This window comes from Dermacentor albipictus, chromosome 4, assembly GCF_038994185.2.
Source record: "Dermacentor albipictus isolate Rhodes 1998 colony chromosome 4, USDA_Dalb.pri_finalv2, whole genome shotgun sequence".
Lineage (NCBI taxonomy): Eukaryota > Metazoa > Arthropoda > Arachnida > Ixodida > Ixodidae > Dermacentor > Dermacentor albipictus.
The window spans coordinates 27,324,447-27,468,625 of NC_091824.1; the positions used below are offsets into that span (position 1 = coordinate 27,324,447).

Genomic DNA, 144,179 nt, shown 5'->3' on the forward strand with positions numbered 1-144,179 from the left:
CCTGGGGCCAAATTCACATAGCTATTCATTCTTAAGTGCTATTTGGCATTGGCTGGCCGCCATCACTAATAATATGTCCGATGGTTGGAATTTTCTCGTACAAAGCATTCTAGCCTAAGAACCCGGGGTTGCCACGACTGTCTCGCAATTCAGCGTACAATGCCTTCCCGAATAGGATATAGTAATAACAACGAAGTAACTCAGGTGAGGGACCGAGATCTAAATGCGAGGTGAAGCACCTACATTTCTTTTGTTCAGGGCTGTAGAGACAGCATATATTCTTTTTGTTTGGTTTTTCCGTCTCAACTTGGTAATCGCACGTGTTCGTCAGAGGTCGTGTATGACAACATCAGCGCGGCTATAGCGGCAGTTTTTCGTGCACTGGCGGTAATGGCATCCTGTATAGCGTAAAGCTACGTAAGGTACAGGCTCGGAGGCTTAATGATCTGGTCCCGCCAAGACGCTCACTTGGTCATTCCGAGGAACCCCACTCCCGCTTCTCCACCCTCCCAAAATTGCATTTTGTTCTCCTTCTCTGTCTGCTGCGATATGCCGTGATCCGGATGAAAGGGTTTTGTGTGGCCGAGCGGAAGGGGGGGGGGATGCACCCCTCGTGTCGACGGATTGCCGCGGCGTGGGTCGACGACTCCGGCACAACGCTCGCGGTCCGTCGGGTTTCCTGACTGTGCGGTCACGTCGCCGAACCCGGGGAGCTACGAGATAACCGACTCCTGACGTAGTAACGACAAGGGCGAGTCGAATGAGAAAAAGAGAAAACAGAGAAGTGGAGCGGCCGGAGAGAGCCGCGCACGTCGTTGTCGATGATAGGGAAAGCGTCCGGCGAGGTGTGCGAGATGTCCATCCGGTTTTCGTGGTCGCTACCCCCTCCCTCTTCCCCCCCAACCCTCTTGCCTCAGTGTCAAGGCGCGTCACTCGCCGGGGTTGCCGGCGCTATGGCAGATTCAATCGCGCGCCCCGGTGACAGCACATCGGCGTGGATGCGGCGCCGGGAGACGATGGCGCAGCTGCTGATGCTGCTCTTGCTGATGCCGCCGGCGTACCGGGCGCAGGTCTGGAATTCCTCCATGAACCGGGGCTTCGCGATCGGCACAAATGACTGTGAGTCGACTCTCTGCCGCACAAGGCAGTTGCTACCTTATTTTCACTTCGTCATTAGAGAAAGAAACGCGGGATTAAAATGCGGAACGAATCCTCCTTGTAATGAAGACGAAGGGTCTGGCAGAGAATCAGAGAGAAGTAACATTTTTGATCATACAGACCATTGTGCATATCTTTAACGAGCTCCAGTGGCAGGGTGAGCGCGTATATGAGGTAGATGAAAACAAACAGTAATTCATTTCGACTGGAGCCACTATGACAACATTCTCATAGCCCATCGATCAACACTGCTCTGAATGAGAAGACTGGTATTATCGGCATTAAACAAATGCCACGTGCTTGATAATAAGAATGAAGAAGTGTTAAGCGCAACATTGCATGACATCGACTGCAAATTGTCTTCATTGCGTTCGCAGGATTAGGACATTTTGGTACTACGCACTTTCACCTCGGTACCGACCGAAGTGATGACTACAGAGCGAAGCAGTAGGCTGACTTCATCTTTGAGCACAATTTAGGCACAGCAGCTGAGACTTCTATCCAGCGGCACAGCTTGGTTCGTGGACTTAGTTTTCGAAGTGGCTCGTTCCCTCTCTTCTCCTTTGTTTCTTTTTCTACTTGTGAAATGGTGAGATAAGAAATTCATGATAGATTACTTAATTAAGGAAGTCATCGTAAAAGGTCGTATCGACCCCTTCCCCAAACACTTTTAGGAGTCTTCTTAAAAGACGAGCTCTTCGTGGTTTGCGGTTGTCAGAATAATGCTCAGTCAACATGGGAATCAAGATAAACTGAGAAAACGGCTGGCTGGTTACTTCGCGCACGGACATTAACGTCAATGTGATGACATATGCCTAGCATGAATGGGAAAAAAACTCACACGCACATTGGATAGAGGCATTGCTACTTGCTAAACTACGCATACTTGCAGCTGCAAGCCCCTATGGTTATGAGCGGTTGCTTAATCCTTTGTGGTTGCGTAGCTATTAACGTTTTATAACGACGCATTCCACAGCTGGGAATGTAGATTACGTTAGCACGTTCGCGTCACATAAAAACCAATAAACCGTAAGTCTGGCACTCGCTGCGATAAGTACATTTTGATGCAGCTGTCGTTTCATTGATGAAGAAGCAGAGCATTAGCAGCGTAGTGCATATAGATACACATATTTTACGATGATTTCCTTAATTGCGTAATCTATTATGAAATGCTTATCTCACCTTATCACAAGTAGAAAAAGAAACAAAAAAGAAGGGAAAGAACGAGCCACTTCGAAAACGAAGTCCCCGAATCAAGCTGTGCCGCTGGATAGAAGTCTCAGCTGCTGTGCCTAAATTGTGCTCAAAGATGAAGTCAGTTTACTGCTTCGCTCTGTGGTCATCGCTTCGGTCGGTACTGAAACACCCGCATAGGTTGATAGCGTCGTCGTGAGCTTCTACATTGACTGTGGACCGTGAAACTTGCGTCGCAAGAAAAATCGCTGGACTGCACGAAGGGAAAGCGAAAGTGACGCCGAAGAATTTCAACAAAGAGTGCAAACACCTCAAGAAGGGCATGACGATCCCATAGGTTGAAAGAATTGTGGAAGCCAGCAATATGTTTGTCCTCACGAATTCTGCCGCACCGACATCTGCTTCGACGGCCATAGTTCCTCATCCAACCTTCGACATCAGTCTAGGTCTTGCCATGCGTAAACATGAACAGCTAGCTCATAAATCGTTTCCTATGATACAACGACTGCTTTTCGCCATCATCAAGATTCGACGAACACCAGTTGCTAAGCATCGCATAATAACCTAGGAATTCGCTCGGCCAGCCCGTACCGATAGAGTTTGGACACGAAGACGAGAAGCCATAACAAGTCGATGAAGTGCTGCGCGACGAAATCATCCAACCGTCCAAGAGCCCGTGGGTGCCTCCTGTTGTCTTCGTGATGAAGAAGGATGGAACTTGGTGCTTTTGCGTTGATTATTGTTGCCTGAACAAACTTACGAAGAAGGACTTACACCCCCTTCCATGGGTACACGACGCGCTTGACAAGCTGTGTAATGCAAAGTACTTTTCGTCAACGGACCTCAACACGGACTACTGGCAAATAGAAGTCGATGAGGGATCAAGAAAAGACCGCCTTCATCAAGCCGGATGGTGTCTACGAGTTCCAGGTTATGCTATTCGGCCTTTGCTCTGCACTTGCAACTTTCCATCATGTAATGGACACGGTATTGGCTCGCTTGAAATAGCAGACCTCTTAGCGTATCTGGATAACGTTGTTGTCTTTGCCTCAAACTTTGACGATCACCTTAGGTGGCTTGAAAACGTTCTTGAGGCAATGAAAGCATAGGGACTCACCATAAAGCCGGATACGTGCCGCGTCATCAGCAAATCTGGAATTCATGCTGACTGGCAAAAGACAGCTGCAATACCTAACTTCCCGCATACTGCCCACAAGAAGGGAGGGCACAAATTGCTTGGCCTGTGTGCTGACTACAACAGCTTTTTTGTCAAGGAATTTTACCCCATCGCCGAGCCGCTTACTCACCTTACGAAATCACACGGCGAGTCTGAGTAGGAAGCGCAGCAGATTGAGATCATTTCAATAACGGAAAGAACGCTTGGAGTCGCGATCGATACTCGCACACTTCGACGAAGACGCCAATACCAAAATCCACACAGACCCAAGTAGCATATGATTACTTGGCGCCGTGCTTAATCAGGCGGACTTGGATGTTTCATCGATTACGATGGCAGGTCGCTATCGAAAGTGGAGGCTAATTATTATGAGACGAAAAAATACTCCCTTGCGATTATTTGGGTTACGGAAAAATTTCGAACTACGTAATGCAGACAGTTTTGCACGCCCTCCATGATGACAAGACAACCGGACACCTCGGGTTTTTCCGTACGCTTGCGAGGATACAAGAGAAGTATTGTTGGCCGCGCCGGTACCCTGACGTCGTTCGTAACCTTAATAAAACATTCCGAGATTGTCAGTGATGAAAGACACCACCAGCAAGGTGAGCGGGATTGCTACAGCTTATTGAACCTTCTTTCCAACCATCCCAGCAGATCGGAATGGACTTTCCTGCATCCACAGTAGCGGCAAGGGCCACGTTACCCGCTACGCCGAAACGGAAGCCCTGCTAAAAGGTAGAGCTGCCAAAGTGACGAAATTTTCCGTTTAGAACGTCCTGTTACGACATGACGCTCCAGAACTCCTTATCACCGATAGAGCGGAGCTAACTCAAGCCATCCTGCAATACAGCCGGACCATTCATAGCAGAACGGCCGCCTACCACCTGTTGACGGAAGACTTCACAGAGCACCTGAATAAAACTGTTGCCGTCATTTAGCGATGTACGTCGACGCCGAACACAACACGTAAGATGTGGTCTCTCCATACTGTATCCTTGGCTTGCAACACGACACTGCAAAGAAACAGCGCAAATGACGTCGTTGAAGTTTGCTTATGGAAGGAGCCCAGCAACGACACTTGATGCCATGTTACCGAACGTCAGCGACGAAGACAACGTCGACGTTGCCGCCTATATCGAGCGCACCGAAGAAGCCCGACAGCTCATCCGCCTGCGCATCAAGAACCAGCAGAGGACGGACAGCCGCCACCACAATCTTCGACGACGCTATGTGGAGTACCAGCCGGGCGACCGTGGTTGGTTTCGAACACCGATACGCCTATGGGAATTCAGTGAAAAATTTTGGCGGCAGTACATTCGGCCGCACAAGATACTCCGACGTCTTGGTGGACTGCATGGACTAGGAAATCGTGCCATCCGGTGTTACGCAATCACTGCGGTGCCTTGTACGACGTGGGGCCATATTACGTAAAACCATTCCAGTATGTTTTTATTCCAATCTCCTGATGTCAAATTTACGTAACCACTGACGCAAACATCGGGCGGTAACAATCGGCGTTGTTTGAAAAGCCCAATCAAATGCCCTTCTCGTTGATAGGATGTCAGTTTCTTTTGATTTCAAAGCGAATAGCATCGACTGCATTGAACATTTTTTCTTATCTAACCGGCTGAGAAGAGGCAAAGAGCACGCTCAAGTGAAGAGAGTTTCGACGGGGCTGAGCCAGCACAGTGAAAGTAGATAACCAGATGAGGAGGGAGGTGCCAGCGCCTGCGATTGGTCCGCTTCCCGTTACTAAGCTTGAGGTGGCTGGTCGAAAATCGAAAAGGCGTACAACAGAAGGTTAAAATGCCACTCAAACAGGCACTCAGCAAAGTAGAGTCGACTGGGCAATATCGTATACGTGTTGAAAGGTCTCGATAACGTTATACGGCTACGCACAATTTTTTTATTATAGGCAAATAAATCCAAATTCTCCTGCAACTCCGAGTAGCCAGTGCCAAAGCTATCGGCGGGCAGAAATCTTCTATTCCTTTCGGAACGGGGCAGTGCCCGGCTATACACAAGAAGTTGGAATTTTGGTCGGCATATTAAGGCGTCTTTAACGCCTACACGTCACTTTGAAGCGATGAGCTTTCGCGGTTTTGTGACGTCACGTGACAGACAGCAAAGTGGGTGCAGCCCAAAAGAGTTTGAGCAGTAGCAATGGGTCAAACAACTCCTTTTTCACTATTGGCGAGAAGGGCGTCAAATCAGACACTGTTATTTTTCTTTCGTTTGGTCTAATCATGCATATTCAGCGTGCCGATATCATATCATATGGGGCGTTTTCGCGGATTTCGTGACGTCGTGTGACAGACGGGCGTATGGGTGGTGGCTCCAAAATTTTTTGACCAATCGTGGAGGTTGGAATAGCTTTACGTTATAGCGCCCCTGAAGTTGTTCATGTAGTGCGTCTTAAGCAGTTCTACGTGCGCTAACACGCAGTGGTAACATTAATTCTTACTCTATTTGTTATTTTATTTTGCTACATTCACCTTTTCTTTTTCAAGTTCTGTTTGCCGCATTGGGACGATGCTCTTTAAAAGGGGACACTGACGAGTGTTATATTGTTTGTGTCATTGCGGTGCTGCCTTTTCACTGTTACAAAGTTATCGCCCCGGCGCAAGATGCGCCTTCCTGTATGGGAACTTTCTCGAATGTTGTCGCCCACTCTACAGCAAAAGAATCTTTGTCTAATCAAAATGCCTGCTCGAAAAGAATAGTGGCGTACACTCCATAACTTGTGCGGAATGCACGAAGAGTCCTGTAAGTATAGCTGACGCATTTGACAAGTGGGTTGCATTTCGACGATCGATGACTGTACTCGCCGTTATCGCTGTGCTTGAGCGTTACCTATTTATTTCAGGGCACAAGTTCGCCCAATAAAGAGTTAGTTTCGTTACCCGCTGTTATGCCGCTGTGGTTCTTCACCGTCGATACACAACGTGACAATATTAGAAGCAGCGCATGAGGCGAGTACCATCGAGGACTGCGGTCTGATTTCAGTTCTTCATGGAGCGAAACTAGCGATAAAACAAGAGAGGACGCACAGTTAGTGCACCAATGCACTAACAACTGCAGTCATATGAAAGGACTGTTGCTGCCAGATAAAGTACCGTCCACAGGTACAGCCAAACAGCCGTCATCACACGCCGTGCTTCATTAAAATAGCAGTCAAACATTGCAAAAAATAAAGCTAATATTTGGGCGCACTAGTGAAGCAAAATTTAGGGAAATTCGTTTTTTTAGACATACAGCGCTTATGCAGTGGCCAGAGGACGCATTTTAGGTGGGTAGCTTTAGGGTATACTTTCATGTTTGCAGGACATAACGTCCAGCGCGGTACCTCATCGGAGCAATGGACATACCCTGCACTGACAGTGCACCTATGTTTCAGAATATGATCGAATACGAGCAACAACCTTGAGAATATAAAATGTCTCTAATATATAATTTCTTCTCCATCTGCATCTTGTCTCGACCCCTTAGCTGCATTCCATTAATACAGTTGCAGCCGCCCTGTCACCACACCAAGTAGCCCAACTTTTCACCCCGTTGAGATTTAGAACCTTTGTAACGCTTCTTGGCACCAGAGTTGGAGGCTTTCTTTGTGCTTAGTGACGAGCCTAATTTGACTGGCGGGGTTCGAAAGCGGCAGATACGCTGGCTTCAACGAGAAATTAAGTGGCAACCGGGCTCTCATTACGCTATGCATGCTACTCCCTGTATGATAAAAGTTGTATCCATATTTTATACAGCCGAGTGTTGCAGCTATCGGTTCCTCACCTTGATTGTGCTCTGTGTGTGTGCTGAGAGATGAAATAACTCACAGTGAAGAGACTTTGCGCGCGCGCACACACACACACACACGCACGCACACACACACACACACACACACACACACACACACACACACACACACACACACACACACACACACACACACACACACACACACACACACACACACACACACACGCACACACACGCACACACACACCACACACAACCGGCGAAGCCGCGTTGCGGGCGGGCCCGAGAGCCTATTTTCTGAAATGAAGGCGTGTAGTTCAATAGGAAGAATGAGCCGACGCCTCACGGCTGCCTCTTCTTGCACACTCTCTCGCACGACTATCGGAATGCGCCATTACACTCAGTAAAAAATGTCTCCGGGCACGTAACCCGAAGACCCACGTGAATCTCTCATTACAGCTTTCTCTTGCGTGCAACGAACACGGGGATGGTCGACGATCCCAGCTTGCGCAAAGAGCCCGTCGGTTGGACGACCATTTTCTTCGCCCGCTGCCGGTGTGTTGTACAACTCTTGCCCGATAAATGGCGCGTCTGGGAGCCGTAAGGGACCGGCGGCTACCGGCTGTCACACCGCGCTCTATACGCGAGCGAATCACGCAACTGGGCGAACGACCTTGAGGGCACAAGCGGCGACTCAAAAGAGCGCCCTGTGAGGGGGGCCCCCCTTACAGACGCGTGCTCCAAGTTTTCATTCTTGTTCATTTCTCCATCCGCCATCCTATGCCTTTCCCTGGTAGCTACCTGCCGCGCTTTGCACACCGAGTGCTCCTCGGGGCACGATTGCGTAACGCCGACTGTCGGCTATTCCCGTCACGAGCGGAGAGAGATTTGGGGACCTCTGCTCCGAAAAGCCGTGTAGCAATGTGTCTGCGATCGCTTCCGACAAGATAGCGCGATAAGGTTTTGTCTTGAATGTGGAACCAGTAAAGCCGTGCTTTCTTTTTGATGTTTCTTCGTTTGTTGCGAGTAGCGTCGATGACGCAAGTGTGAGCCGTGACATTGTAAGAGGCGTACCTCACACGATTACCTAAATGGCTTGCAATAGGCCCTAGCAACACGCGGAAATCTGTTCCATGGCGTGTGGCACTGGGGCCACTTTTTGCATTACCACGTGCGACAAAGTGGTCATGCAAAAAAGTATTCCGCATCTTGTTCAGTTATTGTAGTGACCGCTTCAGTAATTAACAAAGATGGTAAAGATTTTAGATTATCTCTACGATGGTAACACTCTTACGCCATCGTCCCTTCCAATTCTAACAAGGAAGCGCTTTATGACATAACGACCGCAGTAATATTTCGACGCGATCCCTCATCTCGGCGATCCCGAACAACTCCTTACGGACAGGAACCCGCATTTTCTATCCAAAGTGATTGTCGACATTCCTGGATGGAGCGCGACCCGGCTCGAGATTATCGCAGCTTACCGCCGCCTGACTAATGGGCCACCAGTCCGCTTGAATGGCACGCTTACACACATTGTTGATGAACGCTTTTACCGACAACCGCGATTGCAACACGAGTCTGCCACTCGTGACGTTCGCTTACAATTCGTGACATCATGATGTCACCGGATTCTTGCGGTTCTAGTTGTTCGTCCGCGGTCCTGCTTTACCTATGGACACACTTTATTTATTTATATATTTATTTATACAGGTACCTCGCGGGCTCCACGTGGGAACATTGTGTGAGGGGGAATGCATATTTTTGTTGTGCGGAGAGCGATCAAGACAATGTAAAGTAGAATAGAAGAAAAGAATTACAAACACTTGCTTGCACCAAATACACAGCCAGAACGGAAATCATACAGTTAACAATGTTAATGAACGACACATAAGGCTATGGATATGAGAATGACAAAATCTTGGTTCTAAGAAATATAAAATATAAACGCAAATCAAACATTATACAATGTTAAGGACAACGCATAGGGTTATGGATCTATATAAAGAGGCGTACCTGGCCAAGAATACATTTCTTGTGCTAAAGAAACAGCGCCTCCAGCAGTTTCCTGGAGTTTTCGGAATCTTGAACGTAGGCTATATTATCTGGAAGATTATTCCATAATACAATAGCACGTGACAATGGAGGTGTGTTGAATGCATTAGTGTGACCGTAGAGACGCTCAAAACTGAGATTATTGTGCAAATGGTGGGAACAGCGATAATGTCTAAGAAGCGACATTGAAGAGCCATGTTCTCTGGTGATGATTTTATGCAGCAAACGGACAAGAGAATTGTTTCTACGTGAGTCCAAAGAAGGCAGTGATAGCGATTGATTGATTCTATCCACGCTGGAATGTCTGCTCTGGTCACCGACGATGAAACGTGCGGCGAGGTTTTGGACTGATTCTAAACATCGGATTTGATAAGCTTGTTGGGTTGACCATATGGAAGACGCATATTCAAGCTAAGGTCACACAAATGTTTGGTAGGCGAGCTTTCGCGTGGAAGAGGGGGAATCACAAGATTGAGCTTTAGGTAACCTAGCATACGAGACGCATCCGTTGTAACCTTGCTAATATGAATAGACGACGAAAGGTGGGATGTGAAGTGGATGCCTAAGTACTTGTAGGATGAAGTTGGATGGGCAGGAGTACCATCAAGGAAATATTCGAGCGTAGATACTAATCGCTTTCGAGTAAAAGTCTTTAGGTTACACTTATCAACATTTAAGGTGATCAGCGAAGCTGAGCACCAGGTTTTTACGCGATCAAGATATTTCTGCAGGGCAATATGACCTGATGGTGACTGGGTTTTGCGATAGACCATGCCGTTTTCCGCAAAAAAGCGAATAGAGATGACGTGATATCCGAAAGAAGGTCGTTTATAAAAATTAGAAACAACAAAGGGCCAATGACACTCACCTGTGGAACGCCAGACATCACTTCAGTGAGAGGGGAAGACATGTTATCAATTACGGCGAGCTGTTTACGAAAACACAGAAAGTTTCTAATCTAAGATGCCGTGAGAGAATATATGTTAAGAGACGACACTTTAGCTATTAATTTGCAATGGGCTGCGCAAAAATCAATGAATATGTAATCTGTTGGAAAATTTTCATCCGTGTTGTTGAGCAGCTCGTTTGTGAATTCACTGAGCTGTGTATCGCAAGATAGTCCTTTGCGGAAGCCGTGCTGATTATGGAAAAAGTAGTTGTTTTGCTCTAGGTGAAATGCAACGTGTGATGAAAGAATGTGCTCGAGTAGCTTACATGGGATGCTTGTAAGGAATATGGGACGATAGTTACAAAGCAGGCATTTATCACCGGATCTGAAGATAGGGATGACTTTGGCGATTTTCTAGTCGTATGGAATCTCGCCAGTTTGTAGCGATTGCTGAAAAGTATGGCAGGGAATGGTGCTAGACAGAACAACAGTCTGTTTTAAAATTTTAGAATTAATATCTTCGACGCCTGAGCATGCTGAAATCTTAAGTTCATTAATTAGTGATGAGATACCGGCAGGGGTAATGTCTATGGTGTTTATAAACTGATAATTGACTGTAGTTGGTATGAGCATGCTGGCATAGCCTTCCTTTGTGAAAGCGGAAGTAAAGTAATCATTGAATGCGGCAGGACACTCTTCAGGACCGACTGCAAGACCAGCATCACCAAAGAGCATGATGCAGCCAGTAGAGTGTGAGGGAGCGATTATTTTTCAAAATGTCTTGGAGTCATTTATTAAAAGGGACTTCAAGTCGTGGGAAAAGAATTTGTGTTTAGCTTGACGTACCGCATGAAAGTAAGCCTTTTCTGAAGCGTGGTGTTTCGCCCATGCAACCGAAGAATGCAATAACGTAGCCGTTCTGAATAGACGCTTTATCTTATTTCTTAGGGTGTGAAGTGTTCGATTATACCATGGTTTAGAAATATTGACCGGAATGGATAATAAAGGAAAATGGTGGTGCACCAGCTGTAGTATTTTTTCTTTAAAGAGGCACCAATTTTTGTTAACCGACCGGTCGGAGAAGAAGGGCCAAAATGAGCGTGAAAAGCTTTCTAAGCCATGATTTAGGGCTGTAAAATCACCTTCTTTATAATTGAGTATGCGCATAGGAGTCACCTAGCGTATGGATACAGGCACAAGAATTGTTACCCGAATGGGAAGATGGTCACTGAGCCCACCGAGCGTTGGCCTGTTTTCGGCGACTTCACATCGTGATTCAATGGCCTTAAGTTCTCCGCATGCGTCGTTTCCAACAGCTTGTGATGAAAAAATTGTCGCATGGTGATGGCTACACTTCAAGGCTACGACATCAACTTCGACGGTACGGATTCCAGAGGATATCTGCTTTAGTTCAACATTGACAGATGTTTGCCAAAGTTTCAAGGCGCGCAAATCCTTTAGGACTTCTTCTTGCTTAGAGTCGATCCTCCTAATTGTAGTAAGGATGGTGGCACAATGCTTCATTCATGTTTGGTCCGGGATTACATTCAACGTCCTCGGATAGTAATAACAAAAGCATACAAATGCATTGGCGGCATCATTTTTTGCAGCACTCAAACTTAATAACAGTTCGCTGGGGCATGACACCATGACCAAGCAACGATTGCTGCTGCGGGGACAGCAGTAGTAGTCCAAGTAACTAACTTGTAAGAGCAGATAGGGTAAACGCTCCGTTCTGGAACCGATGTTGTGCCCCAAGCAAGCCTCTCCGGGAAACTGCTTAAATGCGGCGCCTCCCATGCTGCTAGTGTCAGTCGATGACAATGGTTGCCAGTGCAGTTACGGATCAATAGCCAGCGTTGGCTGCAGTGTCATATTCTCAGGCATTTACACCGTACACGAGGTGTCGCCGCACAGAAAGGCCGCGTCAGGCAGCAGAGCAGGGGTACAAATCAGCAGAGTAGCCTGTAAGAGCAGACAGGGTAAACGCTCCATTCTGGAACCGATGTCGTGCCTCATGCTGCCCCATGCTGCCCCATGATACTGCTTTCCGGTGCGCCTACTACGAATGAATATGCCTGTGGCTCCATCGTCCGAGCCGATCTCGCTCGTGAGTTTGTCCGCCAGCAATTAGCCACGCGGAAAAACACCAGAAGGTGATATACGACAGGCGTCGTCGACTCACCCGCTTTCGGCCAGGTTCTCTGATCCTCCTCTGGACTCCAGCACGCCGGCTCGGGCTCTCGAAAAAATTACTATCCCCTTACTGTTTCCTTCGCCGAGTCACCGATCTCACCTACGAAATTGCTCTGTCGCCCCGACCACATTGCCTGGCCGCCGCCGATGCAGCGATGTTGTGCGCGTTGTGCGGCTCAAACCACACCATGCGCGAGAAACTTAGCCGCGCTTATCCTAGCTACCGCTTCTCTCGTCGTTGAACAGCACCGAGCCAGCACTCCTGTCGCCGGAGGGTTGTGTGACGGGACAGTCAGCCGGCCGTGCCCACAAGTTCGCCACAACGAAGACGAGGAAAGCGAGCCCAGGTTCGTGCGCGGATTCGCCATATTGAGAGCACCTGTAATACAATACAATACAATACAATACAATACAATACAATACAATACAATACAATACAATACAATACAATACAATACAATACAATACAATACAATACAATACAATACAATCTTTATTGTGCATAAAGGAAAACAAAGTACAGACAGCAGGCCTACCAAAGCCTCAGAGGGCTTGACTGGCAGTACCCGACAGCCAGGTTACAGAAAATGGCACAGGGTTAATAGCGGAGTTAGCTATTAGCGGGTCAGAGCAAAATATTGAATAGTTATACAAAATGTTACCTTAAACTTCGAAAATTCTGACTAGTTTCTTAATCCCACGTCTTGTGTTTGCTTCAAACACAGGCGTTGGCAATTTATTAAATATGGCAGGAACATAGTATTGCGGCGTTCTCCTTCCGTACTTTGTCGCAATCTTGGGGATGACGTAGGGTCCTTCGGTCTTAAGGAGCGGACAGGCGTATGTCGTACTTTAAAGTCATTATTCCAGAAGTGTTTAATTTCAACACTTTCGACAATCAGGGAAGGGAAGTGTGGCAAATTCAACAACCTAAAGACGTCTGCATCTTGCTTTGGACGAAAATCGTATGCCACTGTTGACGATAGTGAACGTAAAATTGAATTAATTCTTGAGCTCCACCTAAGAGTACAATGGCCATACACAGTCAAGCCATAAGGTAGCACACTGTAGACTAAAGCATGGGCAATAATTTTTCGCATGGAGATTGGCATAAGACATCGCATATTCTATAACACACAGGAGACCCCGAGCAGCTTTTTACAGAGGTGGGATAATTGCGAGTTCCATAAACTATCAGAGTCAAAAAGCAACCCAAGATACTTAACAGAATATGCATTTTTACCAGGTTGACATGCGCATTGATAACAGTCAGATGTGTATAAGAATAATGATGTCGTAGGCAGGATTTTTTTCATGGAGTTATGGTAACAGACAAGTCGCGTTTTAGAAAGGTTTATGCTTATTAAATTAGCCGCAAACCAGTCCATAATATTAGTTGCCTCATTCTGTAAGGAGCTGATTGCATCAGAGTAATTAGTTGCACAGGATACAAGAACCGCATCATAGGCATATTGATATATATATAATTACCTACTACATTGGACAAATCATTAACATAAACCTTAAAAAAGCAGAGGGCTTAATATTGAGTCCTGAGGGACTCCAGAATGAATACAGGTAAAACACAAACTATTCCCCACCTTTGCACACTGTCGTCTATCCTGCAGAAAGTTAGTTAATAAATTCAACAATGATCAACGAAGGCCTAGGAGAGACAGTTTCTGTAACAAAGTTTCTGTACAAATTTCCGGAATTCCCCAAACATCGACCTGATTATGAAGCACATCGTAGTGGAGGACTCCAGAAATTTGGACCACTTGGGGTTCTTTACCGTGCACCTAAATCTAGGTACACGGGTGTTTTCGCATTTCGCTTCCATCGAAATGCGGCTGCCATGGGCGGGATTCAATCCCGCGACCTTGTGCTTAGCAGCCCAAAACCATAGGCACTAAGCAGTCAAGGCGGGTATTTGCTGAACTCTAATGCAGATGCGTAGCGTTTTCTGAAGAGAAATACTGTGTAATAATGCGAAGCATTCCAGCGACGCTGTGGTAGGCAAGTAGGACGTACTAATGTATGCGTTCCTTTCTGGCATTGTTTGGCGTCTCTTGAATCTTGTTCGTTGACGATGTGCCTTATTGTCGAGCAATACGAGTAATGGGATAGGGATCAAATAAACGGGCTGGGAAATGCTAGGTGCGCTGCGAGAAGCATGGTTTAAAACCGATTTAATAACCCGGATTCCCTGGCGAAAGCCAGGTGGAACTCCTAGGGTGCGCGAAGGTCTTTCTAGGTCGTCCACCGGTCAGATGCCTCCCGCGTTGGTACCTTTTCTTGGCAAGGGTGTTTTCCGCGTGCCGCTTCGTGCGCTGGGAAAACTGATATCACGTGTTTGGCCGTGGGCTGTATAAGTTGCTTGCAGCCTGGGCAGGTGTGGTTGCGCCTAGAGACGCCATGTGTGTCATTGTCAGCGTATAGGCCACTTGCCTCGGATCGACGTGTCGCGTAAATGCGCCGCTTTTCTAGCACATCTCGCGTGAGGGCTAACGCAGACTGAAGCCAGAGAAGAAGCACTCGTGCGACTCAAATAAAACAAGCTGGCGTTCGTTCGGAGGTACAGCGTTTCGCAGGTGCTTCGGTCATTTCTTCCCCAAGTAGCAGTGGACGTTATGAGCGTCGTGAAAACCAGGCTAAGCTGTACGGCGGTGATGCGAGAGGTGGTGGGGACTTTGAGCGGAATGCGCTAAAAAATAGAGCTCGCGATGCCTCGTGGTCCTTCTGACTTTTGCGGATATCACTACTGCCTGGAACTCTGGCGCCCCATACCCTGGTTCAATCCCGCTATCGGACACATTTTTATTCAACAGTCCTCTGCGAGATATTGCATGGGCCCTTTGAATGAAAATGAGATGCGCGGAATCGTGGGATTTAACTTTAGTGGAATCGGCGGATGGGCTCTACCGATTAAGCCGGAGGAGTGCGTTTGAAACGGTTGTATAATTGTCAACCTACACCTCTCTGTTCATTTTCGTGGCTATAGTGCTTTGAGACAATTGGCGCGTGCACCACTTCGAGGCAGCTGCGGGCACGCCAGCTGCTTCCTTGACTACGGGTGAGAACGTGGTGCTGCTGAGCACGAGACTCAGAAGCGGTGCGCCGAGCAAGCGTCATAACCTGGTATCGCCATTTTGGTCGTCGATGTCAAGCCGTCGTCATCACGCGTACACTCGCGTCTCACACCCAATCGCTCACCTTACACGGACACGTTGTGTCACCTAGTAACAATTTACGCCTGCCCAAGCGATGCTACATACAGAGAAATACCTTCGAAATGCCTCGCGAGACAGTGATTTTCAGATCGGGGGCCCTATAACGTAAATCTATTCCAATAAGTTTTTATTCCACTCTCCTGGCGTCAAATTTGCGCAACCGCTGATGCAAGCATCGGGAGGTCAGCCGCAGGGTTGTCTGAACAGACCAATCAAACGCTCTCCTCGTTCATAGGAGTTCACTTTTGTTTGCTTGAAGGACGAATAACATTGCCTACACTGAGCGACTTGCCTTGTCTAATTGGCTGACAAGAGGCGAGGAGCATGCTCAAGTGGAGAGGGATTCGATGGAGCCGAGCCACTGCAATAAAAACCGATAACCGGACAAAGAGGATGATGCCGGTGTCTGCGATTGGTCCGGTTTCCCTCACTTCGCTTGTGGTGGCTGGTCGAAAATCGCGGCGGCATGCAATGGAAGCTTAAGAATGGCGCTAAAGCGGATCCTCAGCAAAGAAGAGTTGACAGAATGAGGTCGTAAACTTGCCGAAAGTGCTCGAAAACGTTAAGCAACCGCGCAAAAAGTTTCATTATACGCAAATGAACCCATGCTCTCCGGCAGGTGCGAGTAGCCAGTCCCTGAGCGATTGGCAGCAGCCATTTTTTATTCCTTTCGGAACGGGGCAGCCTGCGGCTATTCAGGAGAAAACACAGTTTTGTTCGGCATATTAATGCATCTTTAACGCGTAGACGTCACTTTGACGCGGTGAGTTTTTGCGCTTTTGTGACGTCGCTTGACAGGCAAGTGAAGTAGGTGCAGCCCGAAAAACTTTTGACCAATGGCCGAGGGCTAATGGCTAAAATGCGTCGAATAAGAAATAACTATTTTTCTATTGTTCGGTCAAATCATGCATAATCACTGGGCACAAGTCATATCAGATGGGAAGCTATCGCGGTTTTGGTGACGTCACGTGACAGACCGGTGGAGTAGGGCGGTCCAAAAAAGTTTTTGACCAATCGCGGAGGGCCGATTGCAGAATTGGAATAGGAAAGTTTGGAATAGTTTTACGTTATAGCGCCCGGGATCTGCGTTATTTATTGCAAATCTGTAACAATGGCGAAGTGAGAGCGGATCTTGAGAGCGGTTCACGTCATCACTGCGCACTTCGTGGCATAAACGTCGGCGCACTAGCGTGACGCGAGGGTGCCTATATATATGCCGAGGGTCCGGCGAACCTCGTAGGCACACGAGTAGCAGCGTGATCACTACACTATATTAAAACAGAAAGATATGCTTTATTAAATTGAGGTCGATTTTGTGTATTTTTATGCATTTTGCCGATGGCGCAGCACGTCTACGGCCATTGCTTTCTGGTCTAAAGCCTTGACAAAAAAAAAGCAAAAAAACACTGCGCGCCTGTGTACGTACAAGATGTCGCAAAACGGGGCGTGATCCTGCCTATTCATTCCGTTGCTTTTTCCCGCAGCATGTGGCGAGAGCAAGTTTCCCGACGATCCCGACTTTCGTATCGTGGGTGGCCGAGAAGCCAACAAGGATGAATGGCCGTGGCAGGTAAGCTGGCGTTATAATCGACCTTCTTCAGGCATGTACATCGGTCTTATTCGAGGGTGAACCATTGTTGGCGAAAACGTAAAACTCCGTAAGAAGGCTTTCCCACACGTGTAACTTGCCTTAATCAAAGTGGGCGCGCTCCGGTTAATACCACTGTTAAAGCTACGGGATATGTTTTCAAATCTTGGACGGTGTCCCGAAGAGAGTGTGGCAGGAATGGCGTCACCGGCCCGCATGTTGCATCATTTGCTGTTCCAGACCGACGCCATCTCGGGTAGGTCAAACGAGGTTTGTCGGCAAGCTCACGTGCAGGTTTTGCATATCGTCAATTAGAACGGAAGATTGGGCGATTGGGTAAGGATTGGTCTACAGTATCACACGGGCTGTCAAGGGAAGCTGAGATATGCAGAACGCAGTTACTGCACCGTACAGACTATGATAACTGACACTATGTAAAGGCGGTGACACGCCCCAGCCTAGCAAGAATACCTGTTGCAGTAAAATGCGAGCTTTGTGAAGACGGATTCACTTATGTGGCGAGGCTGGTGCCGAAGAACGCCCTACAAGCACTCGCAACAACGTCAGCACAAACGATTAGAACCGTACTACTGATCAGTGAAATAAAAAAGAAATCTACAAATTAAACCGCGACCAAGGGTGCCATGACGTAAAGCTATCCAAATCTTTTTTATTCCAATTCTGAAATGAGTCGTCCACAATTGGTCAAAAAGTTTTCGGGCCATCCCCACTTCGCCTGCCTGTCACGAAACGGCACGAAACCCATGATAGCTCCCTGTCTGATATGACGTGTACGCACTGATTGTGCATGAATAGACCGAGCGAAAGTAACATAATTATTTCTGACTTGACGCATTTCGCCATTAGCCATCTGCTATTGATCAAAAGTTTTTAGGCTGCGCCCGCTTCGCCTGTCTCTCACCCGACGTCACAAGACCGCGAAAACTCACCGCTTCAAAATGACGTGTAGGCGTTAAAGATGCATTAATATGCATTAAAATTCCCGCGTGATATTCTGACTTCCTGAACAGTTTCGTTATATACTTCAACAAGTGACATTGAAATAACCAAACTACTGAGGAACCAAAGGCCAATTTCACAAAGCATTGCGTGCGTAAATAATCTTGACACTAGCCAACGGCCTTCGCTATTCGTACGTCCAAATGGGGATTGGCGGGAATTCGCTCTTACGTACAAGTGTAGATGTTATTGTGAGTATGGGCCCCGGAGGTCTATTACTACAGGGCGGAAACTTTCAAAATATCTTACCAAATAACTCGTTTTCATATAGCAGTTAAATACCAATTGATAGCTGAATTTTTTTTAAAGATTTGATTCTTTAACTTCGGTACACATTCAGTAACGCAGCGTGGAGTGTACGACACCGATAGATGGCGCTAGGCATTACACGCGCCTCATGTCCTGCACTTCTGGGGAGGGCCTTTTTTGCGCTTTTCACTGCCCTGGCGGAGCGTTATCGCGTCCGCGAGATCTCTCATTCTCTCTCTCTCAATAATTCCAAAAAATGTTATTCGTTTACAATGCTCAGGTTATCCAAGGAATTTTTAATTCCTCTTGTTTCTTTTTACTGCTGACGAGGCCTGCAACCGAAGCTAACTCGCGCATGCTCTCAGCTCGTCCTGTGTAAGGGATTGCTTAACCTGCGCAGGTGTCGGTGCGCCTGACGCACCCGCAGGCCGGCAAGATTGGCCACTGGTGCGGTGGCGTTTTGCTCAACAACCGGTGGATACTTACTGCAGCCCACTGCATCGTAAAGTGAGTACGGTGCACATGTCCCGAAGCACTCGACGAGAGCATGTTGCGAAAGGCTATACGATGCGTGCTATGAGGCTCGGTCGCTAACACTCAGTGACTTAGCTAGCCTGGAACATTTTTGTTCATAATACTGTACATCGCAAAAATTCATGTTCGTCTTCCCGACCTTGTTCCGCGAGCCAACGGTGTTCTCAGCCACGGCCATTATATTCAAAGGGCTCGAAGCCATCAACATCGTACTTGTGCACGCTTAACTCTTACGGGTATCATAACTCCGCGCAATGCGGGTGTTCTCTGTGTGCCAACAAGAACGTAAATACTTTCCAGGCGCCGTCATTCGAGACTGCTAAATTCCCGTAGCATTTGTTGTATTCTTGTCGGACGTGCGACTGCCCGCTAATAGTAGCCCGAAAAAGGTACAGAAAAGCCACTGGTGGTGTCTTCCATTGAACTTATCGCGAATAACATAGTTCATTGTAGAGGATTAAAATTATATTGCGTGTTTATGCCCCTATGTCACACCTTTTACCTATATAGAGTAAATCATGTATCAGGTTCTCCGTTGCTCGTTGGCTTTGACGCACGCAATCTCATATAGTTATTGCTCCAACTCAAAGTCATAGTTCATCGGAAAGAAACATTTGTAATACGGTGAGTGGACAGCACACGATTGCGCGATCGTATTGACTACCTGAAGCTCCGTAGAAACTCGACTGCCATCATGAGCCACACAAAGCCTGACTGACTGAAACCTGTCGGCCAAGATCCTGCGGGGCCCGCATTCGCATAGCTTTACGTTCGTCAGTGTTCTTTGCCATCGCCAAGCCGCCTTCGCTAATAATATGTCGCACGTACCGATTGGCTGAAATTTAATTTTGCGAACAATTCCATAGCGTAAGAGCGCTTTGTGAATACGGGCCGCAGGGCTACCGAATTCACAAAGCTAATCGTTGGTGAATGTTCTTTGCATTGGCTCGCCGCCTTCGCTAATGGTTTGTTTAGCATTCAGGTTAGCTAGCATTTGCGCTTAGAAACAATTTTGTCGTAAAAGCTTTCCGTGTGAATTCGGCCCCAGCAGTGCGCGCGCAGGCATGCTCGATGAAAAAAAAAAAAAGTGAGCGCGCGCGTGTTTGTGGCGCGAGCAGCCCGCTGTTCGTGCTACCGCAGCCGGTGTTCTGGAAGGTCCGGCTGGGCGAGTACCGCCAGAAGCTGACCGAGGGCAGCGAGCTGACGGTGCCGGTGTCGCACGTGTACCACTACCCGTGGTACTCCGGCTACGACCAGGACATCGCGCTGATGCGGCTGGCGCACGAGGTGCCGTACAGCGAGCACGTGCAGCCCGTGTGCCTGCCGGACGCGGACGACGAGTTCCAGGGGCTCGTGTGCGCCGCCACCGGGTGGGGCAAGGTGGACTACAGTGAGTGGCACCTTCTTGGAAATATCGAATTGCGCGTGCGTGTTATTTGAGAAATTGACGAATTATGAAATCCTACTCATGCAGTTAGGCGGATGGCAAAAAAAAAAAAAATCCGAGTATCTCTTCAAGCGATGGCAAACAACAACTTTTGCCCCTTACCGTCTATACAGCTGGTTATTCATATTCAGGCGAGAACAGCGCTAAGGATATGAACGCAGGTAAGGACACCCGGAAAACGACACGTTGCAGTGCCTGTCAGCGGATTTATTATTTTGACAGACCAACATTTAAATATACTAGAGAGAGTAATCAAAGGCACAAGCAAACATGAAAAACATAAAAGGAGGTAGCGGCTGGTCATCTTTACACAATGGTGCATGCGCGCGGTAATGCTTCCGGTCATAGGTCAGGCGATACATATGCAATTTCCTTTACGATAGCAAAACAGAAGGCGCACTGACACATTTCTCTTTTAATATTCCTATTCTATACGCTTGGATTATTTCTCAGGGTTATAGGGTTGCCGATTTTGGCTAACACCACATTTTTCGAATTCAGGCTGGCAAGTGCACTTCTTAATGTAACATGGCCACTGACTGCTTTTGTCATGCCGCTGGCTTTGTCACTGAGTCTTCGTTTGCGTTCAATCTTATATCTTGCCATTAAAAGATTCAATTACATGGAGTACATTAAAAAACATTGATTATTCTATGCTTCACATAACGTAGACGTCGGCTACAGCTGAATCTGCATTATTTTTGTCTGTCCACGCTTATCTGGCACTTGGCAACACCTATTGCGCAGTAGAAAAAAAAAGAAAGAACAAACCCGGGAGCAACGGGGACAATTCTGGCTACTCCTAGGGGTGTGTGTATAAACCACTGCCGGCAAACACTACCAGAGAGCCAAAATTTAGGCTAGCTCAACTATCGTTTCCATCTGTGCAATGTCAAACATTGATGATTTTGTAGGGAATTCTTGTTATGAAATACAAGCGTTGTACAGCTAACAGTGAGTGGAGTGCTCGGTGAGTGGAGCGCTCGGTGTTGTTTGTTTCTGTTAACTGCCAACCTCCAAAGTCAGTTTTCCCCATTACTTGGATAACATATTCTCCTACATTTCTGTCAATATGCTTTCTGGAAAGATACTTTCTTGTTTGTCTTATGGAAATAGACTGCGAATTCTGTAAGTTAAATTCCTTTTTAAGGTATTCTTAAATTACTGAAGCAATAATGGCTCGTCTCTTAAGCTGGAATGATTGATGACGCCCAAATGTAAGCTCGCGGCGTCAGAAAATGTAGCAAAAAAAAGTCGAGGCAAAGGGCATCTTGTGAGATCAGAATACGTTTTGGAAAATGTACTGAAATCAGATTAAGTGCTACTGCAGTGGAACGCACATTAGCCAAGGCTGGCGAATCTTGCAGAAAAAGGGCACAAGTCGCCGTGACGTGATCGCCACTCGTCACAGCAGACCGGGTGAACAGCGCCACTAGTGGACGTCGGCTTATCACTGCTTTCAAAAATTGGTTGATCCCTCCTTCAGGGGACTTAGAGGGAAGCTTTAGCTCGGGTGCTCCTATCTAAATACATGTAAAAGGAGAATTCCCTTTTCTTGGCAACCACTGCACCAAATCTGACGAGGTTTGTTGCACTTAAAAGAAGAACTTAATATCTAGTGACAGTTAGTTTCGAATTTTTCATTTAAGTCGTCAATTTTTTATTGAAAGAATGGACAAAATCGTAAATTTTCAGAAAACGAAAGTGTCAAGTTTACAACTCTGCAACTCAGCAATGCAAAATGAAATATTAATTATATGAATTGAATTTATTAGTACATATAAAGCAGACAGAATTGATATGCTACACATGAATCTAAAAAAATTTAATAACATGGAAATACAGCCTTAATTAATGTAAGATATAAAGTGACACATCGAATTGGACCGCTCTGAATGATCTAATGGATGTCGTTTACAGAACCGCGACATCTGTTCTTGATGCGGAGCTATATAATTTGTACACTTTGTGCTTCAATTTTTTTTAACTTCGGAATTTAAAAAAATTATCTTAACAACAATTAGGGTCCTTGTTGTATATCCTCCATTCTGGAGCCAATGCACCCCGCGCTGGGGGCCGCCGACGATGCGGCGAGGAGGACTGCCCCACCTAAAACGGCACTGCTGAGGTCGCTGTGGCAAAAGCGCCGGTAGGGTGCCTCGATGCGCGCATCGAGGCCCCCTAAGCGCCGGGCACTTGACACCCCTCAGACTGAGTGCAAATTATTGGCGGACGCGTTCTTCGAACAGCGAATGGCGGTGCGGTGGTGCCTTTCAGGTTTGGAGCGCATTGCTTGTACGTGCGGAGTGCAAGAAAGCGTGCTTGGCGCAGTGTATTGTGACTTTCCCTTTCTGTCTACTCTATCCCCTTTCCCGTACCTTATATTCAAAGATAAATGAGTCTTCTAAATGCGCTGGAAGCGAACGGACGTCTGTAATTTTTCCATAAGTTAAAAATTCTCCGTCTCTTATTCCACAACTTTTGTGGTGCCGAAACCCGGGGATAGGGGCGTCAAAAGATGGATATCGGCAGAATCAAGCGAAGAAGGGCCGTGGTGTGAACATCTACAACCAAGCTGCTCAACGAAGTATCCACCATGGACGGCAGCGCTTCAATCGGTGAGCTGGACGAAAAGATATATCTTTCTTCTCTTAAAGAGGACTCACTGAAAGAGCTAGATCGGGAGATAGAAAAAGGCGTTGAAGATGAAGCTTTCGAAGAGGAAGTTGCATGCTCCGAAATGTACAGAGCAAAGATCAGCGTGGCGAAAACAAAGGTACAATGCATGCTACGCGACTTAAGCTGCACAAATGCTTCATCAGATCGCAGACTAAACTCCTCAGATCAAAGAGAATCTAGCGCAAACAATTCGCAAATACGCACCACCGTAAAGCTGCCAAGGCTCGAAATCAACAAGTGCATCGGAGAGCTTCGAGAGTGGCAAGGGTTCTGGAGTCAGTTTAAGTCGACTATCAACGCTAACCAGAACCTCTCAAATGTAGACAAATTCAAGTACCTCAACAGCTACTTGACAGGAAAGACGGTGGCTGCGGACGCAGGACTCGACCTGTCGGAAGGCAACTATGAAGTTGCTCTCACGCTATTAGAGGAGAGGTTCGGCAGAAAGGAAGTTATAGGAGACCACATGTCACGGCTACTTAACATCAAGCCAGTGCGTGACTCACGGAATCTCGGTCAACTGCGCAGCCTTGTCGACGAAGTAGAGACAGGTGTACGCAGCCTCACTTCTTTAGGCATGAGTATCGGCACTTATGGAACTTTGTTACTGACCGTAATAAAGAAAGCGGTGCCTACCGATCTTTGTCCGGAGCACCAACGAAAAGACGAGGCTACGAACAAGGCAGGTGAGCTGGAGGTGCTCCTGCGTTTTTTGAGAAAAGAGGCTGCGACGCGGGAGATCATACAGCGGGCCGAAGCACCGAGAGACATCAGTGCCGAATTGGCAAAGGAAAGGCGCAAGAGCAACTTTAAAGCGGCGAACATGCCTACTGCAGCGGCACTGCACACCACGATCAAGGACAGCACAGGATGTATATTTTGTAATTCGAACGGCCATGAGAGCGGCAACTAATGCAAAGATGTCTGTGGCGGATAAGAGAGAGGTGTTGAGTGACAATCAGTGTTTCCGGTGCACAACAAGGGGCCGCGCGGCAAGAGAATGCCGTAAAGCTAAGTGGCTCAAGTGTGCGCATTGCGACGGCAGACACTTAACGACAATGTGCGACCCTGACTTTAGAAGACACCTCAACACTGATGAAGGGGATGCGTCTTCGAATCCTGTGATTGAGCAAGCCATGGTGTTGAAGTCCTCATTAGCCACGGGAGATAACTTGATGTGCACTGCAGAGCAGCAGTTTCTCCCACAGACAGCGTGAGCTTCTCCTCCATGGTGGCAGTTAGCGAATCTTCATCCATCGAAACCTATCCGAAAAGCTGCAGTTAAAGGTGCTTAAAGAAGAGGAGCTTAAAATATTTGCTTTTGGTGACCAATCAGCCATAAAACGCACAAAAAGGCGTCGTGTGGAGCTGTGGTTCAGAAGCCAGTACGACGGAAAAAGGGTGCGAGTGGAAGCGCTGGCAGTTCCTTGTATATGTGCAGATATCATGGCTACTCCATCAAATTCTGTTCTACTTCAACTTTCATGATTTCACTTCCAAGTCGCAGACGCCTCGCAGGGCGGTGAAAGTGAAACTATTGACCTTTTGATAGGCGCTGATCATTACTGGGAAATTGTCACGGGATCCACTAAGCGTCTCAGCTCCAAATTGATGGCAGTAGAGACGGTATTCGGATGGACAGTCCAGGGCCAGGTCGGCACAAGGAAGTCAACAGCAGTCTGCTCCTCGGCTGCTGGCGTGATGCGAATAGGAGTGAGTGAACAAATTGACAAGGAAATATCAGCACAGCCAAAGTCTTTGTTGGAGTTCGAGCACATCGGTATCAAGGAACATGAGCCAGTTCGTCACCAGGACGCGGTTCTTCAGCACTATAAGGAAACCGTCAACTTTGAGAATGGCCGCTATAAGGTGTCGTTCCCTTGGGATTCTATGGTTTACGAGCTTGGCGACAACTACGAGTGCGCAGCAAGGCGTCTTAAAGCACAGACAACGCGCCTCTTGAAAGGAGATTCGGTGATTATGGAATACGACGCCGGCATAAGAGACTACATAGAAAAGGGCTATGCAGAGCCAGCCAGCAAGGATTACGGCACGTCGGAAGGTCCGGTGTACTATATGCCACATCAAGGAGTTCGTCAGGAAAGCCAGACGAAAAAACTGAGGGTAGTATTCGATGCATCATCAAGTTTCAAAAATCGCCTCTCACTGAACAATGTTTTGGAAAGTGGCCCAAACCTAAACCCAGAGCTCATTGATCTGCTGATCAATTTCCACGGAACAGCCATGGGTGCTTCCATTTCTGTTACTACCACCAACTTAGTCATGGAGGTCATTGAACAGAAGGCCCTCGCTGATTTCGCTCCCGCGCCAAAGGTTTTCATCCGCTACGTAGACGACTGCGAAGACAGGACGCTTCACGCCTCCTACGTCTTCTCAACTCAGCAGACGCAGCCATACAATTTACTACAGAATATGCGTGTGACAATAGCCTCCTCTTCCTTGACGTTCTCGTGTGGCTAAGTCGAATGAGACTCTCATTTATCGTGCATAGGAAGGCGACTCATACCAGCCGGCACTTAAACTTCAATTTATGTCAACCGGCTTGCCACAAGCAATCCGTTGTCTCGTCTCTAGTGACGCGGGCTACGGGCATCTGCTCAAGTGACCACAAAATGCATAACGAACTGAAAACAATTCGTCACGAATTATCCAGGAACGGGTACCCCAAGAAGTTTATTAACAAAATGGAAGCTCGTGTACTCCATCCAAAGCCGTCTCAAGGCAAGTCGTTCACGAAACGCGCTGGCGTCCCATATCTGCCTGGCGTCAGCGAAGCTATTAGCCGCGTATTCTCAAGATACGATCTTAGAATAGCACACATGCCATCTAACAAGCTGAGAAATCAGCTTCTTAACGTAAAGGATCGGCTCGAAAGCAAGAATTACCCCGGTGTCATCTACAAGGTACCATGCGCAGACTGCAGCTGCAGTTACATACTTACAGCTACATACTTACTTGCAGTTACAGACTGACCACTTTGAATACAACTTAACTTAACTCATCGACTTCCTCTCCGCAACAGGCGACAACAAGAGATTTGTGCTGCAGGTCTCGGTAAGAATTTTCTTCCATTTTGGATTTATTGCTCCCACAGCATTATGCGTTAAGGTAATGTTCCAGAAGTTGTGAGAGTTGGGAATTGGTTGGGACGATCCCTTGCCTGAAACACTGCAGCCTGAGTGGGACTGCTGGTGTAAAGAGCTTCCATGCATTGAAGGAGTGTATATTCCAAGACTGATAGCGGCAGACTTTAGAAACGATGATACGGAGAAAGTGGTGCATATTTTCTGTGACGCAAGCCCGAAGGTCTATGGTGCTGTCGCCTATATCGTGACTAAGTGTCCATTCGGACTAATAAATGTAAGCTTGGTCATGGCCAAATCAAGAGTGGCCCCTGTGAAACGCCTTTCGCTACCCCGATTGGAGCCGATGGGAGCCCTTGTTGGCGCGCGACTATGCCACTACGTTACCGAGGCCTTGAACCTGAAGAACGTTGCTACCATCCTCTGGAGTGACTCTACAGTAGCTGTGTACTGGATTAAGGGAAACGCTGCCAGATGAAAGCTTTTCGCAGCAAATCGAGTCTCAGAGTTACAAGCGCTGACAGATACCAAGGATTGGAAACACGGCCCAGGTACAGACAACCTGACCTAATCACCCGCGGCATTCTGCCATCAGCCCTCCTGGAAAGCCAATTGTGGCAGAGAGGACCCTGTTGGCTTCAGGAGGATGACACGCATTGGCCAACGATAAGTGAGCCGAGCTCGAAGGTTGGGGAGTACCAAATGGAAGAGCGAAAGGTGACGGTGGTGCCCATAGTATCATCGTCATCCATGGCAATTCTCAATTTTGAGAATTATAGTTCATTTAGCAGAGTCGTGCGAATAACAACGTGGGGCCGCCGCTTTGTCGACAACTGCCACAACAAAGAAGAAAAGATGATAGGCCCATTACGAGCTGAAGAAGTAATCGGCGCCGAAAGATACCGGTTGGCTAAAGCTCAACAAGATGCGTTCAGCAACGAGAGTTCAAACCTGAAGAATCGAAGACCGCTGCACAAGAGCTCTCCTGTTTTGCCTTTCAACCCGTACTTCGACAAAGAGGGCCTCATGCGAGTTGGTGGACGCTTGTAATTCAGTGGTAACAACAAAGAGACTAAGCGTCCCATGGTTCTCCCTGGCAATCAACCCCTCACGTCGCTGCTCATACAGAAGGAACACTTGAGAATGCTGCACACGGGCGTACGCGATGCTCTTGCACAGGTGCGAAAATCGTTTTGGATTATCTGAGGACGTGAGACCGTAAAGAAAGCTATCAAGCAGTGCCTCGTCTGTCACAAACAAAGTTGCCCTCCCGCTACGGAACCAGTAGCACCACTTTCAGCTGACAGAGTGACAAAAGAAACCCGTTCGACATCGTCGGCATCGATTTTGCAGGGCCCTTGATTTGTCAACAGTCACGCGAGAGCAAAAAAATGCTACATCGCTATTTTCACCTGTGCTGTGACAGGTGCCGCCCACCTTGAGCTCGTCAGCGACCTGTTGGCTGCAGCCTTCTTCTTGACCTTTAAACGCTTTGTGGCACGCCGTGGAATCTGCTCGACACTGTATTCGGACAGCGCGCTCACATTCAAGCGTGCAGCCAGGGATCCAAAGGCCATGTTCATGATGTTGCAAGTCGAGGAATTGCATTCATACTTCGCCGGAAACTAGATAAGATGGAAGTTTATTGTTAAACGGGCAGCTTGGTGGGGCTGATTCTGGGAGCAGATAGCGCGATCTGCGAAAGTAGTATTGCGAAAGGTGTTAGGTCGGAGCAGCTTGAGCTTCGAAGAACTGACCACCGTTCTTTATGAGGTGGAGGCTGTGATCAACTCACGCCCTTTGAATTTCATATATGATGATGCTCAAGAGCCAGAGCCACTGTCACCAGCGCACTTTCTTTGTTGGAAGAAAGTTGACGACCCTTCCTCCACACCGGCTGCCGGATGAAATTCTTGGCGGTGGCGTGCATCTCTCACGACGCTGGAAGTACCGGACTGCCATGGTTTCTGTAGACGGTGGCGGAAAGAGCACATATTGGAGCTCAGATCGGCACATATGTGCCGACCAACGGTATCGAGTGATATGAAGAAAGACGCCTTGCCTTGGGGCTCCTTAGGGAAGACCGCTTGAAACGCCACATGTGGAAGACCGCCAAAATTAAAGAAACATTTAAGGGTAAAGACGGCAGGGTGCGGCCGTGCAAATTGGTATTAAGTGGAGGAACAGAGGTGAAGCGACCGATACAGCTGCTGTATCCCTTGGAGATTGTGGAGCAATGAGCTCAATAATAGTTCCCTCATCCGGGGGAGGTTGTTGTATATCCTGCATTCTGGAGCCAGAGAACCCCCGCGCTGGGGGCCATCGCCGATGTTGCGAGGACGACTCTCCCACCTATAACGGCACTGCTGAGGTCGCTGTGGCAGAAGTGCGGGACATTTGACACCCCTCAGACTGCGTGCAAATTACTGGCGGGCGCGTTCTACGAAGAGCGACAGGCTGTGCGGTGGTGCCTTTCAGGTTTGGAGCGGGTTGCTTGCACGTGCGGGGTGCAGGAAAGCCTGTTTGGCACAGTGTATGGTGACTTTACCTTTCACTGTACTTTCTCTCCTTTCTCGTACCTTCTAGTAAAAAATAAATGAGTCTTCTTGATGCGCTCGAAGCGAACGGACGTCTGTCATTTTTCCATAAGTTAAATGTTCTCCGTCTCTTATTCCCAACAGTCCTAAATCAAAATTCCGCTTCGAGCATTCACTGGAATTACATTTCTTTCCCAAATGCAACAAATTTTATAAATGTTGGTCGAGGGGTCTTCGCAGAAAAAGCGTTTCTGCGTTATACGTGTATTTGAAAAGGCCGCGTCGGAGTTGGGCCCGAGCGAAAGCTTCCTCTTAACTCGGCAGTGAAGCGTTTATTGCAAGAACCACTAACAGCTTTGTTGAACATCAAGAAATGCAAGGCCAGAAATGTACGCAGTCTCGTTGTTAATTAGTTTCGCTCGAAGAACGAAGCAATGTCAGCGATAGGAAGCATGCGAGGACTGTGCTGCTGCGCACCGTAAACAGCACCCCAGAGGCTACCAGGCGTCTTAGGTATATTCGACGCGACAGTGAATGCGCATGTGGCGGAAATGCGTCATTGGAGCTCTGACCGCGTCGCGTGCCCGCGCCCATACTTATGTTCAAAGATAAGAAGACCCACGAGAACAGATGAATGGATGTTCAAAGATAAACAGGTGCACGAGAAAGGATGGATAGGTAGATGGATGCTATGAGCGTCCCCTTTGAAATGGGACAGTGGGTTGTGCCGCCATGCTCTTGTTCCTTAGTCTTCCAAATTGCATACCGTCCTTATTTTGCCTAATGTGTTACCTGTCTTATTTTCTTGCAATTGAGAAATTCCCTGCATCAAACTTTCTGAACCTTTATTGCGAACATTGTTTTTGTACGTCTCCGTTTTTGTGGTCTTCCTACTTTTCTACCACCCAAACTCCAATCGCCTTTGACAATTCTCTGTTATGGATATGTTTAATTTCCCCCTGCTATCCCTGAGCCAAATAGCTTTAAGGAGGCCATGGAGCCTGAACAACGGCTCGGTAGAGATCATCACTTTCTAATAAAACGTATTCCATCGTTTTTCTAGCTTTACCGCAACAAGAACATGCTTGGTGTACCTCGCTATATAACTACGCGTTCTAAGGCATCCTGATCTCGCATCAAAAAGTTAAAGAGCTTACCTTTCAGTCACCATTAATTCTTTCTTTTGTGACTGAGTTAGAACCTCATAATCGGTTTCTTTTCCATTGCCACTACCCAGGAGAAGTTTCAGCCTCTCTGACTTCGCGTTTGACGTTCTTTGTTGCCATGTCGCTTGGTGTACCGGTCGCATATTTACTGGTAAGCTTCCTAGTTCTTTTCCTCCACTGCGAGTCAATCTTCTTCCAGTACAAATACTTGAACGACCCTCGGAACCCATTTACCTTCTTTCATATTTCTAAGTAATTTTTCGAAATCCATAATACTCTGAGCCTCCCTCATTACCAAACTTCACGAGCCCATATCACCAGGTGCCGCCTCTTCTGTAGTCTTTCCGTGAGGTCTCAGTGCCAGGCGTCCCACCGACCACTAGTTGCCACATAGTCCTGATTCTACTCCTGATTTCAAGCAAACAACCTCATTCCCAAATGTAAGTCTTGGAAGCATTACCCTCTTCCACATAACCTGGAGAACCTCGATCGTACCTACTGTATTCCCACATTGTTCTGTGTTTCTTAATGGTCCAAACTTCTGGTAGTTGCCTTGTTTCTACTTCAGGTAAAGTTCAAAAACCCTGGAAAACGGGACAACTATCTTCGTAAAATACGACCCTGAAACATTACATGTTACATTGTTATCGCAGCATAACTCAGAATTCAATTTTTTAGCTTGCAATGTGCAATTATATGAGAAGTACGTTTTTATCACAGAAAACTTGCCTTTCGTATTTTCAATTTTATACCGTTTCGACTCGTGTAAGGGCAGCATGTTTTTCACGTTTTTCATGAGGTGCGGCCATTACACAGGACCGAACCTTTTGGGCGAAATGGTGCCGGCGCAACCGGTAACTTGTGCGCACCCCGCGTGCTCGGATGTACGATTGCATCAGAGATCAACGCGGAGCTCTTGCCATCTAGCAGCGGCACGCGGAAGTATGCAGCGCGCGAAAATTCGCTGATACGCTCGCGCCATCGGGGCACCAAACGCGATTAGTTAATTCCTCGGCAATTTCTTTTTCAAAATTTTGGGCTGCCAAGTTGGAGATGCGGCCCTTACATGAGTGCGGCTCTTACACTAGTCTATACGTTAATAAGAAGCATGCATTTCCCTCATAAGAAAGCTTTTCAGAAATAATATAACTTTGGATTGCGATGGGCTCAATTAAACAATTGACCTTTCAAATAGAATTTGTCTCTAAACGTCATTGATGACCAAGTGGTAACTGCTTGACACCTTATCGTATAACTGCGTGCAACTCAAGTCACCGGTGTATCTGTGGGGGGGTGGGGGTGCATGAAAAAGTGTTTGATGCGTATTGACAAGACGTAACACACTGGCGTTCTAAGATGCCGACATCTTCAGCTACAGAAATGGGGAACACTAGTCACTAGTGCTAATCAAAGTGACAACCAGGAAGAATAAACGGAATATATTTCAGAGTTTCATTGCGAAGCAGTGACATCATGGGTATTGCTTTTCCTCTATTGCGAATGAAAAAAGAAAAACTGTAAGGAAATGCATAAACGCGCTCAGATAAGTGGCCCGAATAAAGCGATATAAGCACTAAGGCTTCGTAATGTCGGATTGACAAGTTACACAGCTCATTTCAAGCTGATATTGGGCTTAAGAAACAAGTGTAAGCAAGTGACTCTAACTGGGCGGAATGCGTAGTTCTTACTTCCATTAAGCTTTTTTTTAGCCCACCCGATGTAGCATCGCTATTTCTATTACCAGGTTTCATTACCCTGCATGAAAGTAATGAAGTGTGCAGAAGGAACATGAAAGTGTTGCTCTGGGTTTTGAAACCTTCATACTGGCAAAATAATGTAGTTTAGAGACCTGAATTCACCTTTCATCCTGACGTCGCAGATGCGCGGCCGTCGAACGTTCTCCAGGAGGTGTTTGTGAAGATATACGACAACGGTGTGTGCGACGCCGCCTACAAGCCCAAGTTCAAGATCCCCATCAAAAAGTGGCACTTGTGTGCCGGAACCCTGGTCGGCGGTCGAGGAACTTGTCATGTGAGACGCTCTTCCTCTGTGTGATCTATTTCGTCTTGTTGTGCATGCTGCAGCAATAACATCAGCGCCATATCCCGTGTCTTTCTTGTTGCGCTAAAGAGCACACGTGATGATTGCATAAGTAACTACTACAAATGAGTAATTAAAACAGTGCTACCAGGAGGAATGAAGAATTGTAGAGAAAACCCTGCCGACGGCTCATGATGTTGAGCGACTGGGCCCTAAAGATAAGGCGATGACTATGGTTCGAGAGAGAACCACAAATGATCAAGAGAACGTAAATTTTTGGCAGTGATGTGGGGTTTCGGCTCAGTATATGGCGCAATTATTCCCTTCTCTATTTTCCATTGCAAATCAAACTGCAGGGTGATTCCGGAGGTCCTCTGCAGTGCAAGCTGTTTGGCCGCTGGCACTTGACAGGAATCACATCTTTCGGATCTGGCTGCGCAAAGAAGGGCTTCCCCGACGTGTACACAAAAGTGGCGCACTACGTGGACTGGATCAAGGAGGTCATGCAGCGACCCCACTAAGCAGTCATCGAAAGTGTGAGCGACGCCGAGCTGCAGGCAGCTTGCGCACGTCATGGAAGACACATTTAGGTCATCCTGTGCCGCAGAGCGAAGCCGTTGCCCTGCATCGAAGGCCACGCCCTGCGACGTGGAGTGAAGGAGAGTCTGGGTTTGAGTGAACCCGGTGCCCCGGATTCTCTTCCTCTATTGTGATCGACAGTCAGGACAGTAGGCTTATTCGCCCAGCCTATACAATGTGTGAGTGGTGTGCCCTAAGGACAATTGGATTATCTGTGAATTCCTCCATCCTGCGGTGGTGGGGTGAGTGGATCACCGAAGGTCAACAAGCCAAAGCACAGCATTCAAGAGCCTCCAAGCCGTAAGCCGTTGCCTACCACATTCTGGGATCTGCGCAAACTGAGTTGGGATAAGTCCTAGGGAACGCTTTATACATGGGCTGTCAAAACCTTTAATCTATCCGATTTTCATACAGCAAGTTAGTGCCATGAGCAGTGCTTATTGGGAACTGCTTAATGCTTGAATTCTTCGAGCATGCACAAAGATCTGCCTACTGCACCGCGGCCAAATAGTTTTTTTAAACTCTGCTTCCGCTGTTATTATCCCAGCAGCTCACGCTTCTCGCACGCGGCGAGATACCCACCGAAAACGCATTGTTTCAATGGTTCCATCATCGTACTGTGCCATTAGTACCCGTCCAAGTGACGAGCGCATTGGCCAGTTGATACAGCGCGGAATATGTGGCGCGACATGCATTTTGCTGTTCTGTCGCCGTTGTCACAGATCGAGCTACTACAATTAGAGTTCGTGCTCAAATGACAATTTCATAATGAACGCAGAGTACATTTTATTGCGAAGCTTCATAGCCACAAAATCACGAAGAGCGGTCGGAAAGACGGAAGAGAAGCTCTTTTGTTTTGCCCTCCTTTGTGGGTTCCTGAGACAAACCTATGAAGATACCGCGCCAGCATTATCAAACCTCCACCGATATCAAGTTTCTGTTCAATGTGCGCACGAAACATGAGTTGAACGTGTTCTTCACACGCGTTTCAAGGGAGTGTCGTGAATGCAGATGGCTTAAACAAGAGGGTAGAAATTTTTCAGCTAGCGTAAGCACTGCGATGGTCACTGGGATGTCGTTATGCGTGGTAAGTTGCTAAGTTTGAAGTGCCCTGCTCGTAAAAATTGTTATTGCAATGAATTCGATTGGGCGAAGAGCATGATGGCTCCGGATGTTCAGAGGCTGCTCGTAACGAATCGTGAAAAGCGTGAGCAAGAGGGAAAGAAGTTGGACCCCCTCCCTCTTTTTTCTTCTTTTTTGCTTCCGTTGTGAAGAAAGCGAGAAGGACTACCAGCTGTGGACATACATACGCCCCTACACAGGCGCTACGCACCAGGTGCGCCCACGTTCTTGTGTCGCGCTTCTGCTTCTGTGCGTTCGCTCACGAGAGCGCCTCACGAACTCTATACAGTCGCATGCGATCGCCCAGTGGATTTCTCTGTTACAATTGAACTGTATGCTTTACCTCATCTCACGCGCTTTTTCGTTTTATGAGAGAGATTACTCTTGTCGCGCGTAGGCCTGTGAAAGTGTGCACAATGCACCTGTACAGAAATTGTCGTTGTATTTCCGGCTGAACTAAAAGAGAAATAGAAAAGATTGTTGCACTGATATCAAGGATAAAAAGTCGGTTTCGCCACATTCCTTCACTTTTGTGATTCTGTTTGCTCGTCTTTGCGTGTAGTTTGTTTTATTTTATTGCGAACTGAGAGTGGTGATACCTGTACAGATCTGGTCTTGTGAGAAAGGCTTATTACTTTATGCCTTTTGTGAAAAGAAGTCTGTCAATGCCCGCATTGTAAATAAAAAAAAAGCAAGAACAGCGTCACCTCTTTGAATGTCTCTTTCGAGTGACGAAATGGAACATAAACCACGCGACAACGATTACCTAAGCTGATTTCGGGTTTTGGAGTTATATGTGCCTAAATGTAAGTTCGGTAACGTTATTCACGCTCTGCCATACTGGTGCTGCGAGAAAATTCAAGTGTAACAGCGGTATATTTCGGTACGATTACGCACGTGATACACGTGACCATGCAGTCGCCGGCTTGACATAAGAGCCAGTAATGACTAGCGTAGAGCGGAAAAGTAAAAAGGAAGCTCATACAGTTTTAAAGCAGTATAAATTTGCATGCAGGCTACACTTTCGGATGTGCAGCTCTACAATGGGTCACGTTCATCTGTGCTCATGGCATTATATTAACATACAGACATATGAAAAAAAAAACTCGTATGTTCTCATCTTTCACATGAGCGACTTGACTGTTGCAGCAGCGGGATCCTATCATTTATTTATCAACATAAGCATGGCTTTTCCTGCCTCTTGGTTAGTTGTGAGTTATTATGACATATGTATTGCTGTTGTCTACCTGTCGCTGTCTACGAGTGGGCAGCGTACGTCAGCTATGATCAACGGAACCACAATGGAACAACTAATGCTTCTTGTTTGTTGCTTTTAAACATGCTACATATAATCTACAGCCACCGATATATAACATACCGTGCAGGTATATATATATAGAACTTATTACGCACTGACCACACCTATTCCTATGTGACTACTCACCCATTTAACTGTGCTAACGACAGCCATCGCTTCGTTCGCTACAACCACCTTCGAGCAGAGCAGTGTAGCGGAAAGCACGGTGCAATGCAGCTTGATGGCCGCATCTACCCGCGCACGCGCGGCCGCTCCTCCTGTCGCGTGACTGTCTAGGTCATTTTACACCGCACCACTGTTCCTCATTCCGCGCTCCGTTGCTCTCTGCCCACAAGTTGTTCCTCAGCGGACATACCTTGCTACGTTGCCGAAAGTCAACTTTTGGCATTTTTAATGCCATCATGGTCAATCCCTTGAGATGCCGCTTGTGGAAAACACTGATCTGGGGCGCTATAACGTAAAATTATTCCAAACTTTATTCCAATTCTGCTATCAGCCCTCCGCGATTGGTCAAAAACTTTTTGGACCCCCCCCCCCCTTTCACCTGTCTGTCACGCGACGTCACGAAAGCCGCGGTCCCTCCCCATTCGATATGACATGTACAGACTGATTACGCATGATTTGACCAAAAAAAGGAAAATAGTTATTTCTGATTCGACGCCTTTTCGCCATTAGCCCCCGGCTATAGGCCAAAGTTTTCGGGCTGCACTCACTTTACCTGCCTGTCACCCGACGTCACAAAACCACGAAAACTTACCGCGTCAAAGTGACGCGTACACATTAAAGATGCATTAATATGCCGAACAAAACTGAATTTTCTTCTGAATAGCCGCAGGCTGCCCCGTTCAGAAAGGAATAAAATATGGCTGCCGCCGATCGCTCGCACGCTGGCTACTCACACCTGCCAGAGAGCATGGGTTTATTTGCGTATAATAAATCTTCTTGCGCGGCCGTGTAAGGTTTTCGAGCACTTGCGGCACGTTTACGACCTCATTCTGCCCACTCTTCCTTGCTGAGGATCCGTTTTAGCGTCATTCTTAAGCTTCCGTTGCATGCCACCCCGATTTTCGACCAGCCACCGCAAGCTAAGTAAGGGAAAGCGGACTAATGGCAGACGCCGGCACCACCCTCTTCATCCGGTTATCGATTTTCAGTGCACTGCCTCTGCCCCATCGAATCTCTCTCCGCTTGAGCGTGCTTCTGGCCTCTTGTAAGCCAATTATATACGACAACCCGCTCAGTGTAGGCAATGTTATTCGTTTTTCAAGCAAACAAAAGTGACCTCCTATGAGCGAGGAGGGCGTTTGATTGGTCTGTTCAGAGAACCCTGCGGGTGACCTCCCGGTGCTTGCGTCGGCGGTTACGCAAATTGGACGTCAGGAGATTGGAATAAAAATATATTGGAATAGTTTTATGTTATAGGGCCCCTGTATCGACGCAACTACGGATTTTAATTAGTTGTTCCCGGAATCGACCCACCGGGAGTTTCGCTTCGACATGGCAAACGAAGGCTTTGGCTGCCCTGTCTAATCACATGACATGAAATAAGGTGTTCCAGGATATGGGAGCCATGAAAATAACGCCATGTTACAAAATGTCACAAAATGCACGCCTTGACTGGTAAAATTTATTCACGACGCCTGGTTCCCGCAAGTGAGATCAAGAGTTCCCGAACTTATGTTCTCCAATGTCGCCTACGATTAAGCTTAACGGCAAAGGACTCCTGCCGCGCATTGTGGGACCGAGGAAGTCGGACCAACGCAAACTTCTCGCCAAAGCGCCCAGCCGCAGCGTGGTGCACAAGCCAGCCGCTATATTTACAAAGTAAGTTGCACCCAAATGGCGGAAACGTCAAACAGACAAGGCAAGTCCAGAGATTGGAAACACATCGGGGCACAAGCGTCGATCGACGTGAGTCATCGCTTGGCAAACATTGCTGCCTTTGGCTCTACGGAAGAAGTCGACACGACGGAGGCAGAACTCGAGGCACTTCGAACAGTCCAATGTGTGCCCCAAGATTCCGCCCAATTGCTCCTTTACGCTGACTGATTCTCTTCACGTATTCTTCACGCTATAAGGATATTATTAGAGGTGCGATTGAGTCTTCATATTGTGCCCGATACAGTGTCTTGATATCCAACTAGAAACTTGGAACATTCGTATCACGATTTCCTGGGCACCCGCAGACTTGTGTAATGGTGTGATGTGTGTGGTGCGCGACATGATGCGATGGTCGGGACGGACAAAAGCAGACGACAAGGAGTGCGCACGCCGAGGCGAATTCCGTGCTGGAGGAAAACGACAACGCCGAAGAGCGTCCGGCCGGTCCGGCACGTGAACGCGCGGCGCAAGAAAAGAAAACAGGAGTAAAATGCCAACCAATTAGGAAAGACCACGGGGCGTCAGGCAGCCAATCGCAAAATGACTAATCGACCAGAGCGGAAGAAAAGGCGAGGCGCGCTGGCAGAAGGGGGGAGACGCCGGGAGAGTTCGAGGAAGCGACGCCAGGAGAAGGTCGGCCACCGGACCGGGAGTTGAAGATGGGCCGTCGGGTTCCGCACCCGAGCCACCAGGACTTCACCCGACCGGGGCCTCCTGCCAACCCGTTCCTGTGCGTCGCCAGTCTAACCGAGCGTGTCGCCAGCTGCTCATGCTTAAGGCCGGCGAGCTTCTGTGCCCGTGGGCAGGACGAGAGCAGTCGGGCTACGGGCCCGAGCTCTACGCCCAGCTGCCCGGCCAGAACGCCGCCGCCGTCTGCTCGTGCCGCCAAGCCGCCTGCCTTCTACCTTCAAGCCAGAGCTAGCGCGCTCCGGTCGCCCTGTCAACCATCCTATACCCCGATCTTTGGCGAGACCGGCGCAACTCCTTTCATCAACTTGTCGCCGCGTCTCCGCGTCGAGACTGTTATGCGTCCCTGCCGTCGTGGCAAGCCCGGACACGCGCACTAGTTAACGTCACGTGTTTCTTAAAGAACTGCCGTGATGTCTGTTTGAGTGTTTATTTTATGCTTTCTATTTCCTTCTATTTATTTTAAGCTTATTTCTAGTTTCATTAAAAGTTTGTGTGTGTTTTCGAAACCAACGGCTTTGTCCTCGATTGGGTTCTCGCAGGCTCCGCCTAAGAGAACCGTCATAACCTTTGAGTACAAGAACCTTGCATCACAAATGGAAGCAACGAATGGTTGTTCAGCGAGGCACGAGCAACACGCTTGCAAATTAGCGTACGTGCAGGACGTGCTTCGAATTGTGAGAAAACTCTGTGCCTAAGCGACTCGCCATCGACATCGCCAGAAGCAAAGGTGTATGACTCTTCCGCCCCGCAGTCACGGTGTGTAATGTTGAAGCGCACGCAGTGTGCACGCATGCGTTCATAGCGACCGGGTCCTTCTACCATAGGTCGGCGCATTCACTCACACTCACTCGCACTCATTTCAAAGGCGCGAGTGCGAGTGAGTGAAGAAAAAAGTGAAAGTGAGTTCCATTGAGTTCCATTGAGTGTGAGCGGAAGTGAGTACGAGTGCGAGCGAGTGCCAGTCAGAGTGAGTGGAGGTGAGCGTGAACGTGAGTGTGTGCGGGGGCTGGAAAATTATGGTGAGTGTGAGTGAGTATTCTCTCACACTGGCGACCTTTGCCTTCTACTGCCTTTCTTATGTTTCTCTTCCTTTTTCCAGGGTAGCTAACCGGATGTTTGTTTCCTCATTTGTCTTCCTATTCAATAGGCTGGCAGAGTATCGCGCATGTGCACAGGTTGAACGACAGAGAAATCGGTACACCGCTGAGAAATTGCCTGTGCCGCACATAATTTCACTTTTCTTCGTTTTGTGGTTCGAATGATGGTTGCCAGATGTTGCGCCAATGCCTTACAGAGTATGACAAGTAGCTGATGAGAAATCTAAACGGTAAACATTTCTTTTTAGAACATTCCTTTTTAGAAAACCGTCAATGGAGGACCGGCTATGAGTAGTTTATGGCGGTTAAGGCATGATTCGAACGGTGGAGGATCATAAAATGAGAAGTCGGAACGGTACGCATATGCGTCAGTTGGTGTACAACTCAGTAAACGGCATGGAGTGCAGCAAGGAATACCGCGTTGTGCTATCGCTATTGCTGTCTCGCGCTTTAACGCTGTTAACTTTTCGCGTATAAAATGAAAACCACGAACGCCTGGTAACATTTCGCACATGAGCAGGGTTTCGACGTCAGATAAGCACGCCGGCGGGGAAGCCGCATGCCACTATTAAAATTTAGTTTTCACCATGTTCAAATGCATCTCATAATGTCTTCAATTGCATTGCCTATAGTCGCTAGAAATTGGCGGGAAACCGGTGTAAATTAACTATGCGATAAAATTCAAAACAGTGGCACACCGGTCGCACAGCTAAGCCGATAAGCACGTAGTGTGCTGGTATATTAAGGCATGCAGTGTCATTCACCGCACTTCATCATTCAGTGGCCTTCGGACATTTGCATACTACACGTATCTGGAAATTAAGGAGGCACATAATTCTCCCTTTGTAAAGGCACCGCTACCTGGACGTTGACAGACTTCCTACGGCCATGAATCACTGCGTCGCCAGGCCACGTGGGGATGGAACGTGAGCGGCATTACCACAGCGGAAGCAGCGGGCATCCTAAACGTTCACTCCACGAAGACGACCGGCATGCACGACTTCTGCTCACCGAAAAAAAAAATAAGAAAAAGAAGCAGCCACTAACCGAATTGCATTATCAAAACCCCTCGCTGGGCCGCTGCGAAAGGCCTTTACGTATGCGTCCACGTGAGTTTCTTGCTTATGTTATGCCCCGTGTTTTCTCGTTTTCTTTTCAGTCAAATGATCCAAATTCCGGATTTCCCTTGCCCCCGAGGCAATATAAGCTGTCCGCCTGAAGGTTAGTTTTCAGTGGAAATGGCGTTGGGCGGATCAGTGCGATGTCCCTCCTCTCATGTTTCCACGATCTCTGGCCCCGTTCGTGCAGCGGCGCCGTAGACGGCGTTTCAGCAGCCGCCTCCTCAAGCATCTGATAAACGCTCCGTCATAGAGAAAATTGTATTTTTCTTTCTCTATGGCTCCGTGGTCGGGCGAGCTTGCGGTGCACCCAGACCGCAGAAACTATTTCTCGTTCCTTATCGGCGTTGCGGCGGCGTCTCCTCCGGTCTGTGTCATCGGCCACGCGTGACGCGTTTTTTTCTCTCTCTCTTTCCGGTTTTCGCGTCGGTAATGGGGACCGCGCGGCGCGACTTATTTGTGGTCGTAGGCGCCAGTGGGTGGCTGACCCCGTTGATGAATTGAAACGTCGACCCTTGCCCGATTGCAGACGAGAATGGGGAATGCCCACTATGTGCGCCCTCTATACAGGGTTCTCAGCTGTACGCGAGGCCATTATTATTATCATCGCTCGTTTGTAGGCACTAAATCAATCACAACAAGGAAAGAGTTGAGTCGGCGACTGTCATGAGCCAGAAAGCGGACAATACGATATCTCAGGTGCAGATGAAAAAAAAAAAAAGCCCAGAAGGAAAACGAGGAAAAGAAAAATTAGGAAAAGAAAGTTTATTCGGGTTGACAGATCACAAAGGAAAAAAGGCACAAGTTTTGCACAACGCTAGAAGAAGGGCTACGGTCACCTTCAAAATATCGAGGCCACAAATAACCGGAAATGGCCATGCAGCGAAGCTGGATAGCGCAGTAACAGAATAAAATGTGTTGAACTGCAGTATAGGCAATAAGTTGGCCGAGTGAAACTGGCAGAACAAGGCAGAGGTAAAAGAAAAGCATACGAACTTTACAAGAAATGTCAAATGAATAAGGCTTGAAATAAAAACAATTTCCTCTATGCTGTGTTTGGTGTCATTGATTGTTAGCTTCTTATGATATGACTAACAAAAAAAATGAGGAACTATTCGTTTCTGTGAAGGTGGATGACTAGGGTAAATGTATTGATTTTCATGATTTGGTAATGGTGGTGACGATAGTTTTGTAATTGCTGTGATATACAGTGATCGGTTTGGTTTCAATGTTCGACAGATTCTTGGGTCAAAGTTACATCCATACACAACCGTTGTTGAGCAGTTGAGTGACTTGGATTGGTGTGGCACTTTTAACTTTTCTAACACGAACTGAGTGAACCATTTCTTGTCTGGTTTTGAAATGTCCGCATTGAAGTCTATACATTGTGGCTTTGAAATGTCCACATCACGGCTAACCCATGCAAAGTGGGTTGTTACGTCTCAACACCACAAAGGCGTTTATTGGACGTTTGCCACAAAGCAAGCACCCAACGCAGCGAGGACACCGATTTTTGACGGGTGCAAAAAAAAAAAGAAGAAAAGCCACCACTTCTCCATTACCTGGATGCCTGAGCTAAATTTGAATGGGGGCCCTCCATCGAATGCTACCAAACAACAACGGTGACCAGGGATTTGCGGTCAACTGGACGTTTAGGGCAGCTTACATATATAGGGCATCTGGCAGTGGGCTGCTGCCAACCACCACCTGTTGCACTTCGTTCATCGACGAGGCAGGACGTGTGTTGAGTGAACTCCCGAACAACACTTTGCAATATGGTGAACACGGTTTAAACCAAGGGTCCGAGAGCTGAGAGAGGTGCGACGCGTGCTACGAACAAGACTTCAATTGCCGAGCCAGAGAGATGCGTTGGCGCCGGTCTCTCCAGTGGTGGGCCTCGAGGTTAATGGTGCAACAATTTTGATTGGGATTAGGCACGCTTGCTCGTGTACGAGATGCCAGTTTGCGGCCTGCTCCGACCACGACGGTTGCAAGGTCGACTGAAATAGGCCGTGAAGCTTCGGGCGAAAAATGCTTCTAAACCAACAGTAACGGAAATCAGCAAGGGCGGTATGGGAGCAGCGCTTGAAACAAACATTGGAACAAATACTGGAACAAATATTCAGAAAGAAAAAGTGTTTTTCAGGCACAGTTTGATTTACTGAACGAAAATAAAATTTCTAATCTATTCTATATACGCGCGGCGAGGAATGAATAGACAACTCCGTTTAATTTATCATTATCAATAAATACATCCTTTTCCGCGCCCACTATAAGAGATGACGCCGCTATCGCTTCTTATGAAATGCAGGTCTTGAAGTGTGCACAAAGGTGGGCTCGTAAATTCACCTCTTACAATACGACCCCCTCACACGTCGTGTTGTTTTGCTTGTCAATGTTTGTCTGAATTTGGTGGTGCTGGTGAATTCATATTTTCATCCACCTGTTCAGTCAAGAGTAGCGAGTTACGACCGCCAGACAAAGTGCGCCTGCGTTGCCCGACAGGCTTGGCGTCCGACGGTGTTACCGTCATTCTCCACCCAAAGCGTTCGTCGGCCTTCAAAGGAAGTGTGTTCCATGCAGGGGTGCAATTTCGAAACCTGCACGGCTAACTTTTTTCTGCAGAGCCTTCTGCGCTGAGAGCTCGAAATGCCCATCAAGTGGGATTGCGGAGCATTTGAAGATACAGCTCTAAAGGCAGGCCACAAATTTCGCGCCTTCGAGAACAATATGACGTCACTTCTCTTTTTAACGTATATGACGTCACATTATTTTTATTGCGATAACAATTATAGGGACACTCCAAGCGCTTTGCTGCCGTCGGCGTCGGCGTCGCCGTGAGGTTAAGTACAAAGTACAAGGGCGATAAATTCGTCGCCGTCTTCCGCAACGCCCAAGGCTCCGAGGGGAAGGGGGCGGGGAGGGCGCTTCTCCTCCGGGCGGCCCCTTTGCCTGCGCGCGCCCGCCTGGACGGCTGTATCAGACGGCTGTATCTTGAAAGCCGTCTGCGGCACGTAGGGTGCGCCGGGTGCCAGGGCAACTGACCGTTGCGGTTCAATCTCTCACGCCATCGGTGGGAAAGCGGTAAGGCAACGCGGGAGGGTAGGGGGGGGCGAGAATCGGCTTCCACTCTGTCAACAAGTGCGTAGTTTGCACGGCCGCGCGCGGTCATGCGTGCCGTATCTTGAAAGAGATCTGCGGACGGCTCATACCTTTGTGCGCGCTGTGTTCTCGCCACTTTCGCCTTCACTCTAAAAACAGTTGCACGCTTTGGGGTGTATATTTGTCCCACAACAATAATGATCTGTCTTGCCCGCGTTTCCTTTCTTTAACGCTGCGAGCACGGTACTTTCCAGTCACGAACGGCATGCGCCTTATCAGTGTGACGCAGCATTCTCGACAGGAAAGTAGCGAGCGCCGAGTTTTAACGCGATAGCGTTAAGGAGCTCGTGTCGCAGAAAAGCCGGTGTCGTCGGCGTCGGTGTCGGCGTCGGCGTTTGCGGCGTTGACCGTGAGCGATAAATCACGGCAGGCGCTTCATAAATAAAAAGCAACTTCCAAGATTGGTCCGGTGGGAATCGAACCAGGGTCTCCGGAGTGTGAGACGGAGACGCTACCACTCAGCCACGAGTTCGATGCTTCCAAGCGGTGCAAACGCGCCTCTAGTGAATGCGGTGTTGCCTTCGAAACGAGCCGTGGAAAGTTATACTGCGATGTATATCGGTAATTATGAACATGTAACGTACAGAAGTCACAATTACACGAGTTGCGAAGTGCATTTCCGCTGCATTTCTTTTGCGCTTTCCGCACACGCAGAGCCATCTTGCGGCAAACACAGAAGACCCCCTCCTCTCAGTGTACGGCGCTGCCCCGACAGGAGGCGCGCCGCGCGCGCATTGGGACCGCTGCCAGGCGCGTCGCGGGACTCCCTCTCCCCTGACGACGCTTCGCCGTGCTCCCGGTTTAGATTACTATCTATCTCTCTGCCCGTGCCGATCACGACGTTTGGCTGGCGTAGATCGTTTCCCCTCCGAGACACCGAGTTCTTTGGTTCGTTCCGTTCGCTCAGGCCCACGTTTCGTTGCCGCGCCGAACGCTGCGTTGCTCGACGCTCACCGCGTGATAGGTGGGCGCTAAGTCCGATGCGGGGCGCATCGTAAGTGATTGCTGTGCCGTAGCGCATTGTCTTATACCCCTTGGCGGGTCGACGGGAACGCTGTCGCGTCCCACTCTTGAAGGCGAAGCTTAAGCGTCCTCCAATTTTTCAGGAAAGGAAACGCAAGCAAGGCAGATGACGATTATTGTTGTGGGACAAATATACACCCCAAAGGGTGCAACTGTTTTAAGAGTGTAGACCGAACGGCCACTTCGCTGGCTGCTGCTGCCGCGCTTGCTCATTTCAGCGTTTTTACAGCGACTGTCCGTGCTCGTCGAGCGTGTTGTGCGCGCTCACACCATCCTTGCTAATTCAATTAGTAAGCGAACATTTCCAAGTTTATACGGCCGGTAAAACTACTATCCTTATTCCGTACACTCTTAAACAAATGTACACCCTTTGGGGTGTGTATTTGCCACGTAACGATAATCGTCATCTGTCATGCTGGCGTTTCCTTTCTCGAAAACGCCGCGCTCGCTACTTTCGAGAATGCTATATCATGCTGATAACGTGCATGCCGTTCGAGACAGAAGTGCCGGGCCCGCAGCGTTAAAGGCAGGAAATGCGGACAAGACAGATGACGATTATGGTTGCGTGGCAAGATAAAACCCAAAGGGTGTAATTTTGTTTAGGAATGTACAGCTGTCCATTAGTTTGCTATCGCAATGCATGCTTCGCCTTTCGAGTGTATTCCGGCGGAATTGTTACCTAGTCACATAGATGCGCTAAGCCCCATGAACCGCCAAGGAACCGGTATGTTTTGAACGCATTTGGTTCTACGAAAGCTTCGTTACCATGTATATTTACCTTGCTAGTTGGTTCCGACCTCGTAATTCGCGTTGCCAGCACCGATTAGGCATCTGGAGAATGGTTACCTGAGTCCTTACAGTGCAGATTAAAATGTATTCGCGTACGTGTGTACAAAAACTTTGCAAATGGCCGAGCGATCGCTCGCCTGCTGTTTAATTTCCGGTGCAGAAATAAAATTAAGCGGGACCTCCTTTAACGAAAATTGTCCAAGGTATGCATATACCATTATGTTACGGTCGGCGTGATGCGGAATGTGTTATGCGTGGCAATAATGTGTGTGTGGGGACTATACTGATGCTTGCGTATGCGTTATTTATTTATATATGCGTTAGGAGTACGAGCAGACAGCTGCGCGGTTTGGGGGGCGCAGTTGATTTACCGCCCTCTGTGTCGATCGCGGGGACTTGAGTGTGTGCGAGACCTCATTACAGCCTTCACAAACCTATATGCCTTTGCCGAAGACGTTGTCACCCGTATTTGATAATAAACACGTTTCTATTTTTTATATTATTCCCTCCTTGTATAAAATTCGTTGAACGAAGTCTTAATAACGTGAAGTGAGGCAGCGGCAACAATTGCACGCATCATTCCTTGCGATGTCGGTGCAAGCTTTGCGAACAAGTTGTGTAGCGCAAAAATACGAACAAAGGATTCGATTATCTTGTATTTGCTCTCGTATGATTCCGTGCTTTTGACCTACTTAACTAGGATTGCCTCTACGTCACACGCAAGTTGTGCAGATTCCTTGCGATCCTTCTTACCTGTGATTCTACACATCTAATGAAACGCTTCTGCTGAAAGGCGGAATTTCTTCAAAACGAAATGAAAAGATAAGCAAGCGAAGAAAAAATAAGGAAAACAGATAGAAACGAAGGAAAGGCGAATACATTTTCGTGCGCAAAGCGAGCAACCGCGTAGCAGTCGTTATATATTCGCAGGGTAAACACAACGAAGGAAATTTAGAATAAATCAACTAAATTTCGTTTGTGTTAATAGCCTTAAGTTGGTCCGGATTTCTTTGTTTGCGGCGCGTCCTCACCGAAAAAAATAAAAACCTTCGGTGATTGAAGCGAAAAGTACATACATTCTTTGGTATCAGGCATAAAACCTCCAGCACTGCATTCATTTCAATAAAGAACCAGTGCAAAACAAGCATCTGAACCCCATAGTTGATGAAAAGCGCTCCTTATAACAGTGCGAAGCACGTAGCGCTCCCCGCATAGGTTTTCTGGTAAAGATCACGGTTGCAGACGCTGTGGCAGCGACGGCAGCTTGCGACGTGCGGAGTGACCTCACTAGCCTTTCGCATATCAAAGAACCAGCCTAGCAATTGATTTCATTGTTGCTGCAGGCGCGCTATGGGTAGGCAATGCAAAGTTAGAATTCCAGAAGAGGAGCTTGAATACGAGGAGCGGCAAAGGGAAAAGAAACGGCTGTACAGCCTGCGGCCGCATGCTGCCAAAATCGCCATTACTTCCATTACTACCCTTAGTCTACATTACCATTACTCTAAAGCAATAAAACTTTGAATACCCCATCATCATTTGTGGTGGTGGTTTTCAACAGCTTCGCTGGACACACACTTTCGCAGGGCCGGGATGGCGAGTCCATTTTTTCTTTCAGAATTTTCTTTCAGATTAATACATGCATCCAAATTTAGGACTGAAGTTTGCTAGTATCCGTGGTTTATTGTAGTTTGCATCGGAGCAATGATACGAAAAGCTGAGACATATATGTCGTCACAACGAATGTTGTATCCTATTATGTGGTCGTACATGCAATTGCGCATTCAGATCGCGTGTACCGCGTTACGTTCTTTTAAAGATCAATATGCGGATGCTACAGGAGAGTCTCGATTTAATCTTCACGAGTTGAACAAAATCACTCTCTGCCAGGTTCACTCCGCTGTTCACTGCGTTATTTATTGCCCCAATTAAATGGTGTACCTGAACATCATCACTTTTTTCCGTCGTTCCGAAGTAATGAGGTGGCATTTTGTTCATGAGTAATCCGCGGCAAGCCAATCGTAGTATCTCGCGGTAAAGATGATGCCACGAATACGTCTTTCCGCGACAAATTCCCTACGCTTTCACCATTCGTTTGTTCCGCCGAAAAATTATCCGAAGCCTCGTAGCCGTCGTCGTTGTCATCGTTTTCGTCCAACAGTAATAAAGCGTTCGTCGAAACGCTCGTTGTGCCGTTACCATCACTGCGTGCCGTAGAAGCAAGTGAAGTATCCGTGCCGCTCTTTGTTGAAGGCGTTTCAGGAATCGTCGCTACACCGCCTTCGCTTCCGTTTGCTTCAAGCACTCCACTTCCCTGCTTATCGCTTCGCAGTTCAGCCGAAAATGATGCGCTGGTGTTACCGCCTCCTAGCGGAACATGCTCCTTCCTTCGATCCGGAATTTCAGCTATAGTCGACACTGCAATGTTGTCAACGAAGTTTTGCTGAGGTTGGCCCTCCATGGATGAACCATTTTCGGGAGGCCAGAATATATTTATGGAAGTCTTTTCTTTTGACCTCAGACCAGAATTTTCTTGGGAAGAGGTGATTCTATCAGTGATGATCCTCCGGCCATCTGTAAGTAAAGAAATTACTGATATTCATCTACTGAGCCGATCAGATTGGTTCTTGGCTTAAGGAATTCGATAGGCAAGGTTCCAGGAAAAGATGGTTCAAGAAAACTTGAACGGTAAGCCGCGGAGGTTCAGCATTCGTGACTATCGCTTGCCATATGAGGGTGATGTGTGACTATTGAAAGCTTAAAATAATGTCGCCAGATAGAAATGCCTTGGTTGAGCGATGCTGACATCACCCGAGGTTCGAGCCAGACTTGCAAGCGGAACAAGATTGGCACTCTTTTTGAGAAATAATGTTTCGATGCAACATCGACGCCAGCAACAAATAGCAACCTTATCACCATGTTTTTCTTTCACCCATAAATTTACTTAAGCCTTAGTTTATATATGTATTATTTTTTTTTCTTGAAAAAAGATAACAGCAAGCTAGTTTACGAAACTATAACGGTAATGAACCTGCCGAAACAATAACGCCAAATTGAAAGCGATAATTAACTTTATTTTTACATGTGAAAAGAAAGTTGTACTGTAAACTTTGAGAAAATGCACAAGGTGTTTCAACGAACACTTTCAAAAATTCTCTGAGGTTGCCTGTGGCACATAGCACAATTCCAGCTCATCAAGTGGTCCGCTCGAAGCGGCGGACACTACGGGGAGAAAACATTGAAATGCATAATCGACTAGTGAACAAATATTTAGTAATTAAATTTTTAGCTAGTTACCTTATAACCCATATTGCAATTTACAAATTCTAGCCGTGAAGTTCTCAAGGCGAATCCACTTGGGACGAATTCTCAAGATGACACCAGTTTCGAGATATTAATTCCTGAGATTTGTGGAGACATGCGTTGGCATTCCAGTTGCTTTTGCGCTTGAATGCATAAAACGATATTTTTATAAGAAATAAACTGGGATGCCAAGGCATTTCTCCACGAAGTTCGGGAATATCTTGAAACTGGTGTCATCCTGAGAATTCGTTCCAAGTAGATCCGTCTTGGGAACTCCGCAGCCACAATTTGTAAATAGCAATATGGACCGTAATGTAATTAGGTAAACGCTTAATTATTTAATTTTTGTTAATGATAGCGGTGTCACACGACCACTTTCTATCACGATCACGGCTGATCCGGATTGAAATTCTCGACCGCAATTGGCTGCATCGCGCAGCTTGCGCAAAGGAACCAATCGCTACCGAGAAATTCGATACGGATCGGGCTTGATCGCGATCGAAAGTGCGCCCTGTGACACGCGTATGAGTTGATTATGCACTTAATTTTCTTGCCCAAGTAATGTACGCCTATTCGGGTAGACCAGCTCATGAACAAAAATTGTGCTATCTGCCACGGCCAATCTATAAAAATATTTGGAAGTGTACGCTGAAACACACTGTGTGCAAGGGACCAGCGAAAAAACAGGACCACCAAGAAGAAGAATGGGATAAGACAGTCGCTGTACTTACAACCTATATTTATGAAAATCAGGCGCTGTAACGTAACGTTATATAATTCTGATTTTGTTCCAATCTCTCGAAGTGAAACTTACGTTACCACCGACACAAGCACAGGCAGTGACGCGCAAGATTGTTTCGAAAGAACAGTTAAACGCTTTCCTCGTTTATAGCAGGTGACCTTTCTTTGGTTCCACGGTGAACAGAATTGCCTACCTCGACAGGTTTTTCTTATTTAATTGGCTGACAAGTGACGAGGAGCGCGCAGAACAGGAGAGGGTTTCGGTGGGGCCGAGCAAGGACTGTTATAGTAGACAACCGGGGGAAAAGAACGGTGCCGGTGTCTTCGATTGGTCCGATTCCCCTTGCATAACTTGTGGTGGCTCGTTGACGGTTGTGGAGGCGTGCAACGGGGTGTTAAAAATGCCGCCAAGAGGGATGGTCCGTTAAGGATATTTGGCCCAGTGGTGTCGTACATACGCGTTAAAAGGGCTTGGCAACGTTATACTTTTACGCTGAACTTTTATTATACGCAAAGAAATCAATTCTTTCTGGCAGCTCCGAGTAGAAAGCACCGGAGCGACCAGTGGACAGCCATCTTCTATTCTTTTTGGAACGGGGCAGTCTTCGGCTATAGCAAAAAAGTTCAGCTTTCTTGTCTAACGCGAACAAGTCACACTGACTTGGTCAGTTTCTGTGGTTTTGTGAGGACGTGTAAAAGGAGAGGTGAGTCAGGCGTGGCCAGAAAGCATTTGCACCAATCGCGGAAGGCTGGCGGTAACAAACGTGTAGAATAAAAGAAATGTTTTCTTTCTATTTTGTGCGGCCTAACCACGCAGAATCAGTGTTTGCACGTCGCCTTGAGATGGGGAATGTTTGCGGTTTTCGTGATGTCTCGTTACCAACAGGTGAAGTGGGCGCGGCCCCCAATATGACCAATCGCGGAGCGCTAACAAAGATAAATAGAAATTTAACAGATTAGGATACCTTTACGTTATAGCGTCCATGGTAGTCCTTGACATCCGACCAGCAGCACTTGCGTTAACCCCGCCATTTGACCCGAACACAAGGCATAGCGTTGCTGAATGGCTTGTTTTGCTTTTAGAATTGGCATTTCGCGTTTTGCCATTCAATACCCTGAGTGAGAATATGCATAGGCTACTTAGTCATTTCAATGTCCTACAGCTTACCAGAAATTAGGATATGACTGTCTGGCGGTCCCGAGGAATAACTGTCGTGGTTTTTGTGGGTGGTAGAGGCGTTTGTCTCTTCCCACAGCTGCGTTGTCTCTGTTATGCCAAAAAATAAATAAATAAAAGAAAGAAGGGCTATAGACTTGCGCGACCTTGCGATCCAGTTTCCAGCTAAGTTGTTTGGTTCGATCTATTGTAAGAAAAACTTATGTTACGTGTTTTTATATTACATGCCTTAAAAACGTTGCCCCTTTAGCCCCTTTCTATGACTGGTTCGTTTGAAACAGCGTGTGAAATTTGCGCCACTTGTGAAACTCAATAATACGCGCTCTGGAGCGCTTGGATACCTTACTTATTGCACAGCATGTAAGTGACTCAAACACTTTGCATTTTCCCCACAAACAACCCATACCATTCTCCTAAATGTTTTCGCGAAATTTAAACTTTCTGTAACGTAGAGCTCCCTCGGGACACCGGGACGAATATCGTAAAATGGCCATATAACGCTTTCGAGCGCTTGAAGAAGGAATGTGCCACAAAGTCTGCATTTTATACACTTGCATTTAGGATGGCACGCGAATTCACCGTAACGTTTCCATCATGTTTGCTAAATTTGATTTTGGTTGCATTGGTATTGCCACGACAGCGGGATAAATTCTGCACCACCGTTTAACAGTCTAATATAACGCTTTGGAGCACTTATAAACGTAATTCATTGCAAATTTTGCAATTAAGCCACGCACTGTCAACTTGGCTTGCACATTACTCGTATAGCAGCCTTCAATTGCACCAAATATAAGCAAGGTGCCTTGTTTGGTCAACAGGGAACGCCAGATAAACGAACTACAAAGCACATAGGTCGCATGAATATGGGAAACAAGAAAAGAGGTTTCGGTGACCATTTACAATGTTTCTAATTAGGTTAGGAACGTGAATGTTTCGCCGCACATTTAACCCTACATCCACGTATTTTCATTGAATTTGCAGTTGGTGTTTTGTACAGCTATTTTAGGACTATGAGAAACATTGCGGATAACGGCAGTATGACACAGGGGAACGGTTGAATAAGTAACTTTTTGCAAAGTGATGTAAATAACAAAGCTAACATTTGTTCGTAAACGACTTGGCTGGCATAGTTCGCCGAGGAAACAGGCAAAAATCAACTGCATGACTCGTATAACACATGAAAATTGGGATAAAAGGAGTATTCAGTAATTATTTTGAGAGTACATAACTAATCCTACTAAGAGTACATCCTACTGATTCACTCCATACCTACTCTTGAATCACGACGAAAGCTGCTAAGACTTGAATTCCTTTCCCTTCTTCTCAACAACAGGCTTGAAGTTAAACCATTGACTTATATAACGCCAGCAATAACACGGCAAACCAGACAGTATCATCCGGATTCACTAACACCCTATTATGCTCGAACTGACACGTTTAAATTTTCTTTTTTTCCCAGAACAGTATCAGACTACAGTTTACAGACATAGTGTGACTAAAATTTGCATAAATTTGTATTTGTTTGTTCTTAATTTGTGCTCTTTTGTTTGTATACGTTCTATTGCCCCTCTGCTTGGACCGAAAGGTCTTTAGTATGTACTAAATAAAATAAATAAATAGTAATAAAGTACAAACTTAAAATTTTCGGTTTCGGTCACCAATAGAGTGTTCCCTATTTCCTGTAACTATGAATCTGCTGCCGCTTTTGTACCTATTAGGGAGGTGGGGAAACATTGTAAGCGTTCCTTAAAACACCTCTAAGTGGACATAAAGAGAGGTTTAGCAATTCTGATTTACCCTCGATTTGATGCGCATATTGAAAAATTTCGCTCCCTAGGCCCATATATTTCCCACATTTGCTCAATTATGAAAACCGTGAGTGTGATGTTCTTCCAGAAAACCGTGAAAACAGGCATTTAAGTTTTTCAGGGCTTATGGTCGCAATAACAGCTTTCGTGTAAAAAAAGAAAGAGATAAAAGAAACGGTTTCCTAATGTCACCATTCAGTAAAGGAACGATAATAACGTATTCCATGGCCGCACGATATAAATCCATACCATAATCATTGAAATCTGGCTAGTCTTCACAGAATGTTGCGAAATTATCAGTTTTTAAGACATGACCTGAGCTCAGTGCAGCAATCATTATAGTGAATCAGCATAGCAAAGAATATGCTTTATTTATTGACTAAAAGAATGTAACGTTCCGGAGGAGCACATTAGCTTCGAGCGACATTACAATACAGGGGTCTTGAATACTTTTGACCACCAATGAACCTTACACGCATACCGAAACATCAATAGGCAATGCTTTTGAGTCCCACTCGCAGAATAAAGCGGGCGGAAACTGATCCACTCCTTCGTATTTAGCAGTGAAATACTTTAGCCGATGTGCCGGACAAGCCGTACTTTAACGTCCAAGGGAACGTTCACTGTGAAACGGGTAGTTCACCGCACAGAGACGATACTTTAGATCTGGAGCAAGTTTCGGGACACCAGGCGTTCCGGAAAAGAGGTGGCATGCAAATATTAAAAAAAGCGTGTGTTCTCTTGCCCCCCCCGCCTCCCCCCCCAAAAAAAAATGAATGGAAAACATCACAACTACGTTGAACAATCTTCCTAGTCAAAGCTGTTTGTCTAACATTAACCGCACGAAAACTGGTTCACCATTCATAGGTAAAACAAAGTGAATATTAAAGCTTCGTTTGGCCTACATACCTGTATACAGGTGCTTTCAAGTGGTATTGATCTACCATGTACGAAGTAGAAGTGTGTCTGTGATCACCGGGTGTTTCGTTGGGCTAGTCGATGCACATGGAGAGAGAGGTTCGGCCAGCATAAGGTTGCACGAAGACGACAGGAAAGCCGTGTTCTCGTGCTCCGTCTTTTCTGTCCTGCTCTGGCAAACTTATACTGGCCGAACCTGGTCATGTGACTTCTCGAGTAAACAAATAATGCTCTATTCTTGGTTCTATAGCCAGGCTGTTAGATTCAGCATATGCGAGTCCGATTAGTCAAACAGGCGCTCTTATATTCGACTTGCAGCGTTCCCAGTGTGCAGAGGCACCGAGCTAAATTTAAAGAGAATGTTTTCTTGGCGAGTTACCATCACTTTTCAGTATAGGATACGCAGCTTCTGACGTTTGTTTCTAGCCTCTTTCGTACGCACATCCCGGAAAAAGTGCAGTGTAAGTCTAAGTGCCACTGGGGCCACTGTGCATTTGCGAGTGGAGTTACTAAGCGTGTGTCTGGCTGTCCGATGAGCCTCTGGGCCACTGGGTATGGACAACTGTGGCCACCAAGTATGCGATGACTATGATGCTGATGATGATCGTGATGATAACAGTGATGACGATGACCACGATGAGTACGATGACGATGATAAGTGACGACAAAAATTTAGAACCAAATTCATTCTCGAGTTGACTTCGATCAAATGTTTTCACTCCAGCGCGGCTCTCGCCAGAAATTATGCAGTTTGTACACACCATTCCCATGCCCAACTCGATCTGGAAGACATTGTCTTTCATTGGCTCTGACGGCGTGGTGACAGCTTCCTACTTGTATTCCAGATTTCTTTTTTTTTCGATTCGAGCTTAATCTTGCTACGAAGTTGTAGCAAGTGTACGATAGTTGGTATCATTTATAAGTCATTCCCCGTCTCCATCAATAATAACTGTGGCTCTGCCCTTAGTAGTGGCCATATCAGTGCGCACCTGCGTTTTGTCTTGAACGAAGTTTAGGCGACGACGCTACCAATATTATCAAAATACTGCCCCTAAGAATGGCCGACGAAGGAATCTGCAGTTTAGGAGTCTGAGATCTCGCCTGCAGAATATTGTTAGGTGACAAATATTGGTGGATCGCGCACATCCACATTCTCTGGTTTTCTGGTTCCGAAAATATCCGAGCAGAAGAACGCGGTACTCGGTGAGATATTCCTCAGAAATCCACACCTTTTGACGTCGTTCTTCTTGTTGGAAATACTTTCCTCCATAGCTGGAGTACTTCGGGTGCACTCTCTGGTAAAAATCGAAAAAGAAAGAAAAAAGAAAATGAAAGCATCAGAAATTATTCAGTTCTAAACTGCCGCGACAGCTGCTCTTAGCTTGACTATTGCCATCTACCTCAGTCCTCACACCACAGTCAGTACGCGACCGTACCAACTTACGACAAAGCAGGACAACTTAAGTACGGGTCAATAGGTTTAGACAACAACTGCGATTTTTTCATAAGCTTAAGGAAGTCACTAATGTTTCCTCTAGCCATATAGCAAAAAAATTTGTTCTTAAACTGCTGACTTCAATAAAATGTTTATTGCGAGAAGCTGCTATTAAAGGATAGCTGTACTTAGTACTATATATGAGTGTAGGCTATGTGAGCTAAAGATGAGTGTGACGCTGAAGTGAAAAAAGAAGCAGACAGAACGAAAAAACACGCACACGATAAAACTTTACAGTGCACTTAAGTTGGTGAGCCATCTCGAAGTCGGATTGATGTTGTCGCGATCATAACATCTTTTAAACGCATACATACCCCGCTTTCTCAAGGAGCGTTATCCTGCCATACTTCAAGTTGGCCCCAGTCAAAGAATAGGCTCCAAAACTTCCTGACAGTGCGCCCAATGTCTACCACCTGGACTTACACAGAAAGAAAAAACACTAAGTGCTCTTCCACTCTGTGAAGAAGGATGACCAGCGAAGCTGTGTATGTGGGCCCCTTAATGGCGATCTGCACTACCGCCGCGGGTCGGCCTGGTATTGCACTATCTTCGGGATTTTGTGTCTACAGGCGGACACGATCATGGGGGAACTATCCCTTAAAGCTTCGCGGTAAAAACGTGGTCGGGATCATATTGGAAAAAATGAGCACGCTAATTCCGGGTAACGCCACGTCAAAAACGAGTCGGAAAGGCCTTCCTCGTAGTTGACCCTTTATATCAGCAGTGAGCATCTAGCGGCCACCCTGCTGCACCTTACTACTAATTTTTAGTATTAACTGATATACCAGTGAATAAAAGACGATACACATAATGAAGCATAACGCGCCTGAGACATAACGTGAAGGGCAACATAACGTGAACTGGCAACAGAAATTCAAAAATAATGGGGTTTTACGTGCCAAAACCACTTTCTGATTATGAGGCACGCCGTAGTGGAGGACTCCGGAAATTTTGACCACCTGGGGTTCTTTAACGTGCACCTAATCTAAGTACACGGGTGTTTTCGCATTTCGCCCCCATCGAAATGCGGCCGCCGTGGCCGGGATTCGATCCCGCGACCTCGTGCTCAGCAGCCCAACACCATAGCCACTGAGCAACCACGGCGGGTAACAGAAATTCAGGTACCATGGGAGTGCATGCGGCAAGCACTGAAAAACAAATTATGCGTACTGCCGGATCAGTGCGATTGCTTAACACACGAGAGACGTAATTTATGCAAGCGTTGCTTACCACAGCTGCAACCAGGCACAAAGCAACCTCGTTCGTCTTTGGTGGAGTTCTCCACACATCGCATGCCTGGCGGACATGGCGCGGAGCATTCTACGTGAAAGAAAGAAAAAAATGCTGTACTAATAAATTGTTCAGTCAGCACGACAGCGCCCTGCGATTGTCGTTACCAGGTCACTGCTCGCGAAGCTATAATTCAAAGTTTCCGTTCCTGCACTTTCATCTGAGTCTTGAGTCCAATTAACCTAGTCCTGGTCTGGCTTCAGCTTCAATTGCAATAATCCCGCGCACGAGATAAAGAGCTTGCCACCTTTATTGAGAAATGCGAAACATTTAGCAGCGAACACTAAGCTCCATGCACCGATTTCCGGACACTTCTTCAGTGCGTTTACGCTCGCTTGTCTGAGCACTGAGCTCCCCGAATGCACACAATCTACTATACAGGGTGATCGACGTAACTTAAACCAAGGATTAAAAAAAGTGGTTCACCGCAACTGAATGAAACCAATGACATATGGTTTGTCGTCATGTGGCGCTCCTTAGGGTACTTTTTATATTGCGCCTAATTAGTTAATTAACTAAAGTCAATTATGCAAAAATTTTTATTATTCCCTTTAGGCCCAAGTGCGTACCGCTATGTTGTAGAGGGCATTCGAGAATGACTGATGCAATTTTTTGTGGCAACATACTACATGCTGCGTGGCGTTTTTTGTGACGTTTGAAGAAAGCCCGCGAAATATTAAGGCATGTGACTGCACTCGTGCACTATCGTATTTCAGCGCGCTCAACCGTGCGTCGAGCCTATCGCTTATCAGGCAAGACGGTGCTTCCTTTCCGTGTGCCACCGTGAAAGGTGCGGACGCACTGTGAAGCCGAAGCCTAGAGCCGTGCCCGCTCACTTCGCCACCGTCCAGCGCTGCAATACGATTGCGCATGAGCGCAGTCACGTGGTTGTTTTTATATTTCGCGGGCTTCCTTTAAATGCCGGAAAAAATCACCACGCAGCACGTACGTTGTCATAAAAGATTGTACCGGTCGTGTTCGAATGCCCTCTGCAACGTAACGAAACGCACTTGACCCTAAATATGAAAATTTCACAACTGATCTTAGTTAATTAAACTAATTAAGCACACTACAAAAAAGATACCCTATGGAGCGCTACGTGACGGCAAACCATATGCCGTTGATTTCGTTCTGTTGCGTTTAACCACTTTTATTAAACCCTTGGTTCAAGTTACGTGATGCACCCTGTATATTGTACCGTAGTTCAACTGCAGATAAGCACCGCTAATACGCGATGAAAAATGCGATACGCCGTAGTGCCGCCTGTCGATGCACTGCCTCTCTGACTAACGTGACCACACGTCCTGATTTAGATGGGAAAGTCACCCGCCAATTACGCCGTGCTTTGCGTGTCTTTTACGCGCTACCTTACTGGCAGGATGGAAGCTGCCGAAAATGTGAGTGGTTGTAGTAGCTTGAAGCTTACCGTCAGTTAGGTACTAACCACTGTATATGCCCCAGATGCACAGTAGGAACGCTAGTGTTTATGCGCGCAACGCTGATGCATATTGCGGTACCATTGCGGTATGACGCCTGCAACGGCACTGGCGGCGCTCCTCATCACGCTAACGTTCTGAGACGCATGGTGGCAGCCACGGCTATGTTTCTGCTGAGCCGCCACATTTCTTCGCGTGATGCGTCGTGCCCACCTGTTGTCCCCTCGCATGGTTAGTACACTGTCCAAGAATCGTCAGCCCAATTCGCCTTGTTATCGCTTCCGGTCTTTTGCTTTTCGGGCGAACTTGCGAAATTTTTAGTGAGATAATCCAGCAGGAAATGTAGCCCTGTAAGCGGGAGCCATTGAACCCGAGATATATTATTCGTTTTTCTAAGACTGCTCTTGCCGAGCTCTTGAAACTTGTTTCATACCAGATGCAATGTGACAGGGAGATCCTCTCCGATCAACACTTGGTGATCGAAGATCAGTAGGCCTGAAAAAGTTGCTTAAGACCTCATTTTTTTTTGCTGAAAGCTAGGAAGCATTAAAATAACTCTTGTCTGGGCTCATACGATGGACGCATTCTGTCTCTCGACGTTATCTTCAGGCAGTAGAAGCACATTATCATTTCGCTCAAACTCGTAACCCTTTCTTACTCCTCTGTAAGAACCTCCGAGAAGATCTAATCAACAATTTCATCTAACTGTTAACGAATTCTATTAAGGTTTACTTTCATCTCTTGGAAAAGAGTTGTTCAAAGTTTAAAGTTATGAAATTAATCACTCGTCATGGTTAACTTGCCCAGGCTATCCCGGTAGTTGCAAACAGGTTCTTGAAGGCGCTATTGCTGTCTTTAATTGCATTCAACGCGTTCGAAATTTTATCATGGCATGGCATCACTCATAAGGCTTGCTCTCCTATATACATGTGCAAAAATATTATTCTCAGTGTGCTTAAAGAACCAGCTAAAATAACCCCAAATGGCAGCCAGCATCGTACTAAAGGCGATTTAAGAAAAGATGGTGTCAGAACTTACTCGATGTCTCGATAGCATTGGACGTGGAAGTCATCGAGGATTCTATAGACAGAAGCACATCAAAGTTCAGCAACTTGCCGTCGCAGAAGAACAACCTTCACTCCTAGCAATAGTGAATTATGTTTTGTACGTGGCTTACCGCAAGAGCAACCCATCAAGAAGCAACCGTGAAGATCCCGAGGTGAGTGCAGCTCGCAGTTCATACCAACTGGGCATCGAGGGGTGCAGTCCGATTCTGCGCGATTCGATTGAAGAAATCATAGGAATACTTCTAGCTGGGTTAGTCGGGGAAACATAGCTATTAGAAGAAGGGCGCAAATTAACGTACACACAGATGAAGGACCCAGGACCAGCGGTCATCTTCCATCCTTCGTTAGTCCATCTGTTAATGTGCGCTCCTAGCATATATATATATATATATATATATATATATATATATATATATATATATATATATATATATATATATATATATATATATATATATATACGAGAACAAGCAATTTCTTGGATTTTGCTGGCTTGCTCTGAGTGTCCTTCAACCTTGATATATATATATATATATATATATATATATATATATATATATATATATATATATATATATATATATATATATATATATGCCGCATCTTCGACTCGGAATAAACGTCGTGATAATTGCTGCGTCACAAGATATATATATATATATATATATATATATATATATATATATATATATATATATATATATATATATATATATATATTTCCTTAATAGAAGGTGTGATATCCTAAAGGAAGAAACTAAAGCACCCAAACTATTCAGTTTGCAGCTGCAGCCATTGTTATAGATCTGGCTATAACAAATGGCTCTGGCTCTGGCTTATAGCTTGACAGTAACACTGCGTAAAATTGAATTGTGTAAATAATGAAATAACACCAATAATAACCCAACAAGGTGTTACCTATTTATTTGAATGTCCACTTTCTCAACGTAATCTTCTGGTAGAGCAATGCACTTTTCCCACAGGTCAGGGAATCTTGCTAGGCGATCCTGGAACCTCTTCTTTGGATTGCTGCACACTCAGGCCCGGACAGCGTCGTGCAGCCCCTGCACTTCATAGTAATGCTGACCACGTGGGGGCCTTCTTCACAGCTCCGAACAGTTCATAATCGGAAGAAGCCAACACGGCAGATGCGCGTGAAAGGCTCGAGTGGTGTGGGGGTGTGCGCTTTCGTGCTACAGGAACGCGCCTTCGGCGTTTACACGTGGCCCGCTTTCCACCCATCCACCAACTTGTAGACAAATATTCAGGGTGCTGCCTTCTCGCCACACACTGCCGTATGTCCCCGGTGAATCTCCATTGCGCTCTCGCCCTCCTTCCGCAAGAACAACGCAGTCCAGCGGTGCTCTTGTCGCAGTACATGTCGGTTCAGCCACTGGCGCGCTCAGGGAATTGGCGCGCTAACGATAACAAAATGAATGCTGCCGGCTGGGGCTCAAAAAAAAGAACAAAAATATGAAAAGAAAAAGCCTTCCTCACGTGATTGCCCGGGATAGGCGCACCGACAGGGAGGGAGGCCTATGCGGAGGGGCAGATTCACAAGTGCAATTGATTGTGATATCCATTCCGTGTCTTGAAGTTTCAAAGCAAGAAGGTCAGAGACTACAGAGGAATAGAGGAACACACGACAGCGCTGTGCGCGTACGCTTCGCTATTGTCTTTGATTTCAAGAATAAGCAAGGTCGCTTATGAAACGGCTTTAAGATTTTAAACCGAAGCTTTCTTGCCGAGTTCCAGGCACTTTTTCGCAAATATAGGCTCCTGAATAGTTTGCTGCGCCTGCTCGAAAAACAGGTTTTGTGCTCACCGTTGCACCGTTCTTATTCAAATTTTACCTATTCAATTTTACACCTATTTACATGCGGTACCTCCTTACCTATACTATTTGCATAAACTTTCAGTGGTGATCCACAGTGTCGTTTTGCATTCGTAGAGTTTCTGATGCATCAGTTTCCGCTAGATAACTGTGAATCGAAACGCACCAAGCGTCTGATTGCGCTAGCATTCCCGCGAGAAAGGGCGTTCTATGCCGCTTGTCGAACCATGCGTCCGTGTCGTTTGGCGTTGGAGGCCAGATAAAGGGTCCTGATTACTTCGCTGGGCCTGCTCGGAAAAAAGTTTTGCGCTCATCGCTGCACCGTTCTTGCTCAAATTTTGCAGAACGATCGCATTTTGGAGTCTATGCCTTTTAGTATAACACTTGGCGCAGTTAGCTGCTTGGTTTTTAAGAAGAATAGTGCACATTTTCCTGCGCTTGTGGGGATGCGAGCTGCTGCCCCGACGGCGCAAGCATGCACTCGTGTCGTGGCCTGCCGTGTGCTGCAGAAAGCAGCATTTTAGGGAGGGCTGCCGCGTGTTACCCGCATAGAGTTTCTCACCATATTACCCAGAGGGAAATGTGGCGCTGCTGCGCTGTGGTGTGCATGGGAATGCCAGTATATCGTGACCGGATTGGCGTCGTTCTCGGAGAGCCAGGCAAGCACCGTTCGGTCTATCACAACGATTAATTTTCTGGTAAAACAGCACGCAAAAAGTTGTTTTACATTTATTATCACACAAAAACGTTTTCTTTGACTATGGGAACTTGTTAGTGCACGCACAATTATATGAAACGTAAAAAGTATCACCGGGCCGCTAAGTTTGGAGGACGGACGACAAGATTAGTGCTCGCTTTGGAACAGTTTGTCGTCTGTTCTTGCTTTTCTTCGCTTGGTTAGGCATTGTAGGTGAGTAAACTTCACTGGAAGATGGAATATGCGTGAATGGAAACATTTTATGAAGATTTTACTTCAGGAACGCGTTATTTGCCTAGTCATATCCACGTTTTGGACGAAGCCTCTTACAGCACTAGCCAGCACAAGCCTCACAGACACATATACCGTCATTCCCATGACGGTACAGCGCTACTTAGGGAACTCCCATAGACGGTGGCGCCAAATTTCCCTCTAGGTATTATAGTGAGAAACTCTCTGGTTACCCGCTCCTGGAACAGGCGGCAGCCCCCCCTGAAATGCTGCTTTCTGCAGCAGATGGCAGGCCGCGACACGAGTGTATGCTTGCGCCGCCGCGGCAGCAGCTCGAATCCCCACAAGCGCAGGAAAACCTGCCCTTTCTTCTTAAAAACCAAGCAGTTAACTGTGCCAAGTGTTATACTAAAAAGGCATAGACTCCAAAATGCGATCGTTCTGCAAAATTTGAGCAAGAGCAGTGCAGCGATGAGCGCAAAACCTTTTTTCCGAGCAGACGCAACGAAATAATCAGGACCCTGTATCTGGCCTCCAATGCCAAACGACACGGATGCATGGTTCGACAAGCGGCATAGAACGCCCTTTCTCGCGGGAATGCTAGCGCCATGAGACGCTTGGCGCGTTTCGATTCACACTTATCTATCAGAAACCGATGCATCAGAAACACTACGAATGCAAAACGATACTGTGGATCACCACTGAAAGTTTATACAAATAGTATATGTACGAGGTACCGCATGTAAATAGGTGTATATAATAGGCAGCCTGTCAATATTTAACTGCGAAAAAAGTTATTTCTTATTATAACATGCGGCTCTTTAGTACTTGACACGCCTAGAAAACTGCACTTCACACACACACACACACACACACACACACACACACACACACACACACACACACACACACACACACACACACACACACACACACACACACACACACACACACACACACACACACACACACACACACACACACACGCACGCACACACGCACGCACACACACACACACACACAGTTCACGATCTAATCACACCAAGAATGCTTTGCTTTACATAAATGTCAACCGGAGTGTAGTGTACCTGTATTTTATATGAAAAATTATGCCCACAGATCCACGCACCATGAGACTAGTCGACTGTGGCTTTCGCCGTGTCATGCCGTTAGCAGAGAGCACATATAAATTGTGCCACGACATGCGCTTGCATTGGCAGCGATGTGATTTGGATGTTTTTTGTGACAAGTTCCATAAGTTGTGAGCCTTAATGGTAGCGCCAAAACCGGTATCAAGTCATTTTACTGATCCACAATGGGGGAATCATGGGCACCACAATGGCATGGAGGGACAAAAACAAATCCTAGCTCTATTTAAGAAACTATGCCTCAAATAGCTCTGGCTCACCACATTTGCAGCCTTCCTTGAAGCAGCCCTTCGCGTCGAGCGGGGAGTTCGGCTTGCATCGCTTTCCCACTCGACACGGCGATATGCAGTCAGGGACTGCGAGCAGTGGCGGGAGAGAAGATGTGTGTGAACAAGGGTGTGGATCCGAGCTTGTTGGGATGACATCATTTTGCTTAAGGTAGGTCAAGCACACAAAGAGACGGACAGCGAAAAGGAGACAAACAAAGCGCTCTACCTTCTTTTCGATCTAAGTGTCTTTGTGCGCTTGACCTGCCTTAAGGAAAATGATGTTTGTGAAATAAGTGAGGAGCGGTCTAAGCGACTGAATCATTCTAAAGAACAGAAAATACTACAACGGTACGAATAATACTTTTTAAAACCAAATCGAATATATTTTGAATCCTTTATGAACAATACGAAGAGCTTGTGAGTATTTTTATTTCGATAGCAATCATATGGACACTCCGAGCGCATTTTTGCCGTCGCCGTCACCGTGATTTTCGGTATAAAGTCAAGGGCGATAACACCGGCGCTGCACGCCGTGTGCTGTGTGTGCGAATCAAAGCATGCGAGGGTGAGACGACGATGACGGCTCAATCTCCCGCGCGCAAGGGAAGAAAGCGGGGAGGAAGCACGCCGTCTTCCATCGTGCTCACGACACCGAGGGGAGGGGAGGGAGCGGGCGTTGCACTTGGACAGCAACTTCGTATGGCGCGAAGGCACGCGGGCTTTATCTTGAAAGCGATCCGCGTTGTGGGCATGGTCTAGGTCGGTCTACGGCTCGTAGCTTTGCGTGTGCTGTGTTCTCGCCGTTCAGTTTTGCGTTGAAGCGATACACTCACTTCCAGCGCACGATGATCGCGAAGGTCACTTGGCTCGCTGCTGCTGGCGCGCTTCTTCACGCCGGCGTTTTGACAGCGAGTGTCCGCGGTTACCGAGTTTCTGGTGTTCATGATTGCCTGTGCGCGCTGACACAATGTTTGTTAACTTAATTTTGCCTCAACTTATGCAGTAGCAACTAGCCCACCAGTCTGGTCTCTTGAACACTGAGAAAGTAAACCGAACATGTTTTAAATTTTCGATATTCTGCAGCGCAAACAACTTGAACTCGTAAAATAAATTGGAGACCTTTAGTGAAAAAAGATGTGGTGCGTGGCACAAAATAAGAAGAGTTTTTTATCATGGCTACACATCACTTGCCAAACTGTTGTTATTATTCAGGATCTATATTTTCAATAAAAATATTGCACGAACTGTGCAAATATGCTGGCTGTCATAAACGTACACATGCTTACTTTAACAAGAGAAAGAGGACGCGATAGCTGAAGATATCGGCGGACCTCAGCTTGCTAAATATACGGGGTGTTTCTTTTTAGAATACATAGAATTTTTAAAGATTACTTGTGGCGGATAGCGCAATTGAAGCCCTTAATTTGTATTGCTCAAAGTGGCACACATTCAGCGCAGGATAAATCGAAATGCCAGTTATCGTATAAACAAATACAATCACAAATTTTTAGGATGATTTATTTTACGGCACACGCTGCAATTTACGAATTCTAGCCGGTGAGATCGCAAGGAACACCAATTTGGAATCACTTCTAAGGATCGCACGGCTTTTGATATGTGCACCGTGATACGTGCGGCAAAAGCGCATTTAATTCCAGTGCCATTTTTAAGAAATCGCCGTTTTATGCATTGAAGCACGAAAGTAACTAAAACGCTCATGTATATGTCGTTGCACACTTAAGAAAGGAATATCTTGAAACTGTTGTCGCCCTGAAAATTCCTTCCAATTGAATGCGCCTTGCGCAGTCATCGGCTACAATTTGTATATTGCAATGTTTACCGTAAGCTCTCTGAGTATAAAAATTAGGCAGTGAATCTCTTTATTTGCTGATAATGCATTTCGATTTCTCAAGAGAGTATAGTTCGCCTGTATGAGTAATGAAGCTCAATTACTAGAAATACGGCTTCTGCCATGCAAAGGCGAGTTTTGAAAGTTCTGCATGATCTAAACAGCGGTATATGCACTTTTAACAGCAGATGAATATATGTAATAATGAAATATTGCATTTGTTGTGTTTCGAGCACTGTCATATTGCTAGCCTTTCAGGCAGCAGAGAAGTTTAGGTAGGCTAGACGTTTACGCCTTTGACAAATAAATCTAAGAAAACAAACTGTCTGAAAAAAACTTCCATGCTACGGCAGAAGAATATGCCTATACCACAGAAAGGAACCATTGATGGAAAGTAGACTTGTGGCATAAAAGTCAGTACTGAGATGATTCCTTGCATATAAAACACAAAAAATGACCACTAGTAAGTAGGACTGCTGTTGGTACGAGTTGGCTATAACATTCTTTTTTTGGAATAAACGCAACATTCTGCACGCGAAAAACCTTGAAATGGGACGGAACAAACACGTCAGATAAATGTACAGGTACCGTACTGTATCCCACAAGTCCAGTCACTACAGCGTGATAAGCTGATGACTGGCTGAATATGCGTCGAGGATGCAAAAGGAACACGTACGTGTGCTGTACTTGTACGTTTACCTTTCTTCCTATTGATGAGGTTGTTAACACCCACGTGAATAAGTAAGCATAAGCGAATCACGTCAAATGTCCGGTTGCTATATATAGCTCGTTCTCTGAGTGGTGTGCTCCATCCTATTTCACGGTTGCAAAGGACAGCCCGTTTTTATATAAAAGAAGCGGTAAACACGCCGGTTCTCCGTTAGCACGTTACTGTCAGTGAGCGAATACGTGCTGCACTGGTATCACTATTTGCGCCCTTTTCCGTACGTCGTACTCACGATGTCTTTTTCGAAAATAATCACGTTATTCGCGTCCATTAATGTCGAATGTGCTCGGCGGTAGTGTAATCAAAAGTTCGCATGCAAGACGACCTGCTCTTATTTCTCCTGGTATTATTACGACCAAGTGTGTTGCATTTTGCGTTTTAAACTAGCTTTTATTTTTAGCCACGCAGGCTAGTGAGTGGGCAAGAATCACCCAATTGCGTTAAATACGACAGTGGTGGGCGTTCGCAGAGTAACAGCAACAGCTACGAGAGCTTGGAAATGCCCTAAAATTTTACCGACCACACGCGCACGTGGGGCCTTACCGCACACGCATCCGGGAAGCGGACAACCCTGGGCGTCAACCGCAGCGTAAGCGTGACACTTCTCGCCTGGTGGGCAGAAGTTGCTGCAGTTCCTCCTCGATGACTCGGGGCTGATGGAAGCTGTGAACGGGAGAAAAGACGACACATCAGTTTCCCAAGAAATTTAAGGACACGACATGAAGCTCCGAGTAGATGGATGTAAACATAGGAAAACGGACACACTAAGGGTCTATCAGGTGTCAAACGTGTCAAATACGGGATGTGCCTTCGACGATGACAATTGTCATCGTCGAAGGCACATCGTCGAAGGCATTGTCATCGTCGAAGGCAAGACGGCTTGTTAACAAGCCGTCTTGCCGAAACGTTAGCTCCAGACACATTCCTTGTTTGACCACTTTTGAAGAAATTTAGCTGATAGATTACGTTACCATTACAGGGAAACGTGCAATAAGTGCATTACAAATGGACTGAACTGCTTCCATGCAATGACACTTCGCTAGTTAGTGCATTTTATAAAGTATGACAGAAATTTACCTCAAGGGTTAGCTTAAAGGCGCGATGACACCATGACACCAAATGACAGCAATACAAATATGCATAGTAATTAAACCTTACGCCACCCTTAGCAAGTTGGTAAAATTTGAGGGCATTCAGTGTAGTAGAAATTTTGTATTTGATTTTTTATTCCGCAGTTGAAGCATAAAGCAGTCGGCGACTCTTAGTTGCGAGGTAATGAATTGGCACCCTCGCAAATGGCTCCCACGAGTAACAGAAGCTGATCTCAAGGGCCGTAGTTGTGTGCGCGGCAAACACCGTAAGTGATTGCTACCGATTGAAAACATCGTCGCTTCCATGTGTCGTTTCGTTTTTCTATGTGCATCTCGGTGGTTTGCTGCTGCATTTTACCGCGCGAGTGAAGAAACTGTGGGTACAACTGACAAGCGGCGCACCCGTGGCGTCGTACGAATGTGACAGGGTGCGATACAAGACGTCCGATGCGTTTCCAATCAGACGAAGCCTCAGCTACTGGCGTCACACAGCCATGCCAGAATCATAGTCGCTGTCGGTGGGAAGAGTCGGCGATTTTAAGTTAAAACTTCGACGTAAAATGTGCGCCGAAAGCCCAGTATTTTGTGGGAATAACCCAACTGAAGGCTTTACTCTTGTGTGAGTAATTCAACTGAACATTTTACTCTGAGTTACAAAGGATAAACTGGGAACGTTGGGACGACTACGTCATGACTCCTTTAAATTAAATGGCTGTCGATAATGTGAAAAATGTTCGATTACTTGTTTTGCAAACAGAAAAACTGAAAGACTACTTGAAGTCAATCTCGCGAAGATCAGACTGATGGGATTGTTTTTGACAGTCTCGTGGTGAGGCCCCATATCAGATATGATGGGTACATCGCAACGCCGACAAGCGGCGACGCTTTAGCCCGAAGTCTACTAAACGCTAAAATCAGCACTGAAGAAAGAATAATTGAGAGATGAGTTGTATGCAGTGGTTACAGAAGGTCTACAAGAATGTGGCTCACGCAGAATCAGACACTTCCTTTATAATGCAATGATAAATTTTCCAGTACTTTTTTTTTGCTATTCTATACACTTTCCCATACGATTGTCCACAGTACACAAGTTACATGGAGGCTGCGAGTACTTTAATATTTCATAGTGTTTTCACAGCAACCTTTTAGTTTAAAATTTTCAGAAGTAAAGCCCTCTTCTTTATACCTAACGCCAAGGACATCGATCATTCTAATATAGCAGTAATTAAATGGTCTTCAGTAAACATGAATATAATAAATAGTTGTTCATTACGTATAAGCATCCGGGCAAGTATAGACGCTATCATTTCATAATAATAATAATAATAATAATAATAATAATAATAATAATAATAATAATAATAATAATAATAATAATAATAATAATAATAATAATAATCTTTATTGCCACAAAATATACAAAATAACACAAGCAGGCTGGTCTAAGCCTCAATTGGCTTGTAGGACCGTGCCTATGAATGTAATAGACAAAGCAAAAAAATATACATAAATTGATGAGAGATGAATAAAAAAATAAAAAAATGAAAGGCAAAGAATTTAAAAGAACAAGATAACACTTGGTTATCTACATATAACAAAAGTTAAAGAGGTAAATATTGCGATGCAAAAAAAAAAATGTACGAGAGGGTAATTTTACTGTAGCTGCTTTAAGAAGTGTTTGAGCGTGCTTTTTGATGTCGCGTTAAAGATTTCTTCTGGTAATTTGTTAAATATGTCAGGTACATAAGCACAGCGTCTTGCCGCGCCATACCTTGTGGCTGAACGCGGAACTACATAACGGACATGTTTTCTAAGCTCCCTTGCGGCGGCACGTTTTTGTTTGAAAGGGGAATTCCAGAAATGTTTAATGACAACTGTTTCTATAAGTAATGAATGGAAGTTTGGTAGCCCAAGTGCACGGAAGATGTTTGCAGATCTTACTATTGGGGAATTGTACGCAACATTTTTAAGAATGTTTTTTTATAATCTGGTCAACCCTGCATCTCCAACGATCCGAACAAAAACCGAAGACTGTAACGTCATACGTCAACACACTGTAACCTAGTGCCTGTGCTAAAATCTTTTTTACAGACAAAGGTGCAATACTTTTGATATTAAATAACAGCCAGGCTACTGACCTCAGTTTAGAACAAATAAGTGATAAGTGATGTTGCCACGATAAATTACTATCGAAATAGATTCCGAGATATTTCACACAATCCACGTATGGAATAGGTGCACATTTATATTGAACACAGTCTGACTCATGCAAGTAGAGAGGCATGTTAATAACAGTAGTATTAAGTGAGGAGCGAAAACAAACAAGCTTTGTTTTTTGGGCATTTACAGCAATTCTATTATTAGAGAACCAAAGCATTGCCTTGTACACATCATTTTGCAACAATTCAGTGGATGTTTTATAAGAAAGGTGTTTCGCTAATAATACAGTGTCGTCAGCATACTGGAATATTGAACATTTCGAAATTGCCAAAGGAAAGTAGTTATCAAAGATATTAAACAACAATGGCGACAAAATGGACCCCTGAGGAACTCCAGCTTTTACCGACAGCTTAGAACTAAATATGCCCTTGTCATCGGTAGAGACCACCTGAAATCTGTTGCTTAAGTAATTTTCGGGAACTTTGTAAAAAGGCCCACGAAATCCCCCAAAATGCAGTTTACTTAACAAGATTTGAGGATTCAGGGTGTCAAACGCTTTCGCTACATCTGAATATAGCGCACATATATGAAAAGATTCTGATCAAATGCCGAGAACAGTTCATCTGAAAATTCCCCAAGCAGTGCCACAGTACCACGCCCTGAAACAAAGCCAAACTGTCGATTGGTCAGGATAGAAAATTTGTTAAGAAAAGAAGACATAGTGTGGAAAAGAAATTTTTCTAAGACCTGAGCAATAATCGGTAATATAGAAATTGGCCGATAGGTTTCAATACTATCTTTCTTCCCTGACTTGTGTAGTGGTACAATAACTGCAGTTTTTAAGCATTCTGGAATATCGTCGCCTTCCAAAAAACCATTCAGTATATGCAGGATAATATCTGACAGCGCATTGAAATTCCTTCTGATGGTGTGTAAAGAAATTCCATCATATCCAGCGGGCTTGTTAGGACGGAAACTGAAAATAATTTCTTCCAGATCACCCTTCAAAATTTTCGGAAGAAAAGCCGACGCAGATACGGAATGCCCTAACGGCGTAGTGCTTGTATATGGAGAGACGGCCCTTTGGGACGCTTTAACAAAGTGCCTGTTGGAAGCATCAGCCACTTCTGTGGGAGGTTGTTGAAAAACACCGAAAATACAACGGTTATTCGAACTCACTCCTCTGAGATGATTTACCAAAGACCAAGTTTTGCTTACATTATTGGAAGATTGTTGGAATTTATAAAAAAGTAACATAATAATAATAATAATAATAATAATAATAATAATAATAATAATAATAATAATAATAATAATAGTAATAATAATAATAATATTAATAATAATAATAATAATAATTCACACACATCCAAAAGCAAAACAAAGAAACGGGCCTGTCTAAGTCCACGAGGACTTGGGCGACAAGGCCCGGCAGAGTCGGTACAGCGATGTGGTTACATATTTGCATAAAACGGGAAAAGGTAGACATTTACATATTAACACGTTTTTATTTTTCAACTTTGAGAACAATGTTTGGTACTATGACCCGTTAACAGACAATGACATAGTAAATAAAGAGAAACACATAAACCACTTAAGTAAAGATCAGGACTAAATTTCAACATTTCATCAATAGTTTCTTCAACTGTTTTTTCGAAGTTGCCAAAAAGAATTAATCGGCCAAATCGTTAAATATTTTTGGGATGTATACACTTCTTCTCGCTTCACCATACTTAGTAGTGGAATAGAGTACCTTAAAACGTTTTTATTTCTTAACAATCGAGATGCATCGTATGCCTCTTTGAATTCATCGCAAATACTACTACTACTACTACTACTACTACTACTAATAATAATAATAATAATAATAATAGTAATATCACGTGGTCGTGACGTCAAAGAACACAGTAGCAGTACTGTGAAAAGCAAAACTAGCTTTTATTGGGCGAACCTGTGCCCACAAAACAGGCTACACTTAAAGCACAACGAGAGCGGCGAACACAGTCGGCGATCGTCGAAAATCTGTTCAGCGGGTCAAGCGCGTCGGCTTTTATAGAGCAGTCGTCGAACGTTCCAGACTAATCGTTCGGACGCGCGTGCCTTCCACAAAGTTCTACACCATTCGCGTCAGGTGATGAAATCAGATAACATAACGTTCGGCGACAACAGACAGCGGATAGAAGCATCGATAACGTTCCAGAAACTTCGGATACATACAGGCGTGTCCCACGCTGTGCGATTACATTTGTTAGGCTGCGAAACGTGGTTGCCCGATAAAGATAAGTATACGTGTCAATACCCCCCTCTTAGAAAGCATCGTCCCGATGCTACAAATATAAGAGAGCGAAACACAAAAGGGCACTTATTAAACATAAGTAACAAAACAACGAAAAGAAACGAAGTCCAAAGGTCAGTTACGCGAAGCCCCAAAGTTCATTAACGCTGGTAGTACGGCTTGAGTCGCACAACGTGGACTATTTCAGGTCGTGAGCGGCGCCGCTGTGATAGCGAAATGCCGTCTGGCACGACCTCATAGTCGAGCGCGCCAATACGTCGGATAATCTTGTACGGTCCGAAATAGCGACGCAAAAGCTTCTCGCTCAGTCCTCGTCGGCGTATAGGGGTCCATACCCAAACACGGTAGCCGGGCTGGTACTCGACGAAGCGTCGTCGGAGGTTGTAGTGTCGGCTGTCGGTCCTCTGCTGGTTTTTGATCCGCAGGCGGGCGAGCTGTCGGTCTTCTTCGGCGCGCTGGAGATAGGCAGCGACGTCAAGATTCTCCTCGTCAGAGACGTGCGGCAGCATGGCGTCGAGCGTCGTCGTCGGGTTCCTGCCGTACACTAGCTTGAATGGCGTGATCTGTGTTGTTTCTTGCACCGCCGTGTTGTAAGCGAATGTTACGTATGGCAGGACCGCATCCCAGGTCTTGTGCTCGACGTCGACGTACATTGCTAGCATGTCGGCGAGGGTTTTATTCAGGCGCCCCGCCCCCGTAACACCATTCGTCAGCGGATGGTAGGCAGTTGTCCTGCTGTGACGTGTCTGGCTGTATTGCAGAATGGCTTGCATGAGCTCTGCTGTAAAAGCCATTCCTCTGTCGGTGATGAGGACTTCTGGAGCACCATGTCGCAGCAGGATGTTCTCTACGAAAAATTTCGCCACTTCGGCTGCGCTACCTTTCGGTAGAGCTTTAGTTTCAGCGAAGCAGGTGAGGTAGTCCGTCGCTACGACGATCCACTTATTTCTGGTTGTTGACGTCGGAAAGGGTCCCAGCAAGTCCATCCCGATCTGCTGGAATGGTCGGCAAGGAGGCTCGATTGGCTGTAATAATCCGACTGGCCTTCTCGGCGGTGTCTTGCGTCGCTGACAGTCTCGGCATGTTTTGACATAACGGGCGACGTTGGTGGTCAGGCGCGGCCAATAATACTTTTCTTGTATCCTCGATAGTGTCCGGGAAAATCCGAGGTGTCCAGCGGTCGGATCGTCATGTAGGGCGTGCAATACTTCTGGACCAAGTCCTGACGGGACAACAATGAGGTAGTTGGCGCGGCCTGGTGAGAAGTTCTTCTTCACGAGTAGATTGTTTTCAAGCGTGAAGGAAGATAATCCGCGCCTAAATGCCCTGGGGACAACGTCGGTGTGCCCTCCCAAATATTAGACGAGGCCTTTTAGCTCCGAGTCTGCCCGTTGCTGTTCAGCGAAGTCTTCCGCGCTTGTCATACCAAGGAATGCGTCGTCATTCTCGTCATCGTGCGGCGGCGGGTCAATGGGGGCGCGGGATAGGCAATCGGCATCAGAGTGTTTTCGTCCGGACTTGTAGATTACAGTGATGTCGTATTCTTGTAGTCTGAGGCTCCACCGCGCCAGTCGTCCTGAAGGATCCTTTACATTCGCTAGCCAACACAACGCGTGATGTTCGCTGACGACTTTGAATGGCCTGCCATAAAGATAAGGGCGAAATTTAGCTGTAGCCCAAACGATGGCGAGGCATTCCTTTTCGGTCGTCGAATAGTTGCCTTCCGCTTTTGACAGCGACCGGCTAGCGTAAGCTATCACCAGTTCGACTCCGTTTTTCCTCTGGACTAGGACGGCACCGAGGCCTAGGCTACTGGCGTCAGTGTGGATTTCGGTATCGGCGTCTTCGTCGAAATGTGCGAGTACCGACGGCGACTGCATGCGTCGTTTGAGTTCTTCAAATGCGTCGGCCTGCGGCGTTTCCCACTTGAACTCTACCACATTTAGTTAGTCGTGTCAACGGCTCAGCGATGCGTGAAAAGTCCTTGACAAAGCGCCTGTAGTAGGCACACATGCCAAGGAATCTACGCACTGCCTTCTTGTCGATGGGTTGCGGGAACTGTGCGATGGCAGCTGTCTTTTGCGGGTCTGGGCGGACACCAGATTTGCTGATAACGTGGCCTAGGAACAGAAGCTCATCGTAAGCAAAGCGGCACTTTTCCGGCTTCAGAGTGAGCCCTGATGACTTGATGGCCTCTAGTATTGTCGCAAGCCGCCTCAGGTGATCGTCGAAATTTCCGGCGAATACGACGACGTCATCCAAGTAAGCGAGACAGGTCTGCCACTTCAATCCTGCTAAAACCGTGTCCATCACGCGCTGGAACGTTGCAGGCGCTGAGCACAGTCCGAATGGCATAACCTTGAACTCGTAGAGGCCGTCTGGGGTGATGAAGGCCGTCTTTTCGCGATCTCTTTCGTCGACTTCTATTTACCAATAGCCAGACTTGAGGTCCATTGACGAGAAGTATTTCGCGTCGCAGAGCCGATCCAATGCGTAGTCTATCCGTGGGAGGGGGTATACGTCCTTCTTCGTGATCTTGTTTAGACGACGATAATCGACGCAGAAACGTAGGGTTCCGTCCTTTTTCTTCACCAGGACAACAGGGGATGCCCACGGGCTTTTCGACGGCTGGATGATGTCGTCGCGCAGCATTTCGTCGACCTGTTTTCTTATAGCTTCGCGTTATCGCGGCGAAACTCGGTAAGGGCTCTGGCGGAGTGGTCGAGCGTACTCCTCGGTGATTATGCGATGCCTGGCGACTGGTGTTTGTCGAATCCTCGATGACGTCGAAAAGCAGCCTTTGTATCTTCGGAGCAGACTTCTGAGTTGCTCTTGCTTAATCACGGGGAGACTTGGATTAATGTCGTGGTCTGGTTCGGGAACCATGGTCGTCGGGGTAGATGCAACAGAATCCGAGAGGACAAACGCATTGCTGGTTTCCTGAATTTCCTCGATGTATGCGATCGTCGTGCCCTTGTTGATGTGCTTGAACTCCTTCCTGGCTGAAGTTTGTTAGCAACACTTTCGTGTTTCCTCCGTGCAGTCGAGCGATCCCTCTTGCGACGCAAATTTCACGGTCTAGCAGTACACGTTGGTCGCCTTCGATGACGCCTTCTACGTCAGCGGGTGTTTCGGTGGCGACCGAAATAACAATGCTGGAGCGAGGCGGGATGCTCACTTGATCTTCGAGCACACTCAAGGCGTGGTGACTACGAGGGCTCTCCGACGGTATCGCATGGTCTTCCGACAGAGTTATTGACTTCGGCTTCAGGTCGATGACTGCGCCGTGTTGGTTGAGGAAGTCCATGCCGAGAATGACGTCTCGTGAACACCGTTGAAGGATAACGAAGGTGACAGGGTAAGTCCGGTCGTGAATGGTAATTCTTGCCCTGCACATTCCAGTCGGCGTTATGAGGTGTCCTCCAGCGGTCCGAATTTGAGGGCCTTCCCACGTAGTCTTAACTTTCTTCAACTGAGCGGCGATCGGTCTACTCATGACGGAGTAATCGGCTCCTGTGTCCACTAAAGCGGTGACTGCGTGGCCGTCGAGAAGGACATTGAAGTCGGTGGTTCTTTGTCTGGCATTGCAATTAGGTCTTGGCGTCGGATCACGGCTGCGTCGTGTTGAACTGAAGCTAGAACGTTGCGTCGTCAAGTTGCCTTTCGTCGTCATACTCTTTGTTTCCACATTTCGTCGGAACGGCGGCGTGTCGTTGTGTCGTCGAAGTAGTCTATTCGGTGTCTTCGTCGGCGGCGGAGGATCTTCGTCAGTTCGACGAACAGCAACCGCACCTCCATCGGTTGCTGCTTTTAGTTTTCCGGATATGGGCTGACGGACCGGCCCCGGGCTGGGCCAGTGTATGGTCGGCGCTGCGGCGACAGGTAGCGGCCTGGTGACGGCGAACGGGAAGGTCGTCGAGGGCTCCACTGAGTGGCGGCGAGGTAGTCGGCGATATCGCGAGGTCGTTCGCCAGTCTGTGGCCGCGGCGCGTTAACGGCGAAACCTCGCAGTCCCATCTCCCGGTACGGGCATCGGCGGTACACATGGCCGGCTTCTCCGCAGTGGAAGCAGAGCGGGCGGTGGTCGGGGGCGCGCCAAACGTCAGTCTTCCTTGGAATGCCGCGTGGCTTGACGGGTTGGCGTGCTGGTGGTGGGGGTGGTGGTGGACGACGGAACTGTGTCGTCACTGGGCCCAGCCGTGGGCGCGGAGGGGGAACGTGACGGCGGGCTACAGCGGCGTATGTCATCGCTTGCGGCTGAGGTTGCGGCGATTCAGGGGCTACTCCAAGTTGTCTGAGCTCCTCACGCACGGCGTCTGCAATCGAAGTCACTTGAGGCTGTGATGACGGGAACAGCTTGTGTAGCTCCTCCCGCACGACCACTCGGATAGTCTCGCGCAGGTCGTCGGTGGCCAGTGACTGAATTCCTGCGTAGTTTGTAGAGCTCGTGCGGCGGTTGAATTGCCGGTTCCGCATTTCGAGTGTCTTCTCGATGCTGGTGGCCTCGCGAAGGAATTCTTCTACGGTCGTCGGTGGGTTTCGTATCATTGCGCCGAAAAGTTCTTCCTTCACACGACGCATAAGTTAGCGGGAATTTCTTCTCCTCGGGCATATACGGTTCGGCGTGGCGAAGAGACAGCTGATTTCTTCCGTAAAGATGGCTACGTTCTCGTTAGGTAGCTGTACTCGGGCGTCCAGCATAGCTTCGGCCCTTTCCTTGCGCACGACGCTTGTAAAAGTGCGCATGAAGCCGGTACGGAACAGGTCCCATGTTGTCAATGTCGACTCCCTGTTCTCGAACCACGTTCTGGCGGCGTCTTCTAGGGCGAAGTATACATGCCGCAACTTGTCGTCGGAGTCCCAGTTGTTGAAAGTCGCGATTCGCTCGTACGTCTCCAGCCAGGATTCCGGGTCTTCAGTTGCTGCTCCATGGAATGTTGGTGGGTCCCGAGGTTGCTGTAGGATAACGGGGGACACTGGGGCAGCCATTTGGGTTGTCTTGACCTCTATCTTCTTTGTCGTTTCAGGCAGAAGTCCGTACTCTGGGGGCAGTCTTTGCAGTCTGCGGCTAGCACGCTGGCCTTGGGCGATGTCGGTTTTGTCCTCGGGCTTCGGGCTTGGATCGCGACTTCGCGGGGTCGTTCGGTACATGAACGCACAAGCACCTCCACCAGATGTCACGTGGTCGTGACGTCAAAGAACACAGTAGCAGTACTGTGAAAAGCAAAACTAGCGTTTATAGGGCGAACCTGCGCCCACAAAACAGGCTACACTTAAAGCACAACGAGAGCGGCGAACACAGTCGGCGATCGTCGAAAATCTGATCAGCGGGTCAAGCGCGTCGGCCTTTATAGAGCAGTCGTCGAATGTTCCAGGCTAATCGTTCGGACCCCTGTGCCTTCCACAAAGTTCTACACCATTCGCGTCAGGTGATGAAATCAGATAACATAACGTTCGGCGACAACATACAGCGGATAGAAGCATCGATAACGTCCAAGAAACTTTGGATACATACAGGCGCGTTCCACGCTGTGCGAATACATTTGTTAGGCTGGGAAACGTGGTTGCCCGATAAAGATAAGTATACGTGTCAATAATAATAATAATAATAATAATAATAATAATAATAATAATAATAATAATAATAATAATAATAATAATAATAATAATAATCAGCCTGGCTACGCACACAGCAGGGCAAAGGCCTCTCCCATACTTCTCCAACTACCCCGGTCATGTACTAATTGTGGCCATGTCCCTGAAAACTTCTTAATCCCATCCGTCCACTTAACTTTCTGCCGCCCCCTGCTACGCTTCCATTCTCTTGGAATCCAGTCCGTAGCCCTTAATGACCATCGGTTATCTTCCCTCCTCATTACATGCCCTGCCCATGCCCATTTATTTTTCTTGATTTCAACTAAGATGTCATTAATTCGCGTTTGTTCCCTCACCCAATGTGTTCTCTTCTTATCCCGCATCAACGTTACACCCATCATTCTTTTTCCATAGCAGTTGCGTCGTCATCAATTTAAGTAGAACCGTTTTCTTAAGCCTCCAGGTTTCTGCCCCGAAGGAGAGTACTGGTAAGACACAGCTGTTATACACTTTTCTCTTGAGGGATAATGGCAACCTGCTGTTCATGATCTGAGAATGCCTGCCAAACGCACCCCAGCTCATTCTTATTCTTCCGCTTATTTCGGTCTCATGATCCGGATCCGCGGTCACAACCTGCCATAAGTATATGTATTCCCTAAACACTCACAGTGCCTCACTACCTGTCGTAAACTGCTGTTCTCTTCCGAGACTAATAAGCATTACTTTAGTTTTCTGCAGATGAATTTTTAGACCCACCCTTCTGCTTTGCCTGTCCTGGTCAGTGAGCACGCATTGCAATTGGTCACCCGAGTTACTAAGCAAGGCAATACCATCAGCGAATCACAAGTTACTAAGGTATTCTTCATTAACTGTTATCCCCAATTCTTCCCAATCCAGGTCTCTGAATACCTCCTGTAACCACGCGGTGAATAGCATGGGAAAGATCGTATCTCTCTGCCTGACGCCCTTATTTATCGGGATTTTGTTGCTTTCGTTATGGAGGACTACGGTGGCTGTGGAGCCGCGATAGATGTCCCTCAGTATTTTTACATACGACTCGTCGATAACCTGATTCCGTAATGCCTGCATGACTGCTGAGGTTTCCACTGAATCAAACGCTTTCTCGCAATCTATGAAAGCTATATATATATATATATATATATATATATATATATATATATATATATATATATATATATATATATATATATATATATATATATATATATATATATATATATATGTATACATAAGGGTTATATTCCGCACATTTCGCTATCACCTGATTGATAGTGTGAATATGGTCTATTGTTCAGTAGCCATTACGAAATCCTGCCTGGTCCTTTGGTTGACAAATGTCTAAGGTGTTCGTGATTTTATTTGAGATTACCTTAGTAAATGCTTTGTAGACAAAGGAGAGTAAGCTGACCGATCTATAATTTTTCAAGTTTTTGTCGTCTGCTTTCTTATGGATTAAAATGATCTTGGCGTTCTTCCAAGATTCCGGTACGCTCGAGTTATGAGGCATTGCGTATACAGGGTGGGCAGTTCTCGTAAAATAATCTGCCCACCATCCTTCAACAAATCTGCTGTTACCTGATCGTCTCCAGCTGCCTTCCCCCTTTGCATAGCTCCCAAGGCTTTCTTTACTTCTTCCGGCGTTACTTGTGGGATGACAAATTCCTCTAGACTATTCCCTCTTCCGTTATCTTCGTGGGTGTCATTGGTATTGTATAAATCTCTTAACGCATACACCTGATTCTTGCCTATTCCTAGTTTCTTCTTCACAGCTTTTTTTAGGCTTCCTCCGTTCCTGAGAGCACGCTCAATTCTTTCCATATTACACTTCCTTATGTCAGCTATCTGCCAGTTCCATTCTAGCTGTAGGGTTAGAGGCTTTCATACATTGGCGTTTCTTAATCTGATCTTTCGTCTCCTGTGATAGCTTGCCGGTATCCTGTTTAACGAAGTTACCACCGACTTCCATTGCACACTCCCTAATCATGTCCATAAGATTGTCGTTCATTGCTTGAACACTAAAGTGCTCTTCTTGAGTTAAAGCCGAATACCGGTTCTGTAGCTTGATCCGGAATTCCTCTATTTTCCCTCTTACCGGTAACTGTAACTCATTGATCGGCATCTTATGTACCAGCTTCTTCCGTTCCTACCTCAAGTCTAAGCTAATTCGTGATCTTACCATCCTATGGTCAGTGCAGCTCACTTTGCCGAGCACGTCCGCATATTGTATGACGCCAGGGTCAGCGCAGCCGAATGCTAAACACGCCACATCCCTGGTGCGTTTCGGTGGTCGCGGGATGCACCTTCTATTGGGGCGTTCCTTCAGCGACCGACATACCACAGATCTCTGAAGGCCCATGCGCTTCGCGTCGCGCAACACTCACAGATAAACAGTCAATGAGTAGTGAATGATAAGTAGATGATAAGTTGATAAATATTCGGGACGGATGGATAAGGTGCTTACATTGATCGAATTATTTCTGATAAGGTTGATGACGAGTGATAACAGCTGATAAGAGATCGATTGAGCCCAAAAAGGTTGATAAGGAACGATAATAGTTCATAAGGGCCGGATGATGTCTGATTGGGTTGATAAGGACAGATAAATGTTGATAATGTTTGGATGAATTGCGTTAAGGAAGATAACGGCCGTAAAGGTAGATAACGGTCGGTTCGAGTGCAATAAGGTTGATTACAGTCGATGAGAGTTGATAAGAGTGGGATCTTGACACATAGGGTTGATAAAGACCCATAAGGGTTGATGATTGTTTACACTGGTCACATCAAGTTTGATAAGACTGATAATGTCACGAGGCTGCGTGGAAATGAACAAGTGGCACAATGCTTATGCATAGTTAGAGAACACCAGTGGACTCTCTGCGCATTTAAAAAAAACCGAGTGCTGTGTTTCCAAGGACGTTTATTATTGCTAAATTACCATACATCTTTGAAATAGCTAAATTCAGGGGGGGGGGGCGTAATCTGAGAATAACACTTACAGCATCTGCAGTTGGCTGTGAAGCATCCCAATCCGTCCACCAGCGAGTCCACGTCGCATTCTTGGTGAGGAGGACACCGCTTTGGACAGTGTTCAGGGACTGTGGAAGGAATGTAGGCAAGAGTATAACCTGATGAGTTGTGTTTTGTCCATTTCAAGTTTAGGACATCAACCGGTGACCTTCACTGCCTTTTTTCGTGAGTCAACCGACCAGACGCTCGTACCCAAAAATTTTCGGATTTAATGACAATGTAATACTCAGGCGCCCACCACAGCACTTCGCAATGTTTTTATGTCTGCTTCACCAAACACGTGTCACACGTATATACATCTAATGCTTATAAAAGCTAAGGCAATACTCAGTGAATTAGGTGGATTGTCTTCAGAGCAGCAGAAAAAAATTGGAGGACGCTTAAGCTTCGCCTTCAAGAGTGGGACGCGACAGCGTTCCCGTCGACCCGCCAAGGGGTCGACAATGCGCTACGGCACAGCGATCACTTACGATGCGCCCCGCATCGGACTTAGCGCCCACCCATCACGCGGTGAGCGTCGAGCAACGCAGCGTTCGGCGTGGCAACGAAACGTGCGCCTGAGCGAACGGAACGAACCAAAGAACTCGGTGTCTCGGAGGGGAAACGATCTGCGCCAGCCAAACGTCGTGATCGGCACGGGCAGAGAGATAGATAGTTATCTAAACCGGGAGCACGGCGAAGCGCCGTCAGGGGAGAGGGAGTCCCGCGACGCGCCTCCTGTCGGGGCAGCGCCGTACATTGAGAGGAGGGGGGTCTTCTGTGTTTGCCGCAAGATGGCTCTGCGTGTGCGGAAAGCGCAGAAGAAATGCAGCGGAAACGCACTTCGCAACTCGTGTAATTGTGACTTCTGTACGTTACATGTTCATAATTACCGATATACACCGCAGTATAACTTTCCACGGCTCGTTTCGAAGGCAACACCGCATTCACTAGAGGCGCGTTTGCACCGCTTGGAAGCATCGAACTCGTGGCTGAGTGGTAGCGTCTCCGTCTCACACTCCGGAGACCCTGGTTCGATTCCCACCGGGCCAATCTTGGAAGTTGCTTTTTATTTATGAAGCGCCTGCCGTGATTTATCGCTCACGGTCAACGCCACAAACACCGACGCCGACACCCACGCCGACGACACCGGCTTTTCTGCGACACGAGCTCCTTAACGCTATCGCGTTAATACTATTTTATTCATATCTGATTGCGGCTGGGAGTATTATGCAGCGCGATCGGTTATTAACAACGTTAACGAAGTTGGGCATCCATAAGCATCCAGACTTCAGTTACATAATGTGCTTTGTTCTAATATACTACATCACATTGCTGACACAAGTACAATGAGGTTTGAAGCAATTACGAGAGAAACAGTTAAATCCACCGGCTTGCTGTCGGGGCAACTAGCGCAAGAGTGGACAAGGGACAGAAAAAGGCGACAAGGACAAGTGCAAACCGAAGACTGCTAGGACGTGTGCGGGTAGCTGCTCGTTGCGATTGCAGTATCTCAAGATGCGGGCACGGCAAACAGTGATTGCGACCAAGGTTACGAGGACAGACGGATGAAGATTAACGCTATCAACAAAGCCCGACGAACTAGAAATGAATTGAAGCAAGGTGTGAGACCGGGCTAGCTGGCATTCCATGCTGAAGTGACTAACGCAAGATTGGACTCCGGACACAAAATGGCGACAAGGACAAGCTCAAGTCGAAGACTGCTAGAACGTCCGCGGGCAGCTTCTCGCTGCGATTGCAGTATCCCAAGAGCGGGTACGGCAAACAGTGATTGCGACCAAGGTTACGAGGACAGACGGATGAAGATTAACGCAGTCAACAAAGCCCGACGAACTAGATATGTACTGAAGCAGGCTGTGAGACCGGGCTAGCTAGCATTCCATGCTGAAGTGACTAACGCAAAATTGGTCACGTGACACAATATGGCGACAAGGACAAGCTCAAATCGGAGACTGCTAGGACGTCCGCGGGCAGCTGTTCGTTGCGATTGCAGTATCCCAAGACACGGGCACGGCAAACAGTGATCGCGATCAAGGTTACGAGGGCAGACGGATGAAAATAACACAATCAACAAAGCCCGACAAACTAGAAATGAACTCAAGCAGGGTGTGAGACCGGGCTAGCTGGCATTCCATGCTGAAGTGACTAACGCAAGATTGGTCACGGGACACAAAATGGCGACAAGAACAACGCCTCACTGTATGTTTAGGGACTCCTGCTCCCAGCATGAACGCACAGCATGAGCGCACCCCACATGAAACGTTCCGTTAAGGCGAGTAGTTTAGCGACCATTTCACGAATTAAATTTTTCAGCCCGCACATTCGTGCATTTATTCCGTAGGGTGTTAATAGAGCTGCAGCCGACAATTCTGCGGCGCAATGCATCGGGTGCATGAGCTCGGGCTACTGGATACCGGAGCATTCTTTGCAATTTGCGCCCAGCCAAGCCGGTGGAAAGTGGAGTGTCTTCAGGCGTATATGACACCCCCCCCCCCCCCCCCACTGGCCCCTTGCACCCGGGGCCCACGGCCCCCCGGCCCCCCATGTTGCTACGCAGCTCGACAAGCTCTCCCCAAATGATCAGGCTAAACGCATGCTGTTACATTAGGCGGGGGTCCCGTCTGCTCGTTCTGGTTTTCTCGCGTCATACATGTCACTCGAAGTTCCATTGCCCATGGTTCCATATAGTAAGCAGGTTAGAATAAATGGGCCCCCTTCTCCTACTGTCCCAGGGGAGGCCCTGTGCTGGAGCCCCCTTAGCCCTACCCTCCTTAATCCTGCGCTGCTTTCACGCCACAGCTTTAGCGAGCTGCGCCGTGGATGCACTAGGTATGTGCCGCTAAGGGTGGGAGGATATTTGCCCGAAACACTGAGACCTCTGCTGTAGTTCATATCAGTAATGTAAACGAAATTGAAGATATAGACTAAACGATTTCATGCTCGATAGTTTCTCCCTTATAGCTTGAAGATGAATAGAAGACCCCGAAGAATTCGCGAGCTCAATTTATCTTTGTCACATAAAAAAAGTGTATTTCCTGTTTTTAATATTAACTACCAATAAGGAAGTAATAAGCAAGACGAATTCACTGCACTCTCGAATAGCTTTGATTTTATTTTCCATGCTATTACGTTAACTGAAACATGGTATTGAGAAGGCGAAGTGCTAGAGCTTTCAGGCTACATTTCCATTCTGTAAACCAATCCAATAAAAGAAGCGGCGGTATCATCATAATGCTTAGTGATGCTTTGTGTAGCGAGAAAATCAATGTCTTTTCTGAGACAACCGACGATTATGAAATATTGACCATAAAAAGCGATTGGTACATTTTCCATACTGTGTATCGGCCACTTACCGGGAACGCATCTACTTTTATTTTTTTCTTAGATATGTATTTTTGGGTGGGTTACTGAAAACAATTAGCAAATAATACTGGGATGGGGGGAGGTGATAGAAACAGAAATTTATTGAGTCCCTCACCTGACTGCGTCAACTTACGCGAGGCAATCGAAACACATGGTGAAGAAAAAACGCGGTCAAAGTACCAACCCACGCACAGCTTATTAAATCAACGCTAATCGACGTATTTATTACTAACAAAACAAATGCGCATTTTACTGTGGTGCATTACGGACGTATATAAACGGCCACCTACCTATATACGTAAGGGTTGGAATAAAAGAAAAGTTTAATTTTAGGAGTTCTAAAGGTAATCTGTTGACAATTAGGGACGTAGGCAAGATCACACTGGAACGTTTCGCGAGGGCGTTGTTAAAACAAAATTAGGAATGCGTTCTCCGTAGCAATGACGCGGATATGCTTTCATCATTTTATTGACAAGTGTAAAACAATGTACGACGAATGTTTTTCGTACAAAAACAAGAAACGTCCACGCAAGGCAAGGAATCTGGGGGTTACGAATGACTGTTTAGAAGCTACTCGTCACAAAAATGTCTTATTTGAATGGTTTATTAAGATTAGAAATGCGCAGGACCTCGCGGCTTTCAAAAAGCGTTGAAACAATACAAACCATCTTGTGCGCCGTTACAAGGAGCATTACATTGCAAATATATTCGGCAATAACACTGCGCATGCACCAGAGATCATATGGAGGAATCTAAGCAGTCTTCTAAACTACTGTCCCGATTCGAATGACAGCCCAGAAAAGTAACAGTAAATGGCAAAACTTTAACCGTGTAGAACTGGCAAACGCTTTTCTCGATGTCGTTGTTTCCATGCGAAGAACTATCCATGATGATCATTATATGAACTTTCTGCCGGCGTGGAACCCTAAATCTGCGAATCTCCCACAACTACGGCAAAAATTAGCTTCGCTTTTCTCTCATAAAAGCCTAGTAAATGTTGCGACACTGATGACTTACATGAAGCCAGTCATGCACGTTACGGACATCATTGCTCCCTGTTAAATCGTGTTGTCATCCTAATATTCTTATCCAGAAATTTTCCTCAACGTCTACAAGTTGCCAAAGTGCCTCTTATATACAAAGGTGGGGGTAGAAAGAACATATTAAACTACATACCAACATCGATTCTCCCTGTGTTCTGTAAAGGTATAGACAAATTAATACATACGCCAATGACCTTTTTTGTTTGACAAAACGTAAGTTTGATGCCAACATTCCAATGTGCGCCCGTTATGAGGAAAAGAAAAAAAAAAGAAAAGAAAAAAAAGAAAAGAAAGAAAAAAGAAACGTTCTCCAGAAAGTGCACGTTTATGGCAGAAATAAATTATTCTAGACTCCTTTGAAAGCGGCCTTTACGTGCTTGGAGGGCTTACTGATTACTGCAAAGCTTCGATTGTATAAACCGTAGCAAACTTATGAATCTTTGTTATTATGGCATTCGAGGAAATTTTCAGAATATTTTAGGTAGCTATCCACGTTACCGCAAACAACAAGTGCGACTACATGCCCACTATATATCGATCGTATATGCCGACGACAATAGTCTATTTTTCTCATTCTCACCTGCGGAAACTTATATATCAAGCTAATGATCTACTTTCGCCGTGAGATCAGTTCAGCAAAATCACCGGTCATATATATTGTGGGAACAAACGCTGCAATAATTCGCGCTGAAAACAAAAATATTTTTTGTGTGTTTTATGTCAACGCTATTTGCGTTTACTTAAACCTTACCCTTGGCTCTTCTAGCATTGAAGTTGTATCTGTCGTTAAGAGTATTGGAGTTCTATTCTATGTAAACATGTATTGGAATGAACATGTTGAGAAGGTCCGTTCTAAATTGTCACGGACAGCTGGAGCTTTATCGAAGCTGCTGTTTCTTCTCCTGTCAGATATTAAGCTCTTAGTCTATAAGTCCATCTTCATACCTGCTTTAACTTATCGCCACCTGACATCGGGCACGACTGCGATTGCGAACATTGAAAAAAATTCGCAGATTGCAGAAGAAAGCAGCGCGAATAAAAGTGAACGTCCCCTATAATTGCCACACAAAGCTTAGCTTTGATTACCTTCGTTTCGGGAATTCTTTATGACATATAAATGCATTGTGCTGAACCTCTACAATGTAGGCGCTAAATATAATGACCTATTTAATATAAACTTGCAAACACATAACACAAGCACGAAAAGAAAGGGGAAAATTCCCTTCTTAAAGGCCCCTTAAGATCAAGAAATGATGAAGTGCCTGTTATCAAGTGTACTAAACAATTTATAATTTGTGTAAAGAAAATTTATCACGTGGTTGCCTAGTTTTATGCGCTTCTTTTTTCAATGAGTGTTCCTCTTTTGTCTTTTTGAGTGACGTTTTACCTTAATTTTTCTATTGTAAATACTGGATGCGCACTAATTATTTTCCACAGATACATTATTTGTGAATAGGCCGCAACGGGACGCTGTCACTTGCTGTATCCTGCTGCCTGTGGGTTCAAACGGGGTGTAAACCTCTGTCGAGGCTTCTGTGGCTTTCCGCCTACACCCCTTAGCATCATTGTACTTAATAGTGCTGTATGTTGAAATAAAGTGACTTTCACAGGTTAACGCTCCGCGTGTCGTATACTGTGGGTGCTACAAAAGATTGCTGGCTTTTCCACAACCATCTGTTGGAGTAAGCACGAAATAGCAACCGGCAAAGGAGATTGGTTTGAGATGATAGTAGCCACAATCTTAAAATTGGTGTAGTGCACGTTCGCAACCGCACACCCCGCCATACATACCATACCATGCACTGGTTCATATGGACGCTCTCCAGAAAGCCGCCTGAAGGGCGCACGACCGGTAGTGAAAGACGCCAGGGAGAGCGCGCAAAGAAGCATGAATTCTGTGGTTTTACGTGCCAAAACCATGATTTCATATTGAGGCACGCCGTAGTGGAGGACTGCGCAATAATTTTGACCACTAGGGTACCTTTAATGTCCCCCCAATGCACGGCGGACGGACGTTTTCGCATTTCGCCACACTCGAAATGCAGCCGGCGCGGCCGGTATTTGATCTCGCGATTTCGATGACACCTAAGCGTATAGTGTCCCCTGTATCTGACCTTTTGAAGGTCGCTATTGGAAATGATAAATAAAACTTCAACGTACTAGAAGTTACAGTCTTAGTGACATCGGGAACAAACATTCTGACGAACTCAGAAGCAATATTTTTTTGTAACTTGCTTGGGCAGTAACTAGCCTATATAATGCTGTCCTGTGCACTGGGTTGGAGGCCAGAGACCGCATTTCTTAAGGTTCTCAGTAGTTGCCTAGATGACATCGTATGAGTGCCCGGATAATGGCTCTGGCTTTTGGCTCAGGATCACCTGAAGGTCAACGACAACTGTGGCTGAAAGCGTTTCATGCTTAAAAGATTGCAAGGGTGGGTCGATGTACGCCGTAGTCACGCGCGCCCAGTGTTGGAAGTCGATTATTCAAGCACGCGCTGGTGGAGGAAAGCCGGACGTCTCCTCCCCAGGCCCGCTCATGGGTGCACACGACTGTCTGCGCAGCTGAGCTCATATATGCGCAGCCCGGGGTTCCCACTCCAATTGCTCTGCGGCGGGTTCAGTGGCTGGGCGGGCCGAAATTGCTGGTGGCTTCACGTGCGCTGTCCTTGCGCCAGTCTTCTGACACGAAGCGTTCGCTGCCCGCTGCCGGCGTACTTCATCATGTCAGCGTCGTGACAGCGAGGCTCGCAGTCTTCGAGTGAGACCTGTTCATGTTCGATAATTGTGCGTGCGTGACACCATGCTTGGTAATTTAATTAGTTGGGGAATGTTTACTGCTTTTTGTACGGCTGATGAAACTGTGAAACCTACTTTGTATAGTTTTTTAGCACATTTGTTGTAGCACAACTGCTGTCTTTTATATTCAAAACATAAAGCGGAGAAATAATGAGGCAGTTGTGCAACAATAGAAATATGTTGTACTCCCATATGACGCGCACACACGCCTTAGCCGCTGCCAAGCGCTCTCCGTATTTCATCAAAAGTTTTTTCTAGGCTACCACTCAGGGCTTCTGGCGCCTCTATTACGCGAGAGACTTCGGTACTCTAAGCGAAGTACTGGCTGTAAATTTGCGCTGCCTTTACGCCATGGATCCCGAAATCGACTACCTTGCGCAGCTTTCAGATCATTATCGAATATCTAGCTCGTCATCTTGCAGTTTTCATGCGCGTTTCTCTTCCTACTCGACTTTCAGACTCACTCCAAAAGTGTCAGCTGTTCTATTTTTGTTTGACAGTTTTCTAAGAATTACTGTCTCGGGGATGCCGTCCCCTCTGCGGCAAATATTCACGCCCACTTTCACCTGAAACTTCTAACGGGAGACTTCCAACATTTCGTCGGGGACTCGCTGTCCTTCCTTTATTTAACCAATGCAACAGGGCGTGTACACGTGGGAGCAAAACTCAGAAAGCTACGGCACCAGCCAAAAATTAAATTATCTTCTAGCACATCTCTGGCAATCTGGGATCACTTCAATAGATTGCGTTGTTCGATCACGCGTACGCAGGCTGTACCACTCGATTTCATACAGCACGCCTAAGTTTGAAAAAAAAAGATTTTTTTCGCAGCACCATTTGTAAATTTTTGGTCACGACTCCACATCTTTGTTATTATTGCCGCGCCAGTACTGCGATGAAGGAGAGGTCAACGAGCGTAGGCCTGAGCATTTTTGTCAAGGCGCAGTGAAGAAGAAAAAGTCGCAGTTGCGCTCGCTATTAAAAAGGCGATCTGCCACTGTACCTCCTGAATAGCGCTCTACGACCCCCGTTTCTAACGTTGCGACACTGGTGGAGGTGCTTCAGCCTGCAACCCCATGCGGGCCACCCCTGTTCGGTGCCGTACACCCAGTCCCGAAGCTCTCCCTGTCATAACGACTCCAGTACAGTGTTTCCAGTCGGCGCGTGCTCGGCCTCAGCTCGGATTTCCCTCCCTTTGCGACTCTCACCGACATGGCTACATCATCGGCACTGCTCCCTCCTACTCCCTCCTTCACAGAGGGCGCCTGGCCTTTCCCAGGTGACACTAGAACACCCTCGCGTGCCCGACAACTTCCACGGCGATGCTTTTGATGATTTTGAGGAGTGGCTTGACCAGTATGATCGCGTCGCTCTGGTCAAACTCTGGAACGACCAACAAAAACTCGCCCATGCTTATTTCGCGCTTGAAAATAGCGCTCGTACGTGGTACGGGAACAGGGAAATGAGCTTCCATATGTGGGGAAATTTTCGGCGTCAGCACCTCGATACATTCTCGAACTCGGACCGGCGCGATTACGCGCAACAACTTGTTGAGGCTAGGGAACAGAAACCCAACGAAACCGTCGCCATGTATGCGGAAGACACGGCCCGTTTGTTTAGCCGAGCTGACCTGGATATGACCGAGGCAAAGAAAGTGCGTCATCTTATGCAGGGGATGAAGGAACCGCTGTTTGCCCGGTCTTGTCGAAAACCCGCCAACAACAGCAGACTAATTCATCAAGGAAGCGACTGTCATGGTGCGGGTACTCGAGCAACGTTGCTGCCACTTCGACCGCCACTCAAACAACACACCAATCAGCTTCGCAGCTCAGATTATTGACCACCCTTCTTTGCGGGACATGAATCATGACATCCTGCATGGAGGGCTGCCAGCCCTCGGCACTCCACTTACAGAGTCGCCGGTCGTTTTTCTTGCCGAAGTCGTGCGCCAGGGGTTGTGGCAAGCCTTCTCCTCACCAGCCCCATGTCCAGAAACACATTCGCCGACCTACGCCTACATGGTCCGACATCCTCCCCGTCATCTCCTGTAGCACCATTACAGCCACGGCCCACTCCCGTGCCGCGGTGGCAACGTAAGTCTGTGAGACGACCTCCAGTTCGCGGTACGGACTTGTGGCGCGTGGCCAACTGTCGACCACTCTGCTTCCACTGCGGCGAACCAGGCCGCATCGCCCACAACTGCCCCTATCCTGACGCCGGAGTCGGCTCCTTTCACCTGCTGCTTCCGTGCACTACGACGACCGTCGCTCTCCGCGCAGTCATCAGCTCACGACCAGCCAGGCAGCTTCACCACGTCCTCGTTGGCAGTCCCCGTCCCTTGTACGTTACACTTCCACAAACCGTCTTAGTTTCACCACTGACGTCGGCATGGGTGTTCGCTCCCCTAGTCCGCACCGGAGAAACTAATGGCAGCGACATCCGGGAGGAACGTTGCCCGGCGCCGAGACGCCAAAAATACCCCCCATGCTCCCCACAATACGACCTGACGACGACGACTACACACGCCGACGACGACGATATGACGATGACGAATACTCACGCCGACGACGTTGCCCGTGCCGATCTCAGCATTCTGGAGGGTGGACATCACGTCACCGCACTTGATAACACTGGCACAGACTTCTAGATTAGGCGGCAAGAGCTGGCTGACCGAATTAGGAAAGCGAAGACGCCGTGGTCATGGCCCCACATCAGAAGTGCCGGGGGTCAGTTAATGACTCCAACGGGCACATGCACCGTCCGAATCCACATCGGTAATTCCAGCTTCGTTGCCACTTTCGTCATATTCCCCGACTGCTGCAAATACCTCATCTTGGGGATGGATCTTCTGCGAGATCACGAAGCAGTCATTAACATTCCGGAACGTATGCTGACATTTTCTGCCAGCCCATACAGTGACACGATAAATGACGGGCAACATGAGCGTTTGCGAATCGCCGACGACGTGACCATTCAGCCGCGATCCTGCCGCCTTGTATCTGTATCGTGCACGAAGCCCTACCACGGGGATGTGATCGCGGAGCAAATCGTTGCACTATTTCTCACGCAAGGCGTTTCCATTGCTAGAGGCATACTCGAGATGACGCATGGGCATGCGGAAGTCCTTCTAACGGAATTTCAGCAACGAACGCCGTCCCATCCAGAAGGGTACCGCAATTGCCTACGCCGACGGCGTCACCCAAGTTACCGATTGTTTCGCTCTAAAAGCAACAACCGTCCTGCCCTCGACTCCTTTCTCTGTCGACGTCAGCTTCACTCTGCAGCCTTTCGAGCAGCAGCGCCTATTGGAGCTGATACACCAGTTCGAAGATTGCTTTTTGACTGTGTCGAAGGTCACGCATACACCACTGACCAAGCACCGTATCATCACGGATGATACTACGCGGCCGATTCGACAAAATCCCTACCGTGTAGCTCTGAAGGAACGTGAAGAGATTCAAAAGTAACTGGAGAAGATGCTCCAGGATGATGTATTACAACCTTCCAAAAGCCCCTGGGCGTCACCCATGCTCTTAGTAAAAAAAAAAAGACGGCAGTTTGCGATTCTGCATCGATTACCGCAAATTAAACCAGGTCACGAAGAAAGACGTCTATCCGCTGCCACGCATCGACGATTCTCTGGACAGGCTGCGACATGCACGCTATTTTTCATGAATGAACCTACGAAGCGGGTATTGGCAGAACGAGGTCGATGAGAGAGATCGGGAGAAAACTGCCTTCATGACCTCCGATGGCCTTTACGAATTTAGGGTCCTTCCTTTCGGTTTGTGCTCAGTGCCTGCCACTTTTCAGCGTCTAATGGACACCGTATATTCCGGCCTGAAGTGGCAAACATGCTTGGTCTATCAGACGACGTCATAGTGTTCTGAGCTACATTTGAGGAGCACCTAAGCCGGTTACTCACTGTTCTCGAAGCCATACGCTCGGCTGGCCTGACGTTAAAGCCCGAGAAATGTCATTTTGGTTTCAGTGAACTGTGCTTCCTCGGCCACGTCATCAGTCACGAGGATGTACAACCTGATCCAGCCAAAATAGACGCTGCGGCAAAGTTCCCCACACCATCCGACAACAAGGTAGTGAGGTGCTTCTTGGGGCTGTGTGCCTATTACCGACGCTTTAATGCGAATTTTTCATGTATTTATGGCCGTTAACACGCTTGACACGAGACGATGTTCCCTTGCTGTGGGGGGGATGAGGAAGTAGCATTTAGCCAACTACGCCTACGCCTGCGTACTGGTGCAGTGGCAAGACGGCTCGGAAAAAGTAATCGCCTACGCTAGCCGAACTCTCTCTCGTACGGAGGAAAACTACTCAACTACGGAGATGGAATGCCAAGCCGTGGTATGGACGGTCATCAAATTTCGCCCGTATTTGCATGAGCATTCATTCAAGGTTGTCAGCGACCATCGTTCTCTTTGTTGGCTGAGTAACTTGAAAGACCCATCTGACGGTCTGGCCCGCTGGACTCTAAAGCTTCAGGGGTTTAGACATGACCATCATTTACAAGTCAGCCAAGCGGCACACCGACGCCGGCTGCCTCTCGCGGTCACCCGTCGAGTCCGCAGGTAACGATGACGTGGACGCTGCATATTTGGGCGTTGTCGACGCCGTCACTATTTCACAGGAGCAGCGCCATGACCCAGAGCTGCTCCCACTCATTAATTTCTTGGAAGGCCGAAGTAAAGACATTCCGTGACACTATGCTACGGGACTACCATCACTTTGTCTCCGGAACGATGTTCTATATAAGAACTTTTCTGCCAGTGGCAGCCCGTACCTGCTCCTGGTACCTACATCCCTTCGAAAAGAACTACTAAAACCATGCCACGATGAAACCACCGCAGGTCATCTAGGCTGCACAAGAACATTGTCCCGACTCCGACGGAAGTACTACTGGCCGAAGCTACCCGCTGCTGTAAAGCGTCACGTACAAACACGTGCGGGCTGTCCGAGACGCAAAACATCGCCCGGTAAGCCTGCAGGTCTCTTACATTCGGTCGAGGTACCAGGCCAGCCGTTCGCCCAAGTTGTAATGGATTTCCTGGGCCCATTTCCAACTTCTACAGCCGGCAACAGATGGATCATTGTTGCCACCGATTACCTGACATGCTGCGCGGAGACGAAAGCTACACAGCGGGACACAGAAGCCGAAGCAGCTCATAATTGAATTGCAAACATCGTGCTTAGGCACGGCGCCCAAAAAGTAGTGATCACAGACAGAGGAACTTCCTTCACTGCCGAACTTCTTGAGTCGCGTCTCAGACTCAGTGGTACAAGCCACCGGAAAAGCACCGCTTGTCATCCCCAGACGAACGGACTAACCAAACATCTTAATAAGACCCTCGCAGACAAGCTGTGCACGTACGTCGACGCAGAACATAAGAACTGGGATCAGATTTTTCCCTACGTAACATTCGCCTACAATACCGCCCGCCAGAAAAGTACTGGAATGACACCGCTCAGTTTGGCCCACGGTTGTGAAGCCACGACAACCCTGGATGCCATGTTGCCGCACGAGTTTGATGACCTACCTGCCGACGTTGATGAATTTCCTCAGTGTTCCGAAGAAGCCAGACAGCTTGCCCGTGTACGTATCTGCATTAAGCAAGACCAAGATGCAAAACGGCACGATCTTCAACACAGGTGCGTTTTCTACACCCCCAGTGACGAAGTATGGGTCTGGTAACCCATACGCCGTCCTGGGCTCTCCGAAAAACTCCTACGACGTACTTTTGGTCGTACAGAGTGATCCACCGCCTGAGCGACGTGAATTACGAGGTCGTTCCCGACAGTGACAATAGCTCCAGCCGCCGCAAGCAATTACCCGAACTGGTGCATGTGGTACGGATGAAGCCGTACCTGTCGACCTCACTTTTGCTTTTTGTTCTCGTTTTTTCTTGTGTGCGTGACTCTGTCCTGTTGTACTCTGTCCTATTGTCCCGTTATCCCGATTAATTTGCGAGTCAGGACGATGCTTCTTTCGGAGGGAAGGAAATGCCGCGCCAGTACGCCGATGAAGAAGAGGTCAACGACTGTAGGCATGAGCGTTTTTGTCAAGGTGCCGTGAAGAAGTCGCAGTAGCGCTCGATATTAAAAAGGCGACCTGCCGCTGTGCGCCCTGAACAACGCTTTACGACCCCTGTTTCTGACGTTGGGACAAAATCATCTTATTTTACACAAATACCAAGGGAAAGTCTACGACAGTTGTTGGCAGCACTCAACAGCTATTCGATGTTTCATTTATTTTTTTTTGTCTAAAAGAAGCCCTCCCCATCTCTTACCATCTTGCACTTCTGAAGAAAAATGAAATAAGCAGAGAGAGAGAAAAAAAGAAAGAAAAGAAGCCGTGAGAAGTGATCGGGGCTTTCTAAAAGAAAATACAGTCGAAGACGGGAATGCCAGATGCTCTTGTAATTAGCGTAACACTGCCCCGCTGCGACAGTGCGCGCACTCACAGCAAGCGCAGTCCGCCTCGAAGCATCCCTTGTCGTCCCTGACGGAGCCCGGGTGGCAGACGTGTTGCGGCTTCTTGCACGGGTTTACGCACGCCACCATGCTCTCCGATCCTGGCAGCGGGACTGTGGAAGCAGTCAAGGGAGTGAATAGCTTTTGCAGTTCAAGGAAATCATTAAAAAAATTCTGGGAATCTGTCACCAATACGAAGCATTGGGTCGCACGACGCATGTCATTGAATGCTTTAACAACGTCCTCGCTTTGTGCGTACTTGCCGTGCTCATTGCCCGTCTGGACGCTCGTTATGATGTTTGCGTTTTTTCCAGCCATTTGCCACTGTGTCAATACGATGTTTTAAGCGATGCTTGAAAGGTAAGCATGCCAATTGCTCATGAAGTCTATAGTGTACACGTGTAGCGTGAGCTACAAAAGTTGAAACACGACGCATTTCGTACGACGTATTTGGCGGCGTCACGTTCTCGTTCTCGTTCTCCGGCGGTTTTGACGAAGGCGACACTAAGACGTTTACGCGATTCAACTTCGTCCGCCGCTTGGGTTCACTTTAGGCCCATGACAAGCATACTGATAAATATACAGTGTAAGTGCGCAGTGTAACTGTAATAGAAGGTACAACAGCACGGAAAGAACTTCCGTGCACGCACCCACAGTGCTGAAGGATGCGGAAGCTACATAGACGCAGCACCACATAACAAAACCCGGGAAGCGATCGTTCAAGAACTTTGCAACACATTTGTTTGTTTAGGGAGTTGAAAATGAAGAATTCTTTGTATGCCTGTGCAAGTGTAAGGCCTATTCGTTTCGTGCTGCACTTCGTGATACAGTTATTGGTCATGCAGCGACAGTCCCGTTCTCATGCTGCACCTGCCCGGCACCTTCCGCACGAGCCCTGTACTACTACTCCCTCTAGTGCAGAGAACGCGATTAACTCTTTCTGCACGACGGCAGCTCCAAGTGAAACGAATGGCGACGTGGAGACGACGACATGTTGAATTCGGGAAACGAACGGCAAGGCACATAAATTTGAGTTCCCCACGCCCAAATTTGAGTTGGCGCACATCCAAATTTCAAGTTGACCCTCCTTTAATTGCAAGTTAGCCAACCTCTAAATTTCAGTTGGCCCACCCCTACTATAAGCTTCCCCATGTATTTTATATGGAGCCGTATATAGCCCTATGGGTATTCTTTTTATTTTATTTTTTTGTTTAAATGGGTCCTCATCGCCTATCAAGCTACTAATCATACAAATTTACTGTTATAACGATTACATGTCTTGACTTCCCTAATTATGCATTTTTGTGCAGATACAAGGCATTACACTTTCCGAGTGACGGGGCTGGGGTACTCTCCAAAAAATGCTTGCGCATTAAAACCGCAGCGCTGTACCTGACACTGTAGGCGAACTGTCGTTGTTCCTAAATGAGAGCAGCAGGACGATAGCGACGACCACGCAGGACACGAAGCAGGCGGCCACACTCAGCTTGCCCTTCCTCTTGGCGCAGCCAGCCCTACTACGACCGTCGCTGTACTGGACAGTCTCGCTGGTTCTGCGGATGGGCCGAGACGTTTAGGGAAAGAGCGGTTCACTTTTATAAAAGCCCTAATGCTGAAATGGGCGTCGTTATCATCAGCCAGTTTTCATGTCCACTGCACGACTGCACTGTTCGTCTCTTGGTACCCATTGTGTAACTGCAATAGACCACCAGTTAACGGCCCTGCGGCAACGTGTTCAAGACTTCGAAACTAACCAAAAAATAAGTTGAGTAGAAGTAATCAATTACATGTAATTTGACACGTACAAGTCTGCCGTGTTATCTGCTGTGTTGTTGACTGTTATTTTTAATTTTCATTAACGACATAACCAAAAATATTGACTGTAACATCAAACTGTTTGCTGATGACTGCATCATCTACCAAACAATTAACACCTACGAAGACCATGTTTCGCTTAGCAACTCACTAGACCAGCTAAATGAATGGTGAAAAAAAATGGCAAATGACGATAAACACAACTAAATCAGCTTGCATGACGGTAACAAGAAAAAAACAACCTTACGGCTTTCCGTACTTTATTAACGGCACAATGCTAACGAAAGTTCACCAGCATAAATACCTAGGCATCACTCTAACTTTTGACCTGAGATGGGAAGCGCACATTGCCAACGTGACCTCGAAGGCATTACGCAAGCTATTTTATCTCCGAAGATGTCTCCGCCTCGCACCAACGTCGACTAAGCTTCTCGCGAATACTACTTTCGTTAGACCGGTTTTAGAGTACGCTAACACAGTTTGGTTTCCTCATTCAGTAACTAACATAACGAAACTAGAAAAAGTACAGCAAAAAGCACTGCGGTTTATTCACAACAAGTATAAGCGCACAGATTCACCCACTAACCTTGCGGCTATATCGGTTTTAGCGACGCTCTCAACAAGAGCGAAGCAAGCACGGCTCAAATTTTTGTTTAACTTGATTCACAACTATTATAAGATAGACCTAACAAAATACCTGTGTTTTTCGCAGTCACGATCATCGAGACATAAACATGTTCACGCTTTAACAGTATATTCATGCCATAATGACACATTCATGTACTCTTATTTCTCCCTCGTGATAAGGGAATGGAATCGCCTCGATCCTTCAGTCATTTCTGCAGACTCATTATCTCAGTTCACATCACGGTTAGGTTATATCAAGCAATCAGTAACGCATTTTTATTCACATAACATGCTTTGCAATTATTGTAAGCCATGCTGATTATCGTTAAGGTGTTTACTATTATTTTTGTTCCCGTTTGCTGTCCTCTTCATGATGTATTCTCTGTATTGCTGCGCATGTCTCCTAGAAATGTGACATCCATATTTGTTGTTTTTTTGCGTATTCTTACCTTGTTCCTTGACGTTCCTTGTTTGGTTTATTGACACGCAATTTGTATGTGCACGTTTATTACCATGTAGTTCAGTTTTGTATGTCCACCTGCTATGGTCCCTGAGGGGACGGGCAGTATTGAAAATAAATAAATAAATAAATAAATAAATAAATAAATAAATAAATAAATAAATATATATATATATATATATATATATATATATATATATATATATATATATATATATATATATATATATATATATATATATATATATATATAGGAAATATACTTATTTTGGCCCTTTGTTAACGAAAGTAGAGATTAAACACTCTGCACGAACCATGTCATGCAGGAGTGCCACTTGACGGGCTAAGCAACGTAGCATGTAAGGAGAATCGAGAGGAAACCTTCGGCTGAAAACATACCTTATCCTCCTTCAAGCTTATGGCTCAATAGAAAAGAAAGGGTCGATGAATATGGTAGTTCAAATGACTCAATTATTAAATGCTCATTACGTCTCTCTATTCACTCTGCTTTTCGTGTTCCTTGTTCATTAATTTCGCATCTCATTCGAATCATATTTCATGCTGAATCAATGAATGAGTGAATAAAACTTTATTTGAAACGGCTCTTCGTCCATGCCGTCCGCCGCTTCGGTGCCGTGTGATCATGTATAGTAGCACCCGGAGCAGGGGGTGTGGTGGCGCCCTGGACGTGCCTTACGTGTTGCACAAGGAGCGACCAAAAAGCGGCTCGGTGGGGTTCAGGCGGAGTGGTCCAGCTCTCCCAACAGTAAGGAATAGATGGGCTCAGGGAAGAGGTGGGGAGATAGTAAGGCGAGGACTGTGCATGGGGGCAGGTCCAGTACGTGTGGCGAACGTCGGGATAGCCGCCGCACACCGGACATGCCGGATGGCCGCGGCGTTGTTCAATAATGTGTTGCATGGCGTCATTCGCCAATGTTAGAGTTTGAGTCTGATGAATTAGGGAACCGTCGTGGCGGGTGAAGGAGGGATCGGGGGCCGGAAGGGTACATGCAGACGAGCGCAGTTCGTGGAGCCTAGCGCGGCTTTGCTTGCGGTGTTCAGCGCGGTGCATTCTGGCGCAATAGGTGTCAGGCCATGGAATAGGAGCGCTCGGTATTTTAGACTCGCGAGCGAGGGAATGAAATGAGCACGCTCATTTCCCTGTATCCCCTGATGGCCCGGCACCCACTCCAAGAGGACGTGTAGGGAGGGATGTTGTTGCATGTTTAGCGCGATGGATGCCCCAATATCACAGGGAAGTAGGTTGTTTGCGAAAGAACGAATGGCTTCCTGGCTGTCTGAGCGAACGGTTAGGGTTGGCGTGGAGTGAGGGGGCATTGTAACGGCTTCCGATATGGCAAGGATCTCGGCGTCGGTTGGAAACAGTACTTTGCTATGCCAACGAGTGATGTCACCCTGAGGGCCGATGACTGCCTTCTTGTATGCGGTCGGCGAGAAGGCGGCGTCAACATAGTAGGTGTCATGCGCTGGGTCAGTTAGATGGGTCGCTCGCGCCTGTCGCCTGCCTGCGTTGCGTTCGGAGTGCATATTCCGGGGTGTAGGTCAGACTTGAATTCGAGGGATAGTTATCCATGGTAGAGGGTCGATGGAAAGAGGTGGAAGTGGTGAAGTGTCGTGTCCCAACATTCGCAGGATGGCGCGTCCTTGGCACGAGGTGCTCAGACGGAGATGCTGAGACTCCCGGTGTGCTTGGACCTTCACATCCAAGGTGTTGTGCAGGGTTGCGCGTTCAACATCGAAGCTACGGGCGTACCTGGGAACATCATGTTGAGTTACATCGACCTTGTCTTCTTCAGCGTGACAATTGCTTTCAGCTTCTTATTTTGACCATGAGGCAAGGTGGGCCTATGCCGGAGATAGCTATTGCAATGTTTGGTGCAATGTGCATAAGTTTCGACTACATTGGCGCTAATTACGTAAGTACCGCTAATTTTTAAAGCGAAGCTTTTTTGCATCTTCCTTCGACTTTCCTACTGCTGCTGCGGCTGCTGCTGTCCGGCACACCGGGTCGGGAGGTGGGGGGGATTCAGAGCGTGTGTATACATGAGAGGAGCGAATAAAAGAGGAAAGGTGACGCAAGAAACTCGTTTTCACACCACCATGTCGAATGTGCACAATGTCCCCCGGAGCTCTCTAGATTTCTTCACATTATCCAATTGACAGCTGTAATTACCCTTGACTGCCCTCAGAAGCATTGCAGAAACTGCAGCGCTTTCCTTTACACTAACGTTCGAGTCCCGAGGGGGCGTAGGTAGAACTGTAGAGAAGAGGAAGGAGAAGATACAGTAAGAAGAGGGAAGGCGACGTGAGAAGGCAAGGAAACCCTACTACTATACGACAGCGTTTGCGGGCAAACTGGATAAGCTTAAGTTCAAGGTACGGTACAGAACGTTGCTGCTATTTCTGAAAAATAAACACCATGCAAAAATGTCAGACGGACAAACTACGGAGAGCGTGCAGGTATTAATTAAAGCGCACCGTAGGGTCCAGGCGACACTACGGAAGCGGTCGACCGTCGAATCAGCACTTCTGTGCCCGCCGCGATAGCTTTGTGGCTATGGCATTGCTAGAGGTCACGGATTTGATTCCAACAGCGTCAGCCGTATGTAGACATGGGCAAAATAGAAAGCGCTCATGCACGTAAATTTAAGGACTTGTTAAATGGCCCCATGGTGTCAAAATCATAATCCAAAGAAGGGGTAAGACGTGCAGACACAGACACAAGAGGAGAGAAATGGCCAACACGAACGCCGCTAGAAATGAAGCTTCATTAAATCTTTTTTTCATTCATTTAACCATCCTTATACACCCCCATTCTGTACCCCTGTATGCCCTGAGGCATTTACCCTCGCATTAAAAAAAAATGAAGCTTACAACGACAGAAAGTTGAGCTAGTAGGTAAGGGCTCATAATGCAAAGAAGGGGTAATGCGTGCAGGCACGGACACAATCCTTACCAACTAGCTCAGCTTTCTGTCGTTCTAAGCTTCATTTCTAGCGGTGGTCATGTTGTCCACTTTCCTCCTCCTGTGTCCGTGTCTGAACGCCTTACCCAGTCTTTGCATTATGAATCCTTACCAACCAGCTCAGGTTTCTGTCGTTCTAAGCGCCAAAATTAATCCGGAGTGCGCTATTACGGCGTGCCTCAAAATTTGATGGTGGTTTTGGCACGTATCAGTCCCATAATCCACTTCAATTGTAATACTTCTGCCATGGTGAGATGTGTCATGTGAGAGGCAATGACAATGCTCAACCCTCTCAGAGGTTATGAATTAGGGTCCACAACAACGCCTCCAGCAAACATCTCTCCCTGTGCGTTCTGTGTACTACATCGAGAAACAGCAGTGATGCACGCAAGGTAACGTTTAGCATCAACTCACCACTCTCGTGTTAGACTAAACGTTGAAGAAATGAAGCTTTAGCCGTCAACATCACCGCTAATTATCGTCAGTCAAAGCATCAAGCACGAAAAGATTCGCTTAAATTGATTCTCACAGTGCGTGGGAACTGCATGTTTTTCCTGCGAATAATTCTCACTTCTTGTGGGCTCCGCCGAAGCCGCCTTCCAAACGCCATTGGTTTTTCACTTTCAAAAGACCTTTTCGACTTCGCGGTTCAGCTTAGAAAAATATTTTGTTTTGCTTAAACATAAAACAAAATTATGGCAGTGTTTACCTAAACCTAATAATGTCTATAATGCTGAAACAGTATGACGATTTATGTAGTAGTTAATTAAACAAATGTAAAATTCAAATCCGACCATCACCTGTCAGACTACTACTTCATTATGGGGTTTTACGTGCCAAAACCCCTTTCTGATTATGAGCCACGCCGTAGTGGAGGACTCCGGAAAATTCGACCACCTGGCGTTCTTTAACGTGCACCTAAATCTAAGTACACGGGTGTTTTCACCCCCATCGAAATGCGGCCGCCGTGGCCGGGATTCAATCCCGCGACCTCGTGCTCAGCAGCCCAACACCATAGCCACTGAGCAACCACGGCGGGTTGTCAGAGCACGATCGGAGTCAGCGAAAAGGGCAACCTACCTCCGGATTGGTGGGACCTGATGTCATTGGCCTCCTGACACCGGATTGGGGCAAGTGACTGAACAATGATCACGCAAGGCATAAAAGGAGCTACGGATGGCGGGAGTGATGGGCGACTACTTCTTCATCATCAATGTTTCTGTTTTACTTTGCATATTCTTGTACATTTGTAAATATATACGTGTTTGCCTAACGTCCTGAATATCGGACCCAGCCTCACGTTCACTTACCCCTTCACGAGGAAAGAGGATCTCACGTCTTCGAACCCGGAATCGTAACATCTATTGAACTAATTGAATTGCTCCTAATAAAATGCGTCAGAAAATTTGTAGAATTCGACTTACGTACAACCTGCAGACATGATATCATGGGATTTAAATTTTTTAATATACTAAAAACAAAATTATGGCACACGGAAACTCAAGCACAACGCCTTCTAGCTGCCGTTTCTTATTGTGCGAGCAAAACTCCGCGCACGGGCACGAAAAATCCCGACAAACTAGAGGCTAACAGCTTCGGTACAAAACTTTGACGGGGATGAGTTTCGACCCTACAAATTCCCGCTAACAAGCCGAGTGTCTTAACCACTAGGATAAGCATCCACGTGTGCAGAAGGTGAATGTATCTGAAGCCTATGGACAGATTGTACCAATGGTACTAAACAAATGTCAAAGGAAAAGAGTTTCTGTGAAGGTCGCCGATTTGGCGATGTTGTAAAAGCCATCTCTAGGACCACATGTTGAGGCGACTTGGAGCATTGTGGACATCAGGCAAATTCTGATTTTTCGAAAATTGAATGCCAAATACGTCACATCCCCGATGCGTTTCGGTGGTCGCGGGATATGCGTTTCGTTGGGGCGTTCCTTCACCGACCGGCATGGAACCAATCTCTGAGGGCTCAGGTGCCATACGTCGCGCAATACACGCAGATAAGCAGTAAATGAGTTGATAAGGATAAGGAGTGATGAGGGGTTATATGGGTCTCATCGCGGTTTATAATGCTTCGACACGGATAGACAAGGTGGTAAAGAGCAATAAGGGCATATGATGGTCTGAGCAGTTCTGATAACGTTATTAAGCACAGATAAGGGTTGATAAGGGGCGGGTGAAGTCCGATAAGGTTGATAAAGACCGATGGAATTTGGTAAGGGTCGCATTGTCCGGTAACGTTAATAAAGACAGATAAAAGTTGATAAAGGTTGGACCGACTGCGACAAGGTTGATATCCGCTGATAAAGGTTGATCACGGTCGGATCGAGTTCACTAAGGTGGATAACCGATAAGGGTTTATAAGTGACGGATGTAGTACCATAAGGTTGAGAACGACAGGTAATGGTTGATAGAGGTTTGTACTGGTCGGATCAAGATTCATAACATTGATAATGACACCGGGCTGCGTGGACATGATCAAGCGGCCATTGGAATATGAACCTGGCAACGTTTAACGCTAGAACGTTATCTAGTGAGGCGAGTCTAGCAGTGCTATTGGAAGAACTAGAGGGCAGTAAATGGGATATAATAGGGCTCAGTGAAGTTAGGAGGCCAAAAGAGGCATATACAGTGCTAAAAAGCGGGCACGTCCTGTGCTACCTGGGCTTAGCAGAGAGAAGGGAACTAGGCGTCGGATTCCTGATTAATAAGAACATAGCTGCTAACATACAGGAATTCTATAGCATTAACGAGAGGGTGGCAGGTCTTGTTGTGAATCCATGGTAGAGTGTACAAGCGCGACTTGGACGAGGACGAAGAAAGAAACAGATACACAGACACAGCGCTTCTGTGTATCTGTTTCTTTCTTCGTCCTCGTCCAAGTCGCGCTTGTACACTCTACCATGGATTCTAACCAACTAGCCCGCCAGCGTGTTTTAACCTTGTTGTGAAACTTAATAAGAGGTACAAAATGAAGATTGTACAGGTCTAGGCCCCTACATCCAGTCATAATGACCAGGAAGTCGAAAGCTTCTATGAAGACGTGGAATCGGCGATGGGTAGAGTGAAAACTAAATACACTATACTAATGGGTGACTTTAATGCCAAGGTAGGCAAAAAGCAGGCTGGAGACAAGGCAGTGGGGGAATATGGCATAGGCACTAGGAATATCAGGGGGGAGTTATTAGTAGAGTTTGCGGAACAGAATAATATGAGGATAATGAATACCTTCTTCCGCAAGCGGGATAGCCAAAAGTGGACGTGGAGGGGCCCGAACGGCGAGACTAGAAATGAAATAGACTTCATACTCTGCGCTAACCCTGGCATCATACAAGATGTGGACGTGCTCGGCAAGGTGCGCTGCAGTGACCCCAGGATGGTAAGAACTCGAATTAGCCTAGACCTGAGAAGGGAACGGAAGAAACTGGTACATAAGAAGCCGATCAATGAGTTAGCGGTAAGAGGGAAAATAGAGGAATTCCAGATCCAGCTTCAGAACAGGTATTCGGCTTTAACTCAGGAAGAGGACCTTAGTGTTGAAGCAATGAACGGCAATCTTGTGGACATCACTAAGGAGTGTGCAATGGAAGTCGGTGGTAACTCCGTTAGGCAGGATACCAGTAAACTATCGCAGGAGACGAAAGATCTCATCAAGAAACGCCAATGTATGAAAGCCTCTAACCCTACAGATAGAATAGAACTGGCAGAACTTTCGAAGTTAATAAACAAGCGTAAGACAGCTGACATAAGGAAGTATAATATGGACAGAATTGAACATGTTGTCAGGAACGGAGGAAGCCTAAAAACAGTGAAGAAGAAACTAGGAATTGGCAAGAATCAGATGTATGCGTTAAGAGACAAAGCCGGCAATATCATTACTAATATGGATGAGATAGTACAAGTGGCTGAGGAGTTCTATAGAGATTTATACAGTACCAGTGCCACCCACGACGATAATGAAAGAGAAAATAGTCTAGTGGAATTCGAAATCCCACAGGTAACGCCAAAAGATGTAAAGAAAGCCTTGGGAGATATGCAAAGGGGGAAGGCAGCTGGGGAGGATCAGGTAACAGCAGATTTACTGAAGGATGGTGGGCAGATTGTTCTAGAGAAATTGGCCACCCTGTATACGCAATGCCTCTTAACGTAGAGCGTACCGGAATCTTGGAAAAACGCTAACATAACCCTAATCCATAAGAAAGGGGACGCCAAAGACTTGAAAAATTACAGACCGATCAGCTTACTGTCCGTTGCCTACAAACTATTTACTAAGGTAATCGCAAATAGAATCAGGAACACCTTAGACTTCTGTCAAGCAAAGGACCAGGCAGGATTCCGTAAAGGCTACTCAACAATAGATCATATTCACACTATCAATCAGGTGATAGAGAAATGTGGGGAATATAACCAACCCTTATATATAGCTTTCATTGATTACGAGAAAGTATTTGATTCTGTCGAAACCTCAGCAGTCATGGAGGCATTACGGAATCAGGGTGTAGACGAGCCATATGTAAAAATACTGAAAAATATCTATAGCGGCTCCACAGCCACCGTAGTCCTCCATAAAGAAAGCAACAAAATCCCAATAAAGAAAGGCGTCAGGCAGGGAGATACGATCTCTCCAATGCTATTCACAGCGTGTTTACAGGAGGTATTCAGAGACCTGGATTGGGAAGAAATGGGGATAAAAGTTAATGGATAATACCTTAGTAACTTGCGATTCGCTGATGATATTGCCTTGCTTAGTAACTCAGGGGACCAACTGCAATGCATGCTCACTGACCTGGAGAGGCAAAGCAGAAGAGTGGGTCTAAAAATTAATCTGCAGAAAACTAAAGTAATGTTTTACAGTCTCGGAAGAGAACAGCAGTTTACAATAGGCAGCGAGGCACTGGAAGTCGTTAGGGAATACATCTACTTAGGGCAGCTAGTGACTGCGGATCCGGATCATGAGACAGAAATAATCAGAAGAATAAGAATGGGCTGGGGTGCGTTTGGCAGGCATCCTCAGATCATGAACAGCAGGTTGCTATTATCCCTCAAGAGAAAAGTGTATAATAGCTGTGTCTTACCAGTACTCACCTACGGGGCAGATACCTGGAGGCTTACGAAAAGGGTTCTACTCAAATTGAGGACGACGCAACGAGCTATGGAAAGAAGAATGATAGGTGTAACGTTAAGGGATAAGAAAAGAGCAGATTGGGTGAGGGAACAAACGCGAGTTAATGACATCTTAGTTGAAATCAAGAAACAGAAATGGGCATGGGCGGGACATGTAATGAGGAGGGAAGATAACCGATGGTCATTAAGGGTTACGGACTGGATTCCAAGGGAAGGGAAGCGTAGCAGGGGACGGCAGAAAGTTAGGTGGGCGGATGAGATTAAGAAATTTGCAGGGACGGCATGGCCACAATTAGTACATGACCGGGGTTGTTGGAGAAATATGGGAGAGGCCTTTGCCCTGCAGTGGGCGTAACCAGGCTGATGACGATGATGATGATCAAGCGGCACCATGCTTACGCATACTTAGGCAAGTTTCTGCGTGCATTTTTTTTTCCTTAAGCGGGGTTTTTCGCCGAGGCGGACATTACTTGCACGAGCAATCGCAACACATATTGAACCAATTGCCAGAAATTTCCTAATTTATTTCTTAATTCATTACTTTACGGCACACATTGATTAACGAATTGTAGTCGGCGAGTTTGCGAGACCTGTCTATTTAAAACGAATCTCTAGGATGACACAAGTTTCGTGACAATATTTAGCAAAGTGTGGGATAAAATGCATGGCTCTTTCAGTTACTTTTGTGCATAAACGCCTAAAAGATCGTTCTGTTAAAAAAATACAAGTGGAACACTCGTGCATAATTACGGCGAGTTTGATGGCGAATAGCTCCAATGTATGCCTCTCTGAATAATGCAGCTCGAGGACTAGAACTATTTATTCGACAACAGATGATTTGTAAATGCTCCGGAGAACTTAAAAACGATCACCCGGTAATTTGGTTTCGGCTTACATTCTTATTCTTGAAAGTGAGAAACGGAAGAATGTACCTCTTATGTTCATTCAGGATAAGCAGACGGATTCGGCGACAGAGCTCTTAAACAGGTGTACTGCTGTCTTTTTGCACTAGTTTCAGCGGTGTGTCAGATATCAGTCCTAGTGCCGGCTCAAACACTTCTGGAAATTTTTCGATGACTGCGGCTGATTTAGCAAGACCGATATTACCCACGTTCATGCAATGCAGCTTCAAAGCCTCTAGCCAATTACCGCCCAACAACAAAGTGTCACAACTTTGCGGTGTTCGGACTACATAAAGGCAAGGTCGCGGTTTGGCCGTTGTGCTATACGCGCACCGCAACTTGCCTGTAATTGACAGCGGGACACCTTCGTACGTTTATAGCCGTAAACTACAAGTTTGTAGAGGTAAGTCAGACCAGTATTGCCGGTACATCTTTTCTGGTATGATAGACACAGATACTCCTGTGTCAACTTGCATTTTGCCATTGCTACCTGCCACCCTAACTTTCACAATGTTGCTACCGTCATTACTGTTACACGAAAAAATATGGCTAAGCAAAATATCGTCCTCATCACTTATACCGTCCGAGTCACCGGAGCCTTCTAAACCAGTGCTCTCTTCAAGGGCATGTACCGAACGTGGCGTCGTTCTGCAGACTCTTGCCAGGTGTGCCACCTTTTTGCAGGCACGGCATCGATATTTGCGAAAGGGGCAGATTGCGGCGGTATGCGCTGATTCCCAACCTGCCTCGGGTTTCATCCATCTCGGGTTTTCTTTGTTGGAGTTGCTGGACTAGGTTCACCTCGCTGAGTTGTTTAGGGTGAATCTTCCTTGTTTCAGTGTGAGCGAGTTCCTCGCTTTTGGGAAGGTCATAAGCAGCCTGGAACGTCACGGTTCTTGAGAAGCTCGGCGTGGGCGGTTTCGTTTCTCAGTCCGGCCACAAAACGATACCGCAAAGCGCCATCTAGAAATTGCTCGAACTCATAGGAAGCCGCCAACCATTTCAGTTCTAATGCAAACGTAGCAACTGGTTCGTTTTCTTAGTGCGACCGACAGTTGATCCGGAATCTTTCCGTTATCACCAAGGGCTTCGGTGAATAGTGCCTTTTGAGAGCCGTGATCAATTCGCCATATGTTTTGGCTTCAGGCTTCACTGGGGCCAACAGTTTCTTCGACGTGCGGTAGGCCTGTTTTCCAATGGCAGTCACAAAAGCGCATACCTTCAAGTCATCGCTGACCTGGGTGGAACGGGTGTAGTGTTCAAAGCGTTCCACATAAGATTCAAAATCTTCGTCTCCTTCGTCCGTGAACGGCTCGATGCGGCCGAAGGATGCCGTGTTGTAGTAAGCCTGGACGCCTGCTGTGCCCAAACTGCTGGAGCCGCAACCAGCGCTTCAGCCGTGGCTCGGCTATCATCCGCTATGAGAATGCCATCCTGGTCGCAACTTTTGTGTCTTCAAGTGATGATGATGATTGAAGTTTATCGGCGCAAGGGCATCTAAGGCCAAAGAGCGCCAGGACATGTGTTTTGGTTTCGTAAAATTGGGAGTTTAGGACAATGACTTAAAATAAAGGCTTTATAGAGGCCTACACGTAAGATAAATCTATGAATACTAGTGCGTCAATTATAAAATAATTACTAAGATAAATATAAGGCCTTTAATGCTTTGGCTACAGGCACACATGTTAAATTATTCTTGGTTTCCGAGTCCCTTGCTGTACAATTCTTGCCTCCGCAAGAGGTCAGACATACTTTGCACGTGAGATTGTACCTCGCCTGTGAGGCATAATCTGATGGTTAGGATGGTGTCTTCAAGTACGCAGCAGCCTACTTGCTAGAACACATGTTTATTGCCACTTGCAATACAAAGGAAAAAACCCAAGGCACTTACGTGGCCGTCTTATATACCTATACAGAGCTACTAATCAGTGACATCACAGAGACACACACACAGGCATGTGCTTACTATCTCAGGTACAACAATTCGAGACCTGAGTGGCGTCAGAGCGCCACTCACGTTCTAGCTCAAGGGTAATTACGCAACAAATTCAATTTGTGGTACCACAGCCAACTTTGGACAAGTTTCTTAAAGAAATCGGAAACCATGTATTGCTTGTACCAACACCTCCGTGATTTATTCTGCGCGTCTTTTATTTTTTTCATCTACGAAACCATAATATGCAAGTAGTTATATGCATAATTTGGAGCAAGCCTCCTCCTGTAAAACTTCTGAAGGATGGTGACACGAATGAATGAATGAATAAATAAATAAATAAATAAATAAATAAATAAATAAATAAATAAATAAATAAATAAATAAATAAATTTCACGTTCTTTTCATGGCAGGAAAGCCAGCACCATCTTTCCTATTTGCTCCTCTCCAAGGGAGAGTAGAGCGAAATATTAAATGACAAAATATTTTTTTGAAACTGTTTTTCTTCGTTTTGCAGGTTAATACGTTGTGTAATAGAAGAGAAAATAAAGGCCACACTTCGGTCTCTTGCATTTCGCCCCAGAGCTTCAGCACCTGCGCGTCATGACGACGCCATATAGTAGAAAGAATTTTTTTTGTGTCGTGTTTACGCAGGTAAAATCCATGACATCATCGCTACTTGGTGTAGGAACATTAAGAGGGCTTCACCATCAGTACTTAATTTTTGCGTTTGCTTTTCTTTTACCTTACTACACCACTTCTGCCAGTAAAACTGCTTTTCCTTTTTTTGGCATTATATAGGCGTAATTTAGTAATACTGTTCAACTTATTTTTCTCCTTTCCATCACTTAACATTAGTAAGGGTCTTGTGCTGCCATTATGCAGGTGTGAATTTTCCACGATAAGAGCTTCATTGACAACTTTCATATTTAGAGGATACTAGAAAAAAATGTCAAATTCCTAAGCTCGCCATGTTAACCAAGGCGGTAAACTGAAAGCGCCACAGCTGTACTTACTCGGGTTGTTCTGAAATATAGAAGCATGTGATTAGGAGCCAGCAACTCCAAGGGCTCAATGAAAATATAGGTCGAACTGAATTAAAACAAAACCCTCCTCAATATACAAACCTGGGCATAGCTAATATTATTGCCGATGCAGGGGTAGGTAATTACTCACACGGCAAGCTTCCCCTACGCTCATCATGTGTTCGTACCCTGTCGGAAGTACGTGGCATTTTTGATTGCGCATGAGAGCAACTACAGAGGAGGAGGAGGAGGGTGTTGCAGGCTGTTGTAGGTTGCAGGTGAAAGCAGCCTTGAAAGACAAACCGGCAAGTGCTCCGCCCGAGCGCCCCCTTTCAGAAAAGATTAAGAAGTGGTAAGGTATGCGGCAGTTCGTTCAGCTCATCATCATTCAGGAGCGCAGACAGAGGCGGATGAACGAGATGGCGCGCACAACGAGGCGCCAGAAGACATAAGCACGCAGCTTGAAAGCCATACCGTGTACTACAGGACATGTCCACATCACATAAGAAATTGAGGAGAAGTCAGGAGACCACCTCCATTTGTTTGACAGATCACCCTCTATTGTTTTCCCTGCTCAAGGTAACGGAACATATCCCGGTGAGTAATGCACACTAACACATGCTGTCTAACGGTTGTCTAGATGCTTTAAGCACAATTCCTTTGTTTAAGACAGACAGGTTATCTCACCACTGCGATCAGCACGGGATAAAGACATCTTCACAGATCGTCCTGCAGCGCGCTTCTTCTTCCACGCCCTCTGCTACTTGTTTCTCTAGTAGATGTTAGTCGGAAATACTCACTTTGGGAGATAGCCCAACAATTAGGTAGCTATAAAATGAACATAAATTTAGTACTAAAGCTGAGATTAGGTAGATTAGAAACAAAATAAAGAAATTAGAGAGCATATATTTATAATTTTCCGGCATTACCACTACGCCTTCAACCATTTATACCTACTGATGATGATGATCATGATTACCCTATAATATGGCTCACACCCACTCTGGAGGATTAACCGCGAATTGGGCATCTGAATGTTTACATAATACTTCAAGACACTACAAGTAATGGGCAATCGAGCAATCGAGAGAGAGAGGTTAACAATTTCCCTACATCGAAGGATTTATAATACTAATGTTATGATTTAACAAAAATATTACTAAGAGAATCTATAAAATACGGAATTTAAAATTCTATTCGTTTTGTTGACTGAATGAAGCCACAAACGGCATCAAAGACTGGCTAAAACCGAGTAGGGAGGGACAGAAAGTTAGTACTATTTCCGACGTTAAGCTTACCCATAGTTTGCAAACGGAATTTTCAGGAAGTATTTTTCGTAAGAATTTATACTGGCGGTATATTAAAAGACGGTGTTCTATGAATTTTTTTCTAGGCAGAATTGACGCAGATGCGACATCGCTAGACCAGCCCAGGTGTAAGTATAGTTTGATGGGCGGACAGGGTAGCGTGATCTGGTGATCATTACTTCAGACTGTCTTGACGGACACCACTGTCTCTCCCACGGAAAATTTCAGGTACTGAAATTCTGTACATGATGTTATTGTTGAAATGTCATTTCTACAAATTGAAAAATTCCTATACCTAATCGCCCTTATGTGTGTCACTACCCGGAGGAACCGATATTATCGGTCCAATGAGTGATGCTCGCGCTAATGAATTGACCATTTCATTTAAATGTAATCTAGAGTGACCTGGTACCCAAAGTAGTTTTACAAGATTCAGTCACGGATGATGTGAAGTTAGGAATGTCTCTAGGGCTGACGAACCGGATGAAGCTGTAAGCGAAGTACAGACGGAAAGAAAACTTGTTGTAATAGCCGCACTGATTGCATTGAGCGGCAGTTTCCGCAGTGATAGAATAATATCCAAGAGCTCAGCTTCAAAGACGTGAGTGAAATCTGGAAACCTCAAGGAGAATGACTAGCCAAGCGAAAGCGAGAAAATGCCTACGCCCACCTTATCGTCGTTCACGGAAGCGTCTGTGACTGTTATATATTTGTATGCACGTGGGCAAGGTAATCTTGCAGGAGGTTATTTAAAAACCTGACTCTCTGAAACTTAAGGTCTTGGGAGAAAATGTAACCAAATTCGATCTTATTATTCTGATTCCAGCCATATGATGGAATTCCGTCTCTAACATTCAAATTTAGACAATTTATACGCTTTAGTGCAAAAACATGGCTAAGCATGGCTAAAGAGTAAAAAAACGGGGCTAAGGAGAAAAACAGAAGGAGTTTGGATCATTGATAAAGACATTTTCAGGTCTTCTAAGCGAAAAAGTGTAAAATTTTAGAACCATTTGTACCGTTAAGATGCGGAATCATAGGGCAATGTAAGCAGGCGCGCTTCCGTATGAAGAACGTTGTTTCCCACAAACTTAAAGGGACACTAAAGTGAAAAGTGATTTCTTCTGCATCAGTAAATCACCGTTCTACAACACCAAAAACACCACTCTCACAACGATAAGACGTTTGGTAAGCCAGAAAAAGCGCAAGAACGAAATACGGGTGGCGACGCCTACTTGAGTTCCCGCACGTGGGGGCTGTGACGTCTTGGATTTTGATGGCATCTTCTAGGGCCTCCTTATTATATATAGCTGTACAGATTGACTACATTGTGTTCTAAAGGAACCAAATATTAAACATGCCAAGTTTCGGGAACCCTTATTCAGCCGACGCCGCCAAAATGCGAAAACAAACTTTGGAATCCGTGACGTCACGCTGACGTACCGGCGCTGGCGTTTCGGCGCGAAATTCAAATACTGCTACTTGGACCTTCATTTTCTCATCTAATATTCAAACTGTTTTCTTGAAATGACTCCCTGCAGGTTTCTCAAACAATGCTTTATTAGTCTAAACTGATTTATTGTTTCCCTTTAGTGTCCCTTTAAGCACTCCCAAAGACAGGCGCAGGACTTCACGCTCGCAAAAAACCAGAGGCTTAGTATTATAAGCAGAGTCGCCTGAGAACATTACAACCAGAATTCTAATATTAGGCACATGTACATTTTTCATATCATTAGCAGAGAGTCCTTACGTAGGCCATATTGTCGGTTACTCGGTCTGCGCAGTAAACTTAAAGCACGTTAGGCCTTATATGATGCACTTTTTGTGTAGAATCCAGTTGAGTTTTCTATCATAAATATTTCCCAAACATTTAAGACAACCTGGGGAATGAGATCTTGTTTATAAAATATAGAAATTGAAATCGGATCGGTTAGTGCGAACACCTAGATTGTGCTTTTACTTATATTCTTTCTTTTTATTTTTTGTCTTGTTAGCAATCTATAGTTTTTGTTATTTTTGTTCCCACTCCTGTAAGAGCTTGTCAAGGCTTACAGTATTAATAAATAAAAAATAAGAACATTTAACGACATGCAAATTGTCTGAAGCAATGCATCAAGCATACCCATGTAGATTTAAAATTTTTGAATAGTAAGTAAATGTCATGGTCGGCCGTGAAGAACGTAATATCATCTGCATAAACGTAAGCTTGCACGCCCCCACTAGCTGGTATGCAGCTTATTATTATGTTAAATAATATTGGAGATAGAACTGCTCCTTGGGGAACACGGCGAGTCGGTGAATTTAGCAGAGGAGCAGCCATCCTTAAAACAAAATTCTCTTGGTCTCAAAAGTTCTGCAAACTGCGCAATAATATACTTTGTGAAATTGTGTCTGTGTAGGTTATTCAGTAAAATTGAATGTTCAACACTGTCCTATGCTTTACCTATATCTTGTGTCACTAAAGCAGCATATTTTTTTCCTAGCAAGTTGCATGCGCGACTCTAAATCAGCATGGGGACGCAATATTGAGCATTAAACTCTAAGCCTATTTGATTTGGATTTAACATTAAACTATCTGTCATCCTGACAGGAATTCTGTAATGTAGACCCTTCTCTATGAGCTTAACCATATTAGAGGGAAGAGAAATATGTCTGACATCTTGTATGGTATAACCTATTGATTGTTTTTAGGTATTGGGATTAGTTTACATAATTTCTGATCATATGACATCCAGGCGTTTAATAACTAGTTTATAATGTTTACAAGGTAACAAGAAGATAGTTCGCATAAGAGTTTTGTCATATGAACTGTAATTCCACTAGGACCATGAGATGAGAGTGAGTATCGAATCACTTCAGCTAATTCAGGCGATGCAACTTCAGTAAAGTTTGACGTTAGTTCTGGTTGTTGCAAGATATGCGACTTAGACAATGTGAATCTACACTGCAGGCCTTTAGCATTTAGTTCTAGAGATCTTGTCATTTCATCTGACGACAGAATTACAAAGTCAATATTAAGTGGTGATGGCCGACTTTTGCGATATCACATATACGTAAAGAGCGTTTCCATCTTTTTAGGTTTTGAAAGAAAATCATAGTTTCCTATAGTAATCTTCTTTAGCATGAGGGACTGTGCGCCTAAATACAGCAGTGTGAAATTTATAATCAAACAAATTTTCAGGGACTGATTATAAAAAGTTGCTTCCAAGCTGCCTCTCGTCGTCGGTGGTGTCGTGTACAGTCTGGATTAGGACATTAAGAGGCTCTCATGGCAGACCCAACAGTAAATTCAGCTTTTGTTGCATGATCTTTTTATCAGAAGACAAAGTTTCATAACTTCGGTGCCTTCACGCTCTTCAGAACGGGAAGTCAAATGTGCTGTCAGATCATTTTTAAATTTACTGTAGTTGGCAAATACTCGGAGCCGAGGTCGTGATGACATTATCGAGCAAGCAATTTTAAAAAAATTATTAAAAAGTGGTCACTGTTGGTGCCACAGTCCGAGGCTGTCCAGGATGAACTAGTGAGAACCAAACTTAGAAAACTTAAGTCCAAGGCTGAGGCGGGACCGATCGCTGTTTCCGTGAGCTGCATGCGCGGCGTTCTGGCGGCGATACGCTCGGTCCCCGAAGTCACAGCGTTTTAGCAACGGATGTAAAGTTGGTGGAACAACTGTCAGCAGTAGCGATTGCACTCATGGTCAAATTTCAGTGCAAAGTGTCAGTACACCATAACGGCGACGTTTATTAACCAAGACATGCAAATTATCAACCCAGCCTATCTCGCTGTCTACGTCACATCACTTCTAGCCGTCGCTCGTACGTTGTTTCACCAGCAAAGCAACCGACATGAGCGACAGTGATTTCCGTCCCGTCGCTTGTCGACGTCGTGCGCAAATCGTGCGACAAGGGTGAATCACGATCATTCGCCAGCCAAGGATGCAGGCGACGCAAACAGCAATTATCAGCGTCACGCGTTCATTATTGAAACTTTTTGTCTCACCACTTCCGCACAGTCAATTCGTTGACATTTTTTAATGGCCACAGGTGGCATTTACATCTTCCACCAGTTCAGAAGTCATTAAGGATCTCACTGCCGTATTATTTGCGAGAAAATACACCTATATCCATTAGTTATTACTGCGAAAATCCCGCAGTCAGAGTTGCAACAATTAAGTGATTTTCTCGAATACAGCTAGCTCTAAAGTTCGTGTGATATTTTATTTACGTATTAAATAGACAGAAAACATGGAAGCATTGATATAAGTTATTTCGAGCACACTTTTTGAGACATACGAGTATATTCTTTTATGAAAAAAAAGAAACATATTGTACTTGTCTTGACGGCGCGTAGCGTTCAAGAATTCGTTTGCAGCATCTTTGGCAATGGCAATGCAGTTATTATTAAAGTATTAGATCCCTCGACAAATTCTATAAGGAGGAGGCCGAGCCGCAACGCGAACCCACCCCCACTCGAACTAAACCAGCCCCGAACTAAATTTCTGGCTGCGCCATTGGGTGTGATGTATTGGTGGGATACCTACTGGGTGGCTTGTCTCAGTGGTGGGTGTGCTGGGTGAATGGTTGGTGTACTGGGTGGAGGCGGGGGTACATACTGGGTGATCTGTGTAACTGGTAGGTGAATGATGGGTCTGCTGTGTGGATGGTGGGACACATAGTGGGAGGACCATGGATGAATACATTTGACAGCAAGAACATAATACATGGCTCATAGCAATGGTAGCGACACAGTGATGAGGCGGGTGCATGTTGTTTACACGGTGTGTACAGTGCACAGTACCACATATATCAGTTTGAAACCAGCAAAGCAGTGCATGTCGCTGATATCAAAAATGTAAAGGCTATGAAATGAACAAGTTGATGACAAATAGCTTAATGAAACTTTGTTAACCTCCCTACCTTTCTCTCATTTCATCTTTGTGTCTCTGTCATTCAAGAACCTTGTTTACATTTTTGTACATATGCAACGACCAGGGAAAAATCTCAGTGACACTGAGCTTTGTTAGAATGTGCTGCGCAGGATCAGCTGTCATCGCTCGTGTACTGTGAGCAATGGCACCAAAATTAGAGTCGCAACAGAGAACACATATAAAAACCAGGAATTCTGCAGAATATGCGAGGGCCAGTGAAATGAAAGTGAGCTAATGCGAATGTATGACTAACGCCGTACTTTATTTGCGTTCATGACGACGTCATCTGGCTGTTTTTCGACTAGATGATGTTTCTGCGCTACACAATGGAGTGTAGACCGTAAGTGATCTTGAAGTTTCCATCTTAGCAAGCGTGTTAAAAATGAAACACGGGATTTAGTGCTTTCCCTTTACCACGTTGACCGGCGATGCCGTATGTTTGTATTATAGCTGGCAATATGCACCGCAATTATGGGAATCGACTCAAAATTGTGCTTACACAAGCAAGTCGACGCACAGTATGCATTGTACTCAGCTTTGTCTAATTGGCGATAAAATATTTTTGCTGCATCGCCGCTCCGATTATCGCATGTTTCGTTAAATGTGATCCGGTAAGGGGGCATACAAGCAGTACAAGAATAGCTTTGTATATTTATTTATTTAGGTACCCACAAAGCCAGTTTGGCGTTGCAGTGGGGAGCAGAGAAAGCAGAAATACAGGTACAAAATAACAAGTAAAATAGCACCTAAAAACCTAGCAATAAAGCATAAGACAGAAGTACAGAGAATATCAAATACAATTAGCCGGATGAATAAAAAGAAAAGGGCTTGCATGATGCACACACAAAAACAAAACACAAAACATGCAAGTAGTTTTTTTTATTCTGTGCACTGATCCTAGAAGGCAGCGTGCAAGTCAATGGCCAGTATTTACCTGAGTATTGAATGTTGCTATACTCACGTGTACCTTGGGCACTTCAATAAACAGTTTTAATTTTGCATTTTGTTGCTTGCCAGCAGTGTGCAAATCGTTGCTTCATCACCGACCCTCAGATATTACCTAGCTTGCTTAGGGATTCATTCAGTGTCATCATGCTGTAGGAATAAATGCGCCATAGTACTGACGACATTGCCAGCTGTGTAATTGATAATTCTTTCTGTGTCTGCTCAGCAGTGTCCTTGCCTAATTATCAGCCTGCGGTTATTCTGCATATCCCAGGTGCTGTGGTTAGTGGTTTAAGCGAAGCTTTCACGATGTTTGTGGAGAACGCTGTTCCTGCTTAGCAAAATTTCCAAGGAAGGACTAGATGATCCAGTTTAACCCATTCGCACTGTGCAAAAAATGATTATTGAAATTTTACATGCCAAAACCACGATCTAGTTACATTATTTTAATTGGTATTTGCATTACGTCCAGTACTGGTCACTGGTGCAACACAGTAGCCAGTAGTCAGCTGGGATGACAATGGTTCAACGACTACATTAATATCAGTATGAGGCGAGCTATTTGGCAAGACAGTAGGAGCAGCGGTAGGAAAGTCCAGAGAAGAGGCAAAAAAAGCTTGGCTGTAAGAAACCTTCTGTAAGGGTTTAATCACTAAGGTCAGCTTTGCTGGGCCAAAACACCCTTTACAAGGCAGATGGCAAGAAGACAAACATTATTACACATAACTTCCTAAATACAAACAACAAATGCACTGACTACTACGTACACAGCTTCACACTGTGTTTAGACGTACATTCAGTTAAGAAAAACAGTTTAGAATGAGATGAAGTTTACAAACAAGTGAAAGGTAAACAAAGTTACAAGCCAAGAACGTTTCAAGTAGGAAAACTAGAACAGGAGACAGCCTTATGCTAAAGCAAGACCTAACAATACTACTACCCTATGTTTAGAAAGTGCAAGCATAGGTCTTTCATCATGAAATTTATTAAGTGGTTTTACTGAGTAAATGTAGTGTAGTGCTTCCTGCTAATTATTTCAAAACCGATACATTCCGAATATCATGCACTGTTTTGAGTAGAAGTAATCACTAGGCTTTAGGCATGCAGATCTCGTAAGAACTGCTTAAATGCATCACAAGCAAAAACAGAAAAAGATACAAAAGCTACACTTACGCGCATGCAGAAACTGTTCATTCTGGTTGTGTAGGCAAGTCACTTTTGTCCCTACAAAACTGATTCAGAGCTTCAGTGTACTCTAATAAAATCACACACTAAAACAAATGTGGACGGATTTGAGCCTTCATATATTTTTGCATCCAGACTGGCACATTATTTACACATTGACAGTATGTGCAAACCTTATTAAGCTCACATGCAGGATGTCCGCCAACCTTCCACCAGTGCTCCCATCGAGTGAGGAGGGAAGTCCTGCAGACATCTTAACAAAAAATGTGCCAGTTTTCCGATCTGGCAACACTTGAAGTGCCATCACCGTCAAGTGAAGAGCCACAAGCGCCAGCATCGACTTTGTCTTCGGCGTCGCACGAGTCTGTGGAGTCTCAGGACATTTTGGAATCTCTTGAATCACCGATGTTTCAAGAAGTTCTGGTTCCTGAGGATTCTGAGGCACACCACAGCAGTCCGCAGTCAGAAGCATCGCTGGCTTCAGCAGGCAGTTGTAGGCTGGATACGTTAGGAAGCATTGCTTCTGAAGCAAAGTCAAGGGGGAGGAAAAGGAAAAAGAAAGATTAGAGTCAGTTAATATTGGAGGATTTAGGCAATGTTTCAAGTGCAATAAAAAATGCAAACCACAGGACGGCCTCGAACTTTTGCCGTCTCTCTGCTCAAACACATTAGAGAGGTCAGTGAGGATACGCATCTCGACTTGAAAATTAAATTGATGTAAGTAGGAGAGTAATTCAAAGGTAAATGTTTTTTAACGTATACGTTTTGTATAATAAAGCCAAGAGACAATGAAACAAAAGGAAATCATTGATGAATTTAATTACTTTATATCAAAATGGAAAAATAAGGAGGAAAATGAAAGTATATGAAAAAGTAGCTTCCCTCTAATGGGAGACGAACCCACAACCTTTGAATTATGATTGCATTGCTTTACCAGCAGAGCTGCAGCAATGGCTCAAACTTTCTTGGGCCTGTATGTGCATGTACTAGATCTCACCCTGGTAGTGTTAGCCAGTGCGACTCGTGCAAGAACACTCCAAGAGCCTAATCTAGTACACATAAACATTCTATGAAATTGATGGTGGAATAGCCTCCAGCTCAATTGGTTTTGGTTTTAGCTCCCACCAGTGGCAAGTTATATTTTGTCCACTTTCATTTCCCTTCTCCTTGTGATGTTGACATTACAAATAAAGTGACAGTTATTTTCCTTTATGCTTTATATACATTTCCTTGTCTGTTGTTGTCATGTCAAAGCCCCTCAGCTCTTCTTTTTTGTTCATTTTACATTGTGTTGTATCCATATTTTTGTGTGGTATTCAAGAATTTCATAAAGTTGATATCTGTCGGCCTGGTTGGCTGGCCATTGCTGCTGTAGAGATGTGGGAACATGTTTTAGCAACACACCTACGATAAAGAAGCACTGACTTGCAACTAAAGGTTTGTTGTTGCAAGACAGATGTTTATCGCTTTCATCTGTGTTTACTCATTCAGCCTGTCTTGCAGCAATGAACCTTTTTGAGTTCACCACCTGTGCGTGGTTGTAAAGCCTGTCGGGGCGTTCTAGCAGCGCAAGCATTTTTCAAATTATTTTATTATTATTAGAAGAGGTAGCAGAAAAGGAAAAGTCTTGCCACCACATAGCCAGGAGGCGAGGTTCACTGCCAACATAGACAACCTCTACCTGTCCCACAACTATCATCCACAAGCCACATTCCTTGCATTTTTTTCTTTGTGTTCCATGGCTCAGTTCCAGAGTTGGTTTTGCATGTTCTGCATTGGATGATTGGCCAAAGTCTTTGTACGTAATCAGTGACATTGAAGGCAGTGTGTAAATGAGACATTTATACGTATGACCCTGCTTCTCTGGCGGGAAGCAGGGCTACCTGACGGGAGCCGTGAACAGCACGTGAGCTTTAAAAATTTCTTAAGCTGAAAAAACATGCAAGAAATTTCTGCGGCTGTTGTGCAATTCTGCAGTTGTTTAATACTTCGCAGGCACGATCGCCACTATATGACTTACACACCACTGCAGAGTCTAGCCGCCTCAATCCCCACACAGTAAGTCACGGCAACGTCTTTTATGTCTTACCGGGATGCCAAGTTGCTTGAATGCAAGTTGAAAAAAAATTAGTACGCATGTCTCAATTGTTTCAATACTAATTATGATTTCTAGAAGAGTTGACTGTTAGGCTAGTTGGTCGTCCCTATTTGAAGTAGTAGCTTAGCGCAAATAAAACCACAGACACAAGGAAGACAGACAAGGACAAGCGCTACTCACAACTGTTTAATGGAAAGGAAGGATAGTGCATAGATATATATCCTCTTGTCACGCATGCGCCTACCAAACAGAAGTGAAGCCGGTACATGCACTATCCTTCCTTCCATTATGCACTATCCTTCCTTTCCATTAAACAGTTGTGAGTAGCGCTTGTCCTTGTCTGTCTTCCTTGTGTATGTGGTTTTATTTGCGCTAAGCTACTACTTCTAATTATGATGACATGCTTTTTCTTGACAATGATCTACATGGCTGTGGGGCCCTTTTCGGGTGACATACGATCAAAATTCATTTGTGCAGGTTAGCTACCACCTTTGTTTAATGCTACATGTGCAAGCATACCTCAGTGCATGTTTCACAGGTTGCGCAAGGTCAAAAGCACTGAGGTAGCTTTTGTGCGATGCCAGTCGATGGCAGGTTTTTTTAGAGTTAGCCGTAACTGTTACACTGGTGATGCAGTAAGTGGAAACTTTCAGTCTCTGTGATCATGCGATCATTTTTTTCTTGTATTTCTTTTCACGCGCAATGTCAGTACCATCATTACTATTTCTCGTTTTGTATCAGCATTTCGTGTCCCCTTTTTTTATTTGTTCACGAGTTAATAAATGGTTAGTTGTGTATAATTCTGTATTCTGTGGAAAAAGAGAAATAAAAATGATTATTTATATATTATTATTTTTATGTATTAGTATTTTTTATGCACGCTCATTTTCAGTCGTTTCCTTCTTTCTTTTGTTTTGCTTCAATGTTTTGTGACTCCTTCCTGATTTGGCTTCCAAAAGGCGGCGGGCAGTAATATGTAAATAAAATGAAATAAATGATACATTAAATGACGAAGAAACGGTGTTCTGTATTCCTCCAATCGCACACTATTACTCTAGGGGCAACTGTCCTTTACCAGCCTCAATGCTACAGCAAGTCATTCTCCAGGCTTCTCGAATGTGGTGCTGCCGTGTGAGGTCCTCTGCTAAAAAGCTCAATAGCTTGTCCAAGAGCTGCGGCGCCTTGCGAAAGAACTTGTAGAAAAATCCGTGATCATCCTGATGTATCCGTTGCATCTGTGAAAAATGGTGCATTATTGCCTGGCAGCAAGACCATGCCGTGCCCACATACACGCGCAGGTATCAGGAGCTGTACACTTTTCACTGACACACACGTATAGCCACTAGCCATCATTAATTTTACCCCCTGCTTTGTTTATGTGCTTGAATACAAACAGTGGTTCGGCAAAACGGGAGATCCAGTCAACGGTATATTAAAATCGTGCGGCCACTGCCAAGAAACTTCCGAAATTAGTCGCACAGAATTTTAACCTGCCCCCCAGGTCACAATTTAATTACATTACACTTCAAATTCTACAGTCACACTTCTGAGAGACAGAAAATATATATATATATCAAAACGTTTATTTAAAGGAGAAAAAAAAATGCAGAAAGCGAGTGGGTGGAGCCCCTAGTCCAGGGCCCCACTGGCTTGAGCGGTCCGCCGTGCTTGGTCGAGAAGCGCTAGTTGCATCTCCCGATCCTCGCTGGCGAGCCAAGTCTCCCACTGCTCCCTTCCGGAAAGTTTGCCGGCTATTTTTGGTGTATTAATTTTGGGTGGCCTGTTCTGGCAGTCCCACGTAATGTGGGCGAGAGTTGGCCGGCCTCCGCACCAAGGACAGCGAGCGCTGTACAGCGTTGGGTGAATGGCATTTTTCAAATAAAGGTTTGGAAATGTGTGCGTCTGTATTCGGCGCCAGTCATAAGAGTCCTGCCTGGATAGGTCAGGGTGTGGTGGACTGTACTTTCTTCGCTCGCGCCGCTGGTGCTCAAGGATGTCTCGTGGTAAAAAGGGGTTTTCATCAGAGTGGTCGGCCGCTCGGTTGACAAAAGCACGAGCTGCGCCGTCCGCTCTCTCATTGCCCTCGAGTCCTGCGTGACCCGGGCACCAGATGATCATGTGTTTCTGCGTTAGGTTGGATCCTAATAGGTGAGTGGTGCTGTGTGGTAGCCTCCCGGTGAGGAATAGTCTACATGCGACTTGGGAATCTGTAAGAGTTATCGACGATTGTCCCAGAGCGTCCTTAGTTTTAATAGCTAGCGCGATGGCTGAAGCTTCTGCGGTATTCGCAGATGCAACTCTAGCCGTGGCACAATCACGGCTGCTCCTACCACTGCGAGGGCGTATTTGTCAGCACCACATCGAGCGACATCTGTGTAGACTGTATCCGGGTTTCCATCGAATTGCTGCATTAACTTTCGAGCTCGAGCATTTCTACGTCCCTGGTGGTATTTTGGACTCATGTTCTTAGGGATTGGGGCTACTATGATCCTTTCACGAAGGACTCTGGCCAGAGATTCGAGTTCTTCTCCCGCATACTGTGGATGAGTAGGGTAACCCACGCGGCAAAGTAATTTTCTGCCAGAGGTGGTTAAGCTAAGCCGCTCCCGTTGAGATATGAGCGTCGCTGCCCGTAGCTCCTCGTAGTTATTGTGAATCCCGAGGGCCAGCAGACGTTGAGTAGAGGTTCCCTGTGGTAGGCCGAGAGCCGCTTTGTACGACGTTCTAATCAACGCATCTAGGGCCTTTAGTTCAGTTTTCGTGGGGTCCTGGAAAGGGAGGCTATATGTGAGACGACTTAGCACAAAAGCCTGAACGAGCCGGATCGTCTCTGTTTCCTTGAAACCTTTTCGGTGATAAGTTACTCTACGGATCATACGAGAGATCTGTTTCACCGTAGTCCTAAGGGTTTTAATGGTGTGGTCTACTCGTTTGTTGCTTTGCAGCCATAGTCCGAGGATTCGCATTTTTTGGACTTCCTTTATCTGGCTGTCTCCTAAAAAGAGGTTCACCGGCTCGTGAGTTTGACGGCCTCGCCCTCGTATCCTGATAAATTCTGATTTATCGGGAGCGCAGCTCATTCCACTGCTGCGAGCGAAGGTCTCAACAACGGTCGCTGCTTCTTGCAGGATTTCTTCTTTTTGTCCTAACGAGCCGCTGGTTGCCCATAGGGTTATATCGTCTGCATATATTGCGTACCCTAGCCCAGGTATGACGTCGAGTGATTTGGCTAAGCGTCTCATACCGATATTGAAAAGAAGGGGGGAGAGTATCGCCCCTTGCGGTGTACCTCTATTGGGCATGGGAAAAGGGTCTGAGCGCGTAGTGCCAATGCCTATTGTCGCGATGCGAGAGGTCAGGAAAGAGCGGGCGTAATCATAGATTCTTTGTCCACAACCGATGTCACTTAGCTCAGATAAGATAAGTTCATGTGAAATAGTGTCAAATGCGCTTTTTAAATCAAGAGCCAGGACGAGATGTTCCGCACCAACCGTGGTGTTGCATAGAACTTCTTCGCGAAATAGCAGGAAAACATCTTGTGTCGACAGATGCTGGCGAAAGCCGAATATGTTAGTAGGAAATAGGTTGCGGTCTTCAATGTAAGACGTGAGACGTGTGTGGATCACCTTCTCAAATAATTTGCCAAGACAGGAGGTTAGTGATATCGGCCTGAGATTTTGTAGATCATGAGGTTTTCCTGCTTTCGGAATAAGCACGATTTTGGCCTCCTTCCACTGTTGTGGAACTGCGCCCCTCTCCCATATTTGTTCATTAAAATACCGGGTAAGCTGTTCTAGGTGGTCGTCGCTCAGGTTCCGGATCATAGCATTTGTGAGCTGATCTGGTCCTGGAGCAGTATTTCTCTTCGCAGCTTGCGCTGCCGCGAAGAGTTCTGCCTTAGTTATCGGAGCGTCTAGCACCGCGTTTTCTTGCCCTTGGTATGGCAAGGTGCATGGGGGAGTGATTACTGCTCCTACGTACTTCTCTTTAAGCTTAGTGAGGAGGGCCTGATCTGTTCCTGAAAATTCTCCGGCAAGTTTTTGAAGAGTGCGGTTATTGGCCGTTTTTGTTTTTCCTGGTTCCATTATGCTGCGAAGTATCGCCCATGTCTTGGAGGTGTGTAACGTTTCGCGAAGTGAGTCGCAAAAGCTCGCCCAACTCGCTGTCTCTAACTGCTGTGCGTAAGCGTTTGCCCGCTCTGATATTTCAGCAATTCTGTGGCGCAGTTTGCGATTAAGTCGCTGTTTTTTCCATCGTTTAGTTAGCCCCCTTCTGGCTTCCCACATATGTAGCAGATGGTTGTCAACTACCGGCGTTTCCGCTGTGAGCGCTAGCCGCTTAGATGTTGCTTTATGAGCGTCTCGAATGTGTTTTGCCCACTCTTCAGTGTTCTCAGGTGATATCTCCGGCACGGGGATTTTGCGATAATTTACCCAGTTCGTGATTACCACCTGGCCACAGGGTCGCCGAATTTTCGGGGAGCCTACCGACACACTGATAATGAAATGGTCACTGCCTAGATTCTCTCCTAGATTGGTCCAGAATACCTCGTTGACATTATTTGTGAATGTGAGATCTGGAAAGGTGTCTGCACTGACGCTGTTACCTAATCTTGTCGGGTTTTGAGGGAGAATTATGAGTTGGAGATCATATGCTTCGGTCGCTCGCTCGAGCTCTCGGCCTTTGGGGGTGTCTGTTCGGTAACCCCAGCTGGTGTGAGGAGCATTGAAGTCCCCAAGAAGCAGTATTCTATCCTGGGTGCCGGAGTGACACATGACGTACCGAATGATGGCCTCGAAATCGGCCCTCCTTTCTTTAGGGGGGCTATACACGTTCGTGATTATTGTTTTTGCCTTGCTACGCTTCTGCGGTAGTATTGTTACAATTTGATGATTGATGCTGCTACTCGCCAGATAATCTATACTGATTGCTATGTCCTTGAGCACCATCGTCGCGACCTTAGGGTAGTCTGGGTGGGTTATCGTGTAGTAGCCAGTCAATCTGACTGGCTTGTTACCGATCTCTTGCAAACAAATAACATCAGGTTTGACTGGCACCGTGTTAATGTATTGTTGTAGAGCTGCCGCCCTTTTGTGGAAGGTGCGGCAGTTCCATTGCCAAATTTCGAGATATTCGTGATGTACTCGCGTTCTACTCGCCATGAATAGTGCTTTCGCTGTCCGAGGTCGATATGGGTCGCGGACGGCGGTTAGATTGAGCGCTGGGGCTAATGCTGGCTCGCTTACGAGCCGCGCTCTTTGCACTGGCCACAGATTCGTCGACGTAAGTTTTTAGGCTTTGAAATTCTGCGTACATCTGCTGCTGAAAATTTTGCATAGTTTGTAATTGATGCACAACCTGTTGGAGTGTAACTTCCACAGAATTCGGCGTCGTTATAACCTCGAGAGGCATGCCTGCTGCTTTAGTATGTGTTGTCTTGTTCGTTTCGGTACAGCGACTAGCTTTGAGGGAGGTCAACTCTCGCTTAATTTCTGCCAAGCTCTCGCGGAGGAGCTTGTTCTCGCTAACGATCTTCCGATATTGGGGATTTTCTGTTATAGGAGCAGTAGGAGAAACGACTCGTGCCCAGCTTACCGTGTTATCTTGTGGCACTTGCTTGGTCACAGTGCCGAAAGCCCCCGATTTAGGTTGTTTTGGTGATTGGTAATGAGGTGGGTTTTTGGGATTGGAGTTCTTTCGGGTCCGCGATCTTGACCTGGATCGACGGCGAGTCTCTGATACCTCCGGCGAGGAATCGGAGGCGGATTCTCCATCATCGGAACTGAACCAACGTAGGCGTTGAGGTGGCTTCGTTGAGCTGTCCTTCCGGGTAGTCCGTTGAACGCCAGTCCTCGGCGTTCTTTTGCTTTGGGGTTTGAGACGCTTTTTACAACTTCGGTCTCCTGTCATGTGACCCTCCCCACAGGCTGCACACTTGGGAGCACACTCATGTCCGGCTACAGGGTCTCGTTGTCCACATATACGGCACACTGGAATGTCCGGCTGGGGACAGACGTCCGATCGGTGACCAATTTGGTGACACACTTTGCACACCTGAGTGGTAATCTTGTAGGGATAGCAAGCAAGTTCTCCGCCGTTGTAGTAGACGTACCGCGGCGTAATACCTCCAAAAAAGGTGATAACGGCCGTTTTAGTGTTACGGAACATGCGCGCTTGGAGAATTTCAACCCCTTGCGTGCGTATGCGTAGATTCGCTTTTAGCATTTCAGGTGTCGTGTGCGGGTCCAAGCCGTGAATGACACCCTTGGTTGTCCCGTCACTTGTCGCTACGTAGGCGTTGACCGAGTGAGGCCGGCCGTTGATGTTGAGCATTTCAATACGTCTAACGTAGTCCGCCACTGTCTGGTGTGGCGTGGACACGATAAAAATGTTGGCGCCCGGCTTGATTCTGAGCAGAAATTGCTCACCTGATATTTTCCCGTTGCACGCAGCAATCACGGCATCCGCCAGTAGTGGACTAGTCAGGTTCTTGACCGGTAGCCCTTGATGCGGTCGCACCACTATCTTAAAATCATCCTTTGGCAGGGAGGGTAAGCGCCTGTATGCTGGTTTGTGTTTAGATTTATCAGTTGCTTGACCAGTGGAAACTTGCTGATTCTTCAAGGTCCCCGAATATTCCAGTGCTCTGATCTTCTTCTCTTTCGCATCCTTCTTTTTCTGCCGAATCGTGAGGACCGTCTGCCAATCCCCATCTGTTTGACTTTGGCTCTCTGTCCCGGCGTTCTGGTCGCTGGGTCCTTTTGGTGTCGTGAGGTTGTGAGCAGCGGAGTCTTGAAAATCCATGCTGTCAAGGTCCTGGCGGCGCGTGTCCGTCACCCGTGAGGGCCCGGGACGCGCAGGTGCGTCAGGCGGTTGATTTGCAAGAGCCATCGAGCGGTCGGTGGGAAACGGCAAGAAAGCCGCTTCCCATATGGCTTCCGGCGAAAGCGGCCCGGCCGAGGGCGGTCGGTGAAGATGGCGTCGTCTTCTTGGTTGGGGAGCGCGCCGACGACACGTCCGTTCCCTTCCAAGGCGAAACTCTCTGGGGTCAGCTGGGATCGGTCGATGCCGCTGGCCTTCACGGACACATTGGTGCAAGCAAAACTTACGTTCGAGGTAAATAGCACTGCGTAATTAGCTAGAAATCATGGAGCCGATCTCTGGCTAGGAACGAGCGCTTCTTCTTCGTCCACAGAAAATATAGGAAGTCGTATCTCGTGCACAAGCTTCATATAAAACAACCGACACGTGTAAAAAGGTGTTCTTGAATCTATGTGCTATACTAATGGCACAAATATAACTAGCAGTCCTTAGCTTTTTGTAGGGGTGTGTTAATACCGAAAAGTAGATTTAGAATCGAATCAAATGAAGAAAAAATAATCTGGATATCAAATAAAATATAGAATAGCAGAAAATGTATTTCAAAACCTAATCCTTACAAATTTTGTGCAAGAAAAGAGGGTGCTACACAGGCTCTGTGTAAACAGTATGGTCTACTGTTAATAATGAAGGGAGCTCCAAATTAGTGTTACAGATTGTCTGTTAAATAGAATGAAGCGCTTCTTGCCCTCTGAAGCTGAACAATTAGTGACGGTAGGTTGTGCTGCATACACGGGTTAGACAGACGGCTGTTGAGACGTCGTGAGGTGTCGTCACTACGTATCCAATATACGATCTGTGTGCTTCCGGCGGCTAATCAGCCCGATCTTCGCCTATGCTTTCGAGCTTTCCGAACTACACCCTGCTCTTGTCGTTCCCCCTGTTCGCGTACGTCACGTTATCGTTTCGATCGGTGTTGTCAACCTCGACGAAACTTGCACCGACGACGCGATGCTGTTCTGCGAATTGGGCGTTCGCGCGCTGCGAGTACGATCCCCGCATTACTACTTTAACCCTTTCACTTATGCGCGCACTTAAAAAACGCTGATAAGTAATTGCTGTCCTAACGAAGATAAGTCCCCATGTCCAAACACTGGCTCCTAGTTCTACCACTGTAGATCATCGAAAGGAAAGAAGTTACTCACAGCCGTAAAGTCCTTCTTCCTTACGCAGTTGAAAGACTGGCTGGACCCACCAACGTCGCCGCAGAGGCCGCAGACGCTTTCTGCGCTCCCGCCGCCTTTGGAAGAGCAGCAGCAGCAAAAGCTTCTTTCTCATGTGGTACATTGCGGGGAGAGAACGCTGATGCCGGCGAAGCAAGCGGCTAAGCAAGAGCTCGGCAGCAACGTCGTGCGTGGTCGCGCGTAGATGTCAGGTGCAGTTGTGAGCAAGCAGACGCTATCGCGCGTGATGTTGATAACTGATGTAGCTTTTCTTGCCTTAAAGATGTATAGATACGAACAGCGTGCATTTCTCAACTTAAAAACAATGTACTAGCTCTAACATTGATAAATTAAATAAAAATGGCTAGCCATAATGAAATTACAGATAAACTTTTCTCAAAGCCAAAGACGACCGTTTCCGCCATCGCTGGGCCCCTTATATGTCAGCCCTGTGCTACGCGCAGCGAAGCGCGCACGTGTGCGCGTATCGTGTGGCTGGACGCCCTTCCCTTCATCACCCGCGTACGCGCACGCAGACGCATACGCTTACGTGTACGCGTAGCGAGACGCGTATCCCGGGCTGCGTGTGGTTGGGCCTTTACAGTATGAGAAACGATTGATAGTCTCTCAAGATTTAGCAAATGGCCACTGACAAAAAAAAGTGAACAACACCTTTTCAGCGGAAATGACGGCCTTTGCTTTTCTTGGGGGTGGTGAATTCAGATGTTTCCACTGGAAGCTTTGCCGTTGTAGTTCAGGTTCGTAGTAGTGGCACAATGATTCGTCCCTGAACACAATTGCAGACAAAAAGTCGTCACCATCATTGTGATACCGGATCAAATGAGTTAAGGCAGCGCCGAATCTCTTCTTTTTCTGGCGGTGGTTCAAAATCGTGGGCATCCATTGTGCACACAAGAGCCGATAACCTAGGTGTTCATGAATGATGGTGTGATCCGAACCGTGCCTGATGTTCACACACCCTGCCATTTCATCAACGCTATCCTCCGCTATTGTCTAATGAGCGTTCGCAATTGTGTTGGGGTGATTGCACAGTGGCTTTGGCCCTGTCGTGGAACGTCTTTGCAACGTTCACGTTCTTTGAACAGTTCTCTCCAACGTTCCACAGGGGCCAATGAAATGCAATGTTCAACGTACACGGCAGCCATACGGCAACTAATTTCTTTTTTAGAAACACCTTCAGCTGTCAAAAACTTCATGACACCACGCTGTTAAACGTTTGGAGTGTGCATTATTCCACAAAACCAAGTTCAACCCAGTGTACGAGAGGATTAAATAACCTTGATCCTCGTACCTGCGTGTCACTTTTGTAAATGAGAGATGACTCTGTGCCACGCACATGCCTCGCACATAATGAACCGAATTATTATTGCGCGCGGTGGGTTAGCTCACTTTCATTTGGTTCGCAATCGTGCATTGGAAATGCGAAGATACAGCTTGATTAAGGGCAAAAAAGTGTCACTGGAAACCAAGTTCACTGCAGGTATACACAAAACCTTGCAACAAGATATTTAAATATACGTATAAATATCCAATAAATCTACGCATCTAAGAAAAGGTCACTGTATATGATGCCTCAAACAAGGCAGATAAACATCTTGCGCAGCAACATATTCAAAGATCACAGCCCCCTCTCTCCACTCCCTCCTGATGTATCAAACGCGACAGGAGGCGGCGCGCTTCCTCCCCGCTTTTCTTCCTTGCGTACAACATAATACTGAGCCACCATCGTCGGCTCACCCATGCCACCACCACCCTCCTACGCTTTCACTCGCGCATACAGCATGCTGCGCGCGGTCAAGATGTGAGCGCCCGTGGATGTTATACGAAACATGACGGCGACGGCAGGAATGCGCCTGAAGTGTCCATATATTTGCTATCGCAATAATAAGGGTATCCGGCAACTGAAGCGTCCCGTGGCCCATTACATTGCGCAAAAGAAATAACAAAACTGAACTAACAAAATAACAAAAATTGAAATAACAAAAGTGGAGAGACACTGCTGCACCACAGCAATGTCTTTCTTTTCCGGGGCTGGGGCAGGGAGGAGGAGGAAAGAACTTTATTGTGTGCGCTGCGAGTTGGTGGGGAGGGCCAAAGGGCCCGCCTAGATGACGGCCAGGAGTTCTTGGGTCCTGGCGGCATCCTCGACCCGCTGGACGGCCCATAATTGATCTTCGAGGGCGGGGCTGAGCAGCGTGGCTTCCCAGCGCGTGCGAAGGCTGCTGCTAGAGACCGCGTTTTCTTTATTGCTATTTAGCCCTCGGCATTCCCATAATATATGCTCCAGAGTGGCTCTGGATTCACATGTTCTGCATTTGTCCGTAGGATATACATCCGGATATATGATGTGCGAGAGCGCAGGATTCGGGTACGTCCTAGTTTGTAACTGCCGCCATGCGACAGACTGCTTTTTTGTCAATTTTGCGTGAGGTCGCGGGAATATGCACCTCTGTAACCTATAATGTTTCGTAATGTCATTATATGTTGTCATTCTGTCCTCCCACTTCCACTCATTTACCACACCGTCACGTCCGGATGGTGTCGGGGCGTCACTTGCGACTGCGGCTCGGTCCGTAAGCCCTCGAGCCGCGTCATGTGCCGCCTCGTTGTTGCCGTCCTCCGCGAGGGTGTGAGCGGGTGTCCAGGTGATATATATCTTTCTTTTGTAATTTTGCCCTCCTGCAAGAAGAATTCGTAGTGCCTCCGGGGAGATTCGGCCGTTGGCAAAGTTTCTTATTGCCGTCTGAGAGTCGCTGACTATCACGGTTGCGTTAGTCTGAGCTGCTGCGAGCGCTATGGCTACTTCTTCAGCTATCTCGTTACTTGTGGTGCGTATCGTCGCGCATGTCTTGCACCGTTTATCCCTATCGATTACGGCTGCCGTAAATCCCCGTCTGCGACTGTATCGAGCAGCGTCTACGAACACTGCGTCCTTGTCGCTGCCGAATTTCTTCTGTATTTGCATCGCTCTGTTCTTTCTTCTGTCCTCATTGTGTTCTGGGTGCATGTTCTTTGGTAAGGGAGGTATTACCAATCTTTCCTTTGTATCTCTCGGGATGTCCACCTTGACACCATGCTGTGTGTGGTAACCTATGTCTAATCTCTCTAGGATGTGTCTGCCTGCTCTTGTCTTAGAGAGGCGTTCATATTGTGTCGTACATTGCGCTTCAATGAGCTCGTCTATAGTGTTGTGTAGGCCTAATTGCAGCAACTTGTCCGTGCTGGTGCTGATCGGTAGTCCTATGGCTAGTTTGTATATTTTCCGAATGAGGCATTCTAGTTTGATCTTTTCCGCGACCTGCCATTTTAAGTGCGGCGCTACGTACACTATTCTACTTATTACGAAGGCCTGTATTAACCTGATCGTATTTTCCTCTTTCATCCCACTATGTTTATTTGTTATCCTTCTGATTAGCCTCATGATTTGCGCTACAGTTCCCTCCAGTCTTCTGAGGGTTTCTCCGTTGTTGCCCTTGGCTTCAATGAGGAGCCCCAATACCCTGATCCTATCGACCTTGGGTATGGGTTTCCCATCGGCCGTCTTTAACTGTATCTCCTCTCTATGAGTGAGCTCTTCCCTGTAGTTGCCTGGTTTGCGACCTCTGCGAGTCGGTCTGTACAGTAACAGCTCCGATTTCTCTGCCGAGCATGTTAGCCCTGTCCCCTCTAGATATTTTTCGATTGTTTCGACCGCTGTTTGAAGCGTTTGTTCTATCTGCCCGTCACTTCCGTTTCTCACCCATAGGGTAATATCGTCTGCGTATAAGGTATGATTTAGACCCTCGATTTCTTGTAGCTTGGCTGGCAGCCCGATAAGCGCCAGATTGAATAGCATCGGTGATGAGACCGAGCCCTGTGGCGTACCTGCGCTGCCTATCTCGATATCCTCCGAAACTAGGTCCGCTATCGTGATCTTTGCCTTTCTGCCCGTTAGAAAATTGCGTACATAATCGTACGTGCGTTTTCCCAGTCCTAGTTCGCCTACTCTATCCAGTATCGTTGCATGTGTTACGTTATCGAAGGCCTTTTTTAGGTCCAACCCGAGAATTGCCTTTGTCGATCTGCCCGAATCGTCTATGATCTGATGTTTTAGTTGTAACAGAGCGTCCTGCGCTGAGAGGTTTCTCCTGAATCCTATCATCGTGGGCGGGAGCGCGTCGCAGTCTTCGAGGTAGGTGGTCATCCTAGCTAGGACCACGTGCTCCATGAGCTTCCCCATGCAAGAAGTGAGAGATATGGGTCTCAAGTTCTCAATTTGCAGTCGCTTGCCCGGTTTAGGTATTAACACGATTTGTGCCGTCTTCCATTGCTGCGGAATCCGCCCTGCCTCCCAGCATTCGTTAATATATTCGGTTAACTTAGCTATACACTCATCGTCCAAGTTCCTTAGCGTTTTATTCGTTACACCGTCTAGTCCGGGTGCCGACTTGGTATTGAGTTTCTGCAGGGCTGCCCTGACCTCTGACTCGCCGATTTTGCTGTCTAATTCGTCATTCACCTGCCCTGTGTAGTCAGGGTGTACGACGGGCAGCACTTGCGAGATGTATCTTTTCTCGATTTCCTTGAGGAAGTCCTGCTCTGTCCCTCGGTACGTTTGTATTAGCCGATTTATATTTTGCCTATGTGCCGACTTTGTCCCGTCCGGGTCTAACAAATATCGAAGGATGTTCCACGTTTTTGCCATTCCTATCTGACTGTCCATGTTGTTGCATTTTTCCTCCCACTGTTGTTTGCATAGCTGCTGGGCGTACTTTTCTATGTCCCTGTTCAATTTGGCTATCTTTCTACGAAGCGTCCGGTTGTGTTTTTGTTTTTTCCATCTCCGTTGCAACCCTGCCTTAGCTTCCCACATGTGTAGAAGCTTACTGTCTACGTTCTCTAGATGCGCCTCCGGCGGGACCATTTTCGTAGCTGCCGCCACATCTCCCTTTAGTTTTTCGGTCCATTCCTCAATACCTTGTGTCGTGTCGTCGGCCTCCTCCCTTATTTTCCTGAATTTGTCCCAGTCGACAATCTTAAGTGGTCTACCCTTTGTCTTGCGCGGTCCTGCCCTTACCGTTATTTCTAGTATATTGTGATCGCTCCCAAAGTCGTGTTGCGTATTTGTCCACTGCGCGTCCCATATGTTCTTGGTGAATGTTAGATCTGGCGTAGTATCCGCGCAAACGCTGGTACCTATTCTCGTGGGAACAGATGGGTCGGTCACGAGGGTCAGACCTTCCTGCTGCGCGTCTAGCCATAGGTTCCTGCCTTTTTGAGTTTCGATTTTGTAACCCCACGCCGCGTGTTGGGCGTTGAGATCGCCTCCGATCACTACCGCTCGATTGTCCGCTATGGCTAGGGTTTTTTTAAAGAGCGATCGAAATTTATGGTGTCTGCACTTTGGACTGCTATAAATATTTAATACAAAGAGGCTGTCCTTCGTTTTCCGCATGGGTATGAGTTCTAATAGAATGTGATCGATTGACTTAACTTCCGTGTCGTGTTGAACGACCGAGTGATTTCGCTTTACCAACGTCGTTAGCGCCTTCGTCTCCCCTTCGGCTCTACCAAAGGACTTGTAACCCGACAATTTTGCCAGCCCATTTGTTTCCTGCATCATTATAATATCCGGGTTTTCTTTGTCTTTAAGGTGTTGTTGCAAAATGTATCGTTTTCGATCGTATCCTCTACAATTCCATTGCCAAATCGTGTATCTAGTTCGTCTGTCCATGGCGGCGTTACAGGTTCTCCAATCCCTCGGCGGGTACGGGGGGCCTAGTGTACGGCTTAATGGCCGTCTTAACCGGTCCCCCCTACTTGTTTGCGGTCCCCATATTGCTAGTTTGGCTTCGAAGTCAGCCATCATTTGTTGCACTTGCTGTAGTATCGCCTTTCCTAGCGCCTCCATCTTTGCCTCTATCTTCGCCTCAAGCCTCACTTCCAGTTGTTCTAGTTTAGTTTCAAATTTTGTTTCGTTCTGTTTGATGCTGGTTTCGATTTTCTGTTCAAATTCCTCCTGTCTTCCTTGGAGCGTCGTGGCTGGCTTGGGTTTCTTTACTCCGGTTTCAATCGGAGCGTTCTCGGTCTTACGTTTAATGGCGGTGAGGGCTGCGTCCTCCTCCATTGCTGTCTCTTTTTCCTCCCTTATAACTCGCGAGCTTTCCTCGTTGCGTGGCACTTTCCCGCTCCTCAAACGGTCGTTCTCTTGCCTGAGTTTTTTAATTTCATCTATGAACGCAACATTGCTCTGCCTGATTTGCGCCAATTCTTTCTCTAGCGTCTTAACTCTATTTTGAAAAGCAGCCTGTGCCTCCGCACGCGTCCCGGAAGCCGCGTCCGCCCAGCTCACCTGTAACGGTCCTGCGGCGTCGTTGACGTTGCTCTTTCCTTTTGGGCTCTGCGATCTTCCTCCCCCCTGTGCTCTGGTAGATTCGGTATTACTGGTCCTGGGTCTGGATCTCGATCTAGACCGCGATCTCGATCTGGTTCTATTCGACGTCGAGCGGCCCCTTTCCCTTGCCTGGAGCTTGGGGAAATCTTCTAGTCCAGATCCGTCCTTTGTCCGATATTCCGACCGCTGTCTCCAGTCTTCCCGTCCTGGCATGTACAGTCTTTCAGCTTCCCTTTCGTGGTACATCGTTTCTTCTTCCTCTCGTCTGACTCGCTCCCAGCGGCGCCTCTTTACCAAATACGGTAACTTGTATCTGGCATTACATCGGCGATCCGCCGTAGGATGGTCTTTGCCGCAGAGCTGGCACTTCGCTTCGCACTCGTGGTCCTGTGGCGGGGAAATGAAAAAAAAAAACGCAAGGAAAGCACGCTGGCCATAATCGAATGCCTACTTTGGGCACCTAATGTGACTACTGAAGGAATATCGAAGAAAACGTGAGACGCTCGGTCCACAGAGAACCATTGGCATACTGCTCGGTATTCTACACCAGTGAGACGAAATTTCCCTGAGGGGTTGCGCTCAAGCGAACGCGTTGCAATCCGTCGAGTGTCGCAATGATGGTGGCGAGCGACAATGCATTGTTTCCTTTTCTCGTCTGCTAGCCAGAAAGCATCCAAGACTATGCCACGCAAAAATCCATTCGGCCAAAGAAAAACGAACGTGCATCTAAGTGCATCGCGGGGTGGTCGAGGCAACACGAGAAAAACGCATGCGCAGACCGCGTCCTTGTTCCTTCCATAGTTCTTCGCCATGTTCTTTGCCCTGCTTTTTGTCCTGCCCTCGTGGTGCACGGGATGCATATTCTTGGGTAAGGGGGGTACCGCGAGTTTGGCTCTCATTTCCTTGGATATGTCCCGTTTGCGTGTTGTGTGTGGTAGCGGATCTCTAATTTATCTAGGATGTGTCTGCCCGCCGTCGTCTTGGAGAGGCGTTCGTATTGCGCTATACGTTGCGCTTCTATTAGCTCCTCTAGCATGTTCTGCAGTCCCAGCTCTAGGAGTTTCGCCGTGCTCGTGATTAGCATGAGTCCAATCGCTTGTTTATATATGTTCCTAATCAGGCCGTCTAGTTTCTTGTGGCGGCATACCACAGATGTGGCGGTGCCCCATCTGTGGTATGCCGGCACATAAGTGTTCTGACTTATGACGAACGTCTGGATGATTCTCATGACGCTTGCTTCTTTCATTTCCTCGTGCCTGTTTGTGATTCTCTTGATAAATCGCATCGTCTCAGAAAGTTTGGCTTCAATTTTGCGAACAGTTTCGCCGTTGGTGCCCTTGGCTTCCATGATCATTCCGAACACCCTTATCTTCTCGACTTTGGGAATGAGTTGTCCATCTTGCGTCATGAGTTGTATGTCTTTGTAGGCTTGTGGGTTGGAGTTCTTGGGAGGTCTTCGTTTTAGCGTTGGTCTGTACAGCAACAACTGATGTTTTTCGGCCGAGCATGTTAGACCGGTGCCTTCTAGGTATTTCTCAACTGTTTCAACAGCCTCTTGTGGTCTCTGCTCAGTCAATCCATCAATGGCATCATTTATCCATAGCGTGATGTCGCCTGCATAGACTGTGTGGCTAAGTCCTTCGATTCTTTGTAATTTGCTAGGAAGACCAATCAGAGCCAGGTTAAAGAGCATAGGCGAAATAACCGATCCCTGCGGTGTGCCTGCACTGCCAATAGGCACTTTCTCGGACGTCAGATCTCCTACCGTGATTTTTGCCTCTCTATCCATTAAGAAGTTTCGTATATAGTTGTACGTCCGCTCACCCAAGCCAAGGTTGCTGATTTTGTGCAGTATGGTTTGGTGTGCCACATTGTCGAATGCCTTCTTGAAATCTAGCCCTAGCACGGCTCGAGTTGGTCGCCCAGGTTCATCTATTACTTGGTGCTTCAGTTGCAGCATGGCGTCTTGTGTAGACAGGTTTCTTCGGAATCCTATCATCGTGTTTGGGAGTAAGTTGTTGTCTTCTATGTAGTTGGTGAGCCTCGCGAGGAAGGCATGCTTTATTAGTTTGCCCACGCAGGAAGTTAAAGATATGGGTCTTGGATGCCCTAATTGTAGTTGTTTGCCACGCTTTTGTATTAGGATGACTTGTGCCGTCTTCCACTGCTGCGGTATCATTTCTTGTTTCCAGCACTCGTTGATATCTTCAATTAGTTTGCCAATGGACGCGTCGTCCAGGTTTCTGAGTGTCTTGGTTGTAACGACGTCTGGGCCAGGTGACGATTTGGTCTTGAGTTTGTGCAGGACTGCTGTTATTTCTGCTTCGCTAAACTCTTCATCGAGGTCGGAGTTCTGTACCCCCTTGTATTCGGTATGAATACACGGCGATGCCTGTGATATGTATTTGAGTTCGACCTCTTTCAAAATATCTTGCTCTGCTCCTTTATTCGCGTATAGGATCTTGTGCATGTTTTGCCTGTGCACCGTTTTTGTTTCCTCTGGATTAAGGAGATATTTGAGTAACCTCCACGTCTTGCTCGTGCTAAGTTGCTGATCCATCTCCGTGCTTAGTTCCTCCCTTGTGGCCATGTTGTCCATGCAAACTTCTTAATCTCATCCGCCAATCTAACTTTCTGCCGTCCCCTGCTACGCTTCCCTTCACTTGGAATCCATTCCGTAACCCTTAATGACAATCGGTTATTTTCCCTCCTCATTACATGTCCTGCCCGTGCCCATTTATTTTTCTCGATTTCAACTAAGATGTCTTTAACTTGCGTTTGTTCCCTCACACAATCTGCTTTTTTCTTATCCCTTAACGTTACACCTATCATTCTTCTTTCCATAGCTCGTTGCGTCGGCCTCAATTTAAGTAGAATCCTTTTCGTGTGCCTCCAGGTTTCTGCCCCGTACGTGAGTAGTGGTTATACTTCGCTGTTATACACTTTTCATTTGAGCGATAATGGGAACGTGCTGTTCATGATCTGAGAATGCCTGCCACATGCACCCCAGCCCATTCTTATTCTTCTGATTCTTTCAGTCTCATGATCCGGATCCGCGGTCACTACCTGTCGTAAGTAGATGTATTCCCTTACCACTTCCAGTGCCTCGCAACCTATCGTAAACTGCTGCCCTCTTCCGAAACTGTTAAACATTACTTTAGTTGTCTGCAGAATAATTTTTAGAACAACCCTTCTGCTTTGCCTCTCCAAGTCAGTGAGCATGCGTTGCAGTTAGTCCCATGAGTCACTAAACAAGGCATTATCATCAGTGAATCGCAAGTTACTAAGGTATTCTCCATTACCTCTTATCCGCAATTCTTCGCAATCCAGGTCCTTGAATACCTCCTGTAAACACGCTGTGAATAGCATTGGAGAGATCGTATCTCCCTGCCTGACGCTTTTCTTTATTGGGATTATGTTGCTTCTTTTAAGGAGGACTACGGTGGTTGTGGAGCCGCAATAGATATCTGTCAGTATTTTTACATACCGCTCGTCTACACCCTGATTCCGTAATGCCTCCATGACTGCTGAGGTTTCCCGCCCAACTACCTTCATCTCATTCCGTCAGCGCTGCATCCAGAAGTACTGCATGGCCTACATGACGATGCAACCGCTGGTCACCTCAGATCTTCCCGTACGCTATCGAGGATACGGCAAAGGAATTACCGGCCGCGCCTGACCGCCTACGTCGCGCGTTACTTCACGACGTGCCGTGACTCTCAGCGATGCAAGACACCACCGAAAAGGCCAGTGGGATTACTACAGCTGATCAAGCCTCCTTGAAGACCTTATCAGCAGATCAGGATGGATTTGTTGGGACCGTTTCCGGCATCAACATCCGAAAATAAGTGGATCTTCGTAGCGACGAACTACCTCAGCCTCATCGCTGAACCTAATGCCCTGCCGAAGGTAGCGCATCCGAGGTGGCGTAAATTATCGTCGAGAACATCCTGCTGCGACATGGTGCTTTAAAGGTCCTCATCACCGACAGAGGAACGGCCTTTGCAGTAGAGCTAACCCAAGTCATTGTGCAATACAGCCATACAAGCCAAAGAAGGACAACTGCCTACCACCTGTACACGAATGGTCTTAGGGAGTACCTGAATGAGACCCAAGCCGACATGCTAGCAATGTTCGTCGACGCCGGGCATAAGACGTAAGACGCGGTACTACCGTACGCAACCTTTGGTTACAACATGGCGGTGGAACAAAGAACACAGCTCACGCCGTTCAAGCTGATTTCCGGCTTGAATCCGATGATGACTCTCGACGCCATGCGGCAGAGAATCTTGATGTCCCCTCACATATGCAGCGCGCATACGTCCGGCAGCTCACCCGCCTACGCATCAAGAACCACCTGTGGACCGACATGCGACGCTATAATCTTCGACGACGCTACGTCAAGTACCAACCCGGCGACTATATTTGGGTTTGGACCCCGATACGCCGACGAGGACTCAGTGAGAAACCATTACGCCGCTATTTTGGACCCTAAAAGATCATCCGGTGGATTGGCTCACTCCACTATGAGGTCTTGCCACACGGCATTTGGCGATCACAGCGGCGCCGCTGACGACCTGAAATAGTCCATGTTGTGCGGCTTTAGCTATTCTATAATAATATAATATTTGGGGTTTTACGTGCCAAAACCACTTTCTGATTATGAGGCACGCCGTAGTGGAGGACTCCGGAAATTTCGACCACCTGGGGTTCTTTAACGTGCACCTAAATCTAAGCACACGGGTGTTTTCGCATTTCGCCCCCATCGAAATGCGGCCGCCATGGCCGGGATTCGATCCCGCGACCTCGTGCTCAGCAGCCCAACACCATAGCCACTGAGCAACCACGGCGGGTGTAGCTATTCCGCGGCGGGTGTAGCTATTCTACCAGCGCTAATGAACTTTATGACTTTACGGTACTGAACCTTAGACATTTATTAGTGCGTTACTTTGGACTTTGCTTCCTTGTTGTTTAGCTGGTGTAATGAAGAAGAAGAGCACAAGAACAAGGCCAGCCAGATCGTCTTTTCCATGCCTGCAGTGCAACCAGTGGGCCAGCCGCTATCCTCGGCCGCTACCACCCGTTCATCATCCCGTTCATAGACCTGCGACAACATGGCGGTGCAAGAAGCGGGCCGTTAGTGGCGCCGCTGTGAGAGCCTGCCTTTGCTAATCTTTGGCGCACGCAAGACAACAGGCCCACATGTTATGCCTGCGGTATTCCCGGCCATGTTGCACGACTCTCCCGCCGCCGCATGCTGCACTCTTGTGGGTTTGTGCAGTTGCTTCCCTACGCCGACATGCAGCCTTTCCACACAAGAGGAAAACTAAGCGCCGCAGTTCAGGAGGCAGAAACTGCGTCGCCATCGATCTGCACAAGTCCTCCATTGTCGCCTTTGAACGTTGTCGACCTTGCTGTTGATGGCGTCCCTACCGCTGCGCTAATTGATACTGGAGCAGCCGTGTCTGTCCTAAACGAACGCCTTAGTTACGACGCCACCTTTTCTCTCCGCACAGCCAGCGCCCAGCCAGTTCAGCCTTCAGCAACATGCACAGCTATAGTCGTTATTCAGGGTGTTCTCTATATTGTGGAGTTTGCGGTTATGCAGTCCTGTTCTCACGACGTGATACATGTGTGGGACTTTGTTTCGCCAAATAACGCCGTCATCAACTGTGCACGTGCTGAACCCGAATTATCGCCTCTGTGTGACGTGCCCCTCGTCGGCGCCACTTTTCTTCCCGCTAAGCTAGTTCTTTGGGAAGACATCGCCATACCGCGGTACTCGTCTGCCGTTGTACCCGTCTTCTGTGGCGCTGTCTCTGAAGGCGCTGTCATCTTCAGTCCTTCTGCATTCTTAATAACCCGAAAATACGTTCCTCTCCCTTTCGCCACGCTGAACATTTCAGCGGGTTTCAGCGCCATCATTGTCCACAATCTGCTTCCCACAGCCCTGACGGCTCTTTGCAGCGAAATACTTGGCCATGTGCAGCCTCTTGATGGCATGGTAATAACTGACGTGCCGCATGCTTCGTGTGCAAAGCTCACTGACTTCTGTGCACTTTTCACTTCTGCTCCGCCATCACCTGACTTATTCGCACCTGTCATTGCCGATGCCCTTACTTCTGAGCAGCGCTCCCAGCTTCTTCACCTGCTTGCCCAGTTCCACTCTTCTTTTGATGTTGCTCAGCCTACTCTGGGTCGCGCGTCAACCGTCAGCCACCACATCGACACTGGCTCCAACGCGCCATTACGGCGGCGCCCGTACCACGTATCCACCAAGGAGCGTCAGGTGATCAGTGAGCACGTGGACGACATGCTTCAACGCGGCGTCATTCGACATTCCAATAGCCCGTGGACATTACCGGTGGTTCTCGTCACAAAAAAAAAGATAGTTTCATTCGGTTATGCGTCGATTATCGGGGCCTTACTTAGATCATGCGAAAAGACGTGTACCCTCCACAGAGCATTGACGATGCTCTTGACAGCTTGCAAGGCGCTGAATTTTTCTCTTCTTTGGATTTACGCTCGGGCTTCTGGCAGGTACCGATATCAGCAGTTGATCGTGCTAAACCTGCATTCATTACTCCAGATGGTTTATGCGAATTTATTGTGATACCATTTGGTCTGTGTAATGCGCATGTCACGTGTGAACGAATGATGGACAACATTTTGTGCAGCCTAAAATGGAGGACGTGTTTATGCTACCTCGACGACATCATTGTGTTCGCCCCTGATTTCAGTACGAATCTTCTTCGCCTTAGGCAAGTGTTGATGTCCTTGACCAACGCAGGCCTGCAACTGAACCTGAAAAAGTGCCATTTCGTCACGCGCAAGCTCAAGATTCTAGGTCGCGTCGTATCACAAGACGGCATTTGCTCCCACCCATCAAAACTTCACGATATGGCAGAGTTTCCGAAAACTGAGACACTCAAAGAACTCTGCGCCTTCATCGGCCTCTGTTCTTACTTCAGACGCTTCGTTCGCAATTTTCTCTGGATTATATCACCTCTTACACAACTCTTAAGTGGCGCCAACAACCTATTCTCCTGGTCTCCTGCATGCGACACGGTATTCGTCACCTTATGCCATTTCCTGACGTCTCCACCTGTACTACGACACTACGACCCCACCTCCCCAACTGAAGTGCATACCGATGCCAGTGGTATTGGCCTAGGCGCTGTCCTTGCTTAGCGCAAGCCTGGTTACTCACGTCGTTGCTTACGCCAGTCGTGCGCTGACCAAAGCGGAACGCAATTACAGCGTCACAGAAAAAGAATACTTGGCCATCGTTTGGGCACTCGGGAAGTTTCACCGTTATTTATACGGTAGGCCGTTCATTGTGGTTACTGACCATGACGCCTTTTGTTGGTTATCAGCTTTAAAAGACCCATCTGGATGCCTTGTCCGCTGGGCTGTGCGCATTCAAGAATACAATATACACGTCATATATCGCTCAGGTAGCAAGCACACTGAAGCTGAAGCTCTTCCCGCTCTCCGTTGCCAGCCGACACGGCCTCCGTCTCCACCATTAAGGCGGTATATTCAGTCGACATCTACACCTCCGCATCAGAACAGCGGAAGGACTCCTGGGTGGCCTCTCTTTTGGATCTCCTTTCTGGCTCGCCTGCATCTCCCATCTCCCTCTCCCTGCGTCGCCAGGCTGCCCATATTGCTGTTCGGGATAACCTCTTGTATCGACGCAACTACCAGCCCGATGGTCGCAAGTCGCTCCTGGTTACCCCTGGGAGTTTGCGTTTCGACATGTGCCCGTCTTTCCATACTGACACACAATGTGCACACGCAGCTGTTTTGAAGGCGTATGAGCGCCTGCGGCAACGTTACTACTGGCGAGGAATGTTTACTTTTGTCTAAAGTTTGTCCGCTTGTGCCCGCAATGCCAACGCCGCAAATCTCCACCTCGTCCGGCCGACGGTTTATTACAGCCGGTTCTGTGCCGTGCTCGTGCCTTTGACAGTGTCGGAATTGACCTGTTCGGGCCGCGACCGCTAACACCCACTAGAAAACGATGGGATATTGTCGCAGTTGATCACCTTAAACGCTATGCTGAAACCACTGCTCTACCTGCAGCGACCGCCAGTGCCATTGCATCGTTTCTGTTCCATCGTTTCATTCTTCGCCATGGCCCACCTCGGGAGCCGCTGAGTGATACAGGCCGTGGGTTTCTGTCGCAGGTGGTTGAAGCTCTGCTTGCTCAATGCCGCATAGTTCACCGGACCACCAAGGCATACCATCCTCAAACTAAAGGGCTTACGGAGCGTTTCAATCGCACCCTTGGTGATATGCTCGCCATGTACATTTCATCTGATCATACAAACTGTTACATCATCCTCCCATTTGTCACATGTGCATTTAACACGGCTACGCACAGTACTACAAGATTTTCTCCATACTTTCTTCTTCTACAGCCGCGATCCTTCTCATACCATCGATACGGTTTTGCCTTATACACCAGACAAGTCAGAGTGTGCTCCCGTTTCAACGATCGCCTGATACGCCGAGGAATACCGGCAATTAGCCAGAACGTTTACGTCCGCCGAACAGCAACGACAAAAAGCCAATCGTGACGGCGACGCTACGAATCTAAACTTCGCTCCCGGCACACTTGTCTTGTTGTCCGTGCCTTCTACCACGCCTGGACTTTTGACAAAACTTCTCTCGCAGTATGATGGACCATACCATGTCATAGAGCCGCTTACACCGACATCCGACAAACGCCGCCGTGGACACGATGTTGTTCTCGTTCGTCGTCTGAAACGATTGCATGACCCTCTCGTCTCCATGTCGTAAGTCGCGACGATGGCTCCACTTTTGCACCGCGGATAATTGTAATGAAGAAGAAGAGCACCAGAGCAAAGCCAGCCAGATCGTATGTTCCATGCCTGCAGTGCAGCCAGTGGAGCAGCCAGGTGGCCAGAGATTAGCACGAGGGTGAGCCGTTCGGGAAACCAGCTGTTCCTGCTCTGCACCACCTGCCTTCTCGGTTGGTGGTAACAACTTTATTGAGACTCTGCTCAGTTATGATATGGCAGGCCCGAGTCCTAGAATGGCCCCTCATGAGGAGTGACCCTTTCGGCCCAGGCAACGAGGGCTTTTTGTAGTTTTTATCCGGCGTTCTGAGCAGCTCCACCCACGTCTGTTGTGAGGGAGCTGACAGGAGCGACCTGGGAGGGGGTAAGCCCTCGCACCCTCAGAGAATGTGATTTTGGGTAGCCAATGCTTGATTTGTGCAGTTTTGACGTATTAGGTTCCATTGCCCGTTGGTAATTATGGCTAGCCAATGTGGGCTGGGGAATGATTTAGTTTGGATTCGACGTAGGATCGAGGCTTGAGCTCGCGTGAGGCTTGCGTTTGGAGGCCGGTAGATTCGCCTTCTTTACTTGTAGTAGTTTGTGAACTTGTGGTATGTCGTCAGTGCCTCATCAATGGGATCCGAGCCTGAGGGGCACACCTCCCGATTGATTAGACCTCGGGCTGCCCAGTGCGCCTCCTCCTCCCCTTGATTCCCCGAATGGGCAGGGACACATGCGAGTTCAACACTATTTTCATTTGTAAAGTCCCGTGGGACTGGCACTGCACAGATGCCTATGCTGCCTCTCGAAAAGTTGACTATTGCCCTTTTGGAGTCGCTTATGATAGTTTTCACGGAGGGATTCATGATGGCCAAAGCAATGGCCGTCTCTTCCACTTCCACAGTGGACGCTGTTATTATGGTTGCGGCGTTGAGGATTCTTCCCTCTCCGGTCACGCCGCTCACTACGTAAGTTTGGTGATTTTCATTTGCTGCATCGACATAAGCGGTGTGCTGGTTGCTTTGGTACCTTTCTTGAAGGGCCTTGGCTCTGGAGACCACCTCTTGTCGTGTCTCCCAGGGAGCATGTCCTTGGGTAAAGGTTTTATAACCAAATGGCGTTTGACCGCAGCGAGTAATGTTGTTCTTCTTGCTGAATTCATGACGGGATTGAGCCCGAGTTTACTTAGGATGATCCTGCCAGTTGCGATGCGGGAGAGGTGTTCACGAACAGACGCTACCATCCGAACCATTCAGTACACCCCATTACGCTGGTTTTATTTATAAAGCGTCCCTCTTGTTTTTATCTCTTCTGTTTGGTTTGAAGTATCGGGACGATGCTTCTTGAGAGCCGGGCATTGACACGTGTACTTGTTTGACTTTTCTGGGTGACCGCTTTTCATCGTCTAACAGATGTTATCGCACAGCGCAGGACGCCCCTGCATGTATCGGAAGTTTCTCGAATGAATTTTTACTGCTTGCTCTCACCGAAACTTGTGTAGTCTGATTTCATGTTTGTGCGACCCGAATGCTGTAGAACTGTATGGTAGATGCGCGGGCACCAGCGAATAACCTGGAAACTTTGCCGACTCATGTATAAAACCCTACGCGCTTGGTTCCCAGATCAGATTTTCGACAATCGCCGACTGGGTTCGTCGCGTTCGTAGAGCTTTGAGTGTAGCCTGTTTTGTGGGCACAGGTTCGTCTGTTAAAGTTAGTTTCACCATTCACACTTTTGTCGCTGTGCCCGCGACCATCGCTAACGCGTGACATTTTTCCGTGGTGTGTCACGACAACGAAGGTAGCAAGGCATCAAAAGGCAGAGCGGGATGGCGACCAAATAAGAAGCAGAAAGTAAAAAAAAAACCGGTGGTATTCTGACTTGACGAATTGTATTCGAATCTCACTTAGGGCTAAGTGCTTTCCCAATCACGGTGGCCTCCTGAGCTGACCGTAGACAACATCTCTGTAGGGCCCGATTCAGTCCGTTCGTTTGTGGATGATATTCAGTTGCGAGTTTGTGTTTGGTGGAGCAGGAAGTAAGTATGACAACTTGGGACCGGAACTAGCGGCCACGATCCTTTAACAGCTGCCTTGGCGCGCCATGGGGAAGAATGACGTCCTGAAGTGAAAAGTGTGCGACACCTGTAGCACCATTGGTGGACAGGGCACTTGTATATAGCATAGCGGGTTGCATAGTCTGTTGCAACGGCCATCCATTTGTTCCCTTTTATCTATGTGGGGAAGGGGACAAGAAGTACGTGCCGACATGGAAGAAAGGCTCCATGAGAATATCGATTGGATGAAGGTGCCCAACAGGCTACGCACATGGTCTCGTTCGACGCTGGCAGGAGTCGCAAGCCGCAGCACAACGTCGCACACGGCGGTAAATGCCTGGCCAGAAGAAGGGATCCAGAACTCCGTCGTAATTGCGGGAGGTGCAAAGGTGTCCGGCAGTAGGTGCGTCGTGGAGCTCAACAAGAACAGTAGAACGGAGATGATGAGGGACAACTAGCAGTAAAACTGGTCTGTTAGAGCTGATCTTGCGTCGATGAAGAATGTTATGAAAGGCAGACTGAGTGGTTAAGCGACCAGATTGTGCTGGAATCAAGAGCTCAAGGATCTACCGGAGAGAGTCGTCGTTTCGCTACTCAGTAACTACGTCGCGAAATCCATAAATGGCCAGGAAGCAAGTGTGGATATCCCGGCCACGGTGGCAGCATTTCGATGGGGGCGAAATGCCAAAACACCCGTGTACTTAGATTTAGGTGCCTGTTAAAGAACCCCAGGTGGTCGAACTTTCCGGTGTCCTCCGCTGCGGTGTGTCTCATAATCAGAAAGTGGTTTCGTCATTGTCAGAAGTATGGATGTCGTCATTGTCAGAAATATGGATGTGATGACGAGACAAGCAGTCGGCGTCTA

At 46.8% G+C, this 144,179-nt stretch overlaps 2 protein-coding genes and 1 pseudogene across 2 annotated transcripts; 1 reads left to right on the forward strand and 2 right to left on the reverse strand.

Annotated features, from left to right (window-relative positions):
• The first annotated feature begins 999 nt into the window (after positions 1 to 999).
• Positions 1,000 to 34,405, forward strand: LOC135905297 (tryptase-2-like). Its single transcript, XM_065436318.2, has 6 exons — positions 1,000 to 1,119; positions 17,140 to 17,225; positions 18,913 to 19,019; positions 20,165 to 20,436; positions 31,859 to 32,010; positions 32,376 to 34,405. The coding sequence occupies exons 1-6, from the start codon at positions 1,017 to 1,019 to the stop codon at positions 32,538 to 32,540; spliced, it is 885 nt and encodes a 294-aa protein (XP_065292390.2). The 5' UTR covers positions 1,000 to 1,016; the 3' UTR covers positions 32,541 to 34,405.
• A 12,286-nt stretch (positions 34,406 to 46,691) lies between these two features.
• Positions 46,692 to 107,543, reverse strand: LOC135905277 (uncharacterized). Its single transcript, XM_070538035.1, has 12 exons — positions 107,539 to 107,543; positions 94,058 to 94,218; positions 92,656 to 92,778; positions 78,945 to 79,043; positions 65,329 to 65,448; positions 62,201 to 62,296; positions 58,141 to 58,236; positions 58,002 to 58,043; positions 55,468 to 55,557; positions 53,972 to 54,037; positions 50,008 to 50,106; positions 46,692 to 47,369 (listed from the first exon to the last, which is right to left on the reverse strand). The coding sequence occupies exons 3-12, from the start codon at positions 92,753 to 92,755 to the stop codon at positions 46,747 to 46,749; spliced, it is 1,431 nt and encodes a 476-aa protein (XP_070394136.1). The 5' UTR covers positions 92,756 to 92,778; positions 94,058 to 94,218; positions 107,539 to 107,543; the 3' UTR covers positions 46,692 to 46,746.
• Positions 97,679 to 107,127, reverse strand: LOC139059444 (uncharacterized; annotated as a pseudogene).
• Positions 107,544 to 144,179: the final 36,636 nt, after the last annotated feature.

What these genes read in the sequence shown, in the direction of transcription:
- LOC135905297 (XM_065436318.2), top strand. Translation starts at nt 1,017, where the DNA reads ATGGCGCAGCTGCTGATGCTGCTCTTGCTGATGCCGCCGGCGTACCGG. An exon ending in CGCGATCGGCACAAATGACT is followed by an intron (nt 1,120 to 17,139) that starts GTGAGTCGACTC and finishes TTTTTCCCGCAG; the next exon opens with CATGTGGCGAGAGCAAGTTT. An exon ending in AGGATGAATGGCCGTGGCAG is followed by an intron (nt 17,226 to 18,912) that starts GTAAGCTGGCGT and finishes TAACCTGCGCAG; the next exon opens with GTGTCGGTGCGCCTGACGCA.
- LOC135905277 (XM_070538035.1), bottom strand. Translation starts at nt 92,755, where the DNA reads ATGGTGGCGTGCGTAAACCCGTGCAAGAAGCCGCAACACGTCTGCCAC. An exon ending in CAATGCTATCGAGACATCGA is followed by an intron (nt 55,558 to 58,001) that starts GTAAGTTCTGAC and finishes TCTTTCACGTAG; the next exon opens with AATGCTCCGCGCCATGTCCG. An exon ending in CAGTCATATCCTAATTTCTG is followed by an intron (nt 47,370 to 50,007) that starts GTAAGCTGTAGG and finishes CTTTACTTACAG; the next exon opens with ATGGCCGGAGGATCATCACT.